The following is a 144,179-nucleotide window of genomic DNA, read 5'->3' as shown; positions in this document are numbered from 1 at the left end:
TCTGCGAGTGTGGCGAGGCTGTGCTCTGGGCTCCCCGCTCTGCGCCCTGCGCTCTGGGCTCACCGCTGCAAGCCGCTACACGTGCCTCGCCGTGTGCTAGAGAGCAGCAGCCGAGTGTTAGAGTCGCGCTCTTGCGCTCCTGAGTCAGAGCGACCCTGCCAGCCACTGGCGAGACGTGTGGCGTGGAGCGTAGTAGAGCGTCTGCGAGTGTGGCGAGGCTGTGCTCTGGGCTCCCCGCTCTGCGCCCTGCGCTCTGCGCTCTGGGCTCTGCGCTCATGGGTCAGAGCGGCCGGCTGGGTCGCTGCACAGGTCCGGACGTGCCCCGCCGCGTGCTAGAGAGCAGCAGCCGAGTGTTCTCGTGGCGCCCGTGGCTCAGAGCGACCCAGCCAGCCGCCGGCGAGGCGTGTGGCGTCGAGCGTAGTAGAGCGTCTGCGAGTGTGGCGAGGCTGTGCTCCGGGCTCCCCGGTCTGCGCTCTGCGCTCTGCGCTCTGCGCTCTGGGCTCTGGGCTCTGGGCTCTGCGCTCCGCGGGTCAGAGCGACCCAGCCGGCCGCCGCACAGGTCCGGACGTGCTCCGCCGTGTGCTAGAGAGCAGCAGCCGAGTGTTCTCGTGGCGCCCTGCGCTCTGCGGGTCAGAGCGACCCAGCCAGCCGCCGCACAGGTCCGGACGTGCTCTGCGGGTCAGAGCGACCCAGCCGGCCGCCGCACAGGTCCGGACGTGCTCAGCCGTGTGCTAGAGAGCAGCAGCCGAGTGTTGTAGTTGCGCCCTGCGCTCCGCGGGTCAGAGCGACCCAGCCGGCCGCCGCACAGGTCCGGACGTGCTCCGCCGTGTGCTAGAGAGCAGCAGCCGAGTGTTCTCGTGGCGCCCTGCGCTCTGCGGGTCAGAGCGACCCAGGCCCTGTGTTTCCAGGGCTGGCGCTCTGCTCTCTGCGCTCTTGCGAGTCAGTGCGACCCTGTCAGCCACTGGCGAGGCGTCTGCCGCGGAGCGTACTAGAGCGTCTGCGAGTGTGGCGAGGCTGTGTGTGCGCTCTGCGGGTCAGAGCGACCCTGCCAGCCGCTGCACAGGTCCGGACGTGCTCCGTCGTCGTGTGCTAGAGTGACAGCCGAGTGTTCTCGTTGCGCTCGTGGCTCAGAGCGACCCTGCCAGCTGCTGCACAGGTCCGGACGTGCTCCGTCAGTCGTGTGTGCTAGAGTGACAGCCGAGTGGTTCTCGTTGCTCGGCTGGGGTGGGTCGACTGCACACGGCTACGCAGGAGCGCGCAAGCGAGCCTCGAGCATTTTCGGGTCTCGGTCTCCCGCAGTAAGCCGGCCCGGCCGGCCCCTACGTAGAGAGGATACTAATATTGTCAGTGGCACCCACTCGCGCGCACCCGCACACACCCGCACGCACCCGCGCACACACACACGCACAAAGTGACCGGCGCCACACCCACCCGTGCCAAGTGCGCTCTTGCCGCAGCAGCTCAGCGGACCCGATCAGTGGAGCCGAGCGGCCATGGCCGCGCGTTTTACGGCCGCGCAAGTTCTAGAACAGATCTTGTCCAGCGTGGACCAAGAAGACTACTCGGATTGCCAGGAGGAGGAGGAGGAAGAGGTTTCGGAAGACGAAGACGGGGAGGAATACAACCCCGAGCGCCGCGAGGTCGACGATGCCTCTTCTCCCTCTTCTGAGGGAGAGCAGCCCGAGGAAGAGCCGCCCGAGGACGAGCACGAGGACGAGCGCGAGGACCGCGGCGAGGAAGAGATCTCCTCGGCCCCGGACCAACGGGAGCCGCCGTTGCTGTCGAAAAACGGCAAAATCGAGTGGTCCCCCGTGGCCTACGGCCGCCGCCGCCGCGGGGCCCTCGCCATCTGCCAGGTCGGGCCGGACCAGACTCCGGGCCCCACGGCCTATGCCGCGACACAGGCCCGCGACATCGCGTCCGCCTTCCACCTGTTTGTCACGCCGGCGATAGAAAGGATAATTGTGGAAATGACGAACCTGCACGGGGCCAGAAAATACGGCGACGGCTGGCGACCCATGGACGCCACGGACCTGCGCGCCTACGTAGGGCTGCTGATCCTAGCGGGCGTCTACAGGTCCCGGGGCGAGGCCGCGGCCAGCCTGTGGGACGCCGAGAGCGGCAGGACCGTGTTCCGAGCCACCATGCCGCTCAAGGTCTTTCACAGGTACTCGAGGCTGCTGCGATTCGACGACCGCCAGTCGAGACCCGCCAGACTCGCCACGGACAAACTCGCGGCCATACGGGAGGTCTGGGACCTGTGGGAGGCGCGGCTGCCGGCCCTCTACAACCCGGGGCCCGACGTGACGGTGGACGAGCAACTGGTCCCGTTCAGAGGTACGGCACCGTGCTTGCGATGGCGCTTCTTGCGCTTGCTTCCTGTGTGTGTGTGTGTGTGTGTGTGTGTGTGTGTGTGTGTGTGTGTGTGTGTGTGTGTGTGTGTGTGTGTGTGTGTGTGTGTGTGCGTGCGCGCGCTTATATGTCTATGCAGAGAGGCGCAAGCAGCGAGCGGCTGGCTGTAGCAGCGCTGGCAGCGTGTGTAACACAAAAAGTTGGCCCTTGTGTCTTGTCCCCTTTCCAAAAGGCCGCTGTCCTTTCCGTCAGTACATCCCCAGCAAGCCGGCCAAATACGGCATCAAGTCGTGGGTGGCCTGCGACGCCAAGTCCAGCTACGCTTGGAAGATGCAAGTGTACACCGTCAAGGCGGCCGGCGGAGGCCCCGAGAAGAACCAGGGGATGCGCGTCGTCCTCGATCTGACAACGGGCCTGAGCGGTCGCAACGTCACCTGCGACAACTTCTTCACCTCCTACGACCTGGGCCAGCGGCTCCTCGAGAGGAACCTCACCATGGTGGGCACGGTGAGAAAGAACAAGGCCGAGCTCCCGCCCGCGCTGCTCCAGTCCAGGGGCAGACAGGTCCTGTCCTCCAGGTTCGCCTTCACGCCCACCGCCACTCTGGTGTCCTACCTGGCAAAGAGAAACAAGAACGTGCTACTCTTGAGCACGCTGCACACAGAGGGCCACGTCAGCGATCGCCGCGACAGGAAGCCGGCCCTCATCCTAGACTACAACTGCAACAAGGGCGGCGTGGACAACCTAGACAAGGTGGTGGGCACCTACAGCTGCAGACGGATGACTGCCCGCTGGCCCCTGGTCGTCTTCCACAACATCCTCGACGTGTCCTCCTACAACGCCTTTGTCATATGGCGAGAGATCAAGCCCGACTGGATGCCTGGCAAGCGGAACAAGCGCAGGGTGTTCCTCGAGCAGCTGGGAAAGGCACTGGTGAAGCCGCTGATCCAAAGAAGGCAGCATCTGCCCCGCACCGAAGCGGCGTCAGCCCTTGTCAAAGTCCTACAGAGTGCTACGGCGGCTGAGGCGGCCGCGGCCGCGGCGGCGGCTGAGGCGCCTCGTGATCAACAGCGCCAGGGCCCCGCCGCTGACACGGCCGCTGCCCCGCTCGTTGCCCCGGCCACCGGGGCAAGTAAGAGGAAGAGGTGTCAGCTCTGCCCACCCAAGAAGGACTCCAAGACACACACGGTGTGCTGCAGGTGTAAGAAATACATCTGCAAAGGCTGTTCACACGCCTACTGTCACACTTGCGCACATTGGGCCTTTAGCCAGGACGGGACAGGGTGACCCGGAGGACAAGGGGACTAGACACAATACCAGGACAACGGGAGGGTTAAAGTTAGTGAGGGAAATATAAGTCTACAGCTTCAGCGATTTTTGCAATTCGTTCCAGTCATTGGCAGCAGAGAACTGGAAGCAAAGGCAGCCAAAGCAGGTGTTGGCTTTGGGGATGACCAGTGAGATATACCTGCTGGAGCGCATGCTACGGGTGGGTGTTGCTATCGTGACCAGTGAGCTGAGATAAGGCGGAGCCTGGAGCCAGTGGGTCTGGCGAGGAATATGTAGCGAGGGCCAGCCGACTAGAGCATACAGGTCGCGGTGGTGGGTGGTATATGGGGCTTTGGTGACAAAATGGATGGCACTGTGATAGACTGCATCCAGTTTGCTGAGCAGAGTATTGGAAGCTATTTTGTAAATGACATCGCCGAAGTCGAGGATCGATAGGATAGTCAGTTTTACGAGGGTATGTTTGGAAGCACGAGTGAAGGAGGTTTTGTTGCAAATTAGGAAGCCGAATCTAGATTTGATTTTGGATTGGATATCTTTAAAATGCGTCTGGAAGGAGAGTTTACAGTCTAGCCAGACACCTAAGTATTTGTAGTTGTCCACATATTCTAAGTCAGAACCGTCCAGAGTAGTGATACTAGTCGGGCAGGCGGGTGCGGGCAGCGAACGGTTGAAAAGCATGCATTTGGTATTACTAGTGTTTTAGGAGCCGTTGGAGGCCACAGAAGGAGTTGTTGTATGGCATTGATGCTCTTTTGAGGTTAGTTAACACAGTGTCCAAAGAAGGACCAGAGGTATACAGAATGGTGTCGTCTGCGTAAAGGTGGATCAGGGAATCACCCGCAGCAAGAGCTACATCGCTGATATATACAGAGAAAAGAGCTGGCCTGAGAATTGAACCCTGTAGTACCCCCATAGAGACTACCAGAGGTCCGGACAACAGGCCTTCCTATTTGACACATTGAACTCTATCTGGGAAGCAGTTGGTGAACCAGGCGAGGCAGTCATTTGAGAAACCAAGGCTGTTGATGACCGGATGACCGGGGCAGCTTTCCAATCTTTAGGAATCTCAGACGATACCAAAGAGATTTTGAACAGACTGGTAATAGGGGTTGCAACAATGGCGGCAGATAATTTTAGAAAGAGAGGGTTCAGATTGTCTAGCCCAGCTGATTTGTATGGGTCCAGGTTTTGCAGCTCTTTCAGAAGATCTGCTATCTGGATTTGGGTGAAGGGGAAGATGGGGAGGCTTGGGCAAGTAGCTGCGGGGGGTGCAGAGCTATTGACCGGGGTTAGGGTAGCCAGGAGGAAAGCATGGCCAGCCGTAGAGAAATGCTTATTAAAATTCTCGATTATCGTGGATTTATCGGTGGTGACAGTGTTACCTAGCCTCAGTGCAGTGGGAAGCTGGGAAGATGTGCTCTTATTCTCCACTGGGTCTTTTGGAGTTAGAGCTACACGACACAAATTTCTGTTTGAAAAAGCTAGCCTTTGCTTTCCTGACTGACTGCATGCATTGGTTCCTGACTTCCCTGAAAAGTTGCATATCACATATTCGATGTTAGTGCGGTCCGCCGCAGGATGTTTTTGTGCTGGTCAAGGGCAGTCAGGTCTGGAGTGAACCAAGGGCTATATTTGTTCTTAGTTCTACATTTTTTGAAAGGGGCATGCTTATTTAAGATGGTGAGGAAATTACTTTTAAAGAATGACCAGGCATCATCGACTGACGGGATGAGGTCAATATCCTTCCAGGATACCCGAGCCAGGTCGATTAGAAACGCCTGCTCGCAGAAGTGTTTTAGGGAGCGTTTGACAGTGATGAGGGGTGGTCTTTTGACTGCGGATCCATAGCGGATGCAGGCAATGAGGCAGTGATCCTGATTGAAAACAGCAGAGGTGTATTTGGAGGGCAAGTTGGTCAGGATAATATCTATGAGGGTGCCCATGTTTACAGATTTAAGGTTGTACCTGGTGGGTTCCTTGATAATTTGTGTGAGATTGAGGGCATCTAGCTTAGATTGTAGGATGCCTGGGTGTTAAGCATATCCCAGTTTAGGTCACCTAACAGAACAAACTCTGAAGATAGATGGTGGCAGTATCAGGGCAGGCAGAATGGTCAAAACCAGGACATCGGAGCAAGGGGAAACCACTGGTTGACTTGACAAACAAAACAAACTGGCAACAGAACACAGGTATAAATACACAGGGGATAATTAGGGAAGATGGGAGACACCTGGTGGGGGGTGGAGACAAGTACAAAGACCGGTGAAACAGATCATTTATTTGCAATATCTACCAATAGAGATATACACAATTTTAGCACAGAAACAAACTGCAACCAAGTTTCTATGTTCATAAGGATAATAAGAAAATATGTCAAATGACTTAAATATCAGAAAGGTGTACCAATCTAAAGGTTACTGTAAACATGGTGGAAAATCATCAGATAATTGTGTGTGTAGAAAAAAAGACCTGCATTGTTTTCAGTTGCGATTATTGCCACAGTCCCTTCAAGCGTATCTTGCAGAGCTTGGGTTGTAGAGGGAAATAGATGAAACGGATGTGTTCCTGATTGTTTTAGCTTTCAGGAAATGTGTCGTAATAGCAAATATACCCAACCGTTTAAAAGGTCAATAAAAAGGTGGAGGAAGCAAACAGAAAATCAAGCACAGTTGGTTCAGACAGGAAACCTGAGTGTTGCATCACCTGATAGCATAAGCTGATGTTGCACCAATTAGATCATCACTCTATGGCGGTCTACTTAGTCCACCAGGTTCTGGAAACACTTCTCTGATGGCTGCTGGGTGCAAGCTACAGTATGTTTTGGTGTTTTTGGTGACATGCTATTGCTATAATGTCGTTACTCGCATGCATATGTGTTTCCTTCCTGCAGGGGGTTGGTGTAGCATACCTTCCTCTGCCTGTAATTATTATTATCTTAACATTATGCATGCTCTGGCAGTGAGCCCCCCCCCCCACCCCCCCTGAATGAGCAGAGCCTAGCGTATTGCATGCTCTGGCAGTGAGCTCCCCCCCCACCCCCACCCCCCCTGAAGGAGCAGAGCCTAGCGTATTGCATGTATTTTAATATTAAACGAACACGTGGCGTTTCCTGTCTGTCCGCTCCATTTGCCACAACCAGAGCTGGTCACAACCGCTAAACACGCGCAGATCAGAGAAGGGCCTAGAGAGGAAGAGGAAGGCAAGATAACAGAGAAATTATGTATTATTAAAGGAAAGTATGCCAACTTCACGAGGCCCCTGATGATGTGAGGCCCCGGGCAATTTCCTGAGTTCCTTATTGCTATGTCAGCCACTGGTTGACAACCTCAACACAACAAGCATTGCAACAATTACACCAGCCAGCGTCAGAGTTTACATAGTAGATAAGTGTCCTAGGCTTACCTCTATTCATCATGCATCAAGTCGTATTTCCGAGAAAAAAGGGGCATTGTGGTCCGTTGATTTGTTCTCTCACCTTGTGTACGCTGATAATGTCTCTCCCCAGTAACACAAGAATTTGGCACTTGGATCCAGCTGTGTTGTAGCGGTCGCTTTCACACTCGTTTTGACAGACAGACATATAAAATCACAGACAGACATGTCTCTCTCTCTCTCCTCTAATCTCTCTCTCCTCTCTCTCTCTCCCGCCCTCCTCTCTCCATCTCTTTAACTGCCCCTGTCTCTTGTCTCTACCTCCTCTTTATGCCCCCAATTCTCTTCCCTCTCACTCCCCCTTCTTTCACCCCACCACCCTCTCCCTTCCTCCTTCTCTCTCGCGCTCTCTTTCTCATTCTGTCTGTCTCTCTCCCTCCCTCCACACTATCCCTTCTCTCCCCCTCCATTCTCTCTCATTTCTCTCTCCCTCCTTTGTCTGTCTGTTGACTTGCTCTTGCTTCCCTCCTCTCTCTCCCCTCTCCCACCTTCACCCTCTCCCCTTTATCCCCCTCCCTCACTCTCCCCCTACTCGCACTCCCTCCTCCCTCCATTCTCTCTCCTTCCTTCTCCACCTCCTATCATCTCTCTCTCTCTCCCTCCCCCTCCTCTCTCTGCAAGACTGTTGTGTCCTATGGAGGTCAAAAATGATTACAAATTTCATATTCTGGGTCATGTCTATTTCCCGGTCACAAATATGTATAATAATACAACTATTCCAAAACATGGATCCTGTTTACAATAAGGCACTAAAGTAAAATTGCTAAAGAAGTTAATTTCTTTGCCACATTATGTCCTGAATACAAAGTGTTATGGTGGGGGCAACTTCAACACAATACTGAGTACCACTCTTAGTATTTTCATTCATGGTGGTGGCTGCATCATGTTATGGGTACACTCTTAGCACCTTTTCTTCTAAGTAGAACCATACAGGGGGAGACCTTTTTGGTGCTGGGTAGAAACCATTGCAGAGGGTTCAATGTAAGGTACTTCAAATAACTCCCTGTATATGGTTCTACCTAGAACAATCTATGAAGCGTTCTACCAGCATTAAAAATGTAATTATTTATGACTGTACATTGTTTATATCACCAGGCCTTTATTTGAGGGCCTAATTATAGCCTAACACAGTGATGTTAGGAAGCTCCTAGTTTATAGGCCAGATGCAGAGATTTGTATTTCCTATTGGTATGCAGCCAGAGTTAGGATTTCCAACAACTGACATTGTTAATCACCTGCCTCTTTCCTACTGCCAGGAAAGGGAATAGTGATTACTGAGACTACCTCAATAATCTAAACTGGAACAACCATCTCAGTAATGGTTGCAATAAATCCAGTTACTAACAGATTGGTTAGTTTAGACGATAGTATGTTATTTATCTTTGAGTAGCATAGAATATATCAACCAAGCAATGTACAGATATTACAGTAAAACAAACCATTCTTAAAATATCCCTGCAATAGGGCATGCTGGGAAATATAGTTCAATGTAAAACCCTTCTTGCCTTCCAAAGAACCCTTTCTTTAAAAAGCGGTTCTTAGGATGTTAAATGTTCTATGTAGAACCCTTTCACTTAAAAATAACCCTTGTCTTCCAAAAAGGGTTCTTCTGATCAAAACAGTTATTGGTAGAAGTAGAACCCTATCCCTCCGCAAATCACTTTTTTGGAACGTGTATGCTTGTCATCGTTAAGGATTAGGGAATTGTTGGGGATAAAAAGACATGGAATAGAGCAAAGCACAGGCAAAATCCTAGAGGAGAACCTGGTTCAGTCTGCTTTCCAACAGATATTACCAGCAACAATGTCAACTATGGGCACAGACCCACCGTCGCTGGATCAGACAGGACTGGCAAAAAGTGCTCTTCACTGACGAGTCGCGGTTTTGTCTCACCAGGGATGATAGTCGGATTTGCATTTTTCGTCAAAGGAGTGAGCGTTACACTGAGGCCTGTACTCTGGAGTGGGATCGATTTGGAGGTGGAGGGTCCGTCATGGTCTGGGGCGGTGTGTCACAGTATCATCGGACTGAGCTTGTTGTCATTGCAGGCAACCTCAATCCCGTGCATTACCAGGAAGACATCCTCCTCCCTCATGTGGTACCCTTCCTGCAGGCTCATCCTGACATGACCCTCCAGCATGACAATGCCACCAGCCATACTGCTCATTCTGTTACGTGATTTCCTGCAAGACAGGAATGTCAGTGTTCAGCCATGGCTAGCGAAGAGCCCGGATCTCAATCCCATTGAGCACGTTTGGGACCTGTTGGATCGGCGGGTGAGGGCTAGAGCCATACCCCCCCAGAAATGTGCAGGAACTTGCAAGTGCCTTGGTGGAAGAGTGGGGTAACATCTCACAGCAAGAACTGGCAGATCTGGTGCAGTCCATGAGGAGGAGATGCACTGCAGTACTTAATGCAGCTGGTGGCCACACCAGATACTGACTGTTACTTTTGATTTTGACCCCTCCTTTGTTCAGGGACACATTATTCCATTTATGTTAGTCACATGTCTGTGGAACTTGTTCAGTTTATGTCTCAGTTGTTGAATCTTGTTATGTTAATACAAATATTTACACATGTTAAGTTTGCTGAAAATAAACACAGTTGACAGTGAGAGGACGTTTCTTTTTTTGCTGAGTTTATCTGGTTTTAGTTGGCATGCACCAATCTGGAAATTCTGGACCTGTATCTATACCTACACTTCCGTTCAAAAGTTTGGTGTCACATAGAAATATCCTTGTTTTTGAAAGAAAATAAAAGTTTTTGTCCATTAAAATAACATAAAATTTATCGGAAATACAGTGTAGACATTGTTAATGTTGTAAATGAGTATTGTAGCTGGAAACGGCTGATATCTACGTAGGTGTACAGAGGCCCATTATCAGCAACCATCACTCCTGTGTTCCAATGGCACGTTGTGTTAGCTAATCCAAGTTCATCATTTTAAAAGGCGAATTGATCATTAGAAAAGCCTTTTGCAATTATGTTAGCACAATTAAAAACTGTTGTGCTGATTAAATAAGCAATAAAACTGGCCTTCTTTAGACTAGTTGAATATCTGGAGAATCAGCATTTGTGGGTTCGATTAAAGGCTCAAAATGGCCAGAAACAAAGACATTTCTTCTGAAACTCATCAGTCTATTCTTGTTCTGAGAAATGAAGGCTATTCCATGCGAGAAATTGCCAAGAAACTGAAGATCTCGTACAACGCTGTGTACTATTCCCTTCTCAGAACAGCGCAAACTGGCCCTAACCAGAATAGAAAGAGGAGTGGGAGGCCCCGGTGCACAACTAAGCAAGAGGACAAGTACATTAGAGTGTCTAGTTTGAGAAACAAACGCCTCACAAGTCCTCAACTGGCAGCGTCATTAAATAGTTCCCGCAAAACACCAGTCTCAACATCAACAGTGGAGAGGCGACTCTATCGCCTTCGATAGAAAAGGGTCTGAATACTTACGTAAATAAGGTATTTCTGTTTATTTTTAATACATTTGCAAAAATGTCTAAAAACCTGTTTTTGCTTTGTCATTTTGGGGTATTGTGGGTAGATTGATGAGGAAAGGGGCCTCCCGAGGGGCGCAATTGTCTAAGGTACTGCAGTGCTAGCTGTGCCACTAGAGATGCTGTGTCGAGTCCAGGCTCTGTCACAGCTGGCCGCGACCGGGAGACCCATGGGGCGGCGCACAACTGTCCCAGTGCTGTCCGGGTTAGGGGAGGGTTTGGCCAGCAGGGCAGGTATATCCTTGTCCCATCGTCAAAAAGTCAAGGGGTCTGAATACTTTCAGAATTAGGTATGCATGATATCGGAATCGGACGATATTAGCTAAAAATGCCAACATGGGCATCGGCCTGATGTTTAGTTTTACGGCGATGTGCAAATCCGATGTCAAAGCGGACATGCCTATGTAACGTAGGTAGATGACGTAATGACTCATTGAAAAATATAGCACTACACGTGCAACACAGCATTCCTAACCTAGCCCACATTGTCTGCTGTGTGGATCGAGCAGACAACAAGTTGAGCAGGCATTTGAGAGAGTAAAACAATTTCAGCGAGACAACTCAAAGGCGAAATCCATTAAAGCAAAGACAATGTAATTCTTAGCCCTTTGACAAGCAACCGTTCTCTGTCGTGGATGATGTTAGCTTTTGCCGACTGGTCATGCACAGGTACACACTACCAAATATTGTGCTATTTCTCAGATGTTGCCCTACCGGAGTTACACAGTATTGTTGAAACTCACATCCATGAGCTACTTGCTATGGGCGTCACTGCTATTGGCTTCACGACTGACATTTGGACCAGCGATGTCAGCCCCATGACAGCACACTGGGTCAACAAGGATTTCATACTGAGGAAAGCTGTATTGCATGCTCAAGAATGTGATGGTTCTCACACTGCTGCTGCCATTTCAAAGGCATTTGAGAACGTGTTTGAAACATGGAAACATGAACACTCCTAGCTCCATTCGAACAACTGACTTGAGAATTAAGCTCAACTGCGTCTGCAGCAGAGACGTGATACCCTGTCAAGGCATTGAAACGCCTGCTCAACAAAAATGCCAACACAGACCGTCGGGTTAACATGGAAAAGTACTCTTCTAGACGCTGTGAACAAGTGATTCGGTGGCATTCTCTCGGAGCCTCTACTGTGTCGCCACCATGCTTGATGCTAGGTACAAGGACTGTTACTTCGATGCAGACAAGAAACAGGGTTTACGTGAAATGTTACAGACACAGCTGGATAAGATGGAAAAGGACACAGTGACAGTGCACACCGAGGAAGAGAGGCCACGGACAGACAGAGATGAAACTTCACTGCTTGACATGTACGATGAAATCCTGGTTGAGACTGAACAAAGGAACAATGAAACAGCACAGCAAGTAAGTGAAAGAAATAGGATTTGATAATGTTTTACTGGTAATGGGGACATACGTAAATGCCAACAAAATAACTTTTTGGTCAGTGCGTGTGTGTGTGTGTTTCAAGTATTTAACTGTACTAGAATGCTTAAAAGGCCGCAAGTATTTATTATATCAGTTATCGGTATCGTTTTTGGAGGGATCCCTACACTGCATACACAACAAAAGTATGTGGACACCCCTTTCAAATTAGTGGATTTGGCTATTTCAGCCACATCTGTTGCTGACAGGTGTATCAATTGAAGCACACCGCCATGCAATCTCCATAGACAAACATTGGCAGTAGAATGACCTAACTGAAGAGCTCAGTGACTTTCAATGTACCGCCGGGATAAGATGCCAACTTCCAACAAGTCAGTTTATCAAATTTTTTGCCCTGCTAGAGCTGCCTGTCAACTGAAAGTGCAGTGAAGCGGAAATGTCTAGGAGCAACAACGGCTCAGCCACGAAGTGGTAGGCCACACAAGAACAGCTCAGCTACGAAGTGGTAGTCCACAAAAGCTTACAAAACAGGACTGCCATCAGCACAAGAACTGTTCGTCAGGAGCTTAATGAAATGGGTTTCCATGGCAGAGATGCCACACACAAGCCCAAGATCACCATACGCAATGCCAAGCATTGGCTAGAGTGGTGTAAAGCTCGCCGCAATCGGATTGTTGAGCGGTGGAAATGCATTCTCTGGAATGATTAATCACGCTTCTCCATCTGGCAGTCCAAAGGATGAATCTGGGTTTGGTGGATGCCAAGAGAACGCTACCTGCCCCAATACATTGTACCAACTGTAAAGTTTGGTGGAGGAGGAATAAGGGTCTGGGGCTGTTTTTCATGGTTTGGAATAGGCCTCTTAGTTCCCTTCACTGAAATCTTAATGCTACAGCATACAATGCCATTGTAGGCGATTCTGTGCTTCCAACTTTATGGCAACAGTTAGGGGAAGACCCTTTTCTGTTTCAGAATGACAATGCCCCTGTGCACAAAGCGAGGTCCATACAGGAATGGTTTGTCGAGATCGGTGTGGAAGAACTTGAGCAGCCTGCACAGAGCCCTGACCTCAACCTCATCGAACACATTTGGGGTGAATTGGAATGCCGACTGCGAGCCAGGCCTAATCGCCCAACATCATTACCCAACCTCATTAATGCTTTTGTGGCTGAAGGGAAGTCCCCACAGCAATGTTCTAACATCTAGTGGAAAGCCTTCCCAGAACAGTGGAGGCTGTTATAGCAGCAAAGGGGGGACCAACTCAATATTAATGCCCATTATTTTGGAATTCGATTTTTTTGTGTGACGAGCAAAAATGTATTGGAAGTGGCCTATATTCTCTAGAATATCAAAAATGTGTCATGAGAAGACATCTCCTAAAATGGACCCTTTTCGCCACGTGTACAGTAGAGAGTCGAATGAGCTCGGCTATCTGACCAAAGCTCTCTACTAAATCTATTTTAAATTGTAATGGTGAGTTAAAAAAAAGTTGATTTCACCTAACATTATGTCATAAAAAGCACATGTTCAACTTAATGAAACACACTTTTTCCCATCTCAACAGCTTATGAGGATGACTACAGAAAGTATGCATACCCCTTGATTATTACACATTGTGTTGTGTGATAGCCTGAATTCAACATGTATTAACCTTCTCACAGGTACGCTCAAACCGGTGTGATTAGATTGTCCATTTTCGATTGACACAACAATCAGCATTTGAGCTGGCCACACTGGGTTTTTTTTCACAAAAACATTTTGCACAAACACAGTCCTTACAAAGTTATGTCCAGAATGTGACCAGTTTATTTTTGGATACAATGTTCAGACATTCACAGAAGGAGGTACAGCATAACACAATCATCCAAACCCGGAAATGTAGGCTACATTTGTCCTAGCGCTAACTGAGGAAAGATTGAAGCACATAAGCGGTCATATTTTTATAACTCTTGGCTGACAGAAACCACAATAGGAATTAGCTAACAGCAATTACTATTTAGAATTAATAACATCACAGGTGAGCTCACCATTGATTGAATAATTGAGTAAAACACTTTCTAGGAATCGAAAGTAATCTGATGATAGGTAGTTTGTGCACGCTGGCATGTTTTTTTTCTCTTCTCGCATCAACCAAAGATAATAAGAGACAAGATGAGTTTGGTCTGTTTATAGTATGCATGATAAAAGGGTGTGTGTCGTCTACAATCATCCAGTTCCCTTCATTTACTTCCAGGAGTTTAACTAAAAAATCAGTAAACCATTCCTTCACCTCATTATAACATCTTTGGTCTGACATTTTAGTTATTTTAGTTATTAAAGTGACTAGGCATAGATGGGGGGGGGGGGGGGGGGGGGGGGGCAATGCAAATTGTCTGGGTACCGATTTGATTAGGATTCTTATGGTTTGGGGGTAGAAGCTCTTTAGAAGCCTCTTGGACCTAGACTTGGTGCTCCGGTACCGCTTACCAGTCTATGACTAGGGTGGCTGGAGTCATTGACAATTTTTAGGGCCTTCCTTTGACACCGCCTGGTATAGAGGCCCTGGATGGCAGGAAGTTTTGCCCCAGTGTTGCACTGGGCCATTCGCTCTACCCTCTATAGTGCCTTGCGGTCGGAGGCTGAGCAATCTCCATACCAGGCAGTGATACAACCAGTCAGGATGCTCTCGATGGTGCAGCTGTAGAACCTTTTGAGGATCTGAGGACCCATGCCAAATCTTTTCAGTCTTCTGAGGGGGGATTAGGTTTTGTTGTGCCCTCTTCCCGACTGTCTTGGTGTGCTTGGACCATGTTAGTTTGTTGGTTATGTGGACACCAAGGAACTTGAAGCTCTCAACCTGCTCCACTGCAGTCCCATCGATGAGAATGGGGGTGTGCTCGGTCCTCTTTTTCCTGTCGTCCACAATCAGCTCCTTTGTCTTGATCACGTTGAGGGAGAGATTGTTGTCCTGGCACCACACTCGTCGTTGTCGGTGATCCGGCCTACCACTGGTTTGTCCTCTGCAAACTTAATAATGGTTTTGGAGTCGTACCAGGCTATGCAGTCGTACCAGGCTATGCAGTCGTGGGGGAGCAGGGAGTACAGGAGGGGACTGAGCACGCACCGCTGAAGGGCCTCAGTGTTGAGGAGCAGCACGGTGGATGCGTTCTTACCTACCCTAACCACCTGGGGGCTGCCCGTCAGGATGTCCAGGATCCAGTTGCAGAGGGAGGTGTTTAGTCCCAAGGTTCTTAGCTTATTGATGAGCTTTGAGGGCACTATGGTGTTGAATGCTGAGCTGTAGTCAATGAATAGCATGCTCACATAGGTGTTCCTTTTGTCCAGGTGGGAAAGGGCAGTGTGGAGTGCAATAGAGATTGCATCATCTGTGGATCTGTTGGGGCAGTATTCAAATGGAAGTGGGTCTAGGGTTTCTGGGATAATGGTGTTGATGTGAGCCATAACCAGCCTTTCAAAGCACTTCATGGCTCCAGACATGAGTGCTATGGGTCAGTAGTCATTTAGGCAGTTTACCTTAGTGCTCTTGGGCACAGGCAATATGGTGGTCTGCTTAAAACATGTTGGTATTACAGACTCGGACAGGGAGAGGTTGAAAATGTCAGTGAAGACACTTGTCAGTTGGTCATCTCATGCTCGCAGTACACGTCCTGGTAATCCATCTGGCTCTGCGTGTCACATCTGCTCCTGCTACGCCCTCTGGTGTTCATCCGGTGTCTTCTTGACCTGCAGTTACTCCCCCTGTACACTCTCTCTCTCTCTCTCTCTCTCTCTCTCTCTCTCTGTCTGTCTGTCTGTCTGTCTGTCTGTCTGTCTGTCTGTCTGTCTGTCTGTCTGTCTGTCTGTCTGTCTGTCTGTCTGTCTGTCTGTCTGTCTGTCTGTCTGTCTGTCTGAGATTATATGGTTGGAGACAGGTGTACTGGAGTCAGAGCAGATCCCTACCAGCTGCAACTCGTTCCATAATCAAGATCCTGCTACTCTGCTGTGCCTGTTTCCCTGCCTGACATCGTTTATCCTCTCATTGCAGTTACCACTCTGTCTTTGGCTCCTGTCTCCTGTTTCACATCTCACCACCCAACTACCTTGCACTGGATTTTTACTCACCACCACTACCCTGTTTTACTCAGCTAACTCCAATCTCAGTTTCCACATCTGCAACTCATCCGAGCTTCCCCGGATCTGCGCTCCATATCTCCCCGTGTAACAATAAATATTTTAGTGCATTCATCCCTTTTTCCTCATCTGAGTCTGCTCTTGGGTTCCCCTGTGTCGCTCCGCTTAACACTGTGGCCTTGTGAATGTTGACCTGTTTAAAGGTCTTTATCACACCGGCTGCGGATTGATCACAGTCTTCCGGAACAGCTGGTGCTCTCATGCATATTTCAGTGTTATTTGCCTCGAAGCGAGCATAGAAGTAGTTTGGCTTATCTGGTAGGCTCGTGTCACTGGGAAGCTCTCGGTTGTGCTTCCCTTTGTAGTCTGTAATGCTTTGCAAGCTCTGCCACATCCGACAAGCGTCAGATCCGGGGTAGTATGATTCCAACTTAATCCTATATTGATGCTTTGCCTGTTTGATGGTTCGTCGGAGGGGATAGCGGGATTTCTTATAATTTTCCAGGTTAGAGTCCCGCTCCTTGAAAGCGGCAGCTCTAGCCTTTAGCTCAGTATGGATGTTTCCTGTAATCCATGGCTTCTGTTTGGGGTATGTGGTCACTGTGTGGACAATGTCATTGATGCACTTCTTGATGAAGCCAATGACTGATGTGTTAAACTCCTCAATGCCATCGGAGGAATCCCGGAACATATTCCAGTCTGTGCTAGCAAAACAGTCATGTAGCTTAGCATCTGCTTCATCTGACCACTTTTTTTTGATCTTGTCACTTGTGCTTCTTGCTTTCATTTTTGCTTGTAAGTAGGAATCTGGAGGATATAATTATGGTCAGATTTGCCAAATGGAGGGCAAGGGAAAGCTTTAAATGTGTCTCTGTGTGTAGAGTATAGGTGGTCCAGAGTTATTTTTCCTCTGGTTGCACACTTAACATGCTGATAGAAATTTGGTCAAACAGATTTAATTTTCCCTGCATTAAAGTCCCCGGCTACTAGGAGTGCCGCTTCTGGGTGAACGTTTTCTTCTTTGCTTATGGCGGAATACAGCTCATTCAATACTGTCTTAGTGCCAGCCTCTGTGGTGGTATGTAAACAGCTATGAAAAATACAGATGAAAGCTCTCTAGGTAGATAGTGTGGTCTACAGCTTATCATGAAATACTCTACCTCTGGTGAGCAATAGCTCGAGACTTCCTCATATATCGTGCACCAGCTGTTATTTGCAAATATAGTAGTAGTATAGTAGTATATAATAGTCCGCCGCTCCTTGTCTTACCAGACGGCGCTGTTCTATCCTGCCTGTACAGCGTATAACCAGCCAGCTGTATGTTGATAGTGTCGTCGTTCAGCCACGAGTCGGTGAAAAATAACACATTACCTATTTGAATGTGCCATTGGTAGTTTAATCTTCCACTTAGGTCATCAATTTAATTGCCCAAAGATTGCACGTTTGCTAGCAGAATGCAAGGCAGTGGGGGTTTATTCGATCGCCTACGAATTCTCAGAAGGCAGCCCGCCCTCCGGACCCTTTTTCTCCATCTCCTCTTCACCAAATCAGAAAGAAGTATATCGTTCTCGTCGGCCTCGCCAGACTCGTTAAAGGAAAAAAAGGATTCTGCCAATCCGTGGTGATTAATCGCAGTCCGGATATCCAGAAGTTTTTTTCGGTCATAAGAGACAGTAGCGGCAAATTTATGTACAAAATAGGTTAAAAAGAAACAAGTTACAAACAATGCAAAAAAACGAACAAAAAACACAAACGGTTGGGGGCACGTAAAACATCTGCCTTCTTCTCCGCCAAAACAACATGGAAGGCAAAGCGAGCGCCAGCAAGAAAATGTTCAAATTCTTGCAAGACTGGGCAAATGTATGCATACTTGATCTACGCAAACATGAGAAATGTGCGGTTGGCTCTCCTCGAGGAGAGGAGAGAAGTTTATCGGCTCAGTAAAGCCTCAAACATAGATTGTCCGCAATGCTGAAATGGGCTACTGCTAAGTAAATTAATGTGGAGGCGGAACACACCTCAAATCAAACTATTGTTAGAACATATAACTTCTTCGAAAATAATTTGAAATTGACAAGTTGAAACATAGCCTATCGATAATTAGCAGGTAGCACGTGTTAACTGTACTGTTGCATAATAATCACATTTTGGAACAGTGAGTGCATTCTGACATCACATGCATGAAACAATTCACAAAAGTCTCTAACGGACACTCTAACGGTGTCCGTTAGAGATATTTGGAACTCACATGTGAAGTTAAATAAACAACAAATCTCACTCATCTACCAACAATACACCATAATGACAAAGTGAAAACTTTAAAAAGATCTACTTTAGATAAATATTCACACCCCTGAGTCAACACTTTGTAGAAGGAACTTTGGCAACGATTGCAGCTGTGAGTCTTTAAAAGCTTTCCACACCTGGATTGTGCAACATTTGCCCATTATTCTTTTCAAAATTCTTTAAGCTATGTCAAATTTGTTGTTGGTCATTGCTAGACAACCATTTCCAGGTCTCGCCATAGATTTTCAAATAGATTTATGTCAAAACTGTAACTCAGCCACTCAGGAACATTCTCTCTCTTCTTGGTAAGCAACTCCATTGAACATTTGGACATGTGTTTTAGCTTATTGTCTTGATGACAGGTGTCTGGTTGAAAGCAAACTAAACCAGTTTTTATATTAGGATTTTGCCTGTACTTATTTTTATCCTGAAAAACTCCCCAGTCCTTAATGACTGCAAGCATACCCATAACATGATGCCACTACTATGCTTGAACATATGGAGAGTGGTACTCAGTAATGTGTTGCGTTGGATTTGCCCCTGACATAACACTTTGTATTCAAAACAAAAGTTTTTAAAAAATAGCATTTTTACTTTAGCACAACAAGCAAACGGGATGTTTTGGAATATTTTTTATTCTGTACAAGCTTCCTTATTTTCACTCTGTCAAATAGGTCAGTATTGTGGAGTAGCTACAATGTTGTTGATCCATCCTCAGTTTTCTTCTATCACAGTCATTAGACTCTGTTTAAAAGTCTGTTTTAAAGTCACCATTGGCCTCATGGTGAAAGTCGTGACCGGTTTCCTTCCTCTCCGGCAACTGAGTTAGGAAGGACATCCTGTAACTTTGTAGTGACTGGATGTATTGATACACCATCCAAAGTGTAATTAATAACTTCCCCATGCTCAAAGGGGTATTCAAGGTCTGCTTGTTTTATTTTTACCCATCTGCCAACAGGTGCCCTTCTTTGCAAGGCATTGGAAAACCTTCCTGTTCTTTGCGGTTGAATTTGTGTTTGAAATGCACTGCTCAATTGAGGGACCTATGTAATGGATGCGTGTTGGTGGCTAGGAAGTCAGGCGCAGGAAAACGAACTTGGTATAAACGGAGTTGTTTAATAAGTGCTCATACAACTACAAAAAACAAAACTAAAATGAAAAATGGATCAATAGTCTCCATAATCTGTTTCTTTCAATTTAAACACTTCTCCTCTTTCCAGTAGAAGAAACACATTCTCAATCTCTACTCCTAATACCCACGGATTGCTCTCAAACAATGTTCTGCTTTCCCCCCTATTGCGAGGTTTAAAACAAAACAAACATGTCAACTTTCTTTTTTTTTGGAAGGAATTGTTATCATTTTAGTATCCCTTCAAAAAGTTACTCTATATTTTAATACCAATCTCTGTTGGATATTTTCTTTGCTTCAATATTTATTAAATGTCTTAATTTAACATTCAAATGTAATGCTTTGGAGGAATCAATATGTATTAACTGGGTTGGCACGGTCTCAGTCCCCAATAGATGTCATGCTCTGTCCATAATAAGTCTCTACCGAACACTTTAAATGATTGAGTAGGTGAATACAGAAAATCATTGGTTCTATTTAACCTCTCTGGTACCAGTGGGACGCTAGCGTCCTGCCTCGACAACAGCCAGTGAAATTGCAGGGCGCCAAATTCAAAACAACAGAAATCCCATAATTACAATTCCTCAAACATAGAGGTATTTTACACAATTTTAAAGATAAACTTATTGTTAATCCCACCACAGTGTCCGATTTCAAAAAGGCTTTACGATGAAAGCACACCAAACGATTGTGTTAGGTCTGCACCTTGTCACAGAAAAACACAGCCATTTTTCCAGCCAAAGAGAGGAGTCACAAAAGGCAGAAATAAAATCGAAATCTAAAATCGAAATTAATCACTAACCTTTGATGATCTTCATCAGATGACACTCATAGGACTTCATGTTACACAATACATGTATGTTTTGTTCGATAAAGTTAATATTTATATCCAAAAATCTCAGTTTACCTTGGCGCGTTGTGGTCAGAAATGCATTGTCTCAAACAAACATCTGGTGAAAGTGCAGAGAGCCACATCAAATGACATAAATATGAATCATAAACATTGATAAACTATACAAGTGTTATTCATGGAAATATAGATAAACTTCTCCTTAATGCAACTGCTGTGTCAGATTTCAAAAATGCTTTACGGAGAAAGCACACTTTGCGATTATGTTAGGTCTGCACCTAGCCCCAGAAACGCATACAGACATTTTCCAGCAAAGGAGAGTGTCACAAAAGTCAGAAATAGCGTTCAAATGAATCACTTACCTTTGATGATCTTCATCTGGTGGCACTCCCAGGTCTCCATGTTAGACAATAAATGTTTGTTTTGTTTGATAATGTCCCTCTTTATGAGTAAAAACCTCCTTTTGTTTGTGCGTTTTGTTCAATGATCCGAATGCAGAAGGCACATGCACTAATTCCAGGACGAAAAGTTTTTTAAAAGTACAGTAAAAGTTAGTAGAAACATGACAAACGATGTTTAAAAATCAATCCTCCGGTTGTTTTTGTTATAAATAATCAATAATATTTCAACCGGACAAAAGCTCCATCAATAGGAAAGGAGAAACAAGAAAGGTGCATTCACGATCAGTGCGCATGGCTGATGAATGAAAATTTCCACTGGCCACTGATTGAAAGTGCTATATCTCCCTAATTTTTCAGAGTAAATGCCTGAAACAATGCCTAAAGACTGGCTACATGTAGAGGAAGGCACAGAGCTCGTGAACTGGGTCCTAAGTGTTTGTATGGTGGATAGGGTTTCAATGGAAAAACAGCCTTTCAAAATAATAGTACTTCCTGTTTGGATTTTCCTCTGACATTATTTTAACAGTTTTCAAAACTTTAGAGTGTTTTCTATCCAAATCTACTAATTATATGCATATCCTATCTTCTGGGACTGAGTAGCAGGCAGTTTAATTTGGGCACGCTTTTCATCCAAAATTCGGAATGCTGCCCCCTACCCTAGTGAAGTTAATTAACCTCATCTTCATCAAATTATCCATAAAGGGATAATGAATAATAATAAAGAGATAATGAACATTTTTCAGTCAGCCACTTGCATGAACACAGAAAATGGTTTATAGAACAGCACATAAATAGAACACAGAAATTAGTTATAAGAAAAGTACAAAATTTCAATTCCATTACACAGCTATTAATATTCATGATTGTGAATATGAATTCTGGGTGAAAAGAAAACTCATATGTTTGTGTTCCCTATGCCTCAAGAAACTATGTGCAAAATGTTAATTTACGATAAATCCAACCAGATCTGATAGCTGAAGTGAATGATATTATATATCAAGGTGGGATGAAGGCTAACTACAGCTGCAAATCTTAGAGATGTAATTTATCAAGCTCTTTTCTCCTAAGTGTAAACATGGAGCAAAAACATTACGCAAATGCTAAATGCTACCACAAACTCTGTGATGAAAATTATACTCTGTAGCCTGGGAATAGAGCCGCCAGCACCAGAGCGGGTGGAGGCAGTTTAGGTGGTTGCAGCAGTGAGGTAGGGAGCAGAGGAAGAAGGAATAGCCTGGTTGGAGACGCCTTGGGTCTTGGAATTTTCCCCTTCGCTGGGGAATCCAATTTCTTCCCTCTGGGGAAAAACAACCTCTTCTCCCAAGAAAGGGGTGCCGTTGTCTGGGAGTTGCAGAGATGAGCCAAAAAATGTTGTAGTCGTGGAGGAATCACCTGCAATCACCTGGGAGTGGGTGTAGATCGATCTCTGTAACACGTATTCTCTCCCTCAAGGGAGATTTCGGCATCTGACATGACTTAAACAACTCGGAAAGCAGGAAACAAAAGGGAATTATGTCATACTTAAACGAGCATTCAGACCAGCCTTCCTGATTGATCTTTCCTAAACTACATTAGGTGTTGGACGGTAGGCAGGACCAGGGTGTGATTGTGATCCAGGAAGATCTGATAATAGTAACTCACCTGGACCTTACCCCCAGCTGACCTGGAGAAGAGATTATAATAAACATGTATTATAATGTAAAGTCTAGTAATATGATATGTATTACATTGAAAACATTAAGAATAAAGTAAACTTACAGTTTGAGGAGAGGCTCCAGACAGAGAATATAGGATATGATGAGGGTGAGAAACTCCTCTGGATCTGAAAGAGAATACAATCGCACACATATTCACACTCAGTCCTATCAAAGATATTACATTACTTCATTAGAGTTACAGCTGTGAAAGGTTAGTAAAGGCTAACTACAAGAGTAATTACAAAGCAGACATTTTCCTTTCTCCAATGTAGTGAATGTGTTGCAGTAGCCAAGCTCCTGCAGCTGCCTTCCACAAAGTCCTTCCTACCCACCCCCTTACTATGTTAATTATCTACACTACTGGTCAAACGTTTTAGAATACCTACTCATTCTAGGGTTTTTCTTTATTTTAATTATTGTCTACATTGTAGAATAATAGTGAAGATATCAAAACTATGAAATAACACATTTGGAATCATGTGGTAACCAAAACAGTGTTACACTCTCTTGGGTAGGGGGCAGTATTTTCACGTCCGGATGAAAAGCGTGCCCAAAGTAAACTGCCTGTTACTCAGGCCCAGAAGCTGGGATATGCATATAATTGGATAGAAAACACTCTAAAGTTTCTAAAACTCTTAAAATAATGTATGTGAGTATAACAGAACTGATATGGCAGGAGAAACCCCGAGGACAAATCACCACCCCCCCAAAAAAAAATCAGCCTACTGATTTCAATGGCTATCACTTTTATGAGGCAAAATCCTCCCAGATTGCAGTTCCTAGGGCTTCCACTAGATATCAACAGTCTTTAGAAAAAGTTTCATGCTGGTTTTTGGAAAAATGAGCCAGAAATTGTAGTTTTTCTTGGTGGCTCCCATTTTGGCTGTAGTGTTTCCAAGCGCGTGGAAGAGAGTGCGTTCTTTGGTATTTTTCTCCGGTAAAGACAATAACGATTCTCCGTCTTAAATTGTATTGTTTATTTACGTATTAGGGTACCTAAGGTTTGATTATAAACATTGTTTGACTTGTGTGGAAAAGTTTCTTAGTAATGTTTGAGATTAATTTTGTAGGCATTTTGATGGAGGGAAACTGGGTGGATTATTGACTGAAGCGTGCCAGCTAAACTGAGTTTTTATGGATATAAAGAAGGACATTATCGAACAAAATGACCATTTCTGATGTATCTGGGACCTTTTGGAGTGCCAACAGAAGAAGATCATCAAAGGTAAGGCATTTTTTATATTGCTATTTCTGACTTTGGTGGCACCCCTGCCTGGTTGAAATATGTTTTTCACAATCGCATGGTGTGCTTTCCCCGTAAAGCCTTTTTGAAACCTGACACAGTGGCTGGATTAACAAGAAGTTAAGCTTTATTTTGATGTATTACACTTGTGATTTTATTACATTTAAATATTTATAATTCTGTAGTTTGAATTCGCACTCTGCAACTTCACCAGATGTTGGCCAGGTGGGACACTACCGTCCCACCTGCCCATAAGAAGTTAAACAAATCAAAATATATTTTATATTTGAGATTCTTCAAATAGCCACCCTTTGCCTTGATGACAGCTTTGCACACTTTGGCATTCTCTCAACCAGCTTCACCTGGAATGCTTTTCCAACAGTCTTGAAGGAGTTCCCACATATGCAGAGCACTTGTTGGCTGCTTTTCCTTCACTCTGTGGTCCGACTCATCCCAAAGCATCTGAATTTGGTTGAGGTCAGGGGATTGTGGAGGCCAGGTCATCTGATGCAGCACCATCACTCTCCTTCCTGGTAAAATAGCCCATTCATAACCTGGAGGTGTATTGGGTCATTGTCCTATTGAAAAACAAATGATAGTCCCACTAAGCCCAAACCTGATGGGATGGGGTATCGTTGCAGAATGCTGTGGTAGCGATGCTGGTTAAGTGTACCTTGAATTCTAAATAAATAACAGACAGTGTCACCAGCAAAGCACCCCCACACCATAACACCTCCTCCTCCATGCTTTATTGTGGGAACCACATATGTGGAGATCATCCGTTCACCCACACCACACCTCTCAAAGACACGGTGGTTGGAACCAAAAATCTCTAATTTTGACTTCAGACCAAAGGACACATTTCCATCAGTCTAATGTCCATTGCTCATGTTTCTTGGCCCAAACAAGGTTCTTCTTCCTATTGGTGTCCTTTATTAGTGGTTTCTTTGCAGCAATTCGACCATGAAGGCCTGATTCACACAGTCTCCTCTGAACAGTTAATGTTGAGATGTGTCTGTTACTTCAACTCTGTGAAGCATTTATTTGTGCTGCAATATCTGAGGCTGGTAAACTCTTATGAACTTATCCTCTGGAGCAGAGGTAACTCTGGGTCTTCCATTCCTGTGGCGGTCTTCATGAGAGCCAGTTTCATCATAGCACTTGATGGTTTTTGCGACTGCACTTGAAGAAATTGTCAAAGTTCTTACATTTTTCCAGATTGACTGAACTTCATGTCTTAAAGTAATGATGTACTGTCATTTCTCTTTGCTTATTTGAGCTGTTCTTGCCATAATATGGACTTGGTTTTTAAATGGGGCTATGTTCTGTTTACCACCCCTACCTTTTCACAACACAACTGATTGGCTCAAACACATTAATTTTAAGAAATTCCACAATTAACTTTTAAGAAGGCACACCTGTTAATTGAAATTCCAGGTGAATACATCCTGAAGCTGGTTGAGAGAATCCCAAGAGTGTGCAAAGCTGTCATCAAGGCAAAGGGTGGCTGTTTGAAGAATCTCAAATGTAAAATATACTTTGATTTGTGTAACATTTTTTTGGTTACTACATGATTCTATATGTGTTATTTCATCATTTTAATGTCTTCAGTATTATTCTAGTGTAGAAAATAGTACACATAAAGAAAACCCCTTGAATGAGTAGGTGTTCTAAAACTTTTGACCGTTAGTGTATTTCACTTTCTTTGGCCATGGAACATGTGTTTCCCATGCCAGTAAAGCCCTTCAATTGAAATTGAGAGAGAGACAGAGAGAGAGAGCGAGAGGGAGAGGGTGGGATTGATCACAAGAAAGACACAGTGCCGTATTATTTTATGCAAGCTTTGTCAGTATGTGTTTCTCTTAATTTCCTCTTTATAGGCATCATCATCACCACCATCATCATCACCACCATATCGCTGACCTGAAGAGGGCGGAGTTCATGTAGCAGGAGTTAGTGTTTAAGCATTCAGTAAAAACTAACAGTGATTCTTGAAGCACTATCTCTGAAACCATTAACAGTTGAAGCCAATGCATTTACCAAGTGTGCCAAACTGAATGCACATTCTCTGCTTTACACTTAGTTTGTAATTTTATAACACAGTTTTTGCAAAAATGTAAACACAACTCACTGCTTTACACTCAGTTTGCAATTTAATAACACACTTCTAGCAAAACTGTAAACATTGGTCTCTACATTGCTACACTGTTTCGCCAATTGCCTTTCCACATTGACACGTGAAAGCACTTTTAGATAATGAGCTCACTTACAAATCAGAGCTTGAGCACTAGAAATAGGCCACAGGTAAACATTGGTTTGGACAACAATGGAGACCAGTATTGGAAAGAAAGTAACCTGGGTGAGAAATAGAGGAGGACGAGGATCTGAAGAAGTAAGAGGAGGAGAAGGAAGAGGTGAAGTAGGACAGGGGAGAAGGAGAGGACGGGGAAGAGGAGTCAGGAGCACAATAACTGATGAAATCAGAGCGACTGTGGTTGACCATATTGTCAACCATGGGATGAGCATGAGGGAGGCTGGGCAACGGGTTCAACCAAATCTGAGCCACTATACTGTTGCAGGTATCATCCGGATATTTCTAAATGAGAACCGGTAAGTAACTGTAAGTGCTGTAGTCTTACTGGTACAGTAATATGGACTGTACTTTCAGAATGAGAACGCTAAATCACTAAAACCATTCAAATGTTTTTACAGAACTGCAAGAAACTCAGTATCTGGTGGAAGAGGTCGACTCAGAGCAGGAGACCCACATTGTAAATATGGTCATTGTAATTAACTGCATCAGACTCAGACCTGCAGGACCACATAATGGCAGATAGCACCATATTCCAAAACGTCAACAGAGTGAGTCTCTCTGCACTGTCTCGTCTACTGAAACACAACAGAATTAGCATGAAGCAGCTGTACAGAATCCATTTCAAAGGAAACTCAGACCGTGTAAAACAACAGAGAAATGAATATGTGCAGATAAGCTATACTATCCTATCATTGGTACTGGTTCTGGAAGTGTATGGTGCTACATCATATTGACTGATCCCTGTCTTTTCGTAATGTGCTACATTGTTTTGTCTTGTCTCTTTCACAGAGTCATGGAGCTAGAAGTGCATCATGAGCTAATATAAGTGGCAAGGCAGGTTTCAATCTTGCAAAAACAAGGGGCCGCGGCAGAAATATCATCGGACACCGTGCCATCGTCAACGTCCCAGGACAACGTGGTGGCAACAGAACAATGTGTGTGGCTATTAGTCAAAACGGCATCCTTCACCATCATGCAATCTTAGGCCCATACAACACTGTACACATTATCACATTTCTGGACACCCTCCACAACAGACTAATCCCTAATGACCAGGGGCCAGAGCATCCCAGGTACGTTATCATTTGGGACAAAGTTAGTTTTCACCCTCGGCTGCTGTGGTCCGCAGTTGGTTCACAGGTCACCCACTTTCAATTGCACTCAATCTCTCCCCCACACTCTCCGTTCTTGAATCCTATTGAATAATTATTCTCTGCATGGCGTTGGAAGGTGTATGATCTCCAGCCCCACCAACACATACTCTTTCTACAGGCAATAGAGGAGGCTTGTGGAGACATCGGTCAGGGGTCATGCCAGGCCTGGATAAGGCACTCCAGGCAATACTTTCCACGCTGACTAGCTCAAGACAACATTACATGCGATGTGGATGAAGTCTTATGGCCAAACCCACAAAGAAGGCGAGATGTAGCCTCATTCTATTCTGTTATTTTCTTTCTAGCACAAATGTTTTTGTTTTCTTCTACTGTGCTTTTGTTGTTTGAGGAGTGTTTGAACATTTTGGAGAAAAAAAGAAACTTTTTCCCCTTATTTGCATCGTGTGTTACGATTTGGATACATGTGTGTTTACTACATGTATGACAAAACTTGCAAACTGCTATGCCCTGCACACAGAAAAAGCAAAAGCCACAAGTGTTTTTCATTTATACTATCAGTACGTAGTTGGTGCTTCGTGTGCTTATTCAAATGGTTTGTGTGTACTGTATTGACACAAAATCACCATTTTTTAAAAAGAGTTTGAAGTGTTTTTCAAGAATTGTTTGCTTTTGAAAGAGATGTATAATGTTTTGCTGGTTTGGTGTAAGGTTTTGTGGATAGTGTGTAGAGTTTTGCAAAAATAGCCTATAGTTTCAAAGATAGTGCCTAACCAATCAGAAAAAAACTATAATATGGCCCTGGATGCCCTTTGAAACCCAGACAAAAAAATAGCATGATTTGGGGGATTTTCACCAAATGTAAACCATAGAATATTCCTTTGGAGGAACAACTGTTGACATATATTGGACATTTGCATCTGAAAGCATAATTGAGAAATAATTTAGTTTGCATATTTACAACATTTTGGCTTTACCCTGGCCTCCTTTAATAATAGTGTTTAGTCTGTAGGTGCTACAAAGCAAACATTGGTGTCAAGTGGAGATTTACTGCTTGCTCTGTAATAGGAGTAGTATTAAAAAATATAAACATGAATATTGAAAATGTGTCAAATGTTTGTATATACTGTTGAACATAAAATAGTGGGATATCTGCTCCTTTTAGACTTATGATCCAATTTTTAAGCATTACCAACAGAATGGATTCAAAATGGTCGCCCTCTGCTGGTGACTTTCAGGATGTGCAATGATACAATTAAAAGCAGTGTTGTGATTGGTTACATTGCCTACTATGCCAATTTCTCTAAGACCCCACTCTGGAACTTTTAAATGCCCTTAGGGTATATGTATATAAAACATTTTTTTGAATCAAACCAAATTAAAAATGTTGTATTTTCTATATTCTCCACGATCAAGAAGGGGGCCACTGAAATGTTTTGCCACGAGGTAGTGGGCCCCCAAGCAAATCTTGCTTAGGGCCCCCAATAGGCTCCTCAATAACGATTAAGTATATGTGCTTGTTATGCTTTGGTTTTTGGTAGGTGATGTCTAAAACCTGAAAGAGACAGGGAGTTAACTCTGTGACATATTTCTTCATAACAGTAGCTATATCCATTCTGTATGTACATTGGCCTATATAATGTTCAAGTAGTTAACTCCAAGTCAGATAAAACACACACACACATACAAAAAAAAAAACACAGAAAGTCTCTTATAAACAGTGTTAGATACCACGTAGCAACTGTAACTACTTGACAAAGTGCAAATAAAACTTGAGTTTTATTCTTTAAAGAATGTGACAGCAACTTTTCACCATTCAGCAACCAGTCAATTTACTGTTATATCTTAATAAACCCGCAGTCATTAGATGCTTAGCTATTTACCTGTAGCTGTACATTTTAGTTGGGTCAGGACCGCTGACCATGTAATTCTGCTTTCAAGACAACTGGGATCTTTTTTCCCCGAGTTCCCAGTTGTCTTGAGCACACTTAAGTCAGAAGTCGGAGATTTCCCAGTTGTTTTGAACGCGGCATAAGAACTTCCTACCAGAGTAACGTTAACTAGGCAAGATTTACAGGAATGTTATACAGACATGCCTGGTGCCCAAAATGTATGACGTGTTGCACAGCAAGAGATGAGTGGGGGCAAACAAAATCGGTTCAGTCAGTAGCCAGATAGTTTAATATGTTTGTAGCTAGAAATTTCAGAGAGAATTTGAAACTTGTGTGCTGAAGTTGGGACATGGGAATATACATTTTTCTGCCTGAGGGGAGCGTTGTTTACTACCTAAATTATTTGGTTCATCTGGTTATCACAAGTGCTTGGAAGAAATTGTTCTCATTGACAAGACAGACCTGGTTGACATTAAATTCACATTATTGTATTGACCCTTGTTCTTTCTCTGTACATTGTGTGCAAAGACACACTTTGTACACTCGTGCCAGTTGGAAATTGGCCCACTAACATTTCTTGATTTATAACTGGATGGAAAACTGATAGTTGCCTTAACTTATTGAAATGCATGGCGAATAAACAGAGCGACTATGTTTTTAAAATGTCAATTGTATGCAATGCAAATGACACTAAAGACAGCCATTGTGAATTCATTGTATGAATTAATTTTGTACAGTCTGATTTGGCAAATTTGTAAAATAAAGGCTTATGTAAACTGGAATTGTGAACTGGAAGTGTGACTAATAGTTTACACAAACTTTTTCCCCGTGGCACATTTTCTGTCTGGTGTCCTCATTGCCTTCATTGTTGTTTTCCTTACAAATAATTACTTTGGACATATGTGCGTTCCTATCAAAGTAAGTGCCTTATTTAATGTATATCGTGTTGTTGTTTCTACTGTAGCATACCGTATGTATTTATCAGTGGAGGCTGATGATTTGAAAAACTGAGGAGGATGGGAGACCCACGGTATAGGCGCGGAACGCAAGAAGACGTCAAAGTGTGTTTCAAAAAAGAGTAAATATTTTAACCTAAAGCATATAATAAAGACATTCATAGTAGAATACTATGGGGAATGGGAAAGAGAGGGCTACTTACACCTTTTTGGGAAGGGATCACAGCAGTGATTGAATGAGGGTATGAGGCATGAATTGAGGTGTTCAGAGACTTGACTTCAGTGCAGGACAGGATTTGACTGGGAAGACAAAAACAATAATACAACACACTTCACAGTTAGACAAAAGAGCTAAGAATGAGTTAGTCCAAGCAAGGAATAAAATCATTGATGTGTAATAATGTGATTGGGTTTGTGTATGTGATTGACTCTACATACAGTAATGAGAGAAAAAAAGAGAGGGGTACCCACAGTGCTTGGAGAGGAAACATTAAATTTAACAGTGGATGAGCGGGCACATGAGACGTGGCTTCAGTTCATGTCAGGAGAGAGTTGACAATGGTAGTGGAGTTGTCATCAGTTCTTAAATCAGGGAACAGGAGGGGACTTAGCTGTAAATACAAATAGCAGATAGATTCCATTACAGCTACGCCATCGTAGGTTTGAACAACGAGTTTGTCCATGAAGTTAAACAAAGCCTGTGCATCTCATCCACTTGACACATTAAAGTAACCCAAGAAACGTTCCTGAATAAAGCCCTGATCATCCACATACCTGATGATAACTGACGATGGCAAGCAGACTGGTGGCAACCAGAGTTGGGGGGCAATTTTTACGCCCTGGGGCCCAGTTTTTCCCTATCTGTTAACCTAACCAGGAAAACTGGACCCTATAAGGTCCCTAATCAGGTCACATGGTTTAAAAAAACTGAAAGAAACTCCTGGTGGCCCTGTTGGGGGGGAACCCTTAGACTAGATTAAGTGGGGGATTTCCTCTGCCCAGACACAGAGACAACAACTGATAGACAATAGAACTCACAGGGCTGAGCTTGTTTTTTGCATGTTTGCATCATGCAGGTCTATGCAACTGCAGGCTTTATAAAAAAAAAGTACTTACATCTGCCATCGCTTATATGTTGATTGATTAATTCCAGTTAATATTTTTGGATTGAAAAAAGTGTAGGCAGCCTAGCCAGCCCCATTTTGAATATGAACCAAATTTGATCACATTCACATTTTCTCCTGACACACATATGGACTATAAATACATAACGTTACCAATTAGTTACCCTGACCAAATAGACAGCGCACATAGGCTGTATGCATCAGCTCTTATTAGTAGCCCACAGTTGATCAGACTGAAAAAAAGGTTTCATCCCATACAGCAAGTCAAATCTCTAATGTGTAGGTGTATCCTAGGCTGCTGCAACATGTGTTTAATGACTTTTTGCTTGCGTCTGTCCGGAGTGATTTTGTGTTTATCATCTTTGATAAATAAATACTGTAGGAAAATGGAAAGCCTACTTGAACTGCGCTCTGTCAACCTCTCTCTTTAATCTAACTTGTAATGGGTGATGCGATGGAAGCTATCAAATCATTCTGAATGATCCCAGAAAAGACAGTAGAAAGTTCCATATGTTCAGCAAGTAAAGCATCGTAATGTGCAATTACCGCTACAAGCTCCTCCGTGGTTGCACTTGTTAGTTAGCGGAACATTCCCTCTTGTGTCCTTTAAAAGCCAATTATTGCATGCCCAAAAACGCAGTGGTGTTGATAAGCCGCTTGAGAACATCCATGTTTCTTCTTACTTTCTCGTTGTGTTGCGCATTCTGAATATGCAGACCTTCGTCATGATCAATGCAACTTTTTCACAGAAGCTTGAATCTTATATGCTCCCTGCTTTTGTTTTGCCGTTTAGCTGAACGATCAATGTTCTTCAGATCACTTTACCCTCTTCCACCCAAGGCTCAGGCTTTCCAAAAGGCAGGCAAAGCCAGCAATACAGGCAGATTAACAGGGAGCCTTTCATCAATCTGCTATACTTTTGATACCAATTGGTATTGAACACCCTCACCCTTTCATCATTCTTCATGAAACTGATCTCAGGCAGAGGTCGACTCTCGGTTTAAATTCACACCTTTTCCGTGTACCCCAGAGAATGAAAGGGGTTCAACAAAAAGCAAACAACATTTGCAGTAGTGTTGGCGGCGAAAGGTGCACACTCGAACTGGTAGCTACCTAGTTACTGAAGTTAGCAGAGGAAATTGAAATAAATTGCACTAACTGGACACAAAAATAAAGTTATAAAACCAAGCTTCTCAACAACATAGGACTCCCCCATAATGTTCCGCGACACAACCCCATTACAACGCACTAGGTTAGTTTTCTGATCCTAATCATATGATTGGATGGACAAAATGTCAGTTCATACTGAAAAAGCTTTGATTGGTTGGAGAACGTCCTCTAGAAGTGGTCATAATTACCATGTAGGTCTATGGAAGGGGGTGAGGCCTACGAGCTTCATAGGTTTTTGTATTGAAGTCAATGGATCCAGAGGAGGACAGAAGCTGGCTGTCCTCCGGCTACATCATGGTGCTGACCCAGAGAGTGCTGTTGAAATTACTATAGACCTTCATTGGAAAATAGTGTGTTTTAATCAATAACTTGGTGACATATGAATATATTTAGTATAGTTTTATCTAAAAAATTATTTTTAGTGTTTCATTATTTTTATTTTTATGAAATTTCACTGAGAAGGATGGTCCTCCCCTTCCTCCTCTGAGTATCCTCCACTGTTGTATGTATGTATGTATGTATGTACAGTGCCTTGCAAAGTATTCGGCCCCCTTGAACTTTGCGACCTTTTGCCACATTTCAGGCTTCAAACATAAAGATATAAAACTGTATTTTTTTGTGAAGAATCAACAACAAGTGGGACACAATCACGAAGTGGAACGACATTTATTGGATAATTCAAACTTTTTTAACAGATCAAAAACTGAAAATTGGGCGTGCAAAATTATTCAGCCCCCTTAAGTTAATACTCTCCTCCGGCACTGACAGTTCTCTGGCTCATTCTGGGTTCAACTCGCCATCTTTCTCTGGATTTTTGGACTTGAAAAACGTCAAACTCCATTGTCTTTTTAAATGTATTTTTAATTTGGCTTTCCCATGATTCAAATTCAGTAGGGAGATGGCTAGAAATCAAATCAAATTTTATTGGTCACATACACATTTTTAGCAGATGTTAATGCAGGTGTAGCGAAATGTTTGTGTTCCTAGCTCCAACGGTGCTGTAGTATCTAACAATTCTCAACAATGCGAATAGTGAAATAATGAATAAATCATGCCGCGAGAGGTACCGGATCTAGGCAAATAAGTGCCGATACAAAAAAAGTCAAATCTGAGAGGTGCCTGTTCAGCTTTGCATGCTCTTGGTATTCTCTCAACCAGCTTCATGAGGTAGTCACCTGGATTTCAATTAACAGATGTGCCCTGTTAAGAGTTAATTTGTGGAATTTCTTTCCTTCTGAATGTGTTTGAGCCAATCAGTTGTGTTGTGACAAGGTAGGGGTGGTATACAGAACATAGCCATATTTGGTAAAATACCAAGTCCATATTATGGCAATAACAGCTCAAAAGGTAGAGAGAAACAGCAGTCCATCATTAATTTAAGACATGAAAGTCAGTTAACATGGAACATTTCAAGAACTTGAAAGTTTCTTCAAGTGCAGTTGCAAAAACCATCAAGCGCTGTGATGAAACTGGCTCTCATGAGGGCAGCCACAGGAAAGGAAGACCCAGACTAACAGAGGAAAAATGTATTCGAGTTACCAGCCTCAGAAATTACAGCCCAAATAAATGCTTCACAGAGTACAAGTAACAGACACATCTCAACATCAGCTGTTCAGAGGAGACTGCGTGAATCAGGCATTCATGGTCAAATTGCTGCAAAGAAACCACTACTAAAGGACACCAAAAAGAAGAAGAGACTTGCTTGGGCCAAGAAATACGAGCAATGGACATTAGACCGGTGGAAATCTGTCCTTTGGTCGGATGAGTCCAAATGTGAGATTTTTGATTACAACCGCTGTGTTTTTGTAAGACTCAGGGTAGGTGAACGGATGATCTCTGCATGGGTGGTTCCCATCATGAAGCATGGAGGAGCAGGTGTGATGGTGTGGGGGTGCTTTTCTGGTGACACAGTCTGTGACTTATTTAGAATTTAAGGCATACTTTACCAGCATGGCTACCACAGCATTCTGTGGCAATACCCCATCCCATCTGGTTTGCGCTTAGTGGGACTATCATTTGTTTTTCAACAGGACAATGACCTCCAGGCTGTGTAAGGGCTAGTTGACCAAGAAAGAGAGTAATGGAGTGCCTCATCAAATGACCTGGCCTCCACAATCACCCGACCTCAACTCAATTTGAGATGAGGTAAAGCAGCCAACAAGTGCTCAGCATATGTGGGAACTCCTTCAAGACTGTTGGAAAAGCATTCCAGTTGAATCTGGTTGAGAGAATGCAAAGAGTGTGCAAAGTTGTCATCAAGGCAAAGGGTGGCTACTTTGAAGAATGTCAAATATAAAATATATTTTGATTTGTTTAACACTTTTTTGGTTACTACATGACTTAAATATGTGTAATGTATATCTTCACTATTATTCTACAATGTAGAAAATAGTAAAAAATAAAGGAAAACCCTTGAAGGAGTGGGTGTGTCAAAACTTTTGACTGGTACTATATATTAAGTTCACCATTTTTTAACAGATTGACCAATGGTGTTTTCATAAATTGTGAAGAGAACAGGTCCCAAAATCGACCCATGTGGTACACCTTTATGTACTTCAAGAAATTCAGACTTAACCCCAACAATCACGATGGCCTGAGTTCTGTCACTAAGATAATAATGAAACCATGACGAAGGTTCAGAGTTCAGACCTACAGTATCAAGGACAACTTATTAAATCAAATAGCATGATCCACTGTATCAAACGCTTTTAACAGGTCCACAAACAAAGCAGAACATTTTATTTTAGTGTCTAAAGCATTGACAAGATCATTAACAACTAAAGTGGTTTCTGTAATAGTGGTATGCCCAAGCCTAAAGCCTGAAGCCTGTTTACATTCAAAATACATTTCTCAGATAAAAAAAGAACAAAGTTGTACATTTACCAAGGATTCAAGAATCTTAGCTTGACAAGGAAGCCTTGAAATGGGGCAATAATTATGAACCTCTACAGAATTGGTGGGTCCCTTGCGGGACGGTTGAGTTAACATAGGCTAATGTGATTAGCATGAGGTTGTAAGTAACAAGACATTTTCCCAGGACTTATCTGATATTGGCACAAAGCTTAAATTATTGTGAATCTATCTGCACTGTCCAATATACAGTAGCTATTACAGTGAAATAATACCATGCTATGGTTTGAGGAGAGTGCACATGTATTAACTTGAAAAGTTATTAATTAACCAATTAGGCACAGTTGGGCAGTCTTGATACAACATTTTGAACAGAAATGCAATGGTTCATTGAATCAGTCGAAAACTTTGCACATACACTGCTGCCACCTAGTGGCCAAAATCAAAATTGTGCCTGGGCTGGAATAATATATTATGGCCTTTCTCTTGCATTTCAAAGATGACGGTACAAAATAAATACAAAACAATGCATGTTTTTGTCTTTGTATTATCTTTCACCAGAAATAATGTGTTATATTATCCTACATTAATTCAAAAATGTTGCCTTTCAAATGGTCTCAAGAATATGCACATCTTTGGATATGTCATTTTAGGCAAAAAAAAATTAAAGGGTCCGATCCTTAAGAGGTTTTTAAGATCACTACTATCCTTATGGAGTGGCAGCACAAGAGCTGATTTCCATACTTTTGAAATATTTCTTGATAAGAATATGAAATATAAAATGTGGATTTTTGAGCCAACAATGATGGGAGCTGCACACTTAAGCAAATCTAATTGGTCAGCCCCTGTGGATTTCTTTGACTATCACTTCTCTGATCATTCAACAAGTTTCCCCTATCAGCATCCAGCCCAGTATTATTGTGAAGGCTTTAGAATAGCCCGCTGAAATAAAATGGTGATTAAATGCATCAATTATGGATTTTTTCCCCGTATTGAGGCCAGTGTCTGAATTAATTTGTTGTGGCAGAGAGGAGGAAGTAGAACCCTTCAAGGATTTTACAGTTTTCCCAGAATTTAGCTGGGTTCCTATTCCAATCCGAAAGACCGCTTACGTAATAATCAAATTTAGCCTTTCTGGTTTGACTTACACTATTATTCTTCAGTTGCTTAAAAGCTTGCCAGTCTGGGCCTAAGCCTGTGTTCTTGGCCTTGACCCAAGCATCATATCTTTAATTAATAACTTCTGATAATTTCGGAGTGTACCAGGCATTCAACCCGCCTTTAACCCTACCTTTAACATCTACAAAACAAGCTGAAATCTAAATCAGGTTCAGGGATAGGTGAAATACAATTAAGGTCACTAAAATGAAGTTAATGTAAAAAGCCTGTTCACTGAAGTTTCTAAAGTTCACGAGGCTTATATATATATTTTTTATCATTCTCCATATCTTATATTCCAATTTGTCCAACATTATGCATGCCCACTATGGTATTGGGCGGCCAGTATTTGAGAACTCTTATTGCAAGGTATGCTATATGTCTAGGCTATGCCATATGTATTGGCTAATATGCATATGCAGATGTCGTTTTTAAACCTCCATTCTAGAATACAGTACATGACACACACTGTTGTGTCTGGACTATCATTAAACGCGAAGACTGTTATTTTATAAAATCAATTCTCTATGTGTAATTATTATTATGTGATTAAGTGAATCATGTAAACTTTAATTAACTAGGAAGTCGAGGCACCACGGGAAAATGTTTACAGAGTCTCTATTTCCCGAATCGACGCTTCAGATATTCTCATATCTTATCGATTAGTCTTCTATTAATGTATCATTATTACCTCATCAGTTCTCATTACTGACCGTTGCAAACCCTTGGATATCTGAACGAACCCTGGCCTAAATGATGAATCAGCGATATACAAATTGGCTTATTTATTTATTTACTAACTAACTAAGTAATCACAGAAATACATAACAAACAAACAGTAGATATTGGTTACTAACACAATGCATTGATAACTCCCTAGTGGGCTAAACCGGTATCACGGCGTGGTAGACAATCGAAAGGGGTGGGGACAGGAAAAGCGGGAAAGACTAAATGGATTCACTACACACAGTTGATCATTATATTCATTGAAATGCTCATCGTTTGCACAGGAATGGCCGATCATTCAAAAATAATTGCAATGCGTATATTTACACCCACATGTCGTTGTTGTCTTCTCTGTTGGAATCGTCGGTCCGTCTGTTGGAGAGTCAGTTCATCAGAGAGTCTCTGGTAACTTCCCCAAAAGTCACAATGTCTTTCATATTTGTCACTTTCTCAGTGGCTCTGGATAGTGTCTGTTGTAGTGGATACAGATGGTTGTTGCATAGAATAGATGCTTTTGCGGTTGTCAGTATTCTCGTACTAGACTTATGTAATTTCCAGCTGCAGACTAATAATTATACGTCTAGGATTTGCTCTTATTCTGTAGTGATCGATAGTCTCAGAGTTGAACCATTTCCAGCCGCGTAGCCAAAACTACACGCTGTCTGGTCCCCTGGGCCTATAGAGCTGTAGTTCTTAACCATTTCAACATGTAGCGTCAGCTCCATATTTTCTGGTCTAATGTAAATTTCATCAGGAGTTGGTTTATACACTTCTGAGAAAAGGGCGGTCCATGACGCCGACGTAATGTCTATGCTCACGTGGGCGTGGCCCCTGATTTGGTTAACATGATATGAAAACCCATATTTTCTCATTTAGAAGGTTAACATCACATTACATCTTTTCAAAAATAGTTTCATGTTTAATCACATAAGTTTCACAATATTTAGATGTAAACCACATAAGTAAGAAGTGTACACAACCAAAGACACAGTAATGAGTGTTTCCTGTCCTTCATGAGATTGCCAAATAAAACACATTCGACGTGACTGTCCCTTAAGTGTCCACGGACCACTCCCACATTCTCAAAAATAGAAATATTGTTTAATTATTCAAACTTTTGATGTCCAAGGGCCTCTCTGTGTTCCACAGTTTACATTCCTATCTCAAACACTACAGATTATAGGGGCAGGGTATTTTATGACCGACCATAAAACATCAGAATTCCTGCTTTTACAAGAGAGATCACGCTGTAGAGTGGACCCTGCACACACACACACACACACACACACACACACACACACACACACACACACACACACACACACACACACACACACACACACACACACACACACACACACACACACACACACAACTTTCAATATACATGCTTTTATTTGGTTTCTATACCAAGTATATGATTGAAAGTTTATTTAAGCCTGCAGCTAGTTACTTGAAATGAGACATATGATCATGCCAAAACATGATAAAAAAAATACTTATTTGAGACTTGTGCTGTACAGTTTATAACTGTGGCAATGAACGCAACAAAATACACATTTTAACACACAAGGTATCTTTTGTCTAGCGACAAACATTTACTACAGGCTGTGGTGTATCCACTAACATATCTTCACTAGCATCACTTGTTTTCTCAATTATTTCATTGCCTCCGCATAGGAGATTCGATTGACCACTCTAACTTTTGCCAATCTCCTTCACCATTACAGGACACTCCGGGAACTCAGGATCGTGATCCCCATCACAATTGCAACACTCGTCCTTCTACACACCGTTCTTCAGTATACTCTGTTCATCTGTATACACTTGAAACATATCCAAATCCTTTACAATCCTTACACTGTAGTGGTTTGGGGACGAATGCTCTTTACAGCGTATCTTACATAACCAAACTTCACATGCGTAGGTATTTGCTCTTTATCAAAAAACAACAGGACTGACAGACTTTCTTTTTTTCTCCATTCACCCAGCGGGTCAGACGCCAGGCACCAACCACACCAGGAATTATCTTCAGGTATTCAACCTGAACATCCGTCGTCAACCCTGAGATGACTCCTTCGACAGGTGCTCTACTCCGAAGTTCAAATCACAAAACTTTTCTTGTCCAGATTCTTTTGAGGCCCACTGCAATCTTCCTCTGCTCTTCAGAATTGCAATTAATCTAAATATGACCTGTCCTGGTCACTCTGACATCACTTTTCCACTTTTCCACCATTTCCGACACCTCAAACGGGTTTCCCATTACTCAACACACACACTTATTCTCCACCCCAATTTTAGACAATTTCCTTTTTGTTCCAGTTTTCGATATTACTGTTGTCCATTCAGAACGTTCGTCCTCACCGAACGTTCTCTACGCACTGCTTGATTCGAACTCAGCATCGTTTTCACAAGAGGCTGTGTTTACATCATAGATAAAAGCATGCCAATGACTGCCTTCAGCACAAGAGGTATGTTCAGGAGTTCTGATTGTGTTTGGCAAAATTGCAGAAACAGACAGTGTTGAAATATAGACTTTATGGGAAATTGTGCAAGAATTGAAGGTGGCAACAAATGTCATCATAAGAATGTTTTACTGTCATATATAAATAGTCTGCTCCTCCTTTGACAGGGATGATCAACTTCAAGGTTTTCATCTTCAGCCCACCACTTATTCGATATGAAGATGTTTTTGACGAAAATGAAAACGTGGCAGTTTGTCACTTCACAGGATTGGGGTAATAACATGTTTAACTACTTAAGACATTGGTTGGATTCTTGGTTGTGCCTTTAGATTTAGAGAAAATTAACAACTAAGGAATCATTTTTCACTTCTCTCATTGGGCACGTTCGAGGGGATCACTTCTCTTAAGTCGTGATCAACCATTTCAAAGTGTGTTCACATTATGGGGATAAAAATTGTCCGACGTGCGCCTAAATGTCGATTGCATGAACTTGACAAAAATCATGTGTTCTTAGGTTATGAAGTTGGTTCAACGTAATTTAAAAAAAAATGATATGGAAACAACTTTGATTCAACCAGTGTGTGCCCAGGAGGCATTGTGAACCACGGGTGTTTTTGTTTGGCCCATGTGAACGTGACCAAAGACATGACAAATAGGAACCAACTTTGCTGCAATTCATGAATACAGTGGATATGTGCTAATTAATGTGATATTTGAGGCTCTCTCTCACCAATTCATTGTTCACATATATTTTTCAGTGTGTGATATACGAGTTGGAGACATGTTTATTTCAACGTTCTAAAGAATGCTTTTTATAAACAATGGCAAAGCCTTGCTGTTGTCTTAGGTCTCTCCTTATGAAGTGTTGTGTTGTCTCTCTTGTCCTGATGTGTGTTTTGTCCTATATTTATATATGTTTTGATATTTTTTATTTTTAATCCCAGCCCCCGTCCCCGCAGGAGGCCTTTTGCCTTTTGGTAGGCCGTCATTAGAAATAAGAACTTGTTCTTAACTGACTTGCCTAGTTAAATAAAGGTTAAATAAAATAAATAAATAAAATGTTGGAAAACCACATCAGTGTCTGACTTTGGGCTGTCGCAGATGCACCTCCCCCGACTTCAAGCCTCAACTTTGATCTGCAGTCGGTTGCTTTTTTCTTACCACAAAAAATGCGCCTTGTATCAGTGGTGCCACAGCGAGAGGGATAACTGGTTCCAAAACCTGTCTTCTTCAGCAGGTTGCATTTCTTTTCCCGCTCACCAAGTGAGGAGTTTTTATATGAGTGTCCAATTTGGTTAACAAAACATGTAATTACTTATTTGCTACATGTGACTTATTTATCAAACTGAAGTTTCGTAATGCTTAGGTTGTTATGAGTGTGCTGATCAGTAGACGTGACATCACGGCAATTTAGAGAAAAAACACTTTATATCAGTGCCTGTTGTATATAATAAATGCATCCTCAGGATATCTTGTTTCCAGTTTGCATAAAGTCCAGTGAAGTTCCTTGAGGGCCACCGTGGTATCAGCTTGAGGGAGGATATACACGGCTGTGACAATAACCGAAGATAATTCTCTTGGGAGATAATACGGTCAGCATTTAATTGTGAGGTATTCTAGGTTGGGTGAACAAAAGGATTTGAGTTCCTGTATGTTATTACAATTACACCATGAGTCGTTAATCATGAAACATACACCACCGCTCTTCTTCTTCCCGGAGAGATGTTTATTCCTGTCGGTGCGATAGACCGAGAATCCAGATGGCTGGACGGACTCCGACAGTATATGTTACAATCCCTGATGTCTCTCTGGCAAGAAACACCTGCCCTGATCTCGTTAACCAGGGACAGAACATTAGTGAGTCATATACTCTGAAGTGGTGGGTGGTGTGCGCACCTCCTAAGTTTGACTAAAAGACCGCTCCGACTTCCTCTTCTCCGCGGGCGTTGTTTTGGGTCGGCCTCTGGAGTCAGTTCAATTGCCCTGGGTGGTACGAACAAAGGATCCACTTCTGGCAAGTCGTATTCCAGGTCGTAATGCTTGCAATGCTTGTGAGTTACCACTGCTCTGATACCTAATATCTCTTCCCGATTGTATGTAATAACACAACATTTTCTGGGCTAACAATGTAAGAAATAATACATAAAAAAAATAAAAAATACAGCAAAGTTTCCTAAGAACCAGAAGCGAAGCAGCCCTCTCTGTCTGCGCCATCTTATTTAAGGGATTCCATGCCAAGTGTTACGAATCCCTTTTGGCCCGACAGTCTAGGGGGGATGGTAGTGAGACCCGTAACATAACTCATGTAAATTATAATTGTGACAAAGTGAGTGTGAACGAAATAACCACGACAACCGAAATAATACCGTCAAACTCAGGGTTTATTTATAAACACACAGTAATGGGGGGAGCAGGAAAAAGGGGCTGAGCTAGACCCAAGGAAAGAAACAATAAATATACAAAAACACCCCTAAGTTAGACTAGCCTACTTTAATAACAGCTAACTAACCAACCAAAAATACAGTGGGTGGTCCGCCCAGTTCTAACTAGTGTGTTTAACAAAGTTTACCTACGGGTAGTGTATGCCCATGGGCGACTTGTTTTGGTTTCCCCCTTTTCCCACCAGCAACAAACACCATAACCAAAACAATACTCACAGGAGATGACAAAGTGATTTGGAGGTGCTCCAACAAAAGGAAAGGTTAATTAATACACAGAGAGCGAGCGAAGAACAGAGATCTACAAACATGGCATTTAACAAAGAGATTGAGCTACTGAAATCTATGAAGACCAGCGATCTACCCACATGGCTTTAACAAAGAGATTGAGCTACCGAAATCTATGAAGAACAGAGATCTATCAACATGGCATTACAAAGAGATTGAGCTCCTGAGCAAACAAATGATGGGGTTTTTAAACCATGGGGAAGGACCTGTGATAGGGTAGGAAACAGGAGGAGGTGTGTCTTCTGATTGATGGGTTGATTGTTGACTGATTGGGGAGTGATGATGTTCACCTGTGAGGGGAGACGGAGAGAAAAGAAACACACACACACACAGGATACACACACAGGATACTTGTATCCGTAACACCAAGCATAGAGGAGTTATTCCATTTGACAGAGCAACGTTGTTAGTTTCCTACAAGCCTTTAATTCCAATAGTAATATATCATATTCTTGACTTTCAACAGAAGAACATCCTTTGGCAGGAAAAAACTAATTTGGGAGAGTTAAAATCTCCCATTCAATGGTGTTCTGTCATGTTGTGGGCACAAAGACGTATGAATGCCACCAGGGCAAAGACCGACAAACAAATGCCAAAGAGAAATATGCCGCTGAAATGAACATGAAGGCAGTAAGTTCAAAGAAAGATCACTGTAATTTACACTATATACTTTTATATTTAACATTCATTTCATTTTCATAACGTTGAAGTACCAACTAACAATGGAATGTTCCTCAATAAAATTGAAGAAGATGGGACTTCAAATGGGTGTCCTAACTCTGTGGTCACTAAAGATCCCATGACACTTATTGCAAGTGTATGTAATGATGAGTACCATTTTATGTGTAATGTGTATATCAAACTGTATTCTCATCATGTAATACTGTGTATAAAAGTACCCTGTATGTAAAGTTTATGAATAATGTATATATAACAAAATATCTGTAAAAAAACAAAAAAAGTTAAACAAGTTTACTTTGGGCCAATAAAAGTAGAGTATGTAAGTTGGGTTAGCGTGGTGAGTTTCCCCTTACACTGTTTGGGTGCTTTGGGTGTCTAGAAAAGTGTCATTTAAGTGCAATCAATTATTTATTATTAATTGTTTTGCCATCTTCCATAGCTTGAAGACCATGCCTTTGTACAGCGGAAAACTGGTTCAAAATACCGGAAAGGTGGACTGCATGGCTATGTTAAGTTAAATAAACAAATTACTATAGTAAGGGCCTAGGTGCTTGGCAGTCTGTGTAGTAGGTGCTTGGCAGTCTGTGTAGTAGGTGCTTGGCAGTCTGTGTAGTAGGTGCTTGGCAGTCTGTGTAGTAGGTAAGGGCCTAAGATATGTCAATTTGTTTGTCTACATGCCATTTTAAATACAATGCAGCTATTGGAGTAAACCTATTTTGGGGTAAGACAAGTAACCATGAGTAAGGGCAAATATCACGATAAGCTTGCGAGCTGAGTTTGAATAAGACATCTGATTACCACTTTGCCTTTAGAACGTTTGGTTTTATTATAGTTAATAAATAACCACATCATTGGTGAATCACTAGATAAAACAAATGCATGTGTCTTTAAAAATAATCTTTATTTTGGTTAAGGAAACCGAGCAGCACATTTTCCCATAAAAAACAAAAGTCATCAAGAATATTAACAATTATTAAACTGTGAATATCTTTCCATCATTGTTTTACATGTAGACAATGCCAAAATAAATGCGAAACTGTTTCTGGATGCTCAACACAAAAGTACAATCAATGTTAATATCTTTTTTGAGTTTCTTCAGGTAATGATTCACAGGGTAATGCTTATGGATCATTCTGAAAGAGACCTCTTTGACCTTGTTAACAAGCAAGTTTTTGTGTGGTAATAACCAGACTTTTTCCCAACAGATATTAGTGACCAATGTTTTCCAGTAATTTATGACATAATGGCATTGCAAGCCGTTTGGCATTACAAGCTGGTCGATATACGCGCCATCACACTCCCTCATCTGATTGGTCGAGTAGGTGGGATTTCTGACTTTGTGGCTGTGGTAACGATCAAACTCCTCAACACGTAATCTATAATTGCGACGCTGGATGATGACGTTTGAGTTTAGGACATAAACAACATGGATGAGAGAGAAGCGCTGAAAAGGCAAATCGATCTGTTGCAAAGTAAGGTGGTGTTTTACAGTGCAGTTAACATTACTGATACACTATATTTAATAACTAATACTTACCAGTTACAATTGAAAGCTGTCACGCTGGCAGTTATAACCACCACGTTTCTCTGTTGATGCTTAGCTAACGCTATCTAATTTAGCTGGTGCAAATTGACGTTGCTAGCTAGAACACGCTTTTCAATTTTAATTAACCACTGTTGCTAGCTACTTCTTAACCTCTTTCTGTCATCTCACAGATCTCATCAATAACCATAGAAGTATCCATGGGGATGCCCCTTCTTGTTCTGGCCAGCAGTGGCACCCAGCGAGACCACCAGCCCGAGGCAGGAGTCCCAGCTCATTTTTCAGCCCCACATTCCCCTCGCGTGGTGGGCCTCACCCCCCTCAACCCACAGGACACTGGAGGAAGAGCTACACCCTCAGTAGCAAGACCAGCTCATCCCAGCACAGTAGACCTACTACACAGACTGCCAAGCCCTCTCTAGAGCAGCAGGGTAGACCAATACAGATTACCAAGCCCTCTTTAGATTCTGTGGCACCCAACTCCTCTACTGGGTTCCTGTCCCTTCATGCTACAGATACCTTACAGCCCAGCCACGGCAGTAAGGGCCCAGCTAGAGGAGAGAAGGATGGAACAAAATGGGCTACGTCTAGGGATCTAACAGGGCCAAGGGGCCAGCAGTACGCACTCACAGGGGGAGTGAGAAGATCTATGACGGGGACAGGCAGTGGCACTGCTCAGCTACATATTAAACATTGCGTGACTGGGAAAACCAATACAGCAGCTAAGCAGGTTGTCCCCAAGGCAACCTCCAACAGCAACCCCACCCCTAGCGATGCCAATTCACTTCCTCTACCTCTTCCACCTCCTCTCTCTGCTCCCCCTAGTGCCTCTCTCAGTCCCAGGTCCAAGCTCACCCCAGCCCAGCCAGCCTCCTCTCCCCAGAACCACTCCAAGTTTACCTGGGTGAAGAGCCATCAGCCAGGAGGAGTCAGGCCCAGCCAGGCCAGAATAGAGTCCCGGCCCCCAGAAAATCTAATCACATCTGTCACCACCACAGTCTCCCATTCTGGGGTCCCTAGCAGTTTCTCATCCAGCCCCAGTTCCAGTAGGAAAGCCTTTGCCCCCAGAAAAAAGGTTCCCCGTAGGCTCAGTTTATCCACTGCAGTCCCTAAGACCTCCAAGTACACCTGGGTGTCCTCTGCTGCAGGGGTCCAGGCTAGGCTGTCCCGGAAGCCTCTCTCACCCAAAGACCTGGCCCTGGCTCTGGCTCTGCCCCAGAGAGCTGCAGAGGGGTTCGTTGCCAAGAAACCAAAATCCCCAAATACTTTAGCCAAGCAGCGTAAGGCAGCAGCGGCCTCCTGCTCCACTACCCTCAGTAGTCGCTACTGCTGGAAGGCAGGTTCTGGGGGAGGGGGGCAGACTGGCTCCGGGACAGGGTCCAGAGTTGGGTCTCTGTTCCGCTGGACCTCAGAGAAAGAGAATGGGGCCAAGGGGGGGTCTAGTGTCCCTCCATCTGTAACTCAACGCACCGCCTCCTCTTCCCCTGGGGGGTTCAAACTCAGGAGCAGGATGAAGATCATCAGGAGGTCAGTTAGCAGGTGAGAAAGAGGAGGATGAGGGCAGCCAGTGATTTATTTTCTCATCCATTCTCTTACTATAGAGCGCAATAGTAATGGTGTCTTTTTGTAAGCACTAACTCCGCCATGGCTCGTTGGGTCAAAGCCTATGGGGAGCTGAATTTATTTTTTTTAATTGGGGGGTAGATAAACGTGAAAATAAGGTCTGTGGCAAACACAAGCTTAGGAGTTCTTATACATTTTCTTTGAGATAATTTTCTTCTAATTACTTTTTGTGAATTTTTAAGCATTTATGTTAAAGAAAATAGAAATTAAAGGTCATTTTAACTCAGGGGTTACCAAACTTTTTCGCTCAGGCCCCTCTTCCAGCATTAGGATCCTGCGCCCCCCTTTCATGCGCGCACGCCATGTCTGTTACCATTGGCAAAAGCACTATTCATGACAAACTGTTCACACCCCTCTTGGCAGAGGAATTTATATTATTTCCCCACTACCTGTAACACACACACACATTAACACACTTACACACACACACATTAACACACACACACACAGAGACAGACAGATGCACACACACACAGACCTCTAACACACACTCTCCTATGTATTACAGTGGGTCTGGGGCAGAACGGAGATCCAGCCCAGCAGCCATGACCCTGATCAGCCGCTACTCTCTGCGCCTTAGGACACACACTCCGGTCCGGACACAAACTGCAGTGAGGACACGCACCCTTATCCAGAGCCCGGGGGGTGTGAAGAGGACCCCGTCCCTTGAACTGGTCTCATTTGGCAGACACAAGCTACGACGTCTCTCCCCCAACCCCTCCAGGACAGGTAGGAAAAGAGAGCTTGGGAAAAGGGGGCAAACACATATGATGTACAGTCCTATTAGGGCCAGTAGGTTTTTCTGACCTTGGCTAGTGACCTGAACAAAAAAACATCTTCCATGTAACTCCAAAATCAATGTAGGAATTAATGGAGTTCTTTTCCATTCTAACATTTCAATTTAAAAAAAAAGATCTGTTTTTATAAGTTTTGCAAGCAGGGTTCGGGTGAATTCCACAAATTAAATTCCAACTCAATTCCCTATCCCTATAAATTCCATCAATTCAACATTCCAGCAGGGTTGGGGTCAATTCCTCAAATTCAATTCCAATGTAATTTCCTCTCCATTTAAATCCCATCAATTCAATACAAAATTCCATAGCAGTTCTTCAATTCAGAGTAAATTCAACTTGAATTCCAATTCTGAGTCAATAAAAAAATACAATTCCTAATTCATTATTCTGCCACAACAATTCACTCAATTCAATTAATCTCAAATACAAATGATAAATCAATTCAAAACTACAATTCTTAATTCAAAATTCTGCCACAACAATTCAAATAATTATATTTCCTCACTAGGCCAATTCCCTGAATTTAAATTCCTTCTTTCAACTCAAGCCAAACACAATCCAACTACCTCAACTCATGGCAGATTCCAAAGACAAACTTAACCTCTTGACAAATTAAGAGGGAATATTCCTGGTAAACCTCAATGTCCCCAGAATTCTGAAAACATTCAGGAATTTGGGGAATTAGCTTAACATATAAAATAATACAATTAGATGCTTTTCAAATTGAAACATACCATCATAAAGATGTAAAACATTATCTTAAATATAACCCAGCAACAAGCAAATGTGTGCTTCTGCACCGGGACCAGTGTTCAATTCCCGTTTCCACCTTTCATGCAATTTGTCTGTCTAAATAAAGCACAAATTCTACAGGTAGAGTGGAATTCTACTCCAAATAATGTATGATAGGTTTATTAATTCAGTAGGAAAATTTACACTCAGTGTTTTAAAATAAACCGTTGGTGTTAATAACTTGAGTTGAGTGCCATTGTCATTTTTACTCTGTGTAGAAAAAAACACTCACATTCAGAACCATAGCCGTCATTATCATATCTCCCAGCGTGCTTTATTGCAGGTTGATTTTTAGAATTGTTTATTACAATTTCTGTGTTTTTGCATGCACATCAATTGATTGATTGATCTGATGTTGTACAAAGATAAATAACAAACATTTTCTAATCTAATTCAATCCGTTAGTGGTTGGACTTATTGCACCCGTTAATGAGATCATTGTTCAAGTTGAAATGGTTTAGGTAGTTTCCTTTGTCCAACTCTCCATACCTTGACAGTCGTTATAAATGCAGGTTGTGGGTGATTAAAAGTTCCAATTATTGGATATCCATATCCATATTACTTTGCAAGCCAGCATAATGTGACTTGCTTGATGTGTCCTGCAAACCATGAGTTTCAGACCACTGTGTTGGGGTAAAACTAGGCTGTTGCAGTATAGGCTTATGATATGTGTTGTCAGAGAGGGTTACATTTTAAGGATAAGATATTCACTTAGGCCACTCAGGAACATTCAATGTCATCTTCGTAAGCAACTCCAGTGCATATTTGGCCTTGTCTCCCAGTGTCTGTTGGAAAGCAGACTGAACCAGGTTTTCCTCTAGGATTTTGCCTGTGCTTAGCTCTATTCCGTTTTATCCAAAATAACTCCCTTGCCGTTGACTAACATACCCATAACATGATGCTTGAAAATATGAAGAGAGGTAGTCAGTGTAGTTGGATTTGCCCCAAAACTACCCAAGCGCTGGTTAATAGTTCCAGAACTTTGCAGGTTGCTATGGCAAACAAAAATGGTTGCTATGGAGGCTTTTCCCCGCCTTGCTAGCTTGCCAACTACACAGCTAACACAATCACTTCAGACTGAAGCTGGAAAGACAGCAAAGTATCTGCATTTCGTTTAATTTGACCTGTTTTTCTATTGATATTTCTTTGTATATATCCATAGAAATTATGTTGATTCGTGATTTCGACCGTCTGATAAAAAATTGCCTGTCTGTCACATCCGGTCACGTTCATTATTATGGGACACAGTGGAAATCGAATTTCAATATTGTAACAATGTTGCAAAAGTTTGAGCTAATTTGTGATGCTTTTTACAGTGTTGATCAAGTTTATAAATTGTGTAGCTGGGCAGATGATACAGTGGATCTGTAAAAGTAGTAGTAGTAGTGTGTTGCTAGGCAACGGTGTAAACTATGGCACGTTTTATTAGCGCTGGGCGATATGGCCAAAATATCATATTATATGGTATTTAAAAAATGTTTTTGATTAATAATAGTTCTAAATTTGCATTATGAGTAGTGCGTGACCTTAGGGTGGCAACACATATATTCTAAATGATTTCAATCTCCATTCTGAGTGTAAACTTTTGGAATCATAGAAATAGAATGTTTATTATAATTCTATAGTTAGAATATAAATAATAGTGGGCACTTTGAATACAGTGTTGTTTGACATGACAGCAAATGAAAGTGCCATGGACGAGTTATTGTGACAGGGTAGGACAAAATGGGACCCTATAATCGTGTGCTACATTAAATCTTTATTCATGTAGCCAACATATTCATGCTTCGCCAATTCCTCTTTGATTTAGAAGATACTGTTGCGCAAACAACATGCTGATTTAAGCCTCCACCAGTACTGGTATCAGGCTGTATTAGCTAGCTACGTTTGCTCCAACTCAGTACTTTTATTAGCATGTTTGCTAGCCAGCTAACTAGCGATTAGCATTAGTGGCTAGCACGATTTAGCTTAATTAACTTGCTAAGAAAATACAAACTAGCTGTTTGCAGATGTAAGAAACACAAACTAATATTGTAATTATAGAACGCTTGTGGATTTATATTAAGATCAAAGTGGAAACAACATCGTTGTCATCAACATTGTTGCATGTGCTGCATTGACCATGCAGACTGAACAAAAGTGTCTCGAGGTCAAGCAACAACAAATGCGCTCCTTGAGTGATGGGGTGGGACTAGGTCTTATTGAGATTGTCTTAGTCTGTGTTAGCTACTGTGTGACTAATTTACTTAAAGATGGAATCCTTAATGTTGAAACTGACACTTACGTTTGGGATATTACAACACAAAGAAGCTACTGCTAACAATCACTGTTTGTTGCCATCTTTAATGAATATATCCCTCTGTGTAGAACTACATGACATGGACTGGAGTAGTGTGGATATAATCTGTCTAACAGCTCTATGGTTTAGTAATTTTAGGACACTGGGATCATTTTGCGCTTTGCAGTGCTCGAATCGGCCAATCTGCAGATGGTATCCCACACTGTCTCCAGTCTCCTGCAGGGGGCAACATACCCATCTCTATGGGAGGCCTATGGAGCAATGCAATGTGGTCTTTGTGTGAGGTCGGCAGTTAAGAAGAGAGGAGTGAGGGAGGGGGGGGGGGGTGTAATTGATAGCCTGATTGAGCTGTGATGGTGAACAAGTGATTTCAGTGGGTAATGTTCGGGGCTGGAGGTGGGGAAGAGAAGAGGCTCTACTATCAAGCCCTAACATCACTACACCACTCACCTCCCCATCTCCCCCAGCCAGCCCTCTAGATAAAAAGCAGCTTATGCATAATTATCATTTTGCAAATTGGATTGTTTTAACAAACTAGAGAATCTAGGCCTAACCTGATAGAAAGCAATCAGTGTTTTTACAACCCTCTACCCCTCTCTTTCTTCCATCCCCCGGTCATTCTGCTATAGCAGCCCCTGTCATGCCCATCTGTGTCGACTCCCCCCAGTCAATGGAGTCGAGCAGACATTAGAACATACATCACTATTAACAATGGGCTTTATTCATCCTGATGGCTGGCTGTCTGGCCCTCTCCATCGCTCACTCTCTCTGTTTCTCTCCTTTCTCTCTCATCATTCACCCTCCTCCTCTCACATCAACTCTCTGTCCTCCATTGTTTTCCTGCTGTTCTTCTCTTCTTGTTCTGTCTCTCACCCCTCTCTCCATCCAGTCATTCTTTCTCCTAGTTCTATGCCTTATCTTCTTTTGTAAGTGTCGAGATGAAGCTGTCCTGAAGCAGGACATGTTGTTTTTCTCTCAGTGATGGAGGGAAGGAAGGAGAAACTGAGAAAAGAAGGGATGGAGAGAGAGAGGAAGATGGAACGAGGGAGAGAGAGAGGAAGATGGAACGAGAGAGAGAGAGGAAGATGGAAAGAGAGAGGGAAAGTAGCTATCTATGCTGCAGATAAGAGCTGCTAATAAAGAGCAAATTGAATTACTAATGATAAGGAGCAGTTTTACAGCTCTGATGACCACACACACACAATGTTGTTTTCTCTTCGATGAACTCTCTCTCCCTCAGTGCAGCAGTAGTGCAGGCTTTAATTTGGCTTCCCGGATATCTACGGTTTAATTTAAAGAGAGCATAAACCTGGCATAAAAGTGAGCATTCAAGGCTGTTATGAATCGTGTGTGTGTGTGTGTGCGTGCATACCTGTGTACTTATCTGTGAGCCCAGATAACCTAATAAAGCAGATAAACCACAGGAATGGACAGAACGCGGAGTGGAGGAGTGCTGAGCCGTGTGGGTTCAGGCCCCATGTGCTGGCTCGCTGGGAGTGGAGGGTCTCTCTCCATCTCGCTTTCAGCCTCTAAATCAAATGAATTGTAATTGTCACATACGCCGAATACAACAAGTGTAAACTTTACAGTGAAATGTGTACTTACGAGCCCTTTCCCAACAATGCAGACTTAAAAAGTAATAGAAAATGTACAGTGCCTTGCGAAAGTATTCGGCCCCCTTGAACTTTGCGACCTTTTGCCACATTTCAGGCTTCAAACATAAAGATATAAAACTGTATTTTTTTGTGAAGAATCAACAACAAGTGGGACACAATCATGAAGTGGAACGACATTTATTGGATATTTCAAACTTTTTTAACAAATCAAAAACTGAAAAATTGGGCGTGCAAAATTATTCAGCCCCCTTAATTTAATACTTTGTAGCGCCACCTTTTGCTGCGATTACAGCTGTAAGTCGCTTGGGGTATGTCTCTATCAGTTTTGCACATCGAGAGACTGAAATTTTTTACCCATTCCTCCTTGCAAAACAGCTCGAGCTCAGTGAGGTTGGATGGAGAGCATTTGTGAACAGCAGTTTTCAGTTCTTTCCACAGATTCTCGATTGGATTCAGGTCTGGACTTTGACTTGGCCATTCTAACACCTGGATATGTTTATTTTTGAACCATTCCATTGTAGATTTTGCTTTATGTTTTGGATCATTGTCTTGTTGGAAGACAAATCTCCGTCCCAGTCTCAGGTCTTTTGCAGACTCCATCAGGTTTTCTTCCAGAATGGTCCTGTATTTGGCTCCATCCATCTTCCCATCAATTTGAACCATCTTCCCTGTCCCTGCTGAAGAAAAGCAGACCCAAACCATGATGCTGCCACCACCATGTTTGACAGTGGGGATGGTGTGTTCAGCTGTGTTGCTTTTACGCCAAACATAACGTTTTGCATTGTTGCCAAAAAGTTCAATTTTGGTTTCATCTGACCAGAGCACCTTCTTCCACATGTTTGGTGTGTCTCCCAGGTGGCTTGTGGCAAACTTTAACCAACACTTTTTATGGATATCTTTAAGAAATAGCTTTCTTCTTGCCACTCTTCCATAAAGGCCAGATTTGTGCAATATACGACTGATTGTTGTCCTATGGACAGAGTCTCCCACCTCAGCTGTAGATCTCTGCAGTTCATCCAGAGTGATCATGGGCCTCTTGGCTGCATCTCTGATCAGTCTTCTCCTTGTATGAGCTGAAAGTTTAGAGGGACGGCCAGGTCTTGGTAGATTTGCAGTGGTCTGATACTCCTTCCATTTCAATATTATCGCTTGCACAGTGCTCCTTGGGATGTTTAAAGCTTGGGAAATCTTTTTGTATCCAAATCCGGCTTTAAACCTCTTCACAACAGTATCTCGGACCTGCCTGGTGTGTTCCTTGTTCTTCATGATGCTCTCTGCGCTTTTAACGGACCTCTGAGACTATCACAGTGCAGGTGCATTTATACGGAGACTTGATTACACACAGGTGGATTGTATTTATCATCATTAGTCATTTAGGTCAACATTGGATCATTCAGAGATCCTCACTGAACTTCTGGAGAGAGTTTGCTGCACTGAAAGTAAAGGGGCTGAATAATTTTGCACGCCCAATTTTTCAGTTTTTGATTTGTTAAAAAAGTTTGCAATATCCAATAAATGTCGTTCCACTTCATGATTGTGTCCCACTTGTTGTTGATTCTTCACAAAAAAATACAGTTTTATATCTTTATGTTTGAAGCCTGAAATGTGGCAAAAGGTCGCAAAGTTCAAGGGGGCCGAATACTTTCGCAAGGCACTGTAAATAGTAGCACAATAAACAAAGATATATACAGTGCCTTGCAAAAGTATTCACCCCCCTTGGCATTTTTCCTATTTTGTTGCATTACAACCTGTAATTTAAATAGATTTTTATTTGAATTTCATGTAATGGACATACACAAACTAGTCCAAATTGGTGAAGTGAAATGAAAAAAATTGAAAGTGGTGTGTGCATATGTCACCCTCTTTGCTATGAAGCCACTAAAAAAGATCTGTTGCACCCAATTACCTTCAGAAGTCACATTATTAGTTAAATAAAGTCCACCTGTGTGCAATCGAAGTGTCACATGATCTGTCACATGATCTCAGTATATATACACATGTTTTGAAAGGCCCCAGATTCTGCAACACCACTAAGCAAGGGGCACCACCAAGCAAGGGGCACCATGAAGACCAAGGAGCTCTCTTAACAGGTCAGGGACAAAGTTGTGGAGAAGTACAGATCAGGGTTGGGTTATAATTTTTTTTATCAGAAACTTTGAATATCTTAGGGAGCACCATTAAATCCTTTTTTCAAAAAATTGAAAGAATATGGCACCACAACAAACCTGCCAAGAGAGGGCTACCCATCAAAACTTGCGGACCAGGCAAGGAGGGCATTAAACAGAGAGGCAACAAAGAGACCAAAGATAAGAGCTGCAAAGCTCCAGAGCGGAGATTGGAGTATCTGTCCATAGGACCACTTTAAGCCATACACTCCACAGAGCTGGGCTTTACGGAAGAGTGGCCAGAAAAAAGCCATTGCATAAAGAAAAGAATAAGCAAACACGTTTGGTGTTCGCCAAAAGGCATGTGGGAAACGCCCCAAACATATGGAAGATGGTACTCTGGTCAGATGAGACTAAAATGGAGCTTTTTTGCCATCAAGGAAAACGCTATGTCTGGCGCAAACACCTCTCATCACCCCAAGAACACCATCCCCAGAGTGAGCATGGTGGTGGCAGCATCATGCCGTGGGGATATTTTTCATCGGCAGGGACTGGGAAACTGGTCAGAATTGAAGGAATGATGAATGGGGCTAAATATTGGGAAATTCTTGAGGAAAACCTGTTTCAGTCTTCTAGAGATTTGAGACTGGGACGGAGGTTCACCATCCAGCAGGACATTGACCTGAAGCGTACTGCTAAAGCAACACTTGAGTGGTTTAAGGGGAAACATTTCAACGTCTTAGAATGGCCGAGTCAAAGCCCAGACCTCAATCCAATTGAGAATCTCAAATAAAATTTGATTGGTCACATGGTTAGCAGATGTTAATTCAAGTGTAGCGAAATGCTTTCGCTTCTAGTTCTGACCGTGCAGTAATATCTAACAAGTAATCAAACAATTTCATGCATAGTTTCCTAAGAACGCGAAGCGAGGCGTCCATCTCTGTCGGCGCCATCCCACCTGTGTTATGACTTAAAGATTGCTGTACACCAGTGGAACCTATCCAACTTGAAGGAGCTGGAGCAGTTTTGCCTTGAAGAATTGTCAAAAATCACAGTGACTAGATGTGCCAAGCCCCAAGTGACATGTAGCTATAATTGCTGCAAAAGGTGGATCTAAAAAGTATTAACTTTGGGGGGTGAATAGTTATGCACGCTCAAGTTTTATTTCTTGTTTGTTTCACAATAAAACATATTTTGCATTTTCAAAGTGGTAGGCAAATAAATTATACAAACCCTCCAAAAATCCATTTTAATTCCAGGTTGTAGGGCAACAAAATAGGAAAAATGCCAAGGGGGGTGAATACTTTCATATGTCGCTGTATATATTTAAGTATGCAGGGGTACGAGGTAGTTGAAATACTAGGTAGGGGTAAAAGTGACTAGGCAATTAACAGAGTAACAGCAGCGTATGTGGAGATTGTGAATGTGTGTGTGGTGTCAATATGCGTGGGTGTGTGAGTGAATGTGTGTGGGTGGAGTCCTCTAGCTGTCTCTTTGTGTCTGAATTTGTCTATATGTCTCTGTGGAATGTGGTGTTGCTCTATATAATACAATCACACAGTTAGAACAGAGCTATCTCTAAGTCTTCGCATAACAAATCCAATCCTGTCAAAAGACCATGTTAGTTTCAGACTTCACTTCACTGAGAGGGTGTCTTGGGGGGTTGGAGGTGTAAGTTGAGAGGGCAACTGTTGGCGCTTTAGAGTTTGTGTAGTTCACATACTGGCCCTGCTATGGCAGCCATGTCCTCCTCTTTCTCAGCATCAAGTTACTGGTACCCCCCCTCCACCACACACACACACACACTTCCCAGCCGGTTACCCCGCCAACACAGACGTTTTGTGGGGATCCCGCTACCGTGCCGATGATCGGCCCATTTGGTCCATAAATTATCATAGTGCGACATGTGCATCTACCCACAAATATATTTAGGCTTCACTTAGTGACAGTATGCTCTTATATCATGCCCCTGTGCTCTGCTATTGGGTCTTTGTATGACTTAGCAATATAGTGATTCTATGATATACTCTGCAATAAAATCTAAATCTAGCTGTACTATTTGTTTGAATATGCAACACAAAATGTAGGTGTGCGTGTGTGGACCATCTGTTAGTGCAGGTTGTAAACTCAGCAAAAAAAAAAACATCCCCTTTTCAGGACCCTCTTTCAAAGATACAGTGCCTTGCGAAAGTATTCGGCCCCCTTGAACTTTGCGACCTTTTGCCACATTTCAGGCTTCAAACATAAAGATATAAAACTGTATTTTTTTGTGAAGAATCAACAACAAGTGGGACACAATCATGAAGTGGAACGACATTTATTGGATATTTCAAACTTTTTTAACAAATCAAAAACTGAAAAATTGGCCGTGCAAAATTATTCAGCCCCTTTACTTTCAGTGCAGCAAACTCTCTCCAGAAGTTCAGTGAGGATCTCTGAATGATCCAATGTTGACCTAAATGACTAATGATGATATATACAATCCACCTGTGTGTAATCAAGTCTCCGTATAAATGCACCTGCACTGTGATAGTCTCAGAGGTCCGTTAAAAGCGCAGAGAGCATCATGAAGAACAAGGAACACACCAGGCAGGTCCGAGATACTGTTGTGAAGAAGTTTAAAGCCGGATTTGGATACAAAAAGATTTCCCAAGCTTTAAACATCCCAAGGAGCACTGTGCAAGCGATAATATTGAAATGGAAGGAGTATCAGACCACTGCAAATCTACCAAGACCTGGCCGTCCCTCTAAACTTTCAGCTCATACAAGGAGAAGACTGATCAGAGATGCAGCCAAGAGGCCCATGATCACTCTGGATGAACTGCAGAGATCTACAGCTGAGGTGGGAGACTCTGTCCATAGGACAACAATCAGTCATATATTGCACAAATCTGGCCTTTATGGAAGAGTGGCAAGAGGAAAGCCATTTCTTAAAGATATCCATAAAAAGTGTTGTTTAAAGTTTGCCACAAGCCACCTGGGAGACACACCAAACATGTGGAAGAAGGTGCTCTGGTCAGATGAAACCAAAATTGAACTTTTTGGCAACAATGCAAAACGTTATGTTTGGCGTAAAAGCAACACCGCTGAACACACCATCCCCACTGTCAAACATGGTGGTGGCAGCATCATGGTTTGGGCCTGCTTTTCTTCAGCAGGGACAGGGAAGATGGTTCAAATTGATGGGAAGATGGATGGAGCCAAATACAGGACCATTCTGGAAGAAAACCTGATGGAATCTGCAAAAGACCTGAGACTGGGACGGAGATTTGTCTTCCAACAAGACAATGATCCAAAACATAAAGCAAAATCTACAATGGAATGGTTCAAAAATAAACATATCCAGGTGTTAGAATGGCCAAGTCAAAGTCCAGACCTGAATCCAATCGAGAATCTGTTGAAAGAACTGAACACTGCTGTTCACAAATGCTCTCCATCCAACCTCACTGAGCTCGAGCTGTTTTGCAAGGAGGAATGGGAAAAAATTTCAGTCTCTCGATGTGCAAAACTGATAGAGACATACCCCAAGCGACTTACAGCTGTAATCGCAGCAAAAGGTGGCGCTACAAAGTATTAACTTAAGGGGGCTGAATAATTTTGCACGCCCAATTTTTTCGTTTTTGATTTGTTAAAAAAGTTTGAAATATCCAATAAATGTCGTTCCACTTCATGATTGTGTCCCACTTGTTGTTGATTCTTCACCAAAAAATACAGTTTTATATCTTTATGTTTGAAGCCTGAAATGTGGCAAAAGGTCGCACAGTTCAAGGGGGCCGAATACTTTCGCAAGGCACTGTAATTCGTAAAAATCCAAACAACTTCACAGATCTTCATTGTAAAGGGTTTAAACACTATTTCCCATGCTTGTTCAATGAACCATAAACAATTAATGAACACGCACCTGTGGCATGGTCGTTAGACACTAACAGCTTACAGATGGTAGGCAATTAAGGTCACAGTTATGAAAACTTAGGACACTAAAGAGGCCTTTCTACTGACACTGAAAAACACCAAAAGAAAGATGCCCAGGGTCCCTGCTCATCTGCATGAACGTGCCTTAAGCATGCTGCAAGGAGGCATGAGGACTGTAGATGTGGCCAGGGAAAGAAATTGCAATGTCTGTACTGTGAGACGCCTAAGACCGCGCTACAGGGAGACAGGACAGACAGCTGATCGTCCTCACAGTGGCAGACCACGTGTAACAACACCTGCACAGGATCGGTACATCTGAACATCACACCTTCGGGACAGGTAAAGGATGGTAACAACAACTGTCCAAGTTACACCAGGAACGCACAATCCCTCCATCAGTGCCCAGACTTTCCGCAATCGGCTGAGAGAGGCTGGACTGAGGGCTTGTAAGCCTGTTGTAAGGCAGGTCTTCACCAGACATCACCGGAAACAACATTGCCTATGGGCACAAACCCACCGTTACTGGACCAGACAGGACTGGCAAAAAGTGCTCTTCACTGACGAGTCGCGGTTTTGTCTCACCAGGGGTGAGCGTTACACAGAGGCCTGTACTCTGGAGCGGGATCGATTTGGAGGTGGAGGGTGCGTCATGGTCTGGGGCAGTGTGTCATAGCATCATCGGACTGAGCTTGTTGTCATTGCAGGCCATCTCAACGCTGTGCGTTACAGGGAAGACATCCTCCTCCCTCATGTGGTACCCTTCCTGCAGGCTCATCCTGACATGACCCTCCAGCATGACAATGCCACCAGCCATACAGCTCGTTCTGTGCGTGATTTCCTGCAAGACAGGAATGTCAGTGTTCTGCTATGGCCAGCGAAGAGCCCAGATCTCAATCCCATTGAGCATGTCTAGGATCTGTTGGATCAGAGGGTGAGTGCTAGGGCCATTCCCCCCAGAAATGTCTGGGAACTTGCAGGTGCATTGGTGGAAGAGTGGGGTAATATCTCAGAGCAAGAACTGGCAAATCTGATGCAGTCCATGAGGAGAAGATGCACTGTAGTGCTTTAGGCAGCTGGTGGCCACACCAGATACTGACTGTTACTTTTGAATTTGATCTCCCCTTTGTCCAGGGACACATTATTCAATTTATTTTAGTCACGTCTGTGGAACTTGTTCAGTTTATGTCTGTTGTTGAATCTTGTTATGTTCATTCAAGTATTTACACATGTTAAGTTTGCTGAAAATAAACACAGTTGACAGTGAGAGGATGTTTATTTTTTTGCTGAGTTTCTATCATTCTTGTCTCTCAGTTGTCTCCTCATTAATCAGTATGCATGCATGACTGTAAGTCGCGTTAATAAAAGTGTCCGCTAAATGGCTAATATTATTATTATTAAAATCACACCCGCTTGCTGGATTATACTTATATTTTCTATTCATATGTTGTACAGTAGATTAGGCTAAAGATACTCTATGCATTTCAAATGTAATTTATCTCAGTGCTAGTATCAGGTATAGTCTAGGCTTCAAATATGGCAACAACGCAACACACACACTGATCGGTGAGAATGACACCATCTCCCCTAACACACACTGATGTCATGCGTCACATTTAAAAGCCTGTCCTTATTTGGCTGTGGTTTGGCTTAATGTGTTTTTGTTTGTTTATTTGCATCATTCACTAGTTCACACTTTCTCTAGTTTCTCCCACTATAGTCCCCCCCGTCTCTGTCGTAAACATTCCGTTATACACACACACAGCTTTATTTGGCTATGGGCTTGAAATCACACTTGTATTTGGTTGGATTCAGAATACACAGTTGCTGTGTCCATATCTGTATATGCATGTACGAATACGTGCAAAATAATCTTTCTGCATGCCAATAATCGTCTCTTACTATTGTAATAGTTATTGAGTGAGGAGGGTGAGTCGTGTGTGTGTGTGTATTTCTTTCATCAACTGCGTGTCAACATATCCCACTCTAAATGCCATTCCCTAACACATTGTCAGTCAGGCACCATAGCTTTGTCAATCAGGCACCACACATGCTCTGCTTCTTATGGCAGGCAGCAATGCCAACCCACAGCTCTCTTCGCCCTCCCCCAACAGGACAGGTAGCCTATTCTCATCAGTGAGGTATTTGAAACCTTGAATAAGGGTTTCAAATTTGGGGAAATGACACTCAATCTTTTTAATGTTTTAGACATTTTGTGAGGAAAGCTGTGTCTCAGGTTCTGCTTTATTGCAGTGGTTGCACAGACTTTCCTCTACGCTTCCTGTGTCTACCTTTCTCTATGACAAGTCTCTCTCTCTCAGTATGTATCTCTCTTTCAATTCAATTTAAGGGGCTTTATTGGTATGGGAAACACATGTTTACATTGCTAAAGCAAGTGAAATAGATAATAAACAATTAAAAAAAATGAACAGTAAACGTTACACTCACAAAAGTTCCAAAATAGTGGCAAAGCCTTTCTCTCTCTCTCTCTCTCTCCTCTCTCCTCTCTCCTCTCTCTCTATCACTCATACACACACACACATGCGTCTTCATGCATCCACAGAATCACGCACACAGATGCTGCTTTGTGTTGCCAATGCAGTAGAGATTTAACCAGCTATTGTTTTGAAGGACCACCCACATCCCTTGTTATGAACTACTTTATGGGCATATTGATGGGGGAATTCAGTGGTGCCCCCCTGCTGACAATGTCAGAGTTTAATTCAAAAAGAGAAAAGCGGCGAAATGGAGGGTTTAAAATAAAGAGAAGTGGGGCCAGAAAATGTATGTTTGGGAAAGACTTGGTGAAGTGGTAAAACTGGATGATAGCAGTTAGGTGTGAAGATTGTGCGGTAACTATACAAATTTGACAATCACAGTACGGGACTTGAAAAAGGCCTATGGCATGTCAAGGGAACTGTAGCCTACTGTTCAGATGGGTTAAATGGTAACTGAAATCTGGACACAGACTGTAGTAGATCTATAACCTCTCACATAGCCTTAATATTAACTCCTGCAGAATTAAGCAGATCTTGCAGGGAAATGATAAACCAATTTAGCTTGTTAACAGCAGAGAATACCCTCTTGGATCAAGAGGCTTGCTGTCTAATATTTGTTTTGTGCGTGCAGCAAACTGTGAGTAGAATTTGAGTTACTTGTATAACTTTATGAGCTGGGGCGTCTGTCCTGCAAATACTTTAGGTCAGAGACTATATAATGTTCGCAATGTGCTCGTTAGCATTTAGTTAGCATTCTCTATGGGATTTTACGTTTACTTGTTAGCATTGCTAACCAATCAGATTACAAATAGCTCCCCTTGTGTTCACTGCTGTTATTGACGAATATACCGGTATGGCATAAGGTCGGTATAGCTATCTGGATACCGCCCAAGCCGAATTGCCTGTTGACAAATCTTTCTCACAGTGAGTGAGTGATGGTGGAGGCAGGGTGAGATCTGGCCCCTAGCCTTGCCCAGCTGGGCCTGGGAGAGCAGAATAAAGCTTTTACAGTGTTCAGTTTTGGGTACAGTACCCAGAATGTGTTCTGTGGGTTTGTTCTATTATGTAAAGCTCCAGGAAGCTGCTCCAGTCCCTCAGTCAGTCAATCACAGAGCAGAACACTGGCATCTACCCCCTCACTCCCCCTATAGAGTACAATAGTATGAGTCATTAATACCCATAAAACCTAGCGGTCAAATAAGGAAATGGTTCCAATAATTTTCCCATCATCAATATTTCCCCTTAGGTTTTTTTTAGAAACACTTAATGTAAGGGCTGTGTTTTGTGTAGGCATATTCTGGCGTGACGTTTTGATGACCATGTAAATATCTCTAGGACAAGGGGACTTTTATCAATATATTCACCTTTATTCACCACCCAAAAATGAAATGCTAATGTGGCTGTCATAAAGAACAACAAATGCCATGACGATCTGGACGAGACTGCCGAATCGAGGCAAAGGTAAGAATCTCTGATTAACTATCTAATGTTAGCTACATTTTGTAATTGATACATTGGCTACATTTCTTTCAAAGGACAATTCTGTGAACTGACTTGTGCAAGTTTTAAATGGACCTGTTAGCAAAGGTGTCATCTAGAGATGCCGCGCAGGAGCTTGCAGAGATTTGTAGCCTTGCATGATGTCTACTTTAATGCTAATGAGCATTTTCAAATCTGAGGGTAAATAGAGCCGAATATATTGATGTCACCTTGTCCAAGAGAGATTTACATGGTTATCAAAACGCCATACGTGAAACCACAGCCCTTATTTTAAGGGATTCTAAAATTCCCGATGGAAAAATGTATGTTGGAAAAACGATTAGAACCATTTCCACGTTTGAAGGCTAGGTTTTATGGGTATTATGACACCTCCGCTGTGGGGCTCTATCCCTCACCTCTCCCTCCCCATTACAGTAACCCAACACCAACTCCTTCCCCTCCATGTGTCTTTACAGAGTGAAGTGTAACCATAATATTCATGGGGGTTTGGCATTTGCGTGTCCTTGGATCGCCTGGCATGTTAATTATGGGACCTCCTCTCCCTGTCTCTCTACCTTCCTGATTGCATGCAGGGACACTTCTGGTCCCATTGGGGCAGGGGTAGTGGGTGACGGGTTAGGGGGGGTTAGGGACTTTAGAGCTTGGGAGTTGAGGTCCAAGCAGGGGGCTTGAAGTGTGTCCCTTGGTTGGGGGGGGTCAGGAGCAGCCCACCTCTGCTCTAGCCTTTAACACCCTCTTGTAAGACAATCCTCCCTCTAGTCCAGTTGGTTTTGGATGGGGAACCTCAGAGGAGAGGAGACTGGCTTTACACTGGGTTACCTTCAGAGCTAGATAGGACATGTAGCTAGCTGACTGTAGTTACCTCACCACCAAATGGCCTTTTGGGCCTCATTAGGGAATATATTTTACAACTTGTCTTACATATACTCACTCACTCACTCACTTTCCTAGTTTACACTCCCAAACTCCTTACTGACATACTCACTCAATAGGTTACTTATTTACACACAGTCACTGTGTCTGTCAGTCAGTAGCACCAGTATCTCTCTTACTCACACTAATAGCACCTACTAGTCAATCCCGCAGGGATGGAGAGATCAGTGGAGATGGGTAGGGGCATGGGCCTGTCCCAGCCACTCTGACTGACCACAGACCACAGGTTCAGGAACTATTCTGAGCTATTCTCCCCCCACCTCCTTGCTCACTCCCTCTCTCCTCGATCCCTCTTCCTCTCTTTCTCTTCTCCGTCCCTCCCTCTCTGTCCAGAGGGAGTAATGATATTTTCCTAATTAACTGGTTGGCTGATGCTCTCCCAGGCCCAGCTGGGCCAGGCTAGGGGCCAGATCTCACCCTGCCTCCACCATCCCGTCCAGTGCTATCCCTGGTTAACCTGGGTGAGGCTAGGGGCCAGATTACTCTTCTCTCTGCCTCACCCCTTCCTCCCTCCCTCCTCCGCCTGGCTCTCTCCCCAAAAACATTACCAGGCCCCTAGTAGCCCCTCCAGACGTGGGGAAACCCAACCCTCTAATCTCTCTCACTGCCTGATATTTTTTGTCAGCCTTTCCAACTTTCCATTTCAGTCGTGCAGGCTGCAGGGCCGGACACCTGAGAACCCCCTGTCTATTCTGGTCCTCTAGAGTTAATCAGCCAGCAACCTCTCTCCCCCTCCCTGCCTACTTCCCTCCCTCCCTCCTCACACCCTCCTCTCCTCCGTGCCCCAGTCCATCCCTTGGGGGCAGTTAAGTTTTCTCCAGTCTCTTGGGCCCCTCAGCTATGTGGCTATGTGCTTCAAGTCATGATAAGCATGCAAGCCTCCAAGCTCAACACCAGCCTTTCTCCTAAGCCTCTGCCCTGACCTCCCCCACCTGCCCCCTGACCCTCTGTGTTCTATGCCCAGGCTACACACACACACAAAAACTCTCCTCACCATCCTATCCCCACAGGTGTGCCCATCACCTACCTCAACAGAGGAAGGTGACAGACAGGTGTAAACTGAATGATGGATGGGTGAAACATATATGAACCCTGTCTCGCCCTATCGCTATCTCTCCCTCCCTCTCTCTCTCTCCACTGTCTCACTCCTCCGCCTTCTCCCTCCTATCACACTTAACCCCCCTCATTTAACTCCGGCTAGTACCCTTTATCCATCTCCTTCTCTCCCCCTCCATCACTCCTCGTGCTCACCCCAAGCCCTGGTTGTGTGTGTGTCCCTCTGCGTCTGAATAATTCATGCTTAACCTATTTCATTAGGGAGATTTGCTCTGAACAGAGAGAGGCAGAGTAATTGAGTCCTCTTAACTGTGTGTGTGTGTCTTTGACTGACTGTTAGTGTAAACATTCTGACACAGTGATAGCAGCATCGAGCGACTGTAAGAAGAGTCTGAGGAGCCACCAGTCTCTATCCCTCGCTCTCCTTTTCACAGTTACCTAGTTTATCTCATTCTCTCTCTCTCTCTCACTCACTCACTCACTCACTCACTCACTCACTCACTCACTCACTCACTCACTCACTCACTCACTCACTCACTCACTCACTCACTCACTCAGCGTTTCCTGCTAACCAAATCAGTCTTTCACAATACTTGGCGGCGCTGGGGATTGGCCGTCTCGGTGATCGTGGCACAATACTAGTGTTGTTGGTAATATCCTGGTCTGATGGGTGACTGGCGTGGCTACAGACGCGTAGTGCCTTCATTACTGCTCTCTATAACTCATCGTGTCTCTCTCGGGGCTTGGCAGGCTGTTTTTATTTTTGTATTTATTTGACTAGGCAGTTGGAACAGCACTGTGGTTAGGGTCAGAGTCCTAATTATACACACCTGTCCTAAACCGGGTTAAGTGTACAGCCAGGACCAGGGGATACAAATGCACGTGTGCATGCATCCACCCGCATACACACATGTTTGTCAGCTGCTTGTATTTCTGCTCATGGACTGCAGAGGGGGCTGTGCACTGTGAATGCAGGCAGGACCAGGCCCGGTGACCCGAATGATCTCAAGAGGATGGTCTATCTATGAGTCTTACATCTGACATTGTCGGTCGGGCTGAATGTGTGAAAGTACGTGTGAGATGCATGTTGCAGGTGTCCTCTACCCTCTACTGTATGTCACTAAGGTAATCACAGACAGGACAATCCGGAACATAAGAATTTAGGTGGCCACCACAGCCTCCAGCTAGACCTAACCCTCTCTGTAACTGGTTGGGGGAGGGGACGGTGGAGAGTACTGAACAGGAGATGGATTTGATTTTGGCTTTAGGCCCTCAAAGGATCAAGAATAGGAGCACTACTCTTGACTTAACCACATTTCCCAGCCAGATCCACCCCTCTCTGTAACAGTAATGTGTTCTGTGTATGGGGGCTGCGGAGTTGACCGCTTCATTAGAAGGTGTGAGGGGGGAGTCTGAATGTCACACCTGACCCTCCGCACCTGTCCAGCTGTATGATACTTAACGTCACCCTTCTCCAGGCAGCTCTGCGCCTGCTGCTTAATACTAATATGTACACTACGCACATATGCACACAAGCATGACGATTACACACATGCAGTGCATTCGGAAAGTATTCAGACCCCTTCCCTTTTTCCACATTTTGTTACGTTACAGTCTTATTCTAAAACGGATTCAATTATATTCCCCCCTCATCAATCTACACACAATACCCCATAATGACAAAGCGAAAAAACAGTTTTTAGAAACGTTTGCAAATGTATAAAAAAACAACTAAAACAGAAATACCTTATTTACTTAAGTATTCAGACCCCAGGCCTCCCGGGTGGCGCAGTGGTTAAGGGCCAGCTGTGCCATCAGAGTCCCTGGGTTCGCGCCCAGGCTCTGTCGTAACCGGCCGTGACCGGGAGGTCCGTGGGGCGACGCACAATTGGCCTAGCGTCGTCCGGGTTAGGGAGGGATTGGTCGGTAGGGATCTCCTTGTCTCATCGCGCACCAGCGACTCCTGTGGCGGGCCGGGCGCAGTGCGCACTAGCCAAGGTTGCCAGGTGCACGGTGTAGCCTCCGACACATTGGTGCGGCTGGCTTCCGGGTTGGATGCGCGCTGTGTTAAGAAGCAGTACGGCTGGTTGGGTTGTGTATCGGAGGACGCATGACATTCAGCCTTCATCTCTCCCGTGCCCGTACGGGAGTTGTAGCAATGAGACAAGATAGTAGCTACTACAACAATTGGATACCACAAAATTGGGGAGAAAAAGGGGTAAAATAAAAATAATAATAATAGTATTCAGACCCTTTGCTATGAGACTCGAAATTGAGCCCAGGTGCATCCTGTTTTCTTTGATCGTCCTTGAGCGATTGGAGTCCACCTGTGGTAAATTCATTGATTGGAAGTTATCTAGAAAGGCACTAACCTGTCAATATAAAGGTCCCACAGTTGACAGTGCATATCAGAGCAAAAACCAAGCCATGAGGTCAAAGGAGCTCCGAGACAGGATTGTGTTGAACACAGTGGCCTCCATCATTCTTAAATGGAATAAGTTTGGAACTAACAAGGATCTTCCTAGAGCTGGCCACCCGGCTAAACTGAGCAATTGGGGGAGAAGTGCCTTGGTCAGGGAGGTGACCAAGAACCCGATGATCACTCGGACAGAGCTCCAGAGTTCCTCTGTGGAGATGGGAGAACCTTCCAGGAGGACAACCATCTCTGCAGCACTCCACCAATCAGGCCTTTATGGTAGAGTGGCCAGACAGAAGCCACTTCTCAGTAAAAGGCACATGATATCCCGCTTGGAATTTGCCAAAAGGCACCTAAAGGACTCTCAGACCATGAGAAACAAGATTCTCTGGTCTGATGAAACCAAGATTGAACACGTTGGCTTGAATGCCAAGTTTCAGGTTTGGAGGAAACCTGGCACCATCATGTGGTATGTTTTTCAGTGCAGGGACACATTCAATGACATACGTTAAAATCTCAAATACTATTTCTAAATACTCTGTGCCCCACACACTCCTCTGTTTGAGAGAGAAGAGGAGAGAGAGAGAGAGAGAAAGAGAAGGAGGGGGTGAGAGGAGAGCGACTGCGAGAGAGAGTACAGTATTGATTTGGGGGCAGTTCATTCTGTGATGTCCCTGGTGAGGTGCTCTGGGGGAAATAGCTAGTTTGTCTCCTGTCACTTTGGCTTCACAGTTAAAGAAAGAACAGAACAGAGCGGAGAAAGAAAACCACCTCCATAGACCAGAGCATCAACATCAAAGGGACCTGGGAAGTCACTGGGGAGATCTAGAACAGACGGTGCTTGCTTGCGTGCGGTGGAGAAGGTTGTATTGATCATTGGTCGTTTACTGTCCCTCGATCCCTGGTGAATTGCACTGTGGGAAGTGGTTAATTTGTCGCCTGTCCAGGGGGGGCTTAGACAAGATGCGTGCATACAGTATGTGTGTGTGTGGTCATTTGTTTCCTGTCCTGAGTCGTCCTAAACTGTTAAAAGCCTCGCTCGGTCTCTGTGGTGACAAAGTGATGTCATTGATCCCTCTGTCCAATGACAGTAATGCTGGACTAACTGGCCTCGTTAACATAATGTATACATTATATACTGTAGAAATTGTATAGGGAGAAAATAACAGTTATGAAAGACTGAAGAAGCATTGTACTCTTTGTGATCTAGGAGGCTAAAAGCCTATTCAAATTGAAAAGAGTTGAAGCATTGGTACGCAGACAAAATTTCATTTCATATAATATGTACATAAACTTTTCAATTTACATTTGCAACAGAATGTCTTGTGCCGAGAGGGTTCTGGGACATTTACCTTAAATATCAAATTTTTGCAACCTATTTTGCAACCTGTAAGGTGCAGCTGTCAAGTTGTTGGACCTTAAATGAAACTGCTATACTTGTTTATTTATCACAATTTTCTTTAGCCAATTTTGTTATTTTAATGCATGGCTGACAGACCAGTTCTTTACCTTCTCTGCTTTCCACTTGCCTCCTCCATTTCTGATGTAATGCTGCAATCAGTTAGTTGTAATTTTGTGTAGAACAGACTTCCATATATTTTGGTTAACTGCTTGTGTGACAACTCCACCAGTCCTATTTATGATATCATATACAATTATATATTATTATAAAATATATATATTTTTTTTTATCAATCGTACATTTGAGTTGAACCATAATATGTGTTCTGTCTGTTCTGGTGGATTAAACTGAAATTGCAAACAGTTTTCTATTGCTGGTTTTAAAAATAGCAATATTTTGAAAATAATTTAATTTTCAAATAACCGAAAGTGAGAGGTGGTAATCTGATGAAGGGAACACGGGGTGAGCCATTCTTAGTAATCTGCTAGAGAACCGGTTTGGATTTAAGTATAGCTTTTTTATGACTGAAGCCTTTAGTGAGCGGTCCAATGCTTTAATATTTTATCATTTCTGCCCACCTAATTCCTATTCATTATATGAATATGTCAGTTTAATTTTGTCTGGCATGCCGTTCCAAATAAAGTGGTATATTTATTGCTCATATTTAAAAATACATGTCGTTAGGTGTAGGCAGGGCCATAAGTAAATAGGTCAATTGTGACACGACTAAAGAATTGATTTTTCCACAAATAGACAGGTGTTGTCCTTTCCATGGTTACATCATTTTATCTAATTTGGCTAACTTTCTATTAAAATGTATTGTAGTGAGAATTTATTTTGGGATATGAATACCGATCATGTCCACGTAGCCATCGGACCATTTTATTGGTAAACTACCCAGTAATGTAAAAATTGTATTTCTTACATATCCAATATGTAATATGGTGCATTTATCATAATTCGGTTTTAATCCAGAGAGGTTAGAAACATTGTCTAGATCCTCTGAGGCTGTGCAGGGATCCAAATTGCGATTTAAAAGAAAGCATAAATTGTCAGCGTGCAATGACACCCCGTTTTTAAGCCCTGGATTTCTATCCCCTTGATATTATTGTTGGATCCGATTTTAACAACTAACATTTTGATGGCCGTAATAAATATATGTTCTTTTACTTCTCTTGACAATTTAAAATTGAGAAGTAGCCATTATTTATTATTTTACACCTGTTACTATACATAACTTTGACCCAAGAGATTCTCCTAAATTAAATTGTCCAGCCATTTATATGTGAGGGGAAAAAAGTATTTGATCCCCTGCTGATTTTGTACGTTTGCCCACTGACAAAGAAATGATCAGTCTATAATTTTAATGGTAGGTTTATTTGAACAGTGAGCGCCATTATAACAAAAAAAATCCAGAAAAATGCATGTCAAAATTGTTATAAATTGATTTGCATTTTAATGAGGGAAATAAGTATTTGACCCTCTGCAAAACATGACTTAGTTCTTGGTGGAAAAACCCTTGTTGGCAATCAGAGGTCAGACGTTTCTTGTAGTTGGCCAGCAGGTTTGCAAAACATCTCAGGAGGGATTTTGTCCCACTCCTCTTTGCAGATCTTCTCCAAGTCATTAAGGTTTCGAGGCTGATGTTTGGCAACTCGAACCTTCAGCTCCCTCCACAGATTTTCTATGGGATTAAGGTCTGGAAACTGGCTAGGCCACTCCAGGACCTTAATGTGCTTCTTCTTGAGCCACTCCTTTGTTGCCTTGGCAGTGTGTTTTGGGTCATTGTCATGCTGGAATACCCATCCACGACCCATTTTTTTCAATGCCCTGGCTGAGGGAAGGAGGTTCTCAGCCAAGATTTGACGGTACATGGCCCCGTCCATCGTCCCTTTGATGCGGTGAAGTTGCCCTGTCCCCTTAGCAGAAAAACACCCCCAAAGCATAAGGTTTCCACCTCCATGTTTGACTGTGGGGATGGTGTTCTTGGGGTCATAGGCAGCATTCCTCCTCCTCCAAACACGGCGAGTTGAGTTGATGCCAAAGAGCTCCATTTTTACTTCTGTCTTTTGTTGTTCTGTTGCATCACCTAATTTCTGTTGAGCTTCAATTGGCAGACAGATAGCTTTACATTATCCTGCAAAATGTATTGATAAACTTGGGAATTCATTCTTCTGTCGATGATAGCAAGCTGTCCAGGCCCTGAGGCAGCCCCAAACCATGATGCTCCCTCCACCATACTTTAAAGTTGGGATTGAGGTTTAGATGTTGGTGTGCTGTGCCTTTTTTTTCTCCACACACAGTGTTGTGTGTTCCTTCCAAACAACTCAACTGTAGTTTCATCTGTCCACAGAATATTTTGCCAGTAGCGCTGTGGAACATCCAGTTGCTCTTTTGCGAACTTCAGATGTGAAACAATGTTTTTTTGGACAGCCGTGGCTTCTTCCATGGTGTCCTCACATGAACACCATTCTTGTTTAGTGTTTTACATATTGTAGACTCGTCAACTGAGATGTTAGCATCTTACAGAGATTTCTCTAAGTCTTTAGCTGACACTTTATGATTCTTCTTAACCTCATTGAGTATTCCGCACTGTGCTCTTGCAGTCATCTTTGCAGGATGGCCAGGGAGAGTAGCAACAGTGCTGACATTTCTCCATTTACAGACAATTTGTCTTACCGTGGACTGACTTTTAGAGATACTTTTGTAACCCTTTCCAGCTTTATGCAAGGCAACAATTCTGAGATCTCTTTTGTTCGAGGCATGGTTCTTTTCAGGTAATGCTTCTTGTGAATAGCAAACTCAAATGTTGTTTTTTAAGGGGCAGGGCAGCTCTAACCAAAATCTCCAATCTCGTCTCATTGATTCGACTCCAGGTTAGTTGACTCCTGACTCCAATTAGCTTATGGAGAAGTCATTAACCTCGGGGTTCACATACTTTTTCCAATCTACACTGTGAATGTTTAAATGATATATTCAATAGAGATAAGATCAGATCGAATTGTATGTCAAATTCATGCAGAAATCTAGGTAATTCCAAATGGTTCACATACTTTTTCTTGCCACTGTAAATTCCAGTCGTGCTTTTTCAAAGGCCTTTTCAAAGTCGGCTTTGAACACCAGGCCTGGTTTCTCAGATTTTTCAGTGTTCTATCGTTTCTAGTGCTTGTCTTAAATTATCTCCAATGTATTGTCAATGTAAAAAACCTGTTTAAATATCTGAAAATGCCTTTTTAATTATATGTGCTATGCATTTTGCTAGGATTTAAGCATCACAGCACTGAAGTGGAATGGGTCTCCAGTTTTTTAGGTGGACTGGATCTGTATATTTACCATCTGGGTCCTGTTGCAGTAATAGTAAAATCAGACCTTCTTGCTGAGTATCTGATAGTCTACCATTTTTTATAGGAGTGGTTCAAACTTATTAGATATAAAAATATTTGATATACCTCAACTGGTATGCCATCCAGTCCTGGAGTTTTCCCGAACTTGAGGGCTTTAATTGCATTTAGAAGTTCCTCCTCTGTAATTAGGCCTTCACATGAATCTTTCAGTATAGCTATACATTTTACACTATTCACAGAAGAAAAATATCTTTACAATTAACTTAAGTTAGAGGAAATAGAGGAGACTGAAATGAAAACATATGCTTATTAAAGTACTTTGTTTCCACTTTAAAATATCGTTTGGATGGATGACTCCGTCATTTTTATCAAGTTTCTGTTCATTTGTTTTGGTAGAATTTCTATATTGGAAACATAATTTGTGTTTCCCTCCCATTTTCCATCCAATTCGCTTAATTTTGTATAATATATTACACTTGATCTTTCTTGAATAAGTTCCTTCCTTTCTTTTAGTTTTTCCTTTAACTTATGCCTCCGTTACAGTTTTTATTGCTATTTATCTGTACTGTTAGTTCTCTTTTGACCTAAATTGCCTTTGTTTTAAATATGAGTATTGAATTGCATGGCCTCTAAAGGCACATTTAAAGAGTCCCATACAATAAGGGCATCTGCTGTGCCTATGTTATGAAGGAAAAAGTCAAATTCTGTTGGTTAAAAACCAGTTGTCATCCAGTAGGTTTTGACAAAATTACCATCGTTATGTTTGGAGGAAAAAGGAGGCGGGAATTCTGTAAAAGTAATGTGTATACATTCTGTCCCCTATCAACACTTTTGTTGCCAGTGAAAATTACAAAAGAAAGTAGTCAAGACGACAAGCTTGATTGAGTCTCCGCAATGTATATCTCAATAGGTCAGGATATTTCAGCCTCCATATAAAGGGAAGGGATAGGGGGATACCTAGTCAGTTGTACAGTTGTGGCCAAAGGTTTTGAGAATGACACAAATATAAATGTTCACAAAATCTGCTGCCTCAGTTTGTATGATGGCAATTTGCATATACTCCAGAATGTTATGAAGAGTGATCAGATGCATTGCAATTAATTGCAAAGTCCCTCTTTGCCATGCAAATGAACTGAATCCCCCCCAAAAAACATTTCCACTACATTTCGGCCCTGCCACAAAAGGACCAGCTGACATCATGCCAGTGATTCTCTCGTTAACATAGGTGTGAGTGTTGACGAGGACAAGGCTGGAGATCACTCTGCCATGCTGATTGAGTACGAATAACAGACTGGAAGCTTCAAAAGGAAGGTGGTGCTTGGAATCATTGTTCTTCCTCTGTCAACCATGTTTACCTGCAAGGAAACACGTGCCGTCATCATTGCTTTGCACAAAAAGGGCTTCACAGGCAAGGATATTGCTGCCAGTAAGAATGCACCTAAATCAACCATTTATCGGATCATCAAGAACTTCAAGGAGAGCGGTTCAATTGTTGTGAAGAAGGCTTCAGGGCGCCCAAGAAAGTACAGCAAGCGCCAGGACCATCTCCTAAAGTTGATTCAGCTGCGGGATCGGGGCACCACTAGTACCGCGCTTGCTCAGGAATGGCAGCAGGCAGGCAGGTGTGAGTGCATCTGCACGCACAGTGAGGCAAATACTTTTGGAGGATGGTCTGGTGTCAAGAAGGGCAGCAAAGAAGCGACTTCTCTCCAGGAAAACATCAGGGACAGACTGATATTCTGCAAAAGGTACAGGGATTGGACTGCTGAGGACTGGGGTCAAGTCATTTTCTCTGATGAATCCCTTTTCCGATTGTTTGGGGCATCTGGAAAAAAGCTTGACCGGAGAAGACAAGGTGAGCGCTACCAACAGTCCTGTGTCATGCCAACAGTAAAGCATCCTGAGACCATTCATGTGTGGGGTTGCTTCTAAGGCAAGGGAGTGGGCTCACTCACAATTTTGCTTAAGAACACAGCCGTGAATAAAGAATGGTACCAACACATCCTCAGAGAGCAACTTCTCCCAACCATCCAGGAACAGTTTGGTGACGAATAATGCCTTTTCCAGCATGATGAAGCACCTTGCCATAAGGCAAAAGTGATAACTACAGTGGGGCAAAAAAGTATTTAGTCAGCCACCAATTGTGCAAGTTCTCCAACTTAAAAAGACGAGAGAGGCCTGTAATTTTCATCATGGGTACACTTCAACTATGACAGACAAAATGAGAAAAAAAATCCAGAAAATCACATTGTAGGATTTCTAATGAATTTATTTGCCAAAATACATTTAAAATCAGTTTTTCACAATTCCTGACATTTAATTCTATTGAAGGTCAGTTAGGATCAGCACTTTATATTAAGAATGTGAAATGTCAGAATAATAGTAGAGAGAATTATTTATTTCAGCTATTTATTTTTTTCGGCACATTCCCAGTGGGTCAGAAGTTTACATACACTCTATTAGTATTTGGTAGCATTGCCTTTAAATAGTTTAACTTGGGTCAAACGTTTCGGGTAGCCTTCCACAAGCTTCCCACAATAAGTTGGGTGAATTTTGGCCCATTCCTTCTGACAGAGATGGTGTAACTGAGTCAGGTTTGTCGACCTCCTTGCTCGCACACACTTTTTCAGTTCTGCCCACACATTTTCTATACGATTGAGGTCATGGCTTTGTGATGGCCACTCCAATACCTTGACTTTGTTGTCTTTAACTTCTTGATGCACCCATCCCGTTACCGGGATCATTTTCGTCAACATCCGCTGAATTGCAGAACGCCAAATTCAAATTAAATTACTAAAAATATTTCATTTTCATGAAATCACAAGTGCAATATAGCAAAACACAGTTTAGCTTGTTGTTAATCCACCTGGCGTGTCAGATTTCATACGGCTAAATCATACCAAGCGTTTATGTATCTCCCTCAGTAGACAAAACATTACAAACAGCTAGCAGCCAAGTAGATTGGTCACGAAAGTCAGAAAAGCAATAAATTAATTGCTTACCTTTGATGATCTACGGATGTTTGCACTCACGAGACTCCCAGTTACACAATAAATGTTCCTTTTGTTCCATAAAGATTATTTTTATATCCAAAATACCATTTGGTTGGCGCGTTACGTTCATAAATCCATAGGCTCGAGCGGTCAAAACTGGGCAGACGAAAATTCCAAATAGTATCCATAAAGTTCATAGAAACATGTGAAATGTTTTTAAAATCAATCCTCAGGTTGTTTTTACAATATGTAATCGATAATATTTCAACCGGAACTGTAGCTTCTTCAATAGGAGAGAGAGAGAAAATGTTCTGCTCCAAGCTGTTGCGCATGCAAAACGCTGCTGGCACCCAGCCATACAATGACACGATGTGATCTTTCTCGTTCATTTTTCAAAATAAAAGCCTGAAACTATGTCTAAAGACTGTTCTCACCATGGGGAAGCCATAGGAAAATAAATCTGGTTGATATCCCTTTAAATGGAGTGAAGGCAGGCTATGGAACAGAGAGCTTTCAGGAAAAACAGCACTTCCGGGGTTAGATTTTCCTCAGGTTCAGTTATATCAGTTCTGTTATACTCACAGACAATATTTTGACCGTTTTGGAAACTTTAGAGTGTTTTCTATCCTAGTCTGACAATATGCATATTCTAGATTCTGGGCCTGAGAAATAGGCAGTTACATTTGGGTACGTTTTTCATCCAAACATCAAAATACTGCCCCCTACACTCAACAGGTATGCTTGTGGTAATTGTCCATTTGGAAGACCCATTTGCGACCAAGTTCCTTACTGATGTCTTGAGATTTTGCTTCAATATAGCCACATATTTTCCCACTTCATGATGCCATCTATTTTGTGAAGTGCACCAGTCCCTCCTGCAGAAAAGCACCCCCACAACATTATACTGCCTCCCCCGTGCTTCAGGGTTGGGATGGTGTTCTTCGGCTTGCAACCCGCCTCCTTTTTCCTCCAAACATAACGATGGTCATTATGGCCAAGGAGTTATATTTGTGTTTCATCAGACCAGAGGACATTTCTCCAAAAAGTAGGATCTTTGTCCCCATGTGCAGTTGCAAACCGTAGTCTGGCTTTTTTTATGGTGGTTTTGGAGTATTGGCTTCTTCCTTGCTGAGCGGCCTTTCAGGTTATGTCGATATAGGACTCGTTTTACTGTGGATATAGATACTTTTGTACCTGTTTCCTCCAGCATCTTCACAGGGTCCTTTGTTGATATTCTGAGATTGAATTGCACTTTTCGTACCAAAGTACGTTCATCTCTAGGAGACAGAATAGGTCTCCTTCCTGAGCGGTATGACGGCTACGTGGTCCCATGGTGTTTATACTTGTGTACTATTGTTTATACAGATGAACGTGGTACCTTCAGGCATTTGGAAATTCTTCCCAAGGATGAACCAGACTTGTGGAGGTCTACCATTTTTTTCTGAGTTCATGGCTGGTTTCTTTTGATTTTCCCATGATGTCAAGCAAAGAGGTACTGAGTTTGAAGGTCGGCCTTGAAATACATCCACAGGTACACCTCCAAATGACTCAAATTATGTCAATTAGCCTATCAGAAGCTTCTAATGCCATGACATCATTTTCTGGAATTTTCCAGGCTGTTTAAAGGCACAGTCAACTTAGTGTGTGTACATTTCTGGAATTGTGATACAGTGAGTTATAAGTGAAATAATCTGTCTGTAAACAATTGTTGGGAAAATGACTTGTGTCATGCACAAAGTAGATGTCCTAACTGACTTGCCAAAACTATAGTTTGTTAACAAGCAATTTGTGGAGTGGTTGAAAAACCAGTTTTAATGACTCCAACCTAAGTGTATGTAAACTTCCGACTGTATCTCTCACACACACAAATTCTCCCATAATCAAACAAAAGGTTCTCAATTTGGGTTCATGATTAATCTCCACCCATTTTTTTTCTTCATATTGCATCAACAGTTGTTTTTTAATCATATCTATGTCTCCCTTAATTTGGTTTTCGTACAGATGTTCACAGTCCGACTCTTGAGAAAGGTCAGACATTTCAGTTGCCCAGGCTCCCCCTATGGATAGATCTCATTCAAAAACTTTACTAGCTATTCTGGCAGTTGGCTCATCCAACAGTCTATTCCAAAGTCTCAACATACATGTCTTCCATCTCACCTCACAGGGTTCCCAGCCCATATCCCCATCTCACCTCACAGGGTTCCCAGCCCATATCCCCCATCTCACCTCACAGGGTTTCCAGCCCATATCCCCCATCTCACCTCACAGGGTTCCCAGCCCATATCCCCCATCTCACCTCACAGGGTTCCCAGCCCATATCCCCCATCTCACCTCACAGGGTTTCCAGCCCATATCCCCCATCTCACCTCACAGGGTTCCCAGCCCATATCCCCAATCTCACCTCACAGGGTTCCCAGCCCATATCCCCAATCTCACCTCACAGGGTTCCCAGCCCATACCCCAATCTCACCTCACAGGGTTCCCAGCCCATACCCCCATCTCACCTCACAGGGTTTCCAGCCCATATCCCCCATCTCACCTCACAGGGTTCCCAGCCCATATCCCCCATCTCACCTCACAGGGTTCCCAGCCCATATCCCCCATCTCACCTCACAGGGTTCCCAGCCCATGCCCCCAGTTATTGCAAGTATAGGTGTAAACTTGTGGACAGCTAAAAAGTAACATACTGCTCTGTTATGGACATGTTCATTTTTACAATACCTCTTAGCACCCCACACTCCTTCTGAATTATCCAGAACTGGACACGCATGTCTGATACAGTTTCTAATACATAGTAAAACTAATATCTTTGAGTGTTTTTGTTGATGTGGATGTTGGTTTGTGTGTACAGTATGTTGGTTGTGTTGGTTTGTGTGCTTGTGCATTTGATATCGGCCTACCTACATGGAAGTGTGAGCCTCTGTGGGTGTGTTTGTGGCTTTCCTTTTTTGACCAAATGATTTAGTCCATGTCATTTGTGTCCGTGGAATGCTTGTGTGAGTGTGTGCCTGCTTCAGTGCATGTGTGCACTTTGTGTGAGGGTGTGTTTGCTAATGTGTGATTGTGTGCTTATCTCTAGACCAATGCAATCTTGCTGTACTCCATGCTTCCCTGTCTCAAAAGGAGTTTGTGCCCCTGATCTATTTTAGAGACGATTACACCCCCTCTACTACCCTTACCCTCCCTCCCTCCCTCGTCCGGTTAGCCTTTCAGGGCATTCTTAGCCTAACAAGTTTGTACATATTAATGACCAACTTGCAGTGTCGCCTCTCCAGTTACCACGATGACAGGGACCCGTTCACGAACGCCACACCCCTCTCCCCTAGTGCTGCTCCTCTCGCTTTATCTCTAACACTCTATTCCCTTTTTATCCCCCCCTTCTATCTCTCTTTTACTTCGTCTATCTTCACTTAGACATTCTACTCGGTCTGTTGGATGAACAGGAGTAATGGTTAGAAAGTTATGAGACCTGTCCGTCGTACCAGTCACTCTGAGAGTCGCGGTGTGTGTGTGTGTGTGTGTCTCTGTGTGCAGGGCCTCACTCGACACATCTGAGCCGCCAATGTTTAGCTTGGTGTACAGTATTTTGTCATTGTACGTTCATTTCTGGGACCTTTTTCTACTGTGTGCGTGCAGATGCCCGCTCGCGTAGATGCCCGTTCATCCTGGCGATGCTGAGCATTTTAGAGTGGGTCCGGTGCCAGTCTAGCCCTGCCCAGAGGGACCAATTACAGCACAGCAGCTACACCCCGGCACACACACATACAAGCACGCACACACCAGGGTATCCGTCAGGGAAAATGTGACGCCGGACAATGTGACCGGGAAGATTTTCATTTGTTGGCCATTTGAGAAATGTACTGCTCTATATGCACTGGGTGTATAACCTATTAGAGCGTCCACCCACGGTAATCAGAATTGTAGAAATCACATTTAGATTATAGTAATGCATCTTAACAGAACTCGCAACTCCTGTAATGAAGCAACCAATAAAACATCATTTTCAAACATTTGCCGAAATGCATTTTGCAGAAAACACCATTCTCACAGCGCAGAGGTGGAATCTATATATATGCAACAACTAAGATGGGTAATGGGTTGTTAATATGACTAGGAGTGTGCCTTTGGCTTCTGGACAACAAAATATATTTTATATGACAACCAATAGAACAGGAGAGTAAGGGCATATGAGGAAGTCTTTCATCGGCAGCTCATCCAATAGCTTCCTCTAAAGCAAATTTGAAATAAATTTGCCAAAATAATATAATTACTTTTGTCTATACAGAAATAAATGTAATAATTCAAAATACTGCATCGGAGAGAATGACTTAGCCACAGAGGAATTAAAGACCATTAGCTTCTTTAAGAAAAGTAGCTGTGGATTGTTTCAAACCACCAGCTCGTATCGTTCTATGCCTATTTGAGCAGCGTGTGTGGCAATAGGCCTAGCTGGTTAGCTGTCTGTGAAAAGCATCTAAAATATGTGTGACGTTAATGTGTCTGGACTATAATTTCAAATGTTGAGACAAGAAGAAGGGGACGGGTGTGTGGCGACATCATTGGGTTTACTTGATAGCTACCTACACAAATAGCTAGCTAGAACAAAGTGTTAAGATATTCATTTAAAAAGATTAAAAGCTGTGTGTCTCTCCAGAATGCACTTAGCCGTCTCCCGCCAATTCTAGCCAAATTCATTGTTTCATTTTGTGAGTTGTTTGCCCTTTGATAGTTTCTTTTGATCAATTCCCCGTTACATCTGTCACCAGTAGTAAATGTACTGTTAATCCCCATCATTTGGTGACATACATTTCTGTTAATTCATGTATTAATTACACTAACTTGCCCTTCTCATTTTTTGGAGTGGAAACATTGTTTGCAGAGTTCACAAGCTGCTTCACCCGTGAGAAACACGTTTTGGTTTACTTAATAACCCGACATTTCCAAGTTGTCAATTTTTGACATTGTCTTTTGTTTGGAGCGCTCCATGTGAGCAAGGAGCATGTCTGGTTTCTCTGTCCTGTTAACGTTGAGGCCCACACGCACAGAAGTGCCTGGCCTGATGCGTGCAAACGTCTGATTTCTGATTGTCTTAACTCACCACATCCATCACTAATAAGCGGAGCTTCTCAGTAATCGTTCCATTGCGAGTGATAATAGTATTTGAAAGTCTGCCCTTGATAATCACCAAGCCTCGGTGTGAAAGAGCAAAATATAATTATCTGATGATCCCATATATCCAGTGGAAACATCATATAATACCTGAATACTTTTCTCTTGTTCAAATATGGCTTTCTGTCCCCAGGCTCACTGGCCAGGAAACTCTGATCACCCAGAATAGGCTTGTTGATATAATGCTGCAGGTTCGCTAGCAACAGCTTCTGGCCAGACCCAGTTGATTGATTTGATACAATGCTGCACTTCATTAGCAATAGCTCAAGTCAAGACAGATGAAAAGGGAGACAGACAGGCTCAGTAGAGATATGAATGCAATTGAAAGAACCCACATTTTCACCAGGGTATTTTCTTTGCTGGTTTTATTTGTGGGCTTTATGTATTTTTACTTGGTTAACAGCCGGACTTTATAAGCTTAAAGCTGCATTGGCCTAGGCTATCTCTGAGTTCCATTTCTTTAGCCACCAATGGATCATGGTTGTGTCCACATGGGAGAGGCTGGTTAACCACGTGACAATCATTTTACGAAATGAATACGCCATTATTTATATGAAACTGTTAGACGAAAATGCCCATATGAAAATCATAGCAGGCATGCAGAGCTGTAGAAGTGGTAGGATAAATTGTCTTCTGTAGGAAGTCTTAATAAAATAATTGTCTCCACGTTTTCGAATTTTGTCTCAGCTACATTGAAGGAAGGAAAGGCACGCCTCAGAATATGAGGTATGACAATCATGTTTCGAACAATGAGGTATGTTTTCAAAATGCACAGCTCACATTGTAAAGTGGTGGGTGACGCGCTGATAGCCCCCCTTCCCGTTGACTGCACTTGAATGTGAGCACTTCAATTACCAAATAAAAATAGTAGGCTATCTCTTTTTAAACGTGGCCATCAAAACTGTTTGTAACATGCGATTGCATTTAGAATTGTTGCGCAAAGACTGGGCTTATAAAAACACATGTTTTACTCCAGCAACAACCAGCTGAGGATCTGCGGGCAGGAATCCTGCTCAAAATAGGCTCTGTAAGCCTATGCTGTGCGCATGTGATAGTTGTGTTGGATACATCACGACTAACAGAAATACACACACACCAATTGAATTCCACTAAATTATGCAAATTAACCCTTTAGACCGATAGGCATGGCGGTCAAATGTATTTCCATCAATAATTTAAAAATAATTATTTTGCAATTGGATCGTTTTTTACTCCCAGTCAATTTGCCTGGCAACTATTTCATTTATTGGGTTTAATTTATTTTTATTGTTCAAAAGCTAACGGAAGCCCTGGTGCACTCACACACTCACTGCCTGTAGTGCCACCAATAAGGAGAGCAAGAGAAAGGGGGAGGAGAGGGAGAAAGGGAGAAGAGAAAACTGAGAGAAGAAGACGACAGGGGATAGGTTAGATATTCACTTGGAGAAAGGCGAGATACAAATCTGTATGGGGCAGAGTGAGAAGCGAGAGGGAGTGTTCGAAATAGAGGTGGGTGGGATGATCGGACGAAGAGACTATGTTGGATGGAGGGAGTGAAGAAAGAGATGAATGACTTGAAAGCTGGAGATGAGAAAGGTGGAAAGGAGGCGTAGGGAAAGAGCGAAGGGGGGGGGGGGGGGTGAGTGTTTATTTGGAGGTTTGTGTCTTCGGAGCACCTGCTTTGACTTCAAAAGGGCTGGATAGGAGGGAGCGGAAGTCCCCTCTCCCCTCTGCCCCACCAAATTAGCACCCTGACTGACTGGGTTAGAGGCCTCACTATCCCCCTGTCACGAGGCCCCCTATCCCCTTCATCAACCACCTGACCCCTCACCCCTGACCACTGTAAATGTAGCCCTCACTGTAGCTGTGGGCCATGCCGCTAACCTTTACGCTAACAGCTACAGTGGGTGGCCAGACAGTAGCTCGTTAGCTTAGCATTAGATATGAATAATAAGGTCAAAGGTCAGGGTCAGGGCCAGCGCCGGTGATCATTCTCCGAGAGCCAAGGGTTTCCACTAACGTAAATAAGACCACAGTTTTTGAGAAGCGCTGAGGGTTTTGTTCATAACTCATAGCCTATAGGCTACGGTGTGTTTTCTGTGTTTCCCCGCCTTGCCTGCCTTTTTATTTATTTATATTTAATTACAATATAGCAATTAAACACTGGAATGGTAGATGTGCAGAAGATGAATGTGCAAGTAGGGATACTGGGGTGCAAAGGAGCAAGGTAAATAAATAAATACTGTATGGGGATGAGGTAGTTGGATAGATGGGCTGTTTACAGATGGGCTATGTGCAGTGATCTGTGAGCTGCTCTGACAGCTGGTGCTTAAAGCTAGTGAGGGAGATGTGAGTCTCCAGCTTCAGAGATTTTTGCAGTTCGTTCCAGTCATTGGCAGCAGAGAACTGGAAGGAAAGACGACCAAAGGAGGAATTGGCTTTGGAGGTGACCAGTGAGATATACCTGCTGGAGCGCGTGCTACGAGTGGGTGCTGCTATGGTGACCAGTAAGCTGAGATAAGGCGGGGCTTTACCTAGCAGAGACTTGTAGATAACCTGTAGCCAGTTGTTTGGCGACGAGTATGAAGCGAGGGCCAACCAACGAGAGTGTACAGGTCGCAGTAGTGGGTAGTGTATGGGGCTTTGGTGACAAGACGGATGGCACTGTGATAGACTGCATCCAGTTTGTTGAGTAGAGTGTTGGAGGCTATTTTATAGATGACATCACCGAAGTCGAGGATCAGTAGGATGGTCAGTTTTATGAGGGTATGTTTGGCAGCATGAGTGAGGGATGCTTTGTTGCGATATAAGAAGCCAATTCTAGATTTAATTTTGGATTGGAGATGCTTAATGTGAGTCTGGAAGGAGAGTTTACAGTCTAACCAGACACCTAGGTATTTGTAGGTGTCCACGTATTCTAAGTCAGAGCCTAGGAGCCAGTCATGTTGGATAGCTCTCTTTCCTCATCTCCTACTCTTTTATAAGCAATTGTCTGATAAGGTAATGGGAAAGAATCCATCTCAATGAGTCATTTCATCATACTGACCTTGTTGTAACAGCATGAGGCTATATTATAGATAATCTAATAAGAGAACACACACACACACACACACACACACACACACACACACACACACACACACACACACACACACACACACACACACAAACCTCAACTACCAGGTGTCAAACTTAAAAGTTCAACACCTGGTAGCTCAGTGTGTGACGCACATGGGCTGTGTTGTTGTGTCTCGACCTTGCCAGTGTGTTACTGTGCAATGGAGACCCCATGAAAGGTGGATCCCTTTTTATAAAGAGGGTGTAAAGAAGGACTAAATACACCCTAAGAACAGCCTCCAGTCCTCTGACTCTTTTCTGTTCCCCGTTCTCCCTCTCTCTCTTTTACACACTTTCTAACCCCTTTCAGTCTTTCTAACCCCCCCTCTAGCTACTGTAACCCCTCTCTCTCTAACCCCCATCCTTCTCTCTCTCTATAACCTCCTCTCTCTCTATAACCTCCTCTCTCTCTATAACCTCCTCTCTCTCTATAACCTCCTCTCTCTCTATAACCTCCTCTCTCTCTATAACCTCCTCTCTCTCTGTCCCCTCTGCCCCCTCTTTCGCTTTACTTATCCCTTGACCCCTCTCTCTAACCTCCCTCTGCCCTCTCTAACCTCTTCGTCCCTGGCCCTCTCTCTCTCCCCTCTGCCCTCGCCTCCCTCTTTCACCCCTCCCTTCCCCTTAACCCCCTTTCTGTTATCACTTTGACACTGAATGGCGTTTGAAAGTCTCTGCGTGTCTCTCTTCGGGGGTGTCTGAAAGGAAGAGGAGCTAACACCAGGGTTAGTGTCTGACCAGCCGGCCCCCATCACTCACTCACTGGCCCCGCGGCATTGCCCAAATGATGGATGTTGGCCAGACAGGCATGTGGTGCAACCAGAACCTTACCCTGGGTTTAGATACTCATACCAGAGAGCCCCATATTAGTGTGTGTGGGGGTAAGCTAGGGGTGGTTGTGTAGGTTTGTGCATACAAGTGTACTATCTCTCATTCTTCTCTGGTCTGTTACGCACCACAAAAACATATGTACACCTGCTCCTCCTCTCTCTCTCACACACACACACAGACATGCTTTCCTTTGCCATGTCCCCATGGGACTGCTTAGTAAGTAGTTCAGAGCTCTTGACATGTATCAGGCGAGTCAGGCAGGGGTTCATATCCCATGTGGACTCTGTTGTCCTCTGGAGAGAGAGAGATACCTAACATTGGTGTGCCCTCTTACTTAGGGGAGGGTCACACACACACATCCCATCAACTACTACAACTGACGTGTGTGACTGACGCAAGCAAACACTAGGTCTGACCCCGTTTAGTCGACTGGTTGATTGGTTTGGTCGATAAGCTGTGGTCAACCGAGATTTCTTTTCGAGCAGTTTCATAAAAATAAAAAAATAAAAAATCCACCTGCCAATTGCACACCTCAAAACTTGAGACATCTGTGGCATTGTGTTGTGTGACAAAACTGCACATTTTAGATTGTCCTTTTATTTCCCCCGGCACAAGGTGCACCTGTGTCATGATCATGCTGTTTAATCAGCTTATTGATATGACACACCTGACAGGTGGATGGATTATGCTCAATAACAGGAATATAAACATAACATTTGAGAGAAATAAGCGTTTTGTGCATCTGAAACATTAGTGGGATCTTTTATATCAGCTCATGAAACATGGGACCAACACTTTACATGATGCATTTATATTTTTGGTCAGTATAAATGGCTGAAATAATTTTACAGTTTCAACACGGTCAGCACAATAAACACTTGCTTTGGTGTGGTGCCTTTTCACTGCAGTAGGGAAGAGAGCGAGACAACGTGCGCAAGTCACACAGGCACTCGCTGTCATTCTTTAACACAGCGTGACCATCGGGCTCCTGTGTCATTTGTGTCTTAATTATTTGACCGAACACTGTGCTTAAAGCATTAGACAAGCTCAGTGCATATGTTGTTGTTGACACACATGGTGTCTGTCTATATATGGAAAAATAAGGTTAAACATTTCGACCAATCGATTGGTTGAAAGAACAGGACGACTCTCGGTTGACCCAAGATTTGTTTTAGTCGCGGACAGCCCTAAAACACACAGACCCACTCACTCTAATGGCTGATCCTTAAATGGACAATGCCTGAGGCTCTTCCCTTTCGGGCCCCTCTTAACCCCTGATTGACAGCCAGTCACTCCCCTTCGACTCCACAACACGTTAACATGTCACATGGGTGACACATGAGTGAACCGAGCTTGTTGGACGATTCGGTCCTTGGAACCCCCCCAAAAAAAAGCACGCGAGCGTCACTAGTGGTTCGTCACAAAGCGAGCCCCTGTCTTCTCCAATCATCTGACTGGGGTCAGGGTCGAGTGTGACTGGGGTCAGGGTCGAGTGTGACTGGGGTCAGGGTCGAGTCTGACTGGGGTCAGGGTCGAGTCTGACTGGGGTCAGGGTCGAGTCTGACTGGGGTCGAGTCTGACTGGGGTCAGGGTCGGGTCTACGGTCTCCGGAGGTGTGTTTCTCATCTGTATGATGTTTTTAAATGTATAGAAGTCTAGAAGGTGTTTGCGTTCGCGTACGGTATGTGCACCCGCATGTGTGTCTGTGCGTGCCCGTGTGTCTGTCCCTTTAAGTGAATTGAAGTGATGGAAGCGTGTGTGTGCCTGTCCCTTTAAGTGGATTGAAGTGATGGAAGCGTGTGTGTGTCTGTCCCTTTAAGTGGATTGAAGTGATGGAAGCGTGTGTGTGAAAGACTGGATATTTATTGACAGCATGGTAAACATCCATCCCTGTCCCCGTGGATGGGCCGAGAGGTGCATATCTGTCTCGCTCTCGTACCGCCCAACACATATCCTTCCTCTGATCTGTCCCACGGATATACACTCCCCTCCATGTGTATTTGCACAGTGAAACTAACATTTTGGCGCTATACTCCAGCATTTCATATTTGAGAGGTAATGTTTCATATTAGGCGACAGTACAGAATGTCAGCTTTTATTGAACGTTTTTTTCATACATATGTTTTACCCCCCCCCCCCCCCCCCCCCCCATGTTTTGCCCAATAGGAACTGAATGTGCTTTAATGTCTTAACAGTAAAACAGATGTCTGAAAATACCCTCAAATAAACGCTGACATTCTATTCTGTCGCCTCATAAGACATTTGATCTCAAATCCAAAATGCTGGAGTTTAGGGGCAAATTTAAAAGGTTAGCTTCACTGTCCAAATATGGTGGGGAGTGTATTTACTTTGTAATAAATAGTACTGTGACTTAACTTTTCCTGGTATGTCAGATGGCGTGAGTGGTGGTGGAAAATAGGAGACTTCAGAGGGGGGAAAAGGTCTTACACTAACTAACTTGAAGGGGGTTGGGTGGTACACTACCCGTCTTGGAGGGCAGTGGAAGAATCAGCGAGTGTTGGGGGGTGGTGGGGACAGGGGGTGTGGTTTACAGACGATTGCTCCACACACACGCGCACAGATGATGGCTTCACCGCGATGACAGACGAGGCGTAGCCCCTCGGGCGACACCCGAATCCCCCCCAAATTCCCTACTCCAACCCAACAACCACAATGACCCCTCCGCCCTAGTGACATCATCACTTATCGGGCCCTAGGGTGTCCATGCGTCTCTCCTTCAATCTGTCAGTACACCTCTCTCATTCCGCCATCTCATATACCCTCGTATGCCGCTTATTCTAACCCCCCACCCCAACTCAACAACAGAGAAAAACACTTTCTTTCTCTCTAAACGTATGTGAATATCTTTAAAGCCCATTATTGTGATCCACATCAATACTTTCCATATAGGAAACATGAGAAAGCATGGCACAGCTGGCTTAACAGAACAGCACAAATTTAGATCATAAGATTCCTGGCATTTTACATGACTTTTATTGTGTGCTTGTTCATGAACTGGAGGCAAACACATGTAATAGCATGCCCAGACAGGAGGCCCTTAGTAGGAAACACTCTGGCCATCATCACTTCTGAATCCCACAGGCTCTCAAGGCAGCTCTGTTTTTATCCTAAGGAACGCTTCAAGGTCACACACACACCATCTAACCCCTGACAGCAGGTCTGGGACCAGAGGCTGGGTCTCCTTCCTGTAGCATTTGTCCGCTGGACCTGTCAGTCAACACAGAGGGCAGAGCTCATTTCTCTCCCCTCTTTTCTTTCTTTCTGTCCTTTCTTTCTTTCTTTCTGTCCTTTCTTTCTTTCTTTATTTCTGTCCTTTCTTTCTTTCTATCCTTTATTTATTTATTTCTCGCCTCTCGCTCTCTTTATTCCTTTCTCTCTCTCTCTCTCTCTCTCTCTCTCTTCCCTCATTCTCCATTTTGATATGTCTCTCGCCCTCTCTCACACCACCCTTCTCTCTTTCTCTTCCCCCCCTTAATCTGAGACACTAGTATGTACTCACACTTCCCCGAAACATACGCACACGTTAGAGTATTTGTGATCATACGACACCAACACTATCTCACACGCAGACACACACGACACCACTAAGCTCTCTCTCATACACACACGTGCACACACACCCATGAGCACACAGACATGCCAGTCAGTGTGAGATATTGCACAGAACAGGCCATATTTTTGCTGGGTGGGGCAGTGGAGTGGTACTAATATTGCTAACTGATAGTCCGTGCCAGAATCTGATCTCACCCTAACTTACTATACATATGTATCTATAAGTGAAACTGCCTGCCTGAGCTTAGCATTGGGTGTTAAACTATATGCTGGTAACTTGAGCACCAAGTTGATGGATAACCGCATGACATTTGGTATGCATTTCAATCTGATATCCTCCCAAAGTCAATTAAAGTGCAGCATTAGCTTAGCATTGGCCATGTTACGTTGTTAAGTTAGCCTATCGTTGGGCATGTCTATCAGATTCCCACTGGGATGCAGAGGATGATCCCCGGGGGATTTGAATGGGGGGGGGGTGTTGTACAGCAGAGGGGGGTATAGAAGCCCCAGTATCAGACTCACTGTCAATAACAAGATTAATGGTCTACCAAGTCTCCGTAGGCGGTGGTGGGGGGGGTGTTAGCTGGAATTAGCCGTCAGGTAAGGAGAAGTGCCGCTTGCCAGAGTCACAGCGGCTGTGGGAAGGGACTAGATAGGGAGAGGCAGGGGATCACAGAGCAGGTAGGGGGAGGAGAGGGACAGATAGCAGCCTGTCTCTAGAGACGCCACACGGTGGGGTGCGGTGTTATGATGGCATTATTTGATCACCCCTAAGAGGATGGGGTGGAGTGGTGCTGTGGTGAGCATCATGCCGCTCTGTCACTCTGCAGACTAGAGCGTGAGACTGGGTGACGAGAGCAGGAGGTGGAGGTCCGGAGTGGCAGGCACACTAAGATCTACTCTACCCGTCCGTCTCATAGAAGACGTAACAGTCTTCACATCCCAGTCCCGGTCGATCAGATGTAGCAGCTACATTATAGAAGAAACAGCAGTTGATCTGTTTCGAGGGGAGGGGGGGGGGGGGGGGGGGGGCTGTTGCTACATAATAGGAGAGCATGGAAATTGTCCATCCGTGGCTGCTGCTGAATCGCAGCCAATCCATGTAGAACTCTGTAGTTATTCGGTGCTTAGAGAGTTTGTGGAGGGTTGCGTGTGTAAGTTCAGTAGCAGTAGCCCAGAGCAGAAGGCGTGAGGTGGGCTTGCTGGGAAAGGTGCAGTGCAGAGTGAATAGACTAGATCATCTGTGGTTTCACAGCATGGAGTTGTGTGTCATCTTGGGATGGATGGGTTTGATCTGTGCGTGTGTGTGTCAGCGTGGGATGAATGGAGGGTGTGCTCTGATTGTAAACCCCAGCAGGTTGTGTTGGTTGAGTGGGTCTGGAAGCAATAGGGACTCAATCTTCTTCTACTAGACCACCGCGAACACACACACACACACACACACAAAAACGGGGGTCTTAATCTTCCTCTAATAGGCCTTTGACAGCAAGATGGGGGAGCGAGAGAGAGTACTACCCTTCTGCCATACCCGCACACAGACTCTCAAGCGTGTAGCTACACTACAAACTGGGGCTGTCATTAAACAACAGCTAAAGCGGAACATCATTGTGAGTCGTTGTTGCGACTAGGTGGACTGTGTGAGGGGTGTTTGGAATAGGACTGAGGGAGGGGTAGATGTGGGGGGTAGGGTGTTGACGGGGAGGCGGTAAGAGGTGCGGGGTGCGGGGCACGGCAGCGGTCTTTGACAAGCCCTATTTGTCATCTGCCAGGAGGCCCGAATAGCTCTGAATGCAATACAGATGACTGCTGGGAAGAGAAGGGACTACAGTCCAGGCAACTAATCCTGCACAACCATGCCACCCCCCCACCTCACACCATGGTTATTATAGTAAATGAAAACTGAAACAAAAACAAAAATTGGAAAAACAATTTAGTAAACTGAAATAAAACATTTAAGAAAAACATTTGAAAAACTATACTGAAACCGTCTTTGGCTGCAAAATGAAATAAAATAAAAACCATCAGTGTTCGTTTTTGTTATTTTCCTTCTGAGGTTTTCAAGCTTTTTTCCCCGAATGGGGTTTCTGAATCTGGCAGGTAAATGCTGCGAGTTGATGGCGTAAAAGCTATTTGAAACATCGCCATCACTAGCTAGTGGTAGCGTGAACCATAGGTGTGAACAATAGCGGCAACAAAAGGTCAAGCTGAAACTAAAAAAAAGATATAAACAAAATAAAAATGGTTTTATTAAACTCAAACTAAATAATTATCGAAAGACTAATAGACTAAAAATAGAAAATCACAAAAATATCATAACCTTGCCTCACACATACACACCGATACATAGGCAGCCTTACCTCATTCATACAGAGGGGCGTGTGTGTGGGCAGGTCCCGTGCGAGCGTGTGTGTTTGGGGTAGGTTCCAGCATGATGTGTGGTGATTCATGGGTAAATGTTTGTCTGAAATGAATTATCCAGCTGATCCAGAGCTGTGTGTGCGCTGCCTGACAAGTGAAACACACTCCCCTTCCCCGGAATCTAAGATAAGAGAGAAAGGGTGGAGGAAGATAAATAATTTTGTTGTGTCATTGCTCCAAGCTGCTATTTGCTTCCTGGTCATGCTTTGTTATTAAATGCTTATTAACATGACAGCAAGCACTTAAAGATATCAGATACAAATAATTGAAATTAAGTAGAAAGGGCACATTGTTGGGTCTCTCTCTCTCTCTCTCGCCTTTGCACTCTCTCGCTCTCAATTTCCTTCCTCACTCATTAAGAAGACAAAGTGTTGTCACTGTGAGAGATGGGTGGTACAGGAGAGAGAGAGGGAGGGAGGGCAGGGAGTAAGAAAGAGAGAGATTTTCTTTGTCACTGACATCTCTCATTTTCTCCTGCTGGGTCTCAGCGTTTGTCTGAATGAACAAAAGATGATTTATGTGAGATTTGAGCTGGGAGACTTCTGTTTTAGACCTTCCACAACACAGCTCTGGTTCAGTTGGAGATTCACTTGTATATTTCAACTCTAGAATTGACCCCAAGTTTTTATTTAAATTAGAACCCACTGTATTCATCCCGGTCCTCTCCGATCTTCAGAGTCATCAGTCTTATTCATTCTTCCACAGTCATCAGACACAACCTGAACCGTCACAGTACACTGCCTGATCCTGAAAGCTAAATCATAACTCCTGGCTTTGATAAATCCTCGGGTTTGTTAAATTGGTGTAAAGCAGCAGTTTCAGATCCTAGCGGATGCAAATGCCATCCTTTACTCGGCACAGCGTGTATGTCAGCCAATCCCAGCCATCATAAAGCCATATGATGGATACACACCCAAATAAATAACAAAGACTCCTATTATTTTTTTCTCCTCTCTTTTATGGATCTGAAAAAATTATATAACGAATGAGACTTAAGGAGAGAAATCGGGAGGGAGGGAAAGAGACAGAGGACAGGAATTATTAGGCGCATATATATTTATATATATTTCCTTTGTTATTCTCTTATCTTTACATGTGAAGCTTGTTAAGAGAGCACACCCTGCCTGCCACAGAGTTCTAGGTGCGTGTGGGCGCCCTGCGCATGTGTGTCTGTGTCCTATTTGTGTTGTTTCTGCTAACTTGACCCTGAACCCAGGCTTGACCCTAAACCCAGGCTTGACCCCAGGCTTGACCCTAAACCCAGGCTTGACCCTAGGCTTGACCCTAAACCCAGGCTTGACCCTAGGCTTGACCCTAAACCCAGGCTTGACCCTAAATCCAGGCTTGACCCCAGGCTTGACCCTAAACCCAGGCTTGACCCTGAACCCCGGCTTGACCCTGAACCCAGGCTTGACCCTGAACCCAGGCTTGACCCTAAACCCAGGCTTGACCCTGAACCCAGGCTTGACCCTGAACCCAGGCTTGACCCTAAACCCAGGCTTGACCCTAAACCCAGGCTTGACCCTGAACCCAGGCTTGACCCTAAACCCAGGCTTGTCAGCCAATCCCCCAGTGGTGCATTGACACGTTGTAGTTTGTACCTATGAGTTAGCTTGGGCATATGCACAAATGCCATGACCTGTGTTGGTTTCTTGACCTGTCAATCTGATGTCAATCACTTCCTCTGTCTTCCCCAGGTCCCGCCTCTCTGTCGATGCATAGCCAATTGTCTCAGCGGGTTTTCAGGACACGCTATAAGATAGTGACGCGCCTGGGCGGAGCCACCTCGCACACACCCCACTATAGCCACGCCCTCTCCTGGAGAGCCAAGAGGATCCATACGGCCAGGTAATGCGTACACACACACACACACACACACACACACACACACACACACGCTCACAAATACTGCATACAGTGTTCCACTATTTGAAAGCTCTGTAACACATGGTACGTAACACACACAGGCCCACACACACACTATGGTTCTTATGTTTAGTGTGTCTCCCTTCTTAATATCACTCAGCAGCACCATAACCCAGGAAGGAGGACCTGTCTTTAAAGTAGCAGACAGGTGTGCCGTTGTGTGCTAGCCTGTGCGTGGAGCGGAGAGGGACCCCGAGAATGTATGGAGCTTATTTTTGCACAGTAGATGACCCAGGGAATGAACCGTTTACACCGGTCCTCTGCTCTGTACGCTCTGAGCATGAATTTACACCTCTTACAATGGGATCTCAGAGAACAACCCATCAGAAGGGAGGGGGCTCTTCTCCGAACGTCATTACCACCTCCCGTCTCTCTTTTCCTCTCTGTCTTTATTGCTCTCTTTCTGCCTTTCACCCTTTCATTTTGAGAATGAGGGAATTCACTGAAATGAAGCTAAACGCATTTACTTAATAAGCACTCAATGAACATGTGATTTACAGGGCTCCAACTTAACCCCTCGCTCTTTATCCCTCCTCGTGTCTTTACCGCGCTCATCCTCACATCCATTCTATCCATCCTGTCCTCCTTTCTCCCTGGACGTGAGAAAGATGCTCGGTGCTAAAACAGAGATTCTAGAAAGTAAACGATATAAATGAGATGAGGGGAAGGTACGAAGTGGATGATATGAAGTGGTTATGAGGTCATAACTGGGGGACGGAGGGAGAGGTAATGAATCCCTATGATGATCTCATTATTGGCCCGACGTGCAATAAGTTCATGTGTTATGCATGACCTCATCACCGTGGGACGGACAGTTAGACAGTTAGTTAATGTTTTATTGTGATTGTTATTAACATAGACGTATGGTTTTATTGCGCCGTTAGTTAAAAGGTAATATGTTTATGCAGTTGGTTAATGTATTATTCCACTAATATGATAGGCCTGTGAAATGGCTTAGTGTCTTAATGATACCCTGTTTTCCTAAGCCTCGTAATGGGCTGTGGCGGGAGGAGATCACAAGCTGTTGCATATCGCGCAGGCACGCGCACAGACACACACACACACACACTGTTGTGTTCACAGCGCGATGGGTTCAGTTGGAGGTGCAGTGTGCTCTGCAGGTGTGCGTTTTGTCTCTGTGGCTGTGGCCGCCAGCTGTGGGCGAGTGTTTGCAGGTGTCTGTAGCCGTGTGAGACGTCCACCGATGCAGACACACTGGCTCCCATGACAAGGGGACACACATGGCTACAGTTCAGCTTGGGGAGATGCAGTAGTTTCTCTCTCTCTCTCTCAAATTCAAATTCAAGCTGCTTTATTGGCATGAAAAACATTGTGTCAATATTGCCAAAGCAACAATGTATACAATATCTCTCTCTCTCCCCGTCAGGAAGATTATGTTACTGTATGCCAGTTTGGATGTGTGTGTTCTTCATGTGTTACACAGTTATCTTAATTGCCCCTATGTGAGTTTTTTGGTGTTGTGTGTTTGGTTGTATGTCTGTTTGTGGTGTCTCATTTTGTGTAGTTCAGGTTGAGCTTGGTGAAACAGTGGGACTGGCTGCATGAGGCTGAGAATGAAGCTCGGGCCTCTGGTGACTTATTACTATTCATTTAGCCGCTGCAGTAAATATTGATTCATCAAGGGATTTTCAATTTGAGCCTCGCGACATCCTGTGAAATATCACCAGGTCTGGAGATTGGGGGGGCGGAGGGGGGCTGGACAGGTCCCCTGGGAGAGAGGACGTTCTCCTAAGACCCCCCCCCCCCCCCACTTACTCCCCTCACTACCTCAATCTGTCTGACTCTCTCTAGCACCCCTGAACCTTTTATTAGTTCTATCCTAAGCCATCTAAGCAGTCCTAGCTCATCTATAGCAGTCTCGTCTCATCTTACCCCCTGCACCGAGTTCTGTCCTACCTCTGCAGCCTTCTCATATCATCCCCACTCGGTGTCCCCAAAGCTTTAGAGAGGCCCAAGATGTTGCCTCACTGTAGCCTCACTGTAAATATGGTTCATTCTGATTTCCATAGTGGGGCTGATGCCCTTGGCACAGAGTGTCTAGCGCCAGCCACACATGATCAGTGGGCACCTCTACCTATCTGAGCACTCCTGTCACCCTTAACTCCCCTCTCTCTACTCTGTTAGTCTCCCACCCAGACCCAAGGGAAGTGAGCTGACCTGTCCCGTACCCAGCATGCCGTGCGGTTCTCAGTGTGGTGTCAGCTGTAATGGGCATTGTGGGTGATTGAGTGCTAGGGTAGGCGGGGTATTCCAGCCCCCGCCACCAGGAAATAGATATAATCTCAACATTAAGGCCATTAATAGTAGCCAGAGTTGAATTAAGAACGCCGTAAAACATGCAGCGCATCGCAGGATAAATGACTGTCCCCTCCCTCGCTCCAGCCGTCCCTCGCTCTAGCCCTCCCTCGCTCCAGCCGTCCCTCGCTCCAGCCCTCCCTCACTCCAGCCGTCCCTCGCTCCAGCCCTCCCTCGCTCCAGCCGTCCCTCGCTCCAGCCGTCCCTCGCTCCAGCCGTCCCTCGCTCCAGCCGTCCCTCGCTCTAGCCCTCCCTCGCTCTAGCCCTCCCTCGCTCCAGCCCTCCCTCACTCCAGCCCTCCCTCGCTCCAGCCATCCCTCGCTCCAGCCCTCCCTCGCTCCAGCCGTCCCTCGCTCCAGCCCTCCCTCGCTCCAGCCGTCCCTCGCTCCAGCCGTCCCTCGCTCCAGCCGTCCCTCGCTCCAGCCGTCCCTCGCTCCAGCTCTCCCTCGCTCCAGCCCCCCCTCGCTCCAGCCGTCCCTTGCTCCGCCCGTCTTCTCCATCCCTTCTTTTCTCGCCTACTCTGTTGCTTATTTGCCTCCCTCATGTTCTATGTTTTCCCTATTTCTCCCTATCCATATCGTTGTGTTGCTGCTCGCCTTTTTCTTTTCATTGTCTGTCCATCCACCTCTTATTGTGTCTCTTCTCATCCTCACCTCATTTTCATACCTTTTCAGTATCACCTTATCTCTGCTTCTCAGCTCTTTTCCACCTGCCTCACTCTCTTGCACGCGCTATCATCTTGTCAGTTCTCTTTGGGAGTTCATGGTGCTCGATTGTTTGTTTTTGAGCTACTATTGTGACACACACACACACACACACACACATATGGTCTCTCATCTCGTCTAGTGCTCCTCGATTAATCAGGATGTGGGAGGCGGCAATAAAGGCTGCTCCGCTCTCCTCTCCTTTCTCCCATCACTTACACACTCATTCACTCCTCCACTCAGCCCTCCTTCACGCCAGTTCATATGGCAGTTTTACTCTTCTACTCGTCACTTATCATATCTATCCCCCTATCGCTTTCTCATGTATCCCTTCTTACTCGCGGTCCATTCTAACGGTCATGTTTTTACTTCTCTTTTGCTCTTTTCTAGTCCCCCCTCTTTCTCACACCCGTACACTCTCATCTACAGATTCCTGATTGTCTTAATTTGATGTTGTTTTGCCCCAGAGGTGTCCCTTACTCTCTTACGATTAGTGTCGATTGAATTGTCTTAATGCGTAACGAGTGTGTTTAGGACCACTGTTACTGCATTGCTGTAAGCAGAGTGCAGTCCTCCTCTCCTCGCTCTAGGAAGGAGCTAGACTGTTTGCGCTGCTCAGTCTGTTCCAAGGGTAACTGTTTCCCCAGTATGAGCTTACTAATGCTTTCGCTGCAAGCAAACAGGCCAGAGCAGCATTATTCAGAGCACTCGCGCGACCCCCAAATTCTTCCCTGTCACCAAAACAAAAGTCTGATCGTTCATCAACGGCAGTAGTAGTGCTGAATCGCTCTCTCCTTCATCTGTGTGTCGCGCATGGTGAGAGCTGTACACACAAACACACACACGCACAATTTCACAGGCATGCAAACACTCAGAATATACTCACAAGAGAGTTCCTCTCTGCTATTTTCTCCACCTCTTCCACCTCCTCCTCTGCTCCTCTACACTCACCACCTACAGCTCTGTGGGATCATGGTCCATGGGGTCAACTTACCCCTGCTGTAAATTTAAAGTGCATTCGGAACCCTTGACTTTTCCTACATTTTGTTACTAAAATGGATTAAATAAAATATTTTCCTCGTCAATTTGCACACAATACCCCATAATGAAAAAGCGAAAACAGGGTTTTAGACATTTTTGCAAATGTATTAAAAATAAACACAGAAATAAATTATTTACATAAGTATTCAGACCCTTTGCTATGAGACTCTACATTTATATCAGGTGCATCCTGTTTCCATTGATCATCCTTTAAATGTTTCTACAACTTTATTGGAGTCCACCTGTGGTAAATTCTATTGATTGGACATGATTTGGAAAGGCACAGAGGCACCTGTTTATTTAAGGTCCCACTGTTGACAGTGCATGTCAGAGCAAAAAGCAAGCCATGAGGTCGAAGGAATTGTCCGTAGAGCTCCGAGACAGGACTGTGTCGAGGCACAGATCTGGGGAAGGGTACCAAAACATTTCTGCAGCATTGAAGGTCCCCAAGAATGCAGTGGCCTCATCATTCTTAAATGGAAGAAGTTTTGAACCACCAAGACTCTTCCGAAGAAGGGCCTTTGTCGGGGTGGTGACCAAGAACCCGATGGTCACTCTGACAGAGCTCCAGAGTTCCTCTGTGTAGATGGGATAACCTTCCAGAAGGACCTAAAGGACTCTCAGACCATGAGAAACAAGATTCTCTGGTCTGATGAAACCAAGATTGAACTCTTTGGCCTGAATGCCAAGTGTCACGGCTGGAGGAAATCCTGCACCATCCCTATGTTAAAGCGTGGTGGTGACAGCATCATGCTGTGGGTTTGTTTTTCAGCGGCAGGGACTGGGAGACTAGTCAGGATAGAGGGAAAGATGATCTGAGGTCCTTGATGAAAAACTGCTCCAGAATGCTCAGAATTTCAGACTGTGGGGGAATGGTCACCTTCACAACTACACACCTACACACACACACCTACACCTACACACACACCTACGCGCACGCACGCACGCACACACACAGCTCAAAATCTCTCTTCTCCCCCATAGTTTGTCCCATTAATTAATCGCCATGGTGATTGAGATGATGTGTGTGCAGCCAGGATGTGTCCCCCAGGGCTGCTGGGGAGCAGAGTGGTATATTGGCGTGTTGGTGAAAAGGCTCCCCCTGAAACGAACGTGCTGTCTGGCAGGGGAGGATTTGTGTGGCGGACAGGCCTGGAGTACCTTTGATAACAGATCTCTTGCTTTGGGGTCAAGGGCGGCACAGGAATAGGTCAAGGAGAGAGAAGAGGGGATAAGGAAAGAGAAGAGAGATGGCTCTCTCTTCTCCTCCGGTTGTGTCACTTGGGGCTTTTTTCAATTCTCTCTATCTCTCCCTCCCTCCCTTTCCCCTCTTTCCATCCTCCCTCCTCCTCTCTCTCTCTCTCTCTCATTAATAGGGAGATTACATTGCGATAGTAGTGGAAATAGTGGTGGTGTACAGGAAGTAATATGTATAATGTTCAGTAATGATGTTGTGCTGGAGGGGGAAACTCATTCAGACAGCTGCCTACCTCACATTACTACCCTCATTCACACACACACACACACACACACACACGCATACAGACACTCATGATGCACTCTTTTATAGGCATACACTTTCTTTCATACTGTATGTATGCTCACACACACTCAACCACACACCTTGCCATTTTTCCCCAATACTCCCTCACCAGGTGTCTAGTCCCCCCCCCCCCCCCCCCCCTCCTTCTCCCCTCCCAAGTCCTGCACCATGTGTCAGGGTTAACTGCTGTCTATGTTAAGTGTTCATGCCATATCCACATTAACCTCCATGATGGCTCCTCTGGCTGTTGGGCCCTGCTAAAGCCTCCCTGGGAGGCAGTCACTGCTCCTACATTAGCCTCCATTATGGCTCCCTGGGCTCCAGTTGCCCTGTGTAGGGCACACACTGATCTTATATTTGTGAAACTGAGTGTCTCTGCTGGTGAGTTATGGCCTGGTGCGGGAGAGGGTGAGAGGTAGCTAACTAGCGATCTCGCTGGCTGTGTGTCCTTGTGTGTGATTCTCTGTGTGTGGTTCTCTGTGTGTGTTTCTGTGTCTGTTATTGTGTAACTGTAGTTGTAGTGTGTGAGTGTTTACCTTAGCGTAGTTGTTTATGTGTGTGTTTGGGGTCCCCGCTCTGTTCTCTGTAATGGGAGGCATGAACTCTGACTCCAAACACATTGCCAGCCCATCTGAACTACAGCAGCATATTACCTCCAGCGCACTGCACACCAGTCCCAATCCCACCCAAATAAAAGTGACAGGCCAGTACAATGTATTGCCATAACCCCTGCCCCCCCCCCCCCCCCCCCCCCTCCCCCCCACACACACACACAGTTACACACACACAGTTACACACATAGCACAGAGGGTGACTTCCTTCGCTTCTGCATGTCATTTTGTGAATATTTATTTGTGTGTATTCTGTAGGCTTGTGTGTGTGTGTGTGTGCGACTGCATTTGTGTGTGTCTGTTCGGCACCACGCGTTGCTTCAGGACCCGAGGGCAGCCCTCCCTGCTCTGGCCTCCTGCCCTGTCTATTATCTCATTGATTTCCTCCTCTTTTCAATTCTCTCCATTTCCACACTGCCGCCCTTTCCATTAGGGCGGCAATTTAACAGAGTGCTGTGACACGGGAGAGAAAGAGGGAGGTGAGGAGGGAGGGTAGGACTGGGAAGCGTAAAGAGGGAGATGAGAAGGGGAGATAAAGTAGAAGAGGAGTGCAAAAGACAGGCAGAAAGAGAAGGGGTGTGGATATGGTGGGGAAGTGAGCATATTACAAGAGCAGTATCATTCAGCTCATTACTACTTTGTGGTTATTCCAAATTGATATTATTGCCCAAGTACTGCGTTCTCCAGGAGTTATCATACCATGATGTTTCCTCCCATAGAAAATACTATCCCAAAACCTGGACTTGTCAAACTGTTCAAGCAAGATGTTCTGTGTATCCATATATGCTTTTCCTAATGCTTTGCCAATTTCTCCCTCCTCACTCTATTCTGCTTTTTCTCTCCTGTCTCTCTCTCTCTCTGTCTCTCTCTCTCTCTCTCTCTCTCTCTCTGTCTCTCTCTCTGTCTCTCTGTCTCTCTGTCTCTGTCTCTCTGTCTCTCTCTGTCTCTCTCTGTCTCTCTCTGTCTCTCTCTGTCTCTCTCTGTCTCTCTCTCTGTCTCTCTGTCTCTCTGTCTGTCTCTCTCTGTCTCTCTCTGTCTCTCTCTGTCTCTCTCTGTCTCTCTCTCTCTCTCTGTCTCTCTCTCTGTCTCTGTCTCTCTCTCCTCCAGGAGTGTGCTCCAGAGTCGTCTGCGTCCCCCCGGACAGGACAGGCACCCCCCGGCCCAACACTGGACAGGCAGAGGGCTGGGCATGCGCTGGATTGGCGGAAACCTTTACAGCGTCTCAGCCAATAAGCTGTCCCGCACTGTGACAACCAGTGCGCCAATCAACAGGACAGGTACCACACACACACACCTTATAAATACAGTTTGAAGTCGGAAGTTTACATACACTAAAACTCATTTTTCAACTACCACAAATTTCTTGTTAACAAACTATAGTTTTGGTAAGTTGGTTAGGAAATCTACTTTGTGCATGACTCAAGTAATTTTTCCAACAATTATTTACAGACAGATTATTTCACATAATTCACTGTATCACAATTCCAGTGGGTCAGAAGTTTACATACACTAATTTAACTGTGCCTTTAAATAGCTTGGAAAATTCCAGAAAATGATGTCATGGCTTTAGAAGCTTCTGATAGGCTAATTGACATAATTTGAGTAAATTGTGGATGTATTTCAAGGACTACCTTCAAACTCAGTGCCTCTTTGCTTGACATCAGGGGAAAATCAAAAGAAATCTGCCAAGACCTCAGAAAAAAAATTGTGGACCTCCACAAGTCTGGTTCATCCTTGGGAGCAATTTCCAAATGCCTGAAGGTACCACATTCATCTGTACAATCAATAGTACGCAAGTATAAACACCATGGGACCATGCAGCCATCATACCACTCAGGAAGGAGATGCGTTCTGTCTCTTAAAGATTAACGGTCTTTGTTACAAAAAGTGCAAATCAATCCCAGAACAACAGCAATGGACCTTGTGATGATGCTGGAGGAAACGGGTACAAAAGTATCTATATTCACAGTAAAACGAGTCCTATATCGACATTACCTGAAAGGCAGCTCGGTAAGGAGGAAGCCAATACTCCAAAACCGCCATAAAAAAACCAGTCTACGGTTTGCAACTGCACATAGGGACAAAGATTGTCCTCTGGTGTCCTCTGGTCTGATGAAACAAAAATAGAACTGCAAGGCCATAATGACCATCATTATGTTTGGAGAAAAAAGAGGGAGGCTTGCCAGCCAAAGGACACCATCCCAACCGTGAAGCATGGGGGTGGCAGCATCATGTGGGGGTGCTTTTCTGCAGGAGGGACTGGTGTACTTCACAAAATAGATGGCATCATGACGCAAGAAAATTATTTGGATACATTTAAGCAACATGTCATGACATCAGTCAGGAAGTTAATGCTTGGTCGCAAATGGGTCTTCCAAATGGACAATTACCCCAAGCATACAGTGCCTTGCGAAAGTATTCGGCCCCCTTGAACTTTGCGACCTTTTGCCACATTTCAGGCTTCAAACATAAATATATAAAACTGTATTTTTTTGTGAAGAATCAACAACAAGTGGGACACAATCATGAAGTGGAACGACATTTATTGGATATTTCAAACTTTTTTAACAAATCAAAAACTGAAAAATTGGGCGTGCAAAATTATTCAGCCCCTTTACTTTCAGTGCAGCAAACTCTCTCCAGAAGTTCAGTGAGGATCTCTGAATGATCCAATGTTGACCTAAATGACTAATGATGATAAATACAATCCACCTGTGTGTAATCAAGTCTCCGTATAAATGCACCTGCACTGTGATAGTCTCAGAGGTCCGTTAAAAGCGCAGAGAGCATCATGAAGAACAAGGAACACACCAGGCAGGTCCGAGATACTGTTGTGAAGAAGTTTAAAGTCGGATTTGGATACAAAAAGATTTCCCAAGCTTTAAACATCCCAAGGAGCACTGTGCAAGCGATAATATTGAAATGGAAGGAGTATCAGACCACTGCAAATCTACCAAGACCTGGCTGTCCCTCTAAACTTTCAGCTCATACAAGGAGAAGACTGATCAGAGATGCAGCCAAGAGGCCCATGATCACTCTGGATGAACTGCAGAGATCTACAGCTGAGGTGAGAGACTCTGTCCATAGGACAACAATCAGTCGTATATTGCACAAATCTGGCCTTTATGGAAGAGTGGCAAGAAGAAAGCCATTTCTTAAAGATATCCATAAAAAGTGTTGTTTAAAGTTTGCCACAAGCCACCTGGGAGACACACCAAACATGTGGAAGAAGGTGCTCTGGTCAGATTAGACCAAAATTGAACTTTTTGGCAACAATGCAAAACGTAATGTTTGGCGTAAAAGCAACACAGCTGAACACACCATCCCCACTGTCAAACATGGTGGTGGCAGCATCATGGTTTGGGTCTGCTTTTCTTCAGCAGGGACAGGGAAGATGGTTAAAATTGATGGGAAGATGGATGGAGCCAAATACAGGACCATTCTGGAAGAAAACCTGATGGAATCTGCAAAAGACCTGAGACTGGGACGGAGATTTGTCTTCCAACAAGACAATGATCCAAAACATAAAGCAAAATCTACAATGGAATGGTTCAAAAATAAACATATCCAGGTGTTAGAATGGCCAAGTCAAAGTCCAGACCTGAATCCAATCGAGAATCTGTGGAAAGAACTGAAAACTGCTGTTCACAAATGCTCTCCATCCAACCTCACTGAGCTCGAGCTGTTTTGCAAGGAGGAATGGGAAAACATTTCAGTCTCTCGATGTGCAAAACTGATAGAGACATACCCCAAGCGACTTACAGCTGTAATCGCAGCAAAAGGTGGCGCTACAAAGTATTAACTTAAGGGGGCTGAATAATTTTGCACGCCCAATTTTTCAGTTTTTGATTTGTTAAAAAAGTTTGAAATATCCAATAAATGTCGTTCCACTTCATGATTGTGTCCCACTTGTTGTTGATTCTTCAAAAAAAAATACAGTTTTATATCTTTGTTTGAAGCCTGAAATGTGGCAAAAGGTTGCAAAGTTCAAGGGGGCCGAATACTTTTGCAAGGCACTGTACTTTCAAAGTTGTGGCAAAATGGCTTAAGGACAACAAAGTCAAGGTATTGGAGTGGCCATCACAAAGCCCTGACCTCAATCCCATACCAAATTTGTGGGCAGAACTGAAAAAACGTGTGCGAGCAAGGAGGCCTACAAACCTGACTCAGTTACGCCAGCTCTGTCAGGAGGAATGGGCCAAAATTCACCCAACTTATTGTGGGAAGCTTGTGGAAGGCTACCCAAAACTTTTGACCCAAGTGAAACAATTTCAAGGCAATGCTACCAAATACTAATTGAGTGTATGTAAACTTCTGACCCACTGGGAATGTGATGAAATAAATAAAAGTTGAAATAAATTATTCTGACATTTCACATTCTTAAAATAAAGTGGTGATCCTAACTGACTTAAGCCAGGGACTTTTTACTAGGATTAAATGTCAGGAATTGTGAAAAACTGAGTTTAAATGTATTTGGCTAAGGTGTATGTAAACTTCTGACTTCAACTGTACACTGTGCCAGTCATTGTAGGCAAAGGTTATGCACTTGTTATAGACCACAGAGTGAGTGTGTATCTTGCGGTGTGATAGTGTGCAGTCACGGAAGTAGCACTATGGTAGAGGAGGAGGAAATAGGAGGTATGAGGTGTGTTAGACATCTGAAATAATCAAGTTGTCATCAGTCAGTGGGACAGGAGGAGGGGCTGCTGCGGGGAGAACTGGACGACGCAGATTAAACCCAGCCCTGAGCTGCTCTCTCAATCTCTCGCTAGCTCAATCGCTTTCTCGCTCTCGTGCTCTCTGGCTCTCTCTCTCTCTCTCTCCCCTTACAGAAAAACCACATGATATCACACGTGGAAAACCCTGTGAAAGCGTGTTTTTTGGAACACTTTCCATGTGACTTTTCACATGTGAAAACATGTTTTTGGAACACTTCACGTTATCTTTTACATGTGAAAAAGTGGTTTTGGGACACAACACGTGAAAACGTTGTGCTTTTAACATAGTGTTTTCAACGTACATTTTTTTTTACACTCTTTGACAAACAGTGGGGCAAAAAAGTATTTAGTCAGCCACCAATTGTGCAAGTTCTCCCACTTAAAAAGATGAGAGGCCTGTAATTTTCATCATAGGTACACTTCAACTATGACAGACAAAATTAGAAAAAAAATCCAGAAAATCACATTGTAGGATTTTTAATGAATTTATTTGCAAATTATGGTGGAAAATAAGTATTTGGTCACCTACAAACAAGCAAGTGAATGACCTGCAGAGAGCTGGGACCAAAGTAACAAAGCCTACCATCAGTAACACACTACGCCGCCAGGGACTCAAATCCTGCAGTGCCAGACATGTCCCCCTGCTTAAGCCAGGACATGTCCAGGCCCGTCTGAAGTTTGCTAGAGAGCATTTGGATGATCCAGAAGAAGATTGGGAGAATGTCATATGGTCAGATGAAACCAAAATATAACTTTTTGGTAAAAACTCAACTCGTTGTGTTTGGAGTCCAAAGAATACCATACCTACTGTGAAGCATGGGGGTGGAAACATCATGCTTTGGGGCTGTTTTTCTGCAAAGGGACCAGGACGACTGATCCGTGTAAAGGAAAGAATGAATGGGGCCATGTATCGTGAGATTTTGAGTGAAAACCTTCCATCAGCAAGGGCATTGAAGATGAAACGTGGCTGGGTCTTTCAGCATGACAATGATCCCAAACACACCGCCCGGCCAACGAAGGAGTGGCTTCGTAAGAAGCATTTCAAGGTCCTGGAGTGGCCTAGCCAGTCTCCAGATCTCAACCCCATAGAAAATCTTTGGAGGGAGTTGAAAGACCGTGTTGCCCAGCAACAGCCCCAAAACATCACTGCTCTAGAGGAGATCTGCATGGAGGAATGGGCCAAAATACCAGCAACAGTGTGTGGAAACCTTGTGAAGACTTACAGAAAACGTTTGACCTCTGTCATTGCCAAAAAAGGGTATATAACAAAGTATTGAGATACACTTTTGTTATTGACCAAATACTTATTTTCCACCATAATTTGCAAATAAATTCATTAAAAATCCTACAATGTGATTTTCTGGATTTTTTTCTCTCATTTTGCCTGTCATAGTTGAAGTGTACCTATGATGAAAATGACAGGCCTCTCTCATCTTTTTAAGTGGGAGAACTTGCACAATTGGTGGCTGACTAAATACTTTCTTGCCCCACTGTATAGGCCTCAGAGCCAGAACAACCTTGTCAACTGCTGTTGAATAATTAATGAATGGTCAGACACATCCAACCTTTTTTTTAAAAGAAGATGGATGTAATTATTTACTAGCAAGCAATTAAAACGTGCTCTACATCCCAGCGCATTTTGCGAATGAGCTGCTTGCGCATCAAAGGTCAATTGGAAAGAAGAGGAGATATAGAACGTTTAATTGACAGACTAAGTTAGCAAAACAATCGCTTATAATCATTAGTAAACACTTACATTATTAGGTATGGATGATCTACGTGAAAATAAAGTTAATAAAAAATTATCCTAAAATGGATATAGGCCTATTCCGTAACTGTCAATTACACGGTTATTCATTCAATTACCGTCACAGCCCTAGGGTTTTCCCTTGTGCTCAAATGTTGTCACGTGTTGTTTCATGTCATCACATGTTGAAATGTTTCATCCCCGTGTTACATTTATTTCACACGTGCTCACCATGTTGTCACACGTTATCGCATTAACGTCACGTAAAATCACACGCGATCACGTGAAAATCATGTGGGTTTTCGTAAGGGGTCTCTCTCCTCCCTCTGTCACCCACAGACTTGGTCTTTCTTTCTCTCCCCCTCTCTTTCTTTGATTTACAGTCTCTCTCGCTTACTCTCTCTCGCTCTCTCTGCCAAAATATGTGGCTGGATTTGAAGAGTTCCCTTCTGTTCCTGCAGCTTGTGACTCGCCTCCTGATACACAAACACACACACACACAGAAGTGCCATTTTCACACACCCACTCTCCACAACACCAAATTCCAGCATGTTCTGAAAATGCCTTCAGTGTCCACCACAACAGCGGTTATAATTTCAGATCTCACCAGTCCAGTTAGCTGAGATTACACGTCTTATTTTCCTGGTCATCTGCCAGTGGCCTCCCATCATAGTGCCAAGATCACAGGAACACACACTGATGAAGAGGATATATTTTACATCTGAAATATTCCAAAATTAGAGACTTGGCTAGGTATCAAGCCTCCTTACCTTACCTCCCCCCTCTTTTCCACCATACCCATATCTCGTTCCCTGCTTCCTTCCTTCCCTCCCTCCCTCCCTCCAAAAACTATAGGCTTGGAGAGCTATCAGGTCTCCGGTACACTCTTAGAAAAAAAAAGGTGCTATGTGGAACCATATAGTGTTCGTCGGCTTGTCCCCATAGGGGAACCGTTTTTGGTGCTAGGTAGATCCCTTTGCAGAGTTTTATTTTATTTTACCTAGAACCCTTTGCAGTTTTCTACCTAGAGCCCTTTTCAGAGGTTTCTACTTAGAACCCTTTGCAGAGGGTTCTAGCTATGGTAAGATGACATGAAAATAGAACTCTTTGGCCACGCACACCAGTGGTAGGTTTGGGGATGAAGAACAGAAGCGTATGCAAAAAATATGGTTATCTGTATAATAAAGCTAAACAAATATATATATATTTTTTTGCTTTATTATACAGATAACCATATATATATACATACAATACACTGCCGGTTCACTCAGGCTCCCTTCTATTCTCCTACTCACTGCTTAATAAAATCACAGAAAATACGACACTGAACAAAAATATAATTGCAACAATTTCAAAGTTACAGTTCATTTAAGGAAATCAGTCAATTGAAATAAATTCATTAGGCCCTAATCTATGGATTTCACATGACTGGGAATACAGATATGCATCTGTTCATCAGCTGTCCGGGTGGTTGGTCTCACATAAATCCTGCAGAAGAAGAAGCCGGATCTGGAGGTCCTGGGCTGGCGTGGTTGTGAATTCTGCCAAATTCTCTAAAAGGACATTGAAGTCAGGTTATGGAAGATACAGTGGCTTGCGAAAGTATTCACCCCCTTGGCATTTCTCCTATTTTGTTGCCTTACAACCTGGAATTAAAATGGATTTTTTGATTTACACAACATGCCTCCCACTTTGAAGATACAAAATATTTTTAATTGTGAAACAAACAAGAAATAAGACAAAAAAACTGAACTTGAGCGTGCATAACTATTCACCCCCCCAAAATCGATACTTTGTAGAGCCACTTTTTGCAGCAATTACAGCTGCAAGTCTCTTGGGGTGTCTTTATAAGCTTGGCACATCTAGCCACTGGGATTTTTGCCCATTCTTCAAGGCAAAACTGCTCCAGCTCCCTCAAGTTTGATGGGTTCTGCTTGTGTACAGCAATCTTTAAGTCATAACACCTATTCTCAACTGGATTGAGGTATGGCCCTTTCCAAGACATCTAAATGTTTCCCCTTAAACCACTCAAGTGTTGTTTTAGCACTATGCTTAGGGTCATTGTCCTGCTGAAATCCGCCCCAGTCTCAAATCTCTGGAAGACTGATACAGGTTTCCCTCAAGAATTTCCTTGTATTTAGCACCATCCATCATTCCTTCAATTCTGACAAGTATCCCAGTCCCTGCCAATGAAAAACATCCCCACGGCATGATGCTGCCACCACCATGCTTCACTGTGGGGATGGTGTTCTCGGGTGATGAGAGGTGTTGGGTTTGCGCCAGACATAGCATTTTCCTTGATGGCCAAAAAGCTTATTTTTGTGTCATCTGACCAGAGTACTTTCTTCGATATGTTTGGGGAGTCTCCCACGTGCCTTTTGGCGAACACCAAACATGTTTGCTCATTCTTTTCTTTAAGCAATGGCTTTTTTTCAGTGTACGGTGTGTGTACGGCTTAAAGTAGTCCTATGGACAGATACTCCAATCTCTGCTGTGGAGCTTTGCAGCTCCTTCAAGGTTATCTTTGGTCTCTTTGTTGCCTCTCTGATTAATGCCATCCTTGCCTGGTCCGTGAGTTTCGGTGGGCGGCCCTCTCTTGGCCATATTCTTTCCATTTTTTAATAATGGATTTAATGGCGCTCCGTGGGATGTTCAAAGTTTCAGCTATTTTTTTATAATCCAAACCTGATCTGTACTTCTCCACAACTTTGCCCCTGACCTGTTTGGAGAGCTCGTTGGTTGTGCCCCTTGCTTAGTGGTGTTGCAGACTCTGGGTCCTTTCAGAACAGGTGTATATATATGGAGATCATGTGACACTTAAATAAATTCCACCTGTGTGCAATCTAAGTAATTATGTCACTTCTGAAGGTAATTGGTTGCACCAGATCTTATTTAGGGGCTTCATAGCAAAGGGGTGAATACATGTGCACGGACCACTTTTCAGTTTTTTTGTGGGTTTTTTATTTTATATTTTGAAACAGGTAATTTTTTTCATTTCATTTCACCAATTTTGTGTATGTCCATTACATGAAATCCTCATAAAAATCCATTTAAATTACAGGTTGTAATGCAACAACAGGTTATAAAACGAAACACCAAGGGGGTGAATACTTTTGCAAGGCACTGTAAATGTCCATTCAATTCTCTGGCAACAGCTCTGGTGGACATTCAAGCAGTCAGCAGGCCAATTGCACGCTCCCTCAACTTGAGACATCTGTGGCATTGTGTTGTGTGACAAAACTGCACATTTTAGAGTGGCCTTTTATTGTCCCCAGCACACGGTGCAATGATTATGCTGTTTAATCAGCTTCTTGATAATCCATCTACCTGACAGGTGTGGCGTATCTTGGCAAAAGAGAAATGCTCACTGACAGGGATGCCAAAAGAATTGTGCACAACATTTGAGACATTTTTAATTTTTGTGTTAGGACATTTCTGGGATCTTTTCTTTCAGCTCGTGGAACATGGGACCAACACTTTACATGATGCATTTATATTTTGGTTTAGTGTCATTTGAAATATAGAAAGCGTGGCAAAGACATACAACTATGTCAGTTTAAAACATGAAATTATAGCTGTCAGGTCATTGCATCATATCTGCCTGGGCACACAGTGGAAATAGCTTGCAGTGATGGCAGAGGCTTAAAGACTGTAATAGCCTACTCTAGGCTACTGATGAGTGGTGAGCTTTCTGGTGCCAGAGGCTGCCGGTGGCATCACCCAGGTGGGTGCTACTTGTTGGTAGTGGAGGAGTGGCTACAAAGTCAAGCGGCTATGCTACAAATGGCTGTCTGTGTCGGGCACGGCGAGGTGCGTTGTCTGATCCTCACCCGACGACTCCCCCCCTGGCTGTGACCGTTATGCTTCATCCCTGTGACTGTGCTATTTCCTTCCACGGCTCAGGCCGTTGACGCTATGAGAACAAACTGATTTTGAACAGCTTTAATTCACCTGTTTAATTACTTGCATGTGCTGTGTAAGTAATTCCGCTCTTAGCTGGCAGGTACGGCCTACATGCAATGTAATAAAACTACTACTACTGCAGTGTAAACACAGACATGGACATGCACGCGTGTCCGCACACAAACACTCACACAAAATATGTCAGTCACAGTGGTGTATTAATAACGCCATAATACCCCATTTTTAAAAAAAATGTTTAGTCTTTATAGAGGCGGTTTCTTTTTTTTCTCATTCTCTATTTTCCCCAAACAGTGCGGTTGTCCAGTCCACAGGAAGTCTCCCACACCACCTCTAGCACTCTCATCCGGCCCTCCAGCACTCGTTTTGTGGCTAGGTAAGCACTTTAGTACACACACACCCTCTGCTACCTGTACATAATTGCACAACTCTATGTTTTCTTGATTGTGTGTGTTCTGTCTTCCAGTCGTGCGGTTCAGAGGAGTCTAGCCATCATCAGGCATGCTCGTCAGAAGAAGTCCCAGAAGCAGTACTGTATGTACTACAACCGCTTTGGCAAGTGTAACCGTGGCAACACCTGCCCCTACATCCACGATCCTGATAAGGTGGCTGTCTGTACCAGGTAACACACACACCCACACCTAACATGCACAGATCTCCTCAAAACCACCTGTACAGACTGTGTGGGCTCTCTGATTGGCTGCTCTGTGATCTGATGACTCTTCCCAATGGTTCCTGCAGGTTCCTGAGGGGTACGTGTAAGCAGACAGGTGGGACCTGTCCATTCTCCCATAAGGTGGCCAAGGAGAAGGTGAAACTATGTGACACACACACACACACACACACACACACCATCCTTGAGGTGAGAGTATGTGAAACGTCAATGTCTCTCTCACACCAGCTGGGTTGGAGTGTACTGTGTAGTTAGTCAGTTAGCGTTTGGCCCCGTCAGGTATATAGCCAGGGAGGAGGTGAGAATATGGTGTCTCACACACGTACAGATCTGCAAACATTGGAGGATTAATGCTAGGGGGTGGGGAAAGGGATTGCTTTAGGACCGACTATTAGTTTACCACCCAGAGATAGATATGGAGACATGTCACATACAATATGTGGTTTTTAGAGTTATGGTTGGTGTATAGAGATACAGCTAGAGTCCTCATTCACTCGATTGGCACAGCTCCTGTCTCTGTGCTCTCACTGGCAGTATTAAGATATACACACACACACACTCCCACTGGTAGTGTACACACTCAGAGACGTGACCTGATTCTATGGTTAGGGGGGTGCGTGTTGAAAGGAGTCGGTGGTACGGGCGATGGGGGTATCATGACCAAAATGGTGGTCCCTATCCCAGGTCTCAGATGTCCCAACATGGTTTACACCTGAACACGTACACCTTAATAGGCATGCGTACAGAGAGTATGGCATGAGTACACAACCCCTTAATTAACTAGAAGACACACCTGCACACAGCTGGTTACACATACCCAATATGTTAAAGGTCTGAGACACATACACACACACCTGAACTGGATAAATCACTAATAGGTCAGAAGTATGACTCTTGTTTCTAAACTGTTTAAATTTGGTGCCAATTGCATGCTCCCTCAAAACTTGAGACATCTGTGGCATTGTGTTGTGTGACAAACTGCACATTTTAGATTGGCCTTTTATTGCCCACCAGCACAAGGTGCACCTGTGTAATGATCATGCTGTTTAATCAGCTTCTTGATATGCCAGGTGGATGGATTATCTTGGCAATGGAGAAATGCTCACTAACAGGGATGTAAACAAATGTGTGCACAACATACGAGAGAAATAAGCTTTTCGTGCATATGGAAAATATTTTATTTCAGCTCATGAAACATGGGACCAACACTGTACATGTTGCGTTTATATATTTGCTCAGTATTGATCATTGGCTGCATCTTTAACTTCTGTTAAACGACTCCCTCTCTAACAGAGAAAGAATACAAACTAAAAGATAATAATCACATGTTTAGTACTACCAACAGTCAACACAATGGTTCATCTTCGATTAGTAATTCTGCTTCATAGCTACTAATTGTGTAGTTAAAAAGTCTAATTTGTTTATCTGGCCCCATAGCACAGGATAGGGTCATGTAGTGGTGTTTAACTAGGTGTTTAACGAGGCCAGTCCGTATAGGGTAAAGGAAAGTGGTTACACTGGACAGGGAAAGATGTTTTTCTTTAGACAAACAACCCACAGACAGGTGTCCTGTCCAGCCTCGCAACCCAATACGCACGCATACTAGTAGGGACTGGGGATAGACGAGGAGCCCCAATCCTGTAACCCCCCCCAGAAATAACTCCTGAAACTAGACCCTCTGTACTGTACCCCCCACCTCCGCCCGTCCCCCCTTCCTACCCCCTCAGGCCCTGGCGACCGTAACTCGTACACACAGCCAGCACATAAACGCATCATGATAGCTAGCTGGACAAGCTGCGGCCTGGATAAATATTTCTGTAGCAGTTAATTAGGTAAAACTGATCCCATCCCAACGAGCCGCCCTGATTCTCTCATTGCCCCCCACCCCCACCCCCACCCCACCCCGGCCCTCTTCGTATAGCTCTCCCTCTCCTAGCTCCTTTTCCCTTGCTCTCTGTCTCGCACCTCTCTCTACATGGTGTATATTTAGACTGGCCTGCACCACTCTCACACAGCGTACCTTACTCACACACAAGAGGACATTTCACACCTGCATGCAGGCTGTCACACGCGCACACACACACACACTCTCTCTCTTTCTCTGTCAACTGCAATTAAGGCCATTTAACAGCAGAGGCAGTGACAGATTGTAGAAGGCGGGACCTATTTGAATGGTGGATTGGCTTGTTGACTTTAACTCTACATCTGACTGTGTTTTCTCTAGTATGCTGTGAATGAACTTTCTTTCTCTTTCTGTCTGTCTTGCCTCTCTCGTTCCCTCTCTCAATTAAATGTTCAATTCCATTGAAAATGCTTTATTGGTGTGACATTTGTATGGAGATATTGCCAAGCAGAGATCGGTAACAACAACTCCTCTCTCTCGCTCTAGATGCCTGTGTGTTCGTACTTCCTGAAGGGTATATGTAACAACAGTAGCTGTCCCTACAGCCATGTCTATGTGTCCCGCAAGGCTGCTTTGTGCCAGGACTTCATCAGGGGATACTGCCCTCAGGGAGAGAAGGTATGACACACTCTTAAGAATACACACACACAATCAGTCAGTCAGTCCCACACACATGTATGTACACAAGCACTCACATACACCTCTCTCTCAGACACAGATACTCTTTCACACACACACACGCATGGGGACAGGCACAGACATTCTCTCTTTCTCTTTATCATGATCTGATGACCTATGGTAGAGAAGGTAGATATACCCAGTGGTGTGGTGGAGGGTATACGCCGTTTACCCGCTCGGTGGGCATTGCGTATTTAAGTGATAGATGCCCGAGAAGCCGGTGTTTGGAGGATAGATTGGCACGGGTGTTGTTTGGCCCGAGACGAAGTCCCTTCGAGGGGCATTATTACTTTTACACAACGGGTTACCAACATATTCAAATAACGATTGACATATTTTCATTAAAAACGTTATTTTGATGAATGCATTCATATTATTTCATCCTTCCACAAGATACAGTCCCGAAACAAATCTACTGTAGGGGGGCTACCCAAGCCGGCTGGTCGTTCGTTCTATTGGTTCGGTTGCCAGAGACGGGACCCAGTCGTTCGGTCTTTTTGTTCTGTATAAATGGACACGATCCAGTCGTTCGTTCTAAATGTTCCTTATCCCTTGCTTGCTAGCTAGCCAACTACGGTTAACTTACAGTCGCGTCAATCAGTGCAGACAGAATAACAATAGCAGCTGCATTTGTTTAAGCTGTTTTCAAGTGACATTTATTTGGATATATCCGTAACAACGAGCTAATGAGGCACGATTTCGCCTGGCGTAGAAAATGTGCTCTCTTGTTATGACACTGTTGTTCAGAGGAGCTAGCCAACAACATAGCTAACACAAAAACTTCAAACTGAAGCTGAAAATACCTTTTTTCAATTGACATTTCTCCTGATCCCTACACGTTCATTACTATGGGACAGTTGGAGATCGAATTTGAATATTGAAACATTGTTGCAAATGTCAGAGAGACAGACTGCGTGGTTTATACAAATCTCCGCTGTGAGAAAACTAAAATGTTATTCCAAACGTGTGAGATAATGCCTAGATGCTTTTTATAGTAGAGATCAAGTTTATAACTTCCCTGCCTGCCTGGGCTGATGAGACAGTGGATTGCGCAGTCAGATTGAACAGAGTGAGAGGGCATTTTAATGTCATAATTTGTGGAATAGACACCGGCTGCAGTGCGCTTTTAATCAATCAACATTCAGGAGTAGACCCATCCGTTGTATAAACGCATATATTAATCCCCAGAATGCGTATCAAAGTAGTGTCGTGGTAGGTTTACACCATAAACGATCTTATCTTTTCACATTTTCAGCACAGAAATGTGCACATGGCAGTTGGCCTAGAATGTTCCAAAATGCAATTTGCAGGAAAACACAGTTCTAAAATACACACCGCACATGCGAGCGATTTCATGGACCGAGATGGAAAACTCCATCTCATGTGCTACAGAAACACCACTAACCAAACACATATATTAAAGGGTAACTACACTCAAACATCCTTGTGTGGTTTAAGCATTGTTGTGTACTTAGAATATCCAATTTGGTTGTTTTCTATTTTTTTAAAAAGTGTGACTTTGAGAGCGAAAACCTGAACAGAAAAAACAAACCTGTGAATTTCTGACTCAGTTGACAGCCTCATTTATATGTTTCAATAGTAGGCCTACTATTAGACTACTTGCACAGTGCAGCTTGGTTTGGCCTGACTTTGAAAGACCAAAATGGGATGTGTCATTTTAAGTCATTCAGAGAGTGTATGTCGCTGTTTCTCAAATCATTTTTCACAAAGGGCACCTTTCCTTCGTGGACCGTTTGGGAAAGGTTTGGCAAAATGAGTGTATACCCACTTCTCCAGGCACCGCTACACCACTGGACACACCCTCGTGGATATAATCTTCACACAAACATATGAACTGTCCTCCAAAACAGTGCTGGGTATGGAGGGGACAGCTGTTGAGAGTGAGGGCTTGTCAATAGTGACATAACTCTAGTGTCTGAGTGACACATTGAGGACCAGAGGGTAACAGTGCACGGCCACACAGACACCCCAAAAAAATGTAGAGTTCCCATACACACTCTGTTTCCACATTCACCGCTAGTACCCCTCCTGTCCTCTCTTTCCGCCTGTCTCTGTCCCTACCAATCCTATATCTGTTCATCTATCCCCTCCCTCCTATAATCCTCTCAGTTGTTGTTTATGAGTGTCTGTGTAGCACATGCTTTTTCACACTGTCAGGCCTCATTTATATATAGCACAGAGAAATGAGGATATATAAAACCAAAGGGCATTCATATTTATTCTATTAGCTGAAGTGCTTAGGTGTGTGTGTGTGTGTGTGTGTGTGTGTGTGTGTGTGTGTGTGTGTGTGTGTGCTCGCGTTTGGGCTTGCTAGCTGGTGGCTGTGGGAGGGATAGCAGGCAGTAATTACAGATGGAGGAAGTGCTGAGGATGGCACTATGGGGCAGGCAGGCAGACACTCCAGCAGCTCAGGGGTTAACCCCGCTTCCATCTCCATCCTCTTTTCTCGTTCCATCTCTCGCTTTGTCTCGTGCTCACTATCCCTCCCTCCCTCTCTCTTTTCTATCTGTCCCCCGTCACTACCTTCTCCTCTTTTTCTACTCTGTAGCGCCTGTCTCTCTCGTTTTATCCAATTTGGACCCTCTTGGTCCCTTTCGCCTTCTCTCATTCCCTTGATCGCCCACCTTTCTCTTGTTTCTCCATCTCCACCACTCTTTCAACTTCCCTTCCTCTCCTTTGAACCCCGATCCACCCCCCCCCCTTCCGTTTCCCTCTCCTCTATCTCCCTCCCTCTTTGCCCCTGTCTTCTACCCCTCCCTCCATCCCTGTAATGGTAAATGTGCTGACTCGTCCTGGTTTGGAACGCAGTGGATAGAGAGCTCTTCTAATAGACCTGAGACGTCCCAGCATTTCTTAAATCAAGTGGAAAATGATTAACTTGGTGTGGAATGAAGATGTTCTGTCCTCTTTCACTTTTTTTTATCTTCCGTTTCTTGGCTCTCGCTCTCTTTCCCTCTTTCCCGTGTTTTATGAAAATGAGAATGTATTCGACTGCTGGCAGTTGAGTCTTAGTAGATTTGGCGTTTTCCCTCTCCTTACGCTGGTGTAAGGGGTGCGTGCTGGTGGCAGGGAAGTCAGGCGCAGGAGAACAAACTTGGCATGAACGGAGTCGTTTAATAAATGCTGACAAAACTCCAAAAATCTAAATGTACAAAATAACAAAAGTGGGTACAAAAAACCCGTCGCACACCAACACTAAATAGCACATCACATACAATCAAACAATCTCCGACAAGGACATGAGGGGAAACAGAGGGTTAAATACACAACATGTAATTGATGGGATTAGAACCGGGTGTGAAGGAAGACAAGACCAATGGAAAATGAAAAATGGATCAGTGATGGCTAGAAGGCCGGTGACGCCGACCGCCGAACACCGCCCGGACAAGGAGAGGGACCGACTTCGGCGGAAGTCGTGACTGTTGGAGAAGGACTGTAAATACGGTTGGAAGTCTTTGTATGGTCCCATTCCCTGGTCTAGAAACGACCACTCTAACCCCTGGGCACATCTTGGTTGGATTGGTTAAAAACAATGTAAAGCGTCTTCAATCTGCACCTCTGCTCTCAGACTCTTGAATTATAACAGACTGATACCATAATAGAGACAAACAGGCTTTGCTAAATTTGGCGAATAAATCAAAGTTTATTTGTCACGTGCGCCGAAAACAACAGGTGTAAACCTTAGTGAAATGCTTACTTACAGGCTCTAACCAATGGTGCCAAAAAAAAGGTGTGTTTGTAGGTAAGTAAAGAAATAACAACAGTAGAAAGACATTTGAAAAAAAGAGTAGCAAGGCTATATACAGACACCTTTTAGTCAGGCTTATTGAGGTAGTATGTACATGTAGGTATCGTTAAAGTGACTATGCATATATGACGAACAGAGAGTAGCAGAAGCGCAAAAAGAAGGGTTGGCGGGTGGTGGGACACAATGCAGATAGCCCGGTTAGCCAATGTGCGGGAGCACTGGTTGGTCGGGCCAATTGAGGTAGTATGTACATGAATGTACAGTTAAAGTGACTATGCATATAAGATAAACAGAGAGTAGCAGCAGCGTAAAAGAGGGGTTGGGGGGGCACACAATGCAAATAGTCCAGGTGTTCAGGAGTCTTATGGCTTGGGGGTAAAAACTGTTGAGAAGCCTTTTTGTCCCGTCGATGAGAATGGGGACGTGCTCTGTGCTCCTTTTCCTGTAGTCCGGACGATGTTTACGTTAGGGCATTAAAACATATAGCATTACGGTGTGACTTTGAGTGTTTTGGTTTGCCGCCTCAGAAAAGCGAGATAAGTCTAAGACCTACACTAATCTGACCCCTAGGGTGCAGGAACGGCAGGGGGTCTGAGTTTGGGAGTTAGTGGTACTGGCTATAGTGAGGGGTTGGGGGTATAGCGGAGAGAGAGGGGCCTCTTCGGGGAGAGGAGAGGGGTACCCAGACTGGTTCATGGCTGAGGGGACCATGGGGTGAACTAGAGTCCAAACTGTTCCTGGAAACTCAATCTGCAGACCCCCACCCCTAACACACACGCACATCCCTTACCCCCACCCTCGCTCTATTTCTGGACCAACCTGCTCCAGGCTGCCCCCCACACACCAGATGCACACAAACACGGCTCGCACCCCATAGTGAGTATAATTAGCTTTTCTGACAGGTGGGAGGGATCGAATCTCCCTCAGAATGAAGTTACCAATTTACGCCCATATTACACTGTCACACACACTCTCACTGTCACATACACTCTCACTGTCACATACACTCTCACCAGACCTTCATCTGTATACTCACTCAGGCACACGCAGTGCTCTTAAGATGACCACGTTCAAAACATAAGGAACATGACAGACTGACCAGGTGAATCCAGGTGAAAGCTTATTGATGTCACCTGTTAAATCCACTTCAATCGGTGTGGATGAAGGGGAGGAGACGGTCAGAGAAGGATTGCACATCTGTGCAATTCAGAGGGTGAATGGGCAAGACAAAAGATTTAAGTGCCTTTGAACGGGTATGGTGGTAGGTACCAGGCACACCGGTTTGAGTGTGTCAAGAACTGCAACGCTGCTGGGTTTCAAGAATGGTCCACCACCCAAAAGACATCCAGCCAACTTCACACAACTGTGGGAAGTATTGGAGTCAACATGGGCCAGCATCCCTGTGGAATGCTTTTAACACCTTGTAGAGTCCATGCCCCAAGGAATTTAGGTTTTTCTGAGGGCAAAAGGGGGTTTAACTCAATATTAGGAAGTAAACAACGTGTTTTTTACACTCTGTGTAGTAACTAACAGAGCAGTCTCAAACTGTCTTCTCGGGTTATGTTAACCTGTGTGTTTCATATAATAAGTGGTATTGGTCTGTCCTCTCCTCCAGTGTAAGAAGAAGCACACCCTGGTGTGTCCAGACTTCTCCAGTAGTGGCTCCTGTCCTCGAGGGGCCCAGTGTAAGCTCCAGCACCGTCAGAGGGCCAAACGCACCGCTCCTAACCCCAACCCCACCACAGGCCCCTCCGCTGCCCCGGCCAAGAAGGCCCGCACCAAGAGGTCAAGAACAGGCCCTCTGTCAGAATAATTACATGACAAAGTGAAATGAATTAGATACAATTTATAATTTATATAGCAAATAGATTACATATAGCAAATAGATTACATTACAAATTGAAAACAGACATTTTGGAAAATGCATAGGCAACAACCATAAAACAACACTGTAGAAACGGACATTCATTTATATTGCCAGATGTGCACAGATTATATTACATTTCGATGTCAACAATGTTTTCTAATCTCCTCCTTTTCCACTTCCCCCTCTCCTCTCTTCAGGCCTAGCCTGTCAGTGGTCCTACCTGATAACCAGACGGCAGAGGGTTCTGCTCAGGCAGATCCAGGGGCACCCTCGTCTTCTTCCTCGGGTCCTCACAAGACCAAGCTCCCGTCGTTCATCTCCCTCTCTAGCTCCCCCGAAGACACAGACGCCCCGGACACGCCCCCTGCCGACGGGGCAGAGGTCACAGGTGAGAGGTCATACAGTGACCAGGAAAGTTAGTCTAGTTCTGCCTCTATGGTCGCCATGTTGACTCCTATGACCTGGAGGGGTGGGCTCATCAAACAGTGCATTGGAAAATTGTGGTAATCATTGTGAGCACTGTGATTCTTCCAACTGCCCCATGTTTTTAAAACATAGCTCAGATGTCCCACTGCTAATCGAGGAAAGATGGTGAATGGATTTTTTTTTTTAAATAATCTAATCAAGATCCATTCAAATTATTTGTCACATGCTTCATAAACAACAGGTGTAGACTAACAGTGAAATGTTTACTTAGATGATAAGCAGTAGCAGCAGTGTGTGTGATGAGTCCAAATATTTAGTGCAAAATAGTCAATGCAGATAGTCCGGTTAGCTATTTGGTTAACTGTTTAGTAGTCTTATGGCTCGGGGGGTAGAGCTGTTTAGGGTCCTGTTGGGTTTCAGACTTGGTGCATCGGTACCACTTGCCATGCAGTAGCAGAGGAATGAAAATGTTTAGTGACTTCCTCTGATACCACATGGTATAGAGGTCCTGGATGGCAGGGAGCTCAGTCCCAGTGATGTACTAGGCCATACGCATTACCCTCTGTAGCACCTTGCGGTCGGATGCCAAGCAGTTGCCATACCAAGCAGTGATGCAGCCAGTCAAGATGCTCTCAATGGTGCTGCCGTATAACTTTTTGAGGATCTGAAGGCCCATACCAAATCTTTTTAGCCCCCTGAGCGGTAAGAGGCGTCGTCGTGCCTTTTTCACGACTTTTGGTGTGTGTGGAGCATGTTACTTCTTTAGTAATGTGGACACTGAGGAACTTGAAACGCTCAACCCTCTCCACCACAGCCCCATCAATATGCATGGGGGCGGCCCTCCATTTCCTGTAGTTCGGGATCATTTGCTTTGTCTTGCTAACATTGAGGGAAATGTTGTTGTCATGGCACCACACCATCTTCGTCGGTGATCAGGCCTACCACCGTTGTGTCGTCAGCAAACTTAATAATGATGTTGGAGTCGTGCGCAAACAGGGAGTACAGGAGGGGACTAAGCATGGACCCCTGAGGGCACCATTGCCATGGGGTAAATATTAGTGGATGATGAATTACGGTTTGGGAACGCCCTGATATTGGGGTACTTAAGTACTTTTAGGAGGTTGATACTGGTTGCAGTAGAAGGTAATATTTGAGTATGATAATACTTAGCTGGAAGTGTAATAGTGCTTAGTGGGAGAGAGGTAATAATATTTAGGTTTGTGGCAAGAGGGGGGCACAGCTGGGCTCCATGTTGACAGACTGATAGATAGAGGATTAGAAGAGGGCCTCCCTCCCCCGTCACCCTGTCGGCCTCCCCCCGTCGCCTACTCTCTCTTCTATGTCCACCTGCCTCTGCCCCTCCCTGACATAGAGGAACCCTCAATCACACACCAACACACACATTTACTCTCACTGTCCAGTCGTGAAGAAACAGACCACAAATTAACTTACCACTTCAATTCTCTTTCTATTGCCCTCCTTCTCATATTATCTTTCAGTAACGGTACATTTTAACAATGTCGACATTTTGCTTGAAAGAAATAAACAAAAATCTGTTTCTACCTAATACTAAATAGTACCTTGCGGTACCAGTAAATGATTCAATAACTCCAAAAGAAAGTGTTAATACACTACTATGTTATTACCATATTACAGTTACATTTCTAAGTAAATACCAGGAAGACGGCGACTGTAAATTACACCAGAACCTTTCTCTCACTTTCTCTCCATCTGTCATCCCTCTCTCCCTCACTCTGTCATCATCCCTCTCGCCATGTCTGTTTCGGGTTCATATTTAGTCTCTCTTCTCCAGGAAACAACTTTAACCTTTCACCTTAAGCTGCCCCTGTGTCATCTGGACATCCTGCATGCCACTCCCTTACTGCTAGCTACCATGACACGCATATATATACCTCACACACATGGAATCCCTCTTTTCCTTCATCTCGATGCATCTTTCTCCCTTTACATGGACTATGGAACTCATTCTCTCTCCATCTATCTGCTGCCCCCCCCCCCCTCTCTCTCTCTCTCCCCTGTGTCCCCCTCTTTCTTCTCTTCTCTCTATACTCCTCCTTAACCCTCCCTTCATCCCAGCTTTAGTATGTCTTTAAATCCTGCAGAGGGTCTTGCCTGCATCATTGGTTATTCCTGTCTGGGTTAGCTGCTGTAGCACATGCTGACTGGGGTGTATACGTGTGAGTGTGTAGAGCCAGGGATTATATGGAACCAGGGCTCCCTTCCGGGAACACAGCAGTCAGAGCTCAGTCTATAGCTGCTGTGGTGCCCAGTGGCAGTCTCCCATGGGCACGGAAGGCTATTTTAATGTATGGGTACTGTTTTAGCAGGGTACAGAGCAGCTACCAGTCACAGCAAAAACTCAGTATATACAGACAAAGAGGAACAATGAGGCAGACCATATACAGTGCATTCGGAAAGTATTCAGACCCCTTGACTTTTTCAACATTTTGTTACATTTTAGAGTAAGGCTGTAACGTATTCAATATTTTTTTTCCCTCATCAATCTACACACAATGCCCCATAATGACTAAGCGGGAACAGTTTTTTAGAAATGTTTGCAAATGGATTACAAATGAAAAACGTAAATACCTTATTTACATAAGTATTCAGACCCTTTGCTTTGTGACTCGAAATTGAGCTCAGGTGCATCCTGTTTCCATTGAGCATCCTTGAGATGATCAATGTGGTAAATTCAATTGATTGGACATGATTTGGAAAGGCACACACCTGGTGGCAGCATCATGTTGTGGGGATGTTTTTCAGCCACAGGTACTGGGAGACTAGTCAGGATCGAGGGAAAGATGAACGGAGCAAAGTACAGAGAGATCCTTGATGAAAACCTGCTACAGAGCACTCAGGACCTCCGACTGGGTAAGGTTCACCTTCCAACAGGACAACAACCCGAAGCACACAGCCAAGACAACGCAGGAGTGGCTTCGGGACAAGTCTCTGAATGTCCTTTAGTGGCCCGACCAGAGCCCGGACTTGAATCCGATAGAACATCTCTGGAGAGACCTGAAAATAGCTGTGCAGCGACGCTCCCCATCCAACCTGACAGAACTTGAGAGGATCTGCAGAGAAGAATGGGAGAAACTCCACAACTACAGGTGTACCAAGTAGGGCTGACCCCAATTAGTCGACTGGTCTATTGTTTGGTGGTTAGGTTGTTGGTCTACCGAGATTGTTTGAGTAACAAATATATACAGTACCAGTCAAAAGTTTGGACTAATCCTTCATCCCAAAATGTTGTCTTAGGCTGCATGACGGTGTGACGCAATTGCGGCGCCTCCAGAGGCACGCAGAGGCCAAATCGAGCTCCGCATCGCCATGCGCCTCCCACATTTCTTTAACAATGCGGAAGGCTCTCTACAGGTCCGCATTGACATGATTGGCTGACGGTAGGTGGGGTTAACATCTTGTATGAACACAAACTCACCTTGACAACAGCTCCGTGAAGCGCAAGAAGTATGCTGAGGCCATATCAACGTAAATGCTGCCTGGCCAACGCAGACGACAGATTGACCATGCGCTCAGATGCATTTCTCTCTCCAGATTGCGCTTTCATTTGGATTTGGATCAACTACATGACAATGATTTTGACATATGAAGATGATGTTATAAATTAAATGAATCTGTTTCACCAAAATGTGCATATGAAAACCATAACTGTCGCCCTCGAGGCATTTGTCTTATTTCATCCAACCGTAAACTTTAAGCATCAGACAGGCTCAATGCATATAGTTGATTTTATTCAAACATAGGGTGTTTCTACATAAGGAAAAATACACGTTTAAAAATGTTGACCAATAGATTGGTCGAAAGATCAGACGACTTTCAGTCGACCAATATTTATTTTTTGTCCTACTGCCAAGAAGACTCGGTTGTAATCGCTGCCTAAGGTGCTTCAACAAAGTACTGAGAAAAGAGTCTGATATTCCAGTTTTTGCTGTTTTTGCTTTGTCATTATGGGGTATTTTGTGTAGATTGATGGGGGGGGGGGGGGGGGACTATTTTAATCCATTTTAGAATAAGGCTGTAACCAGTGGTGTAAAACTACATTAAAGTACTACTTAAGTCGTTTTTGGGGGGTATCTGTACTTTACTATTTATATTTTTGCATTTTACTGGGTGACTTTTACTTGAGTTTCCTATTAAGGTATCTTTACTTTTACTCAAGTATGACAATTGAGTACTGTTTCCACCACTGGCTGTAACGTAACAAAATGTGGAAAAAGTGATGGGGTCTGAACACTTTCCGAATGCACTGTACACACACACACACACACACCATACACACACACACTTAGGCACACAAACACACAATCCTCCTGAGACACAGCAAGTGGTCAGTTACACACACAGACCACCTTCAACTCTGTGTCCAGTGCAGTTAAGTGTTACTAATGAGCGCTGGTTTATCCCTCAACACACACACAACCTCACACACACACACACTCTCCACACCCCTGTGGCTTGTTAAGGGTGGAAAGAATCCAAACAAGTTCCTCTCCACTGGGGCTGTTGCAGTGACCATATTACTGCCACACCAGCAGTCATGACCATAGTAAAATTCCATGTGACCATTGAGTCACGGGAATCTCCTTTCATGCACTCTGGACATGCATTGGTAGTATCCGATTCGCTAACGGCCATCAGGTCCTAATGGACTGGTACTCAGGGCTCTATTGTCCCTCTAACCACTCTGACATCAATGGAAAAGTCACATCAAACACTTATCATCAAAACAGTATCATGCTTTTAAACCTCACCTCACTGTGATGATCCATTTGAAGAAAGAAGTTCCAAAGCAGTTTGAAACTGAGTGTAAAACATGGTTGTTGTGGATGTTTCAACACAGTGAAACGGACAGCGCTTTCTAAATTAAACAAATTTGGGTAATTTGCTTTTGAGTATGGACTGTATTAGTATGTATACTGGATGGACTGGTTACCTTATGCTACAGTCCAAAAGTTCTATCCACGAGTCTGGGAAAGAACGTACTGTATAGCCAGCCCTAGGCGATGCTGCCGGTTCATTGATTGTGCAGGGCTGCTTACAGTGAATTTGTATTTGATTTTGAATAGCCTAGTAATAGGTATTTTAAAAATATTTTTATAATGCGAAAACATGTTACTATCGATGTTCCTGAACAGATATCACTTCGTTTCCCAAGTTAAGCACTGAGTAGATGCAGGAATAGGGTTGAAGAGCCCATGGCATACAGAGTGTGGGCGGGATATCACCTGCCGTGCAGCGAGAGCATGCTCCTCAAACAGTGGTTGATGTGTGGAGTGAAATAAGTGTTCCTTTATATTTATTTCTCAGCTGCTCATATTAAGCACAACTCCGCTATCAAACTGAAGTTGTGTATCCGGCATCATTGATCAACGAACTAGTGGGAAAGAGTGAGGCCTCCATTTGCTGTTTGACTGCATACATATTAATTTTAAAAAATTCCCCATGCCCCTGTACCTGCCCATTTGGTAATGGGCCACTGAATCAAAACTAAAACAAACTTTTTTTAAAAATCTAATTTATGAAAAGGTGGAAGGTGAACCTCTGCCCCAGTCTGAGGTCCTGAGCGCTCTAGAGCAGGTTTGAATCAAGAATTGACGTAATTTGCTCTGTTCAACTTTCCCTCGATCCTAACTAGTCTCCCAGTACCTGCCGCTGAAAAACATCCCAACAGCATGATGCTGCCACAACCATGCTTCACTGTAGGGATGGTGCCGAGTTTCCTCCACATGTGATGCTTGGCATTCAGGCCAAAGAGTTAAATCTTAGTTTCCTCAGACCAGAGAATCTTGTTTCTCATGGTCTGAGAGTCCTTTAGGTGCCTTTTGGCTAACTCCAAGTGGGCTGTCATGTGCCTTTTACTGAGGAGTGGCTTCCGTCTGGCCACTCTACCATAAAGGTCTGATTGGTAGAGTGCTGTAGAGATGGTTGTCCTTCTGGACGGTTATCCCATCTCCAGAGAGGAACTCTGGAGCTCTGTCAGAGTGACTATCTTGGGGACTTCCCTGACCAAGGCCCTTCTCCCCCGATTTCTCAGTTTGGCTGGGCGGCCAGCTCTTGGAAGAGTCTTGGTGGTTCCAAAATTATTCTATTTAAGAATGATGGAGGCCACTGTTCTTGGGGACCTTCAATGTTGCAGAAATGTTTTGGTACCCTTCCACAGATCTCTGCCTTGAAGAAATCCTGTCTCGGAGCTCTATGGACAATTCCTTCGACCTTATGGCTTAGTTTTTTCTCTGACATTCACTGTCAACTGTGGGACCTTATATTGACTGGTGTGTACCTTTCCAAGTCATGTCCAATCAATTGAATTTACCACATGTGGACATCACCCAAGTTGTAGAAACGTCTCAAGGATGATCAATGGAAACAGGATGCACCTAATCTCATTTTCAAGTCTCGTAGCAAAGAGTCTGAATACTTATGTAAATAAGGTATTTCTGTTTTTTATTTTCAATACATTTGCACACAAAAAAATCTGAAAACCTGTTTTCACTTTGTCATGATGGGGTTGTGTGTGTGGAGGAGATTTTTTTTTTTAAATCAGTTTTAGAATACGCCTGTAATGTAACAAAGTGGAAAAAGTCAAGGGGTCTGAATACTTTCCAAATGCACTGTATATGTTTTGATTTCTAAGATATTCTAAGGTTCGTATCATTCACTACTAAAGCTGCCAAACAACTCTAAATCTTGTGTAGAAGACCTGTTTCAAATGATCACTTTCATGCTCAACATAGCCATTTCATATGCGCATTTGTTCCAGATTGGTAAGAATATCCTTTCTATTTTATTCCCCTCGGTTCAATGATATTCTTCTTGCTATAAAATCATATAATATAAAATAATGGCATGGGACTTATAGGCATATATTGTCAGATAAATCAACAAGCCAACTGCTTATGGCAGGCGCATATGCACAGATAACATACAGTAGTCCAACTCATATTCTGCTAAACTTTATGTTAGTTAACGGTTAATTACCAGCAGCATGACAATAACCGGCTGACAACATTTCATGACCGCCACAGCCCTGATCTCCACTTTACATAAATTAACCCAATAGCTATGCATCACTGCCGGAGCGCGCACACGCATGCACACACACCCCTGTTCTCCCATTCATTCAGTTCCCAGTTTGCTCATCAGCGGAGATGCCATCACTCAGGCTTTCAGTAGGACAGAGAGCCCTGCGTTTCACCCATTCACATCCTTAGGCACACCGTCACACACACACACACAGCCTGTCGTTTTGTGCACCCCTGTGGTTGTAAGAGCGATCTCTCTGCTGTCTGACATGTTAGTTTTGTTGGTATCTTTAATCTCAATCTGTTTCTGTTGTGCCTGTCTGTCTGTCTTCCATAGAGAGAATACTGCAGATCAAGCCTCGACTCTAGAAGTACAGGAACTAGAATGGATACTGCCTGAACACCAAATGAGCTGTGAAAATACTACAGAGACGTATGTATTGAATGCTTATGGAAGCTCTGACGTTTCTCAGACCCATAACTGTATCTGCTCTCAACCATACTCAGGGTCTTTAATGTAGCTAAAAGTTTGCTTTATGGACTCATACATTTCATACAGCAATGATGTTTGTAATGCAGATTGAATTGATATTTGTTTTTTTGTAAATTGTAGCTTGATGAATTTCGAATAAAATGTATGTTATTACTACTGTACATGCCTTTTGTTGGACTTTGTTTTGCTCTTGGGTCAGGGGTGGTGGGGGGGGGGTGCTAGCCTCTATGATTGTCTGCTCTAAGGCCCATGTATTCTGAGAAAAGGGCACCCTTCTGATAAAATAACTATTACCCACCAACCTCTCTCCCTCCTACATTCTCTCATCTTCCATCCCTCTCCAAGATCGGTCTCTTCTCCTAGATCGTGCTCGGTCTCTCTCACGCCATCTCTTTGTGTCATATAATTAGTGTGTAGGGAGATGGAGGGTGGCACAGAGAGGATGTTGGGATGTGTAATCCATCCATTACCTGCCTACCGAGCCCAGAGCAGTCCCTGATAATAAAACTATTACTACGCCCCTTTGTGTGTTTGTGTGTGTCTCTAGTATGTGTGTGTGTGTGTATATATGTGTACAGCTCCTGATATTTAGACCATTAATACGCTATTTAACCGAGGCGTCGTCACAGTGACAAATTACTGTTGCGTCGCCCTGGGGAACATGTTCACACAGCAGAGCTTACCACGGCAACACAGAGCATTAATACACGCTAAGGAGCTCTCACACACACACAATGTAGACCAAGGTTATTGTAGTAGCTAAACTAAAACTGAAACAAATACGAAAACGAATCATGAAAAAACTATTTAATAAACTGAAATAAAATAATTTACAAAACTAAAACTATACTGAAACTATTATCTTTGACTCCAAAACAAACTAAAATTCAATTAAAACCATCATGAATTATGTTCAGTTAGTTTTCTTCCTAAACTTTGGGTAAAAATCTAATGGAAGTTTCAATGTGGTTTTAAAGCTTTTGGGGGGGTTCAAGCTCCTGAATCTGGTGGGTAAATGATGTTAGGAGATGGCAATGTTTCCAATAGGTCTAGCTTGTGCATCACTATCACTAGCTAAACCGGGGAAAAACGTCTAGGTAGCTAACTTGGTTATTCTTACAAGCATTTGATTGGCGTAAACCACAATGCATCAGTGGTGTGAACATGGGCGAAACACCAGTTTCCTTCCACCATATTGTTTTGCCCCAGTCTCAGCGCTATTCCCTTTAAATCCAAGTCATATTGAGATTGGCTTAATAATTGAAAGGTAACCTATGACCTGACCCATCACCTTATGTATAACTGCCCCACAATGCAAGAAGTGACTCCCCCCCCCAAAAAAAAAAAAAACACTATACAACAGTATTTACTATGTATCTTACAGGATGAATGTGCAACAAGCTCTCACTGCAGAATCCGTTTGTCCATAAACGTCAAATTTCAAAGGTCATTCATTCCGAATGATTAAGGGTCAAGGTTTGGGATAGGGTTCAAGCAAAACAACTCCAAGGTTAAGTTTAGGCATCATCTCTGAATGGTTAAAGTAACTGCCCAGTGTTTCCAGAATTCTATTAAATATGCTTACAATATAAATGTTTTTCCTTCCAATTAGTTTTTATTAAGTATGCTAAATAAACTGCTTTTCTGAGTTGGAATGGTGTGGATTTATACCGGTCATAAAAAATATGCACGCAAGTAGACCGCTGATTGGCCAGCTCATCCTCCTCAAGGAGATGACATGTTCTATGAGGAAATTGCAAGCATTTTTTAAATGGTCTGTTTGAGGTGGATTTTTTTTTTTTTAAAGTGTTTTTTTCTCCAATTATATGCTTTGGTCACAAATGCGAGTATATGACTAGTCAACTCGTAACCAAATGATGTTGTTAACAGAATATGAACTCTTCAAAGTAAGGGTTGAGGTTTGTGATAGGGTTAAAACAAAAAACAGTGCCTAGAACTGGGATTGAGCTCGCGACCCTCGGAGCCGGAGCTCGCGACCCCCGGAGCTTATGACTTACAACCATCCGGCATCCCCGTCCACAACGCAGTAGAAAACTGGTAGTCTACTTGGTGGTTATAGCACTCGCCCTTTTCCCCTAGTGGCTTGGTTTTGTAATAATCTCCCGACGTCCTGCTTACCTGGACAGATGTCGAATTTCACAGTGGATCTTGAGCGACCAAGCTGGAATGAGGACAGGATTGGATGATTAGGAAACAACGACTACCCTTTCTTTCACTGCCTTTTTTCTTCAATATACCTTTATGCAGAAAGTGCACACCAGTTCTGCCCACTGTAACAATCAATGTGCCCATGTGTGCATGTGACTGATCCACCTGATTCTCTATGTGATCTATTGACAGTGGAGAGAGAGAGAGAGCTCGACATGATTGTAACACGAGACAAAATTCACAAATTCTACACTACAATGTAGTCCGGTCTTAAAGATGCAATATGCAGAAATCGCTCCGCCATTTCCTGGTTGCTAAAATTGTACAGTAGCATTTGGTGGACCGGAAAAGCAAATTGGTACAATTTAAGGTCATGTGGCAATCAATAATGCAGGCACTAGGGATGGGAGCGTGAGGGTCTGTGCAGATGAGATGTAGTCGTTGTTTGTGTGCATCTGTAAGTTGATGTTTGTATCTGGTGTATATTTTTTATTTATTTTTATGACAAATCAAATATTTTTTAAAGAACAGGAGCACGAGGGTTTGATTTCTAAAAGATGTGTCCTGAGATTTGGTCTAAAGTCCTAAATGAATCAGGAATGAGCAAGGTCAACTATACCATAAGGACCCCTTATTCATGTCCTCATTACATGTTGTGCAAAAAGACTCACTCACGGTCTGTAAAGTTTAAACAAACAATATTGGAATCACCATGGTCACAACCATAAATGGTCAACTCCATCTGCCTGATAGATTAAGATGGAATAATCATTTTTCTTCAAATATGTTACGTTTAATTAGGTTTTAGTTATTAAGAAACTGAGAGAGAAAAAAATGCTACTGTGTATACCACTACAATGAAGAAGAAAACAAGATATACAGTACCAGTCAAACGTTTGGACACACCTACTCATTCCAGGGTTTTCATTATTTTTTACTATTTTCCACATTGTAGAATAATAGCAAAGATATCAAAACTATGAAATGACCCATATGCAATAATGTAGTAACCAATGTTATATTTGTTATATTTAAGATTCTTCAAAGTAGCCACCCTTTGCCTTGATGACAGCTTTGCACACTCTTGACATTCTCTCAACCAGCTTCATGAGGTAGTCACCTGGAATGCACTTCAATTAACAGGTATGCCTTGTTACAAGTTAATTTGTGGATTTTTTTCCCCTTCTTAATGGGTTTGAGCCAATCAGTTAGGGGGGTGATATACAGAAGATGGCCTTTTACAAAATAGGGCTAAGTCCATATTATGGCAAGAACAGCTCAAATAACCAAAGAGTCCAGAGGCCAGTCCATAATTATTTTAAGATAGTCAATGCGGAAATTGTAAAGAACTTTAAAAGTTTCTTCAAGTGCAGTCGCAAAAACTATCATGCTCTATGATGAAATTGGCTCTCATGAAGTCCGCCACAGGAAAGGAATACCCAGAGTTACCTCTTCTGTAGAGGATAAGTTCATTAGAGTTACCAGACTCAGAAAGAAAGAGACTCAGAAAGAGTTCAAGTAACAGACATCTCAACATCAACTGTTCAGAGGAGGCCTTCGTGGTCGAATTGGTGCAAAGAAACCACTACTAAAGGACACCAATAAGAAGAAGAGACTTGCTTGGGCCATAAAACCCAAGCAATGGACATTAGCCGGTGGAAATCTGTCCTTTGGTCTGATGAGTCCAAATTTGATATTTTTTGATCCAACAGCCATGTCTTTGTGAGACGCAGAGTACGTGAACGGATGATCTCCACATGTGTGGTTCCCACCGTGAAGCATAGAAAATCAGGTGTGATGGTGTGGGGGTGTTTTGCTGGTGACACTGTCAGTGATTTATTTAGAATTCAAGACACACTTACCCAGCATGGCTACCACAGCATTCTGCAGTGATACACCATCCCATCTGGTTTGGGCTTAGTGTGACTATCATTTGTTTTTCAACAGGACAATGACCCAAAACACACCTCCAAGCTTTGTAAGGGCTATTTGACCTTGGAGAGTGATGGAGTGCTGCATCAGATGACCTGGCCTCCACAATCACCCGACCTCAACCCAATTGAGATGGTTTGGGATGAGTTGGACCACAGAGTGAAGGAAAAGCAGCCAACAAGTGCTCAGCATATGCGGAAACTCATTCAAGACTGTTGGAAAAGCATTCCTCATTAAGCTGGTTGAGAGAATGCCAAGAGTGTGCAAAGCTCTCATCAAGGCAAAGGGTGGCTACTTTGATGTCTTCACTATTATTCAACAATATAAATATTTAAAAATATATATTAAAAAAAAAAATCTTCTCCATCAGATGTTTGTCAACTCAATTCCATCAGTGCTGAAAGATCTGATTAGATTCTTTTTTTTTATGGGATTTTTCAAATGTTTGTATTTAACTCATTTTTAGAGGCAAAAATATGTTTGTTTTGAGTATCTGTGGTCAACTCCGTCAGAGGCTTGTCAATATTTGAATCACTGTTGTGCAACATATTTCTACATTTACATTTTGGTCATTTCCAGGCGCTCTTATCCAGAGCGACTTACAGTACAGTGTGAGCATACATGTTCATATTTCATACATGTTGCTCAACAATTTAAGTATTTGCTGTGCAAGATCTAAGGGATAATGTTTGCTTTATAAAATGTTGTTTTATGTTCTAAATCTAGAAAAATATACCAAAATGCTAATGGAATTAGCTCTGGAGCATATAATAGTGCTATAAAATATTATATTTCTACTGCATATTTAAAAATCTAAAGTTAGAATTAAACAATCAAGGTTTTTAAACACTTGTTGGACAATAATTGTACAAATGAAATGCCTTTTATGGTGACTGAAGGAGTTTACATAAATCCAACAAGTTGCATTTTATGAAGACATTTTGGGGGGGGGGGGGGGGGGGTTGTGTGATAGCTGATACTTTGGTCTATCAAGCATATAGATTAAGACAAATATCTGTGGGGGAAAAAAGTTTAGATTGTCCAGTCTTTCAAGAATTCTTGAGCTCTAAAAACAGGAACATTTTCTCTCAGCCTCATGGCAAAATGTGTAATAAACTGTGTGGTTCGAGCCCTGAATGCTGATTTGGCTGGAAGCCACGGTGTATCAGACCAGAGGTATTACGGAACGTATTTGATCAAATGTTACTGTTCTAATTACGTTGGTAACCAGTTTATATGATCAATAAGGCACCTGGGGGGGGGGGGGGGGTATGTAGCCAATATAACAAGGCTACGGGAAGTGTCCAGGCACTCCGCATTGCATCGTGCGTAAGACCAGCCATGGTATATTGGCCATATACCACACCTCCTCGTGCCTTATTGCTTAAAAATAGCATGAGATTAGCTATTAAACTACACCTTTTTTTCTGTGTCCCATGGCAACAAAAAGGTTTGGGAGGGGGTCTTGCTCGAACCTTGCGGGCCATTTTGCGCTACGCCACTGCCGAAGACCGGGAGCTATCACTCTTCCATCCTCCCTTCTTGTTTCCCTACTTCCTCTTGCTGAAGATGTAAGTGCCTTAGACAGGTGTCTGCTGCTGCTTGTCTCAAACCCTCAACACAGGCTGCTGAGCTCGGCAAAGCCTAATTAAGATCAATATTTGAATGTTTTGTAAAAGCGCACAAGAAAAGGGAGAGGAGAGAGAGGTGTGTGTGTGTGTGTGTGTGTGTGTGTGTGTGTTTCTTCTCCGCAGTAGCATAAAAAATACAAACTTATTATAAACAGAGTGGCTATTCCATTAATAAAGATCAGTTTCTTTGTGAGAAATTATTCATTAGCTCTCCTCACTCATCCAACTTTTTTCTTTCCTTCTGTCATTACCTCTTTCCCTACATTATCTTCATGGCTCATAGATTCAAGATGTGCAAGTATTGGATAAAGTAAACTGACTTTTTCACTGACTCAATGTCAGCTGTGGCAAACACCTAACAACATGTAGGCAGGTATGTAGGGTTTTCTGTCAAATCTCCATTTAACATGTTGCCTCTTCCTGTTGACCTTCTATTGGCTTCATAAAGTGTGTATGTGTGTCCCTCTAGAAATTGAAACTGATTCCTTAAGACCAGCATTTAAGACTTTAAGATGGCCACAAAAACTCTGTCTCTGATAACCTTAACCCCCCCCCCCCCCCCACACACACACACACACACACACGCACACACACACACACAGACCAAGGAGTAGACTTTGGAAAGAAGAGGGTTAACTTCGCCCAAAGCTTGGGCTTGTGCCCACCCTGCTCAAATAATCTCCCACTCGCTATGTGGATCTCCCGCGTGCTGATGTCCATTTTTGCTTAAATCGGTAAGAACTGCACCAGCAGCGAACACCCAATATGCAAAGACACAAAGGAATCCCTGACTTCTTCTAAATGTATGTCTCAAGGCCTCGGCCACACACACTTCCCTCTCACAATGAATGGACCAAATGGCAGATCTTCTTAAATGTGGCATTTCAATGCGGACTGCTTAGCTTGGCATTTGGGGTCCGGCTCCTGCTTATTTGATAAAACCCCAACCCCCGTTATGATGACTTAGTGCACCTTAAACTTCAAATACCTTGATATTTCTGTCCCGTTTTCATCTTACAGTCCTACTTTTCTTTTCATCTTAGCCAGCAGATTTGAGCCAGGAAGAGAGAATGCGTCCCAACTGGCACCCAATTCCCTACATAGTGCACTACATTTGACCAGAGCCCTATTGGCCATGGTCAAAAGTGGTGCACTACATTCGGGATAAGATGCCATTTGGGAGGCAAATAGTGTATTTCACATCTGTAGTGTTGGACAGGAAGTTGAGCTCAGCGCAGTGTCAGGACGCACACAGTGTATTTCACAGCTGTAGTGTTGGACAGGAAGTTGAGCTCAGCGCAGTCAGGTGCAGGTTTTATGGTGGCTATTGGCTACTCTTCTGCCCTATTCATCTCATATTATACCTGACTAAGTTAACTTACTGCTTGCCCTCCACCTTTTTTTCCATCTCAATATCACTAGACCACACGAGTCTGGGGGCCTAGGGGCCATGTAGGTTCATTTGACAATGCACTACCATTACGCATTGCCCCTTAACCATTATTAACTTAGGCTACTGACGTTTTTCATCGTATCACTAGACCACACCAGTCTCTCTCTGCAGGGCCTAAAGGGCTATGAAAAATGTATTCCTTTAATGTATACTAAACAAAAATAGAAATGCAACATGCAACATTTTCAAACATTTTACTATATGGAAATCGGTCCATTTAAATACATTCCGTAGGCTCTAATCTATGGATTTCACATGACTGGGAATACAGATATGCAACTGTTGGTCACAAATACCTTTTTAGAAAAAAAGGTAGGGGCATGGATCGGAAAAGATTATCTGGTGTGGCCACCATTTGCCACAATTATCATGCTGAGACAAGAGGTTATGGTGTCGGATGAACAGCACGACAATGGGCCTCAGGATCTCGTCAGGGTTGCTCTGCATTCAAATTGCCATCGAAAAAAAATGCAATTGTGTTCTTTGTCCATAGTTTATGCCTGCCCATACCATAACCCCACTGCCACCATGGAACACCCTGTTCACCTTTACATCAGCAAACCACTCACCCACACGACACCATACACATGGTCTGCGGTTGTAAGGCCGGTTGGACATACCGCTAAATTCTCTAAAATGACATTGGAGGTAGCTTATGGTAGAGAAATGAACATTAAATTCTCTGGCAACAGCTCTAGTGGACATTCCTGCAGTCAGCATGCCAATTGCACACTCCCTCAACTTGTGACATCGGGCATTGTGTTGTGTGACAAAATTGCACATTTTAGAGCGGCCTTTTAATATTCCCAAGCACAAGTTGCACCTGTGTAATCAGCTTTTTGATTTGCCACACCTGTCAGGTGGATGGATTATTTTGGCAAAGGAGGAACGCTCACTAACAGGGATGTAGATACATTTGTGCACACAATTTAAGAGAAATAAGCTTTTTGTGCATATGAAACAATTCTGGGTTATTTTATTTTAGCTCATGAAACATGGGACCAACACTTTACATGTTGCGTTTGTATTTTTGTTCAGTGTAATATGACAAAGAACTATTCTTCCATTATGCTTTAATTGCCCCTCGACTAAACGCCTAACCCAATTTGCAGAGAAAAGACACAAGTGGGCAGAATCTCAGTATTCATCCTACCCTCCCTTGAGACGCATATCACTGGTATCGACGTTCTGCTCAACCTTCTGCTTTGATTTTCTTTAGCCCGGGTGCCTCTCCAGATGAAGACGTATGTCTCCATGATGGGGGGCGTACATTGCGCGTTCCGCGCACGATGGGGGAGCACGTTGCACGCGAAGTTTAATTATTTGTCGATCCGCGGAGATGGGTCGGCATGCAATTTGTAGTTAATTGCGACTTAAAACCCCGAGCAGGGGCCATCACGTGGAATAGCCTAATTGTAATTAATCCCCCCACACCAATCGCCCGGACCCTCAGCCCTACGGAAAATGTGGCTTGATTTTATAGGGGCGTGGTACTAAATCCATCACCACATAGGGTGGACTCGTGATTAGGGAGGTCTGGCCCGGGGATGCCAGGTTCTTTCAGACCACAGCTGCATAGGACCTGTGTCCTTGTATGTGGTATAATATACATCAAATACGGCAAAGGAGGAATAAAGGTATAAAGGTATAATCACACCTCTCCAACTTTTACCGTCCCACTTCATCCCAATATTATCTCATGCTTTTTTTCTATACGCTTTTCATTAGGTGTTTCATTCAGTTTTGAAGTGAAACCTGAGACAACTTTTTGTTGTATTTTTTTTATGAGAGCGTTAACGGGACTCCCCTGCTACCAGTGCTCCCATAAGGGCTTTACGGAGTGACCAAGCACCTCAAACTTAACCAGACTCTCGTATTCCTCCCTTGTTTAGTCTGTTTTATAATAATAATATTGACAATTCTAACGTTTCTGTTATAGACTGGAATAGATATATTATCACCACTGTTCATCCACCCCATTGCTATCAATCGTGTGGAAGTTAGCTAGCCTAGCGGAGCGCCTCCCGCGTACCTTACATGTGCCTGCCTCTCTCCTCTCCGTGCAGTAGCACGATCTCGTCGCTAGAGGGTGAGATGAACCTGTTCCGCGAGCATGAGTTCTGCGTTCCGACAGCTGCCGGCTGGTCCCAGCGCGAGATGTTGCTATAGGATAATGCAAATCCACCGCTGTCATCTTCTCCCATTGGTCCGTCACATACGAGGTGGGAGGGTCGGGCGCGTGGTGTCTTTAAAAGTGCAAATTGCCTTTCCCAGCGTCTCAGTGACACTGCGATGTTGCGCTGCACTGCAGAGCCGAAAGTCACGGCCATCTGCCGGATAGAGAGAGCCAACTGTGAAAGGAATTAATCAGCTCACACACACATATACACACACTCTCACACACAGGACGCAACGTTCCCAGAGTGAAAGGGAAAACCGTGGGGACCGGCGCATTCGTGAGTACACAGCAAACTGATAAATCTGGACTGACCATTCAGAAACGGCACCAGTTAGTCCTGTGTCCCACCACCGCTTAAGGAATATCTATTTTTAATATACATACCTATTTTTTTGCTTGTAAGAACTCTTGAGAACTGTTTTTCTCCGAACCATTCCATTGTGGACTCCAGCAGATGCAGAAAGTGGGAGATTTGTATTATTATTATTTATACGCATCTTTTACGCGCGCGTGTCTAGTGCACAGTGACTTTTTTCCGAGCAGTCATGCTCGTGTCTTGTGTGGAAAGTTTTATTCTGGTCATATGTAACACATGCTGCATGCTGCAGTAACTTCAGTCGCGAGCATCGCGAGCCTTCCTGCTCTCCTCCTGCAGAGAGCCTGGACTCGCTGTCCTTGCGTCAGTCGAGGCGAAGAAGAAGGATACAGGAAAATATATACATTTTTTTTTAAAGACAACAAGAGAGCAACAACTCCAGAACAGGAGATGAGAAAATAAAACCATCCCCTGTGCTGCTTTCCTTCACAACCACTGACTGAAGGACAGTAAATCAGAAGGCGCGAGTCGGTACAGAGGTGGAGGGAGTACAGGACCGGTTGGTGTCTCCAAATTTCACCAGGGGGCTCGAGTTTCAGCCGGCCCTGGGCCGTGGTATTAAAAAGTTAATTTGACCTGGGATAAATTGTCAACAAGAAAATTGGCAGAGGAGAACTGGCAGGTGTACAAGTTAATTTGCGTGCATACATATATTAACACCGGCGCCGCTATACATAGTAGTTGTTTTAAGGACTAGCAGTTTAATACGAAGTACCCCCTCATCTATACAACCTTACAACTCCACGCACCGGGCACACAGACGTCCTCTTCGAATCGAAGAAGCAATCTGCATCCGCGAGGGCTGCCCAGTGTCCTGCCCGGTGTTGGTTTGGCTGTGCGGGCGGGAGTCGTCGCATGGACTGACATGGCCACCGACCTCGCCATGAGCGCAGAGCTGCCCAATAGCCCACTGGCCATCGAGTACGTCAACGACTTCGACCTAATGAAGTTCGAAGTAAAGAAGGAACCTCCAGAGGCTGACCGTTACTGCCACCGCCTCCCCCCGGGATCCCTCTCCTCCACCCCGATTAGCACGCCCTGCTCCTCCGTGCCTTCCTCGCCCAGCTTCTGCGCCCCCAGCCCCGGTGGCCAGTCGAGCCAAAACCTGGCCAACGGCGTCAACAGCAACAACAGCGGCAGCAGCAACACCCAGAGCGTTGGCGGTAAGCCTCAGTTGGAGGACCTGTACTGGATCCCCAGCTACCAGCACCACATCAACCCCGAAGCCCTCAACCTGACCCCCGAGGATGCGGTGGAGGCCCTCATCGGCAACGCCCATCACCACCATCACCACCACCAGGGCTACGAGGGCTTCCGCGGCCAGCAGTATGTAGGGGAGGATCTATCCGCGACCTCGGCCGGTCACCATCACCAGGCCCACCATCACCACCACCACCACGGACACCGCCTCGAGGACCGCTTCTCGGACGAGCAGCTGGTCAGCATGACAGTGCGCGAGCTCAACCGGCAACTGAGGGGGTTCAGCAAAGAGGAGGTGATCCGCCTAAAGCAGAAGAGACGCACGCTCAAGAACCGAGGTTACGCGCAGTCCTGCCGCTACAAGCGCGTGCAGCAGAGGCACATGCTGGAGAGCGAGAAGTGCACGCTCCTGAGCCAGGTGGAACAGCTGAAGCAGGACGTTGCGCGCTTGGCCAAAGAGCGGGACCTCTACAAGGAGAAGTACGACAAGCTGGCGAGCCGAAGCTACAACGGTTGCGGGCCCGGTAACAACAACAGAGACCCCTCCAACGGAAACCACGGGAAACTGGCCTCCACGGAATTCTTCATGTAAGAGACTTATTCGTGACATGACTTTTGCCCCCTTCTTAAACGTATTTAAATTTAAATATATTATTTATATTTTTCTTTTTGCATTTTTTGTTTACAGTTATTCCTTTAGGAAAAACACTCAGTGTACATTTTAAAAGTACAACATAGCATAATGCTTCATATTTAAAGAAACAAGCAAGGTAGGTGCGCACATAGGCTAAGTAGCCTATTTTATGTGCGCAGATATAATTGTTCGATAAGTCTTAAAGATGCTCTTTGAATGAACTTCAATACACCAAGACCTCTTGATCTCGACATGGGATCACAAACTGTCAAATCAATAGACTGATTCATATTTTATGATGCAAAAGATCTCAGAGAAACCCTGATTAACATTTGGAGTCTTGTGAATCAAACTTGGCAAAGTAGACCTACTGAACAGAAAAAAACAAAACTGAAATCCCTATGTTTTTCTCAGACAATAAATCCCTACTTGTTTGTTTTGATTCTTTATATGGCGTCTTAAAAGAGAGCCTTGAGCATCTTGAAGCTGGTGGGACTCAAGGAAGAGAACCCGGTATTTATTTTATCATCATTGGGACTGAATTGAAATCAAAGTGATCGAACCACGGAAAAAGCAATACACCTTTGCAGCTCCTGCAAGCCCCGTTGATGTACCGGACTCTGATGATGGAGGGGACTCCCTGATATAGCCTTCCATCCCCGTTAACGGAAAGGGAACATTTGAATATTGCAAGTCTAGTTCCATCCCTTTTAGCAACCCTGCATGCAGGACATGTATGGTACGGTAACCCAAACCTCCAGTCATCTAACACGAAAGCATGGCCCATGGTTCTTTCCTCCTGTCTTGGTACTTTCCTCTCCTCCTCTCTCATCCTTCTCTTCCTATATTAAGGCCAAGGACGCGTCTTAACCGATATTTTCAATCGATTTTTCTATTGTTTTAAAACAAAACAAAAACCAAACAAAAATAAATGATCAACTGGGCCAGATATTCGACTTGATTTATTCCCAAGTGTACATATGTGTAGAGAACAGTTTTTGTGTTATTTAGTTACCTTACTTTTCAAAGCTTTTGTTGCTCGATGATGATTCAGAACGTCTTAATACAATGTTACAGCATGCAAATAGTCTACGATATCCTCTTACTTCTACTGGACATGTGGCCCATATGATGTAAACGAGAAGCCTAACTGCACTAAGATAAGAACATTTTTTGGGGTAACATTTTTTTTGTTATGGCGTATTGATAGTTATGGTAATAAGGTGGATATAGAAATTCGATGGGAGGTGATTTACATAATAGCTACAAATATAAGGATGGCATTCGCTGCTAAAACTCTATGCACCAACTTAACTAAACTCTTAATTCATGGATTTTTTTAAAAATTGTATAATAATAATAATAGAGGTGATCTGGCGGCTTGTGAATACTAATTAATTTAAGTCCGCAGTACGGTGTCTTATAGCTCATTATATCTTCTGTCTGATCTGATGTGTTGAGAGATGGCTACAGAGGATGCTTGTTTTTTGGCATACAAATTAGAATATTTTGAGCTGAGGGTATGGTGCCGACTTAGACTAACTAACAAATCCTTACAGTCATCAAGAAATCCCTGGATCGTGTGTTACCTGCTGCCTAGATATATGATGTGCAATATTGTGCAGAAGTTCTGAACCACTTTGTCAATGCCAGTTGTTAGTGCAAGGCTGATGGCGACCTGTGTAGGAATACAGCCAGGTTGACACGACAAGGATAATTATGAGAGGTGTTTGCAAGTCGAATCATAATTAAGTGGAATAGAGGTGTTGTTTTTTACCTCCCAACATGCTGCAACAGAAGATAATTAATTATCTTGGATAATTGCATAGATTTGAAGTGAACTTCATTGTGGTGCAAATGCAATTCGTCTTAACTTAACGAAATAACTTATTTTGGTACTTTGTCTGATCTTAAACATTTTACAAAAATATGTCCTATTTTAGTGAAAAGTTATTATTGATCGATTATCAATCAATTCATTCATTACTCAGACAATAAAGCGGAGAGATGTGTCATTGGCCTCAGAGATTTATCCTGTGTTTTTGGTGCTAAAATTATTTAGAATTTTTAGAATTCCAACGTGAAACAGGCCTAAACACCAGCATCATGGCAAGATGGTGAAGTATATTCTGCACGGTGCTGTCGATGCCGCGTTCCGGTGAAAGTCGGAACTAGGAAACTCGGAAATATCCGACTTCCGAGTTTCCTAGTTCCGACTAGTATGTGAACGCTATATCTTTAGGCTATATATGATTTCTATATATTTATTCGAGAAACGTTTAAATGTCCCAAGTGTGAATAAGTCAAAACAAAGACATGTTTCAAAATGGAATGTTGTTGAGAATGTTGTTTTCAAAATGTTTAATAAAAAATTCTGTCCAAAATCTGTTCATCCTTCCCCATGTCTTTCGTTTAAATGTGCCTTCAAGCATTGAACAGTTGGGCTCCGCCGAAAATATAATGTTTACTCAATACACACAAAAGGTTAAAACATCTACAGTAGCCTTATAAGAAAATAAATAGCAGTTTTTTTATAGGCCTATTAATTATTTCGAAAATAATTGTGAAAATTAAACACCTCTCGCCTGAAGCGCTCGCCTGTTTGCAATGGTAAAGACCTGGATTGCCTTTAGAGAACGAATATCTCACATGTTCAATTAAATTACAGATGTTCTAATTTTGAGAATATCCAGTTAAACACCAGCGGATGTTTTAGCTATAACCGAGCAATTCAAGAATCATATATATATATATATATATATATATATATATATATATATATATATATATATATATATATATATATATACACACACACACACACACACACACACACACACACACACACACACACACACACACACACACACACACACACACACACATATATATATATAGGCCTAAATGGAAAAAAATAAATCAGGAAAAATGCAATGAAAATGTTCTAATTCGCCTATAGGCTAGCTCAGAGTTAAACAAATTAACGTAATTGTAATAGTTTAGATATCCTATGTTTGTGGATTAGGCTATATTTAAACTACTTTTCAGGTTCTGCAACGATTGGCCATCTAAATAAGCTACTGAGCTCCAACGAAATGAGAAGCAATCTGTTGCAAAAAGTATAACACACAGAACCGAAACCACAATACTCATTTGTTTTATTTAAAATGTACAATTATGATATTATTATTATTATGACCCTTTCATCAACGTTCTTGTTGTGCTGTATTTTAACCGAGATAAGCTACACGTGAACTTGCCTACTTTCCTCATGTCAAACGAAACAGTGTAGTCTATATCACACATCAACCGCAATTTCTGTAAGGACGCACGTTAGTCTAATTTAACCGCCGTTCGACAGAAGATGGGCACGAGCTTCTCCAAGTCCCTCTGCTCGGTATCCGGTAACGCCACAGGACCAAATAGTCTTTCTATACAGCCGTTTAGGCTAGTCAACTACTCTGTGCAGCCCTTTCTCCACTGATCACGAGCTTCCCACTGGGCAAAAAAACTGTTTCCATGTCATTTCAACAAAAACATTCCATGTGATGAAGTTGAATCAACGTGGAAAACTGATTGGACTTCAAATAAGGGAATTTCGTTTTTTTTTCCACCCAACTTTTAACCTAAATCCAATGACATGTGCATGTTTTTCTTGAATTCACGTTAGTTGAAAACTCAACGAAATGTAAATCAAAACTAGATGTTGAACTTAGTCTGTGCCCAGTGGGTTGTATTGCCCGGGGAAAGCCCTGCGCGTCACCATGTGATGGATGGATGGCTCATGGACTTCGCGCACGTTTACTGCCCTGGGCTGGCAATGCTCGCACCGCAAAGGGGGAGGTTCAGAGACGTCGCTGGTGTAAAAGGTAGGAGAGCAGACATCTCTCTCTAAGCGCCGTGAGCATGTTTCTTTGTAATGTGGAGTGTTTAAACAGTGCGTTTAGAGCAGCCAGGCCTAATTTGGGTCCATCCCTTACAAAACAAGAATGCAGTTATAGTGCATTATAACTGCAGTATGCTGCAATCTTGTTTTGTAAGGGATGGACCAAAATTAGGCCTGACTGCTCTAAACACACTGTTTAAACACTCCACATTACAAACTAATTACTGCAGTAATTATGCAGTGAACTGCAGTTACAGTGCAGTATTACTGAAGTTCATCTGCAGTATTCTGCAATTACTTCATCCAAAATACCACAGTTGACTTTTAGTGCAGTTTCAAAACGAAACTTTTTATGCAAAGGATTCATTCAGGTGTGTGTGTGTGCGCATGTGCGTCCGCACATGCCCACCCACCTGTGTGTGTGTGTGTGTGTGAATGACACAGTGGGGGTCGGTGCTGTTTAAGATGAGGGGGACAATACTTTTTTTTATGAGCATGACCTTATTTCTATTACAGCATATTCAATGACTGTCATTCATATTCCGTTCACCCAGCTCAATGTAACATCAATAGGTTTAGGTTACTACATGATACTAGAATTTTCCCTGTACCCATCATGAGGTTGCTACAACCTAGCCTATGAATGAAAGTTTACTATGTAGGTGCACAGGTTTAGAGAAAAATGTGAGTAATCAAGGTGGCAGACAGTGACACTGTCAATACTGCCTTGCACACTCTTGCCTGCATCTAGCTGACCTAGAGTGCAATCCTTAGTCCAACAGTTGCAAACTAGAGTTTCTATTGGAGAAATTCAGGTATGTTTATCCCTGTTTTGTTGCATTTGTTTTTGTTTAAGAAACGTTTTTCAACAGAATCAGCGGAATGAATACAGTGCCATGATATATATTTTCCTTCATTCTAATTTTCTCTACTTTCGCATATTTTTGATAATAAATGTTATCAGGTCTTCAATCAAAACCTAATATTTGATCAAGGGAACTTGAGTGAACAAGTAACACAACAATTACATACTTATTTCATTCATTTTATAAACAAAGTTAAGCAACACCCAATGCCCCTGTGTGAAAAAGTAATTGACCCCTTGTGTAACCGGTGTGAAATGGTTAGCTGGGTACGCGCTAATAGCGTTTCAATCGATGACATCTCTGGCTCTGAGACTTGAAGTAGTTGTTTCCCTTGCTCTGCAAGGACTGCGGCTTTTGTGGAGCGATAGGTAATGATGCTTCGAGGGTGACTGTTGTCGATGCTTGCAGAGGGTCCCTGGTTTGAGCCCAGGTAGGGGCGAGGAGAGTGACTGAAGCAAAACTGTTACACTTGCACTCAATAACTGGTGTGCTACCTTTAGCTGCAATGACTCCAACCAAACCCTTCTTGTAGTTGTTGATCAGTCTCTCAAGTCGCTGTGGAGGATTTTTGGATGACTCTTCCATGAAGAACTGCTGTAACTTAGTGACATTTGTGGGTTTCCAAGCATGAATTGCTTGTTTCAAGTCCTGCCACAACATCTCAATTGGAATTAAGTCTGGACTTTGATTAGGCCATCCCAAAACATCAAATTTGCTGCTTTTTAGCCATTTTCACGTAGACTTGATTGTGTGTTTTGGATCATTGTTTTTCTGCATGACCCAGTTGCGCTTCAGCTTCAGCTCACAAACGGATGGCCTGTTATTCTCCTGTAGAATTCTCTGATACAGAGCAGAATTCATGGTTCCTTCTATTAAGGAAAGCCGTCCAGACCCTGAGGCAGCAAAGCATTCCTTACTATCACACTGCCACCACCATGCTTGACCGTTGGTATGAGGTTCAGTTTTGGTTTTCACCAGGCATAATGTGACCCATGTTTTCCAAAAAGTTGACTCAAGTTTGCAAAATAAGCACCTGGATGATCATCAAGACTCTTGGAAGAATGTTCTACGGACAGATGATTCAAAACTACACCTTTTGGGATAACGTGGGTCCCATCACATGCAAACCCAGTTCACTTTCATACCAGCCACATACAAGCAGCATGATCACTTTGCTCGTTCATTCCTTCTCGCATCTAAGAACTCTTCCTCCGATCACTTTTTCCTTTGACTTGTGGACTTCAGTGCTAGCTACCACAGCATCCCTCTGTTTAAGCTGGGTGTTTGAGTAGGCTAAACTAGCTAGCTGCATTTGCTAGCTAAGTATGTGAAAGTGAAAATGACAAAATCTCTCTCTCGCTGTCCCAATTTTTGAATAAATTAATTTGTTCAAAACCTTTCAACTATTGTCTTTCTCTCTCTTTGAGTCAACTACTCACTCACCACATTTGATGTACTGCCGTGCTAGCTAGCTGCAGCTTATGCTTTCAGTACTAGATTCATTCTCTGATCCTTTGATATGTCAGTTCATGCTGCAAAAGCTCTGATAGGTCGGAGGGTGTTTTTTGTGTGTGTTTTAATAAATTATTTGGTGATGTGAATATACAGTGCCTTGCGAAAGTATTCGGCCCCCTTGAACTTTGCGACCTTTTGCCACATTTCAGGCTTCAAACATAAAGATATAAAACTGTATTTTTTTGTGAAGAATCAACAACAAGTGGGACACAATCATGAAGTGGAACGACATTTATTGGATATTTCAAACCTTTTTAACAAATCAAAAACTGAAAAATTGGGCGTGCAAAATTATTCAGCCCCCTTAAGTTAATACTTTGTAGCGCCACCTTTTGCTGCGATTACAGCTGTAAGTCACTTGGGGTATGTCTCTATCAGTTTTGCACATCGAGAGACTGAATTTTTTTCCCATTCCTCCTTGCAAAACAGCTCGAGCTCAGTGAGGTTGGATGGAGAGCATTTGTGAACAGCAGTTTTCAGTTCTTTCCACAGATTCTCGATTGGATTCAGGTCTGGACTTTGACTTGGCCATTCTAACACCTGGATATGTTTATTTTTGAACCATTCCATTGTAGATTTTGCTTTATGTTTTGGATCATTGTCTTGTTGGAAGACAAATCTCCGTCCCAGTCTCAGGTCTTTTGCAGACTCCATCAGGTTTTCTTCCAGAATGGTCCTGTATTTGGCTCCATCCATCTTCCCATCAATTTTAACCATCTTCCCTGTCCCTGCTGAAGAAAAGCAGGCCCAAACCATGATGCTGCCACCACCATGTTTGACAGTGGGGATGGTGTGTTCGGCTGTGTTGCTTTTACGCCAAACATAACGTTTTGCATTGTTGCCAAAAAGTTCAATTTTGGTTTCATCTGACCAGGGCACCTTCTTCCACATGTTTGGTGTGTCTCCCAGGTGGCTTGTGGCAAACTTTAAACAACACTTTTTATGGATATCTTTAAGAAATGGCTTTCTTCTTGCCACTCTTCCATAAAGGCCAGATTTGTGCAATATACGACTGATTGTTGTCCTATGGACAGAGTCTCCCACCTCAGCTGTAGATCTCTGCAGTTCATCCAGAGTGATCATGGGCCTCTTGGCTGCATCTCTGATCAGTCTTCTCCTTGTATGAGCTGAAAGTTTAGAGGGACGGCCAGGTCTTGGGGCTGAATAATTTTGCACGCCCAATTTTTCAGTTTTTGATTTGTTAAAAAAGTTTGAAACATCCAATAAATGTCGTTCCACTTCATGATTGTGTCCCACTTGTTGTTGATTCTTCACAAAAAAATACAGTTTTATATCTTTATGTTTGAAGCCTGAAATGTGGCAAAAGGTCGCAAAGTTCAAGGGGGCCGAATACTTTCGCAAGGCACTGTAGATTCATCTAAAAACGATAACTTTTCAAGTGTTTTACTATTTATATGAAATTCACTGAGGAGGATGGTCCTCCCCTTCCTCCTCTGTGGAGCCATGTGTGTGTGCCACTCACTCCAAATGTGTTTTTTCTCCGGGAGCAGTAAGAGCACTGAGGGGTGAGGCCGATGTGTCAGATCTTGTGAGTGGTGATATGACATCCATCCAGTCCTCAGATTAACAGGGTTTCCATAATCCTTCAGGGTCACTGACATGGAGCACGCATCACAGTTCTATCTGTATGCTCCATGCAGTTAGCTTGGTTCTATTTAGGTTTCAGACATGCAAGAAACATGTGTGTTACAGTAGTTATGTGTATGTACAGAAAGTGGTTCTTCCATGGCCAAAAGATGAAAAAGCAGGGGGACCAGTGGAGGCTCCCCAGAGGAGGAAGGGGAGGACCATCCTCCTCAGTGAATTTCATAAAAATAAAGAGAGAAACATGAAAATTATAATTTTTTAGGTAAAACACACTGTTTTGCAATGAAGGTCTTACAATAGCCTCAACAGCACTCTGTAGGGTAGCACCATGGTGTAGCCGGAGGACAGCTAGTTTCTGTCCTCCTCTGCGTAAAAAAATTAAGGAAAAAGCAAGAGAGAGAGCTATATTTAGTTGTATTTCATTTCACTTTCACTTACTTAGCTAGCGAGCCAGTTTAGCCTGCTTAAACACCCAGCTAAAACAGAGGGGGATACAATGTTAGCTAACTGGCTATGACTATCCAACAATGAAACTCTTCAAAGTCAAGCTAACA

General features: G+C 43.7%; 2 protein-coding genes across 3 annotated transcripts; both read left to right on the top strand.

Moving 5' to 3' along the window:
* The first annotated feature begins 44,074 nt into the window (after positions 1 to 44,074).
* Positions 44,075 to 124,337, top strand: zc3h3 (zinc finger CCCH-type containing 3). Of its 2 annotated transcripts, none has more exons than XM_021599624.3 (12): positions 44,075 to 44,341; positions 44,586 to 45,951; positions 46,544 to 46,764; positions 90,477 to 90,627; positions 98,028 to 98,197; positions 107,601 to 107,682; positions 107,773 to 107,928; positions 108,048 to 108,117; positions 110,369 to 110,500; positions 115,945 to 116,114; positions 116,394 to 116,584; positions 124,021 to 124,337. In XM_021599624.3, exons 1-12 carry the CDS (start codon positions 44,296 to 44,298, stop codon positions 124,050 to 124,052), a joined length of 2,787 nt encoding a protein of 928 aa, XP_021455299.3. In that variant the 5' UTR covers positions 44,075 to 44,295; the 3' UTR covers positions 124,053 to 124,337. The 2 variants fall into 2 exon arrangements, with proteins under 2 accessions (XP_021455299.3, XP_090088071.1); XM_090231945.1 differs by having other exon boundaries at positions 44,205 to 44,341; positions 44,586 to 45,939.
* Positions 124,338 to 133,632: 9,295 nt separating this feature from the next.
* LOC110521774 (transcription factor MafAa) lies at positions 133,633 to 138,134 on the top strand. The gene has a single exon (XM_090233441.1). The coding sequence runs from the start codon at positions 134,782 to 134,784 to the stop codon at positions 135,706 to 135,708; it is 927 nt and encodes a 308-aa protein (XP_090089567.1). The 5' UTR covers positions 133,633 to 134,781; the 3' UTR covers positions 135,709 to 138,134.
* The last annotated feature ends 6,045 nt before the right edge of the window (positions 138,135 to 144,179 follow it).

The sequence above is a fragment of the Oncorhynchus mykiss genome, chromosome 4 (assembly GCF_057628025.1).
Source record: "Oncorhynchus mykiss isolate SJ-2025 chromosome 4, ASM5762802v1, whole genome shotgun sequence".
Lineage (NCBI taxonomy): Eukaryota > Metazoa > Chordata > Actinopteri > Salmoniformes > Salmonidae > Oncorhynchus > Oncorhynchus mykiss.
The sequence above is the reverse complement of the archived record's forward strand: the minus strand, read 5'-3'. Positions and strand labels throughout refer to the sequence as shown.

What these genes read in the sequence shown, in the direction of transcription:
- LOC110521774 (XM_090233441.1), top strand. Translation starts at nt 134,782, where the DNA reads ATGGCCACCGACCTCGCCATGAGCGCAGAGCTGCCCAATAGCCCACTG.
- zc3h3 (XM_021599624.3), top strand. Translation starts at nt 44,296, where the DNA reads ATGGATGAGAGAGAAGCGCTGAAAAGGCAAATCGATCTGTTGCAAA. An exon ending in CCCCAACCCCTCCAGGACAG is followed by an intron (nt 46,765 to 90,476) that starts GTAGGAAAAGAG and finishes TGTCTTCCCCAG; the next exon opens with GTCCCGCCTCTCTGTCGATG. An exon ending in CGACGGGGCAGAGGTCACAG is followed by an intron (nt 116,585 to 124,020) that starts GTGAGAGGTCAT and finishes TGTCTTCCATAG; the next exon opens with AGAGAATACTGCAGATCAAG.